Here is a 144,179-nt window from a genome sequence, read left to right as displayed (position 1 = left end):
AATGGCCTCCTCAGTCACCAGATCTCAATCCAATAGAGCATCTTTGGGATGTGGTGGAACGGGAGATTCGCATCAGGGATGTGCAGCCAACAAATCTGCGCCAACTGTGTGATGCCATCATGTCAATATGGTCCAAAATCTCTGAGGAATGCTTCCAGCACCTTGTTGAATCTCTGCCAAGAAGAATTGAGGCAGTTCTGAAGGCAAAAGGGGGTCCAACCCCTTACTAGCATGGTGTACCTAATAAAGTGGCCAGTGAGTGTATATACAGATGCTGCGGGGCTGGTGTGGTGATCTGTATACAGGTGCTGTGGGGCTGGTGTGGTGATGTGTATACAGGTGCTGTGGGGCTGGTGTGGTGATGTATATACAGGTGCTGCGGGACTGGTGTGGTGGTGTATATACAGATGCTGCGGGGCTGGTGTGGTGATGTATATACAGGTGCTGTGGGGCTGGTGTGGTGATGTATATACAGATGCTGCGGGGCTGGTGTGGTGATGTATATACAGGTGCTGCGGGGCTGGTGTGGTGATGTATATACAGGTGCTGTGGGGCTGGTGTGGTGATGTATATACAGGTGCTGCGGGGCTGGTGTGGTGATGTATATACAGGTGCTGTGGGGCTGGTGTGGTGATGTATATACAGGTGCTGCGGGACTGGTGTGGTGGTGTATATACAGATGCTGCGAGGCTGGTGTGGTGATGTATATACAGGTGCTGTGGGGCTGGTGTGGTGATGTATATACAGGTGCTGCGGGGCTGGTGTGGTGATGTATATACAGGTGCTGCGGGACTGGTGTGGTGGTGTATATACAGATGCTGCGAGGCTGGTGTGGTGATGTATATACAGGTGCTGTGGGGCTGGTGTGGTGATGTATATACAGATGCTGCGGGGCTGGTGTGGTGATGTGTATACAGGTGCTGTGGGGCTGGTGTGGTGATGTGTATACAGGTGCTGTGGGGCTGGTGTGGTGATGTATATACAGGTGCTGCGGGGCTGGTGTGGTGATATATAAACAGGTGCTGCGGGGCTGGTGTGGTGATGTATAAACAGGTGCTGCGGGGCTGGTGTGGTGATGTATATACAGGTTCTGCGGGGCTGGTGTGGTGGTGTATATACAAGTGCTGAGGGGCTGGTGTGGTGATGTATATACAGCTGCTGCGGGGCTGGTGTGGTGGTGTATATACAGGTGCTGAGGGGCTGGTGTGGTGATGTATATACAGATGCTGCGGGGCTGGTGTGGTGATGTATATACAGATGCTGCGGGGCTGGTGTGGTGATGTATATACAGATGCTGCGGGGCTGGTGTGGTGATGTATATACAGATGCTGCGGGGCTGGGGTGGTGATGTATATACAGATGCTGCGGGGCTGGTGTGGTGATGTATATACAGATGCTGCGGGGCTGGTGTGGTGATGTATATACAGGTGCTGCGGGGCTGGTGTGGTGATGTATATACAGGTGCTGCGGGGCTGGTGTGGTGATGTATATACAGGTGCTGCGGGACTGGTGTGGTGATGTATAAACAGGTGCTGCGGGGCTGGTGTGGTGGTGTATATACAGGTGCTGCGGGGCTGGTGTGGTGATATATAAACAGGTGCTGCGGGGCTGGTGTGGTGATGTATAAACAGGTGCTGCGGGGCTGGTGTGGTGATGTATAAACAGGTGCTGCGGGGCTGGTGTGGTGATGTATATACAGGTGCTGTGGGGCTGGTGTGGTGATGTATATACAGGTGCTGCGGGACTGGTGTGGTGGTGTATATACAGGTGCTGCGGGACTGATGTGGTGGTGTATATACAGGTGCTGCGGGACTGGTGTGGTGGTGTATATACAGATGCTGCGGGGCTGGTGTGGTGATGTATATACAGATGCTGCGGGGCTGGTGTGGTGATGTATATACAGATGCTGCGGGGCTGGTGTGGTGATGTGTATACAGGTGCTGTGGGGCTGGTGTGGTGATGTGTATACAGGTGCTGTGGGGCTGGTGTGGTGGTGTATATACAGATGCTGCGGGGCTGGTGTGGTGATGTATATACAGGTGCTGCGGGGCTGGGGTGGTGATGTATATACAGGTGCTGCGGGGCTGGTGTGGTGATGTATATACAGGTGCTGTGGGGCTGGTGTGGTGATGTATATACAGGTGCTGCGGGGCTGGTGTGGTGATGTATATACAGGTGCTGCGGGGCTGGTGTGGTGATGTATATACAGGTGCTGCGGGACTGGTGTGGTGGTGTATATACAGATGCTGCGGGGCTGGTGTGGTGATGTATACACAGATGCTGCGGGGCTGGTGTGGTGATGTATATACAGGTGCTGCGGGACTGGTGTGGTGGTGTATATACAGATGCTGCGGGGCTGGTGTGGTGATGCATATACAGGTGCTGCGGGGCTGGTGTGGTGATGTATATACAGGTGCTGTGGGGCTGGTGTGGTGATGTATATACAGGTGCTGCGGGACTGGTGTGGTGGTGTATATACAGATGCTGTGGGGCTGGTGTGGTGATGTATATACAGGTGCTGTGGGGCTGGTGTGGTGATGTATATACAGGTGCTGTGGGGCTGGTGTGGTGATGTATATACAGGTGCTGCGGGACTGGTGTGGTGGTGTATATACAGGTGCTGCGGGACTGGTGTGGTGGTGTATATACAGGTGCTGCGGGACTGGTGTGGTGGTGTATATACAGATGCTGCGGGGCTGGTGTGGTGATGTATATACAGATGCTGCGGGGCTGGTGTGGTGATGTATATACAGATGCTGCGGGGCTGGTGTGGTGATGTATATACAGATGCTGCGGGGCTGGTGTGGTGATGTGTATACAGGTGCTGTGGGGCTGGTGTGGTGATGTGTATACAGGTGCTGCGGGGCTGGTGTGGTGATGTATATACAGGTGCTGCGGGACTGGTGTGGTGGTGTATATACAGATGCTGCGGGGCTGGTGTGGTGATGTATATACAGATGCTGCGGGGCTGGTGTGGTGATGTATATACAGGTGCTGTGGGGCTGGTGTGGTGATGTATATACAGATGCTGCGGGGCTGGTGTGGTGATGTATATACAGGTGCTGCGGGGCTGGTGTGGTGATGTATATACAGGTGCTGTGGGGCTGGTGTGGTGATGTATATACAGGTGCTGCGGGGCTGGTGTGGTGATGTATATACAGGTGCTGCGGGGCTGGTGTGGTGATGTATATACAGGTGCTGCGGGACTGGTGTGGTGGTGTATATACAGATGCTGCGGGGCTGGTGTGGTGATGTATATACAGATGCTGCGGGGCTGGTGTGGTGATGTATATACAGGTGCTGCGGGACTGGTGTGGTGGTGTATATACAGATGCTGCGGGTCTGGTGTGGTGATGCATATACAGGTGCTGCGGGGCTGGTGTGGTGATGTATATACAGGTGCTGTGGGGCTGGTGTGGTGATGTATATACAGGTGCTGCGGGACTGGTGTGGTGGTGTATATACAGATGCTGTGGGGCTGGTGTGGTGATGTATATACAGGTGCTGTGGGGCTGGTGTGGTGATGTATATACAGATGCTGTGGGGCTGGTGTGGTGATGTGTATACAGGTGCTGCGGGGCTGGTGTGGTGATGTGTATACAGGTGCTGTGGGGCTGGTGTGGTGATGTGTATACAGGTGCTGTGGGGCTGGTGTGGTGATGTATATACAGGTGCTGCGGGGCTGGTGTGGTGGTGTATATACAGGTGCTGCGGGGCTGGTGTGGTGATGTATAAACAGGTGCTGCGGGGCTGGTGTGGTGATGTATATACAGGTTCTGCGGGGCTGGTGTGGTGGTGTATATACAAGTGCTGAGGGGCTGGTGTGGTGATGTATATACAGATGCTGCGGGGCTGGTGTGGTGATGTATATACAGATGCTGCGGGGCTGGTGTGGTGATGTATATACAGGTGCTGCGGGGCTGGTGTGGTGATATATAAACAGGTGCTGCGGGGCTGGTGTGGTGATGTATATACAGATGCTGCGGGGCTGGTGTGGTGATGTATATACAGGTGCTGCGGGGCTGGTGTGGTGATATATAAACAGGTGCTGCGGGGCTGGTGTGGTGATGTATAAACAGGTGCTGCGGGGCTGGTGTGGTGATGTATATACAGGTTCTGCGGGGCTGGTGTGGTGGTGTATATACAAGTGCTGAGGGGCTGGTGTGGTGATGTATATACAGATGCTGCGGGGCTGGTGTGGTGATGTATATACAGATGCTGCGGGGCTGGTGTGGTGATGTATATACAGGTGCTGCGGGGCTGGTGTGGTGATGTATATACAGATGCTGCGGGGCTGGTGTGGTGATGTATATACAGGTGCTGCGGGGCTGGTGTGGTGATGTATATACAGGTGCTGTGGGGCTGGTGTGGTGATGTATATACAGGTGCTGCGGGACTGGTGTGGTGGTGTATATACAGATGCTGCGGGGCTGGTGTGGTGATGTATATACAGGTTCTGCGGGGCTGGTGTGGTGGTGTATATACAAGTGCTGAGGGGCTGGTGTGGTGATGTATATACAGATGCTGCGGGGCTGGTGTGGTGATGTATATACAGATGCTGCGGGGCTGGTGTGGTGATGTATATACAGGTGCTGCGGGGCTGGTGTGGTGATGTATATACAGGTGCTGTGGGGCTGGTGTGGTGATGTATATACAGGTGCTGCGGGACTGGTGTGGTGGTGTATATACAGATGCTGCGGGGCTGGTGTGGTGATGTATATACAGGTTCTGCGGGGCTGGTGTGGTGGTGTATATACAGGTGCTCCAGGGCTGGTGTGGTGATATATAAACAGGTGCTGCGGGGCTGGTGTGGTGATGTGTATACAGGTGCTGCGGGGCTGGTGTGGTGATGTGTATACAGGTGCTGTGGGGCTGGTGTGGTGATGTGTATACAGGTGCTGTGGGGCTGGTGTGGTGATGTATATACAGGTGCTGCGGGGCTGGTGTGGTGATATATAAACAGGTGCTGCGGGGCTGGTGTGGTGATGTATAAACAGGTGCTGCGGGGCTGGTGTGGTGATGTATATACAGGTTCTGCGGGGCTGGTGTGGTGGTGTATATACAAGTGCTGAGGGGCTGGTGTGGTGATGTATATACAGATGCTGCGGGGCTGGTGTGGTGATGTATATACAGATGCTGCGGGGCTGGTGTGGTGATGTATATACAGGTGCTGCGGGGCTGGTGTGTTGATGTATATACAGATGCTGCGGGGCTGGTGTGGTGATGTATATACAGGTGCTGCGGGGCTGGTGTGGTGATGTATATACAGGTGCTGTGGGGCTGGTGTGGTGATGTATATACAGGTGCTGCGGGACTGGTGTGGTGGTGTATATACAGATGCTGCGGGGCTGGTGTGGTGATGTATATACAGGTTCTGCGGGGCTGGTGTGGTGGTGTATATACAAGTGCTGAGGGGCTGGTGTGGTGATGTATATACAGATGCTGCGGGGCTGGTGTGGTGATGTATATACAGATGCTGCGGGGCTGGTGTGGTGATGTATATACAGGTGCTGCGGGGCTGGTGTGGTGATGTATATACAGGTGCTGTGGGGCTGGTGTGGTGATGTATATACAGATGCTGCGGGGCTGGTGTGGTGATGTATATACAGATGCTGCGGGGCTGGTGTGGTGATGTATATACAGATGCTGCGGGGCTGGTGTGGTGATGTATATACAAGTGCTGAGGGGCTGGTGTGGTGATGTATATACAAGTGCTGAGGGGCTGGTGTGGTGATGTATATACAGATGCTGCGGGGCTGGTGTGGTGATGTATATACAGATGCTGCGGGGCTGGTGTGGTGATGTATATACAGATGCTGCGGGGCTGGTGTGGTGATGTATATACAGGTTCTGCGGGGCTGGTGTGGTGGTGTATATACAGGTGCTGCAGGGCTGGTGTGGTGATATATAAACAGGTGCTGCGGGGCTGGTGTGGTGATGTATAAACAGGTGCTGCGGGGCTGGTGTGGTGGTGTATATACAGGTGCTGCAGGGCTGGTGTGGTGATATATAAACAGGTGCTGCGGGGCTGGTGTGGTGATGTATAAACAGGTGCTGCGGGGCTGGTGTGGTGATGTATAAACAGGTGCTGTGGGGCTGGTGTGGTGATGTATATACAGGTGCTGTGGGGCTGGTGTGGTGATGTATATACAGGTGCTGTGGGGCTGGTGTGGTGATGTATATACAGGTGCTGCGGGACTGGTGTGGTGGTGTATATACAGGTGCTGCGGGACTGGTGTGGTGGTGTATATACAGGTGCTGCGGGACTGGTGTGGTGGTGTATATACAGATGCTGCGGGGCTGGTGTGGTGATGTATATACAGATGCTGCGGGGCTGGTGTGGTGATGTATATACAGATGCTGCGGGGCTGGTGTGGTGATGTATATACAGATGCTGCGGGGCTGGTGTGGTGATGTGTATACGGGTGCTGTGGGGCTGGTGTGGTGATGTGTATACAGGTGCTGTGGAGCTGGTGTGGTGATGTATATACAGGTGCTGCGGGGCTGGTGTGGTGATGTATATACAGATGCTGCGGGGCTGGTGTGGTGATGTATATACAGATGCTGCGGGGCTGGTGTGGTGATGTATATACAGGTGCTGTGGGGCTGGTGTGGTGATGTATATACAGATGCTGCGGGGCTGGTGTGGTGATGTATATACAGGTGCTGTGGGGCTGGTGTGGTGATGTATATACAGGTGCTGCGGGGCTGGTGTGGTGATGTATATACAGGTGCTGTGGGGCTGGTGTGGTGATGTATATACAGGTGCTGCGGGGCTGGTGTGGTGATGTATATACAGGTGCTGTGGGGCTGGTGTGGTGATGTATATACAGGTGCTGCGGGACTGGTGTGGTGGTATATATACAGATGCTGCGGGGCTGGTGTGGTGATGTATATACAGATGCTGCGGGGCTGGTGTGGTGATGTGTATATACAGGTGCTGCGGGACTGGTGTGGTGTATATACAGATGCTGCGGGGCTGGTGTGGTGATGCATATACAGGTGCTGCGGGGCTGGTGTGGTGATGTATATACAGGTGCTGTGGGGCTGGTGTGGTGATGTATATACAGGTGCTGCGGGACTGGTGTGGTGGTGTATATACAGATGCTGTGGGGCTGGTGTGGTGATGTATATACAGGTGCTGTGGGGCTGGTGTGGTGATGTATATACAGATGCTGTGGTTCTGGTGTGGTGATGTATATACAGGTGCTGCGGGGCTGGTGTGGTGATGTATATACAGGTTCTGCGGGGCTGGTGTGGTGATGTATATACAGGTGCTGCGGGGCTGGTGTGGTGATGTGTATACAGGTGCTGCGGGGCTGGTGTGGTGATGTGTATACAGGTGCTGCGGGGCTGGTGTGGTGATGTGTATACAGGTGCTGTGGGGCTGGTGTGGTGATGTATATACAGGTGCTGCGGGGCTGGTGTGGTGATATATAAACAGGTGCTGCGGGGCTGGTGTGGTGATGTATAAACAGGTGCTGCGGGGCTGGTGTGGTGATGTATAAACAGGTGCTGCGGGGCTGGTGTGGTGATGTATATACAGGTGCTGCGGGGCTGGTGTGGTGATGTATATACAGGTGCTGTGGGGCTGGTGTGGTGATGTATATACAGATGCTGCGGGGCTGGCGTGGTGATGTATATACAGGTGCTGTGGGGCTGGTGTGGTGATGTATATACAGGTGCTGCGGGGCTGGTGTGGTGATGTATATACAGGTGCTGTGGGACTGGTGTGGTGGTGTATATACAGGTGCTGTGGGGCTGGTGTGGTGATGTATATACAGGTGCTGCGGGGCTGGTGTGGTGATGTATATACAGGTGCTGTGGGGCTGGTGTGGTGATGTATATACAGGTGCTGCGGGGCTGGTGTGGTGATGTATATACAGGTGCTGTGGGGCTGGTGTGGTGATGTATATACAGGTGCTGCGGGACTGGTGTGGTGGTATATATACAGATGCTGCGGGGCTGGTGTGGTGATGTATATACAGATGCTGCGGGGCTGGTGTGGTGATGTATATACAGGTGCTGCGGGACTGGTGTGGTGGTGTATATACAGATGCTGCGGGGCTGGTGTGGTGATGCATATACAGGTGCTGCGGGGCTGGTGTGGTGATGTGTATACAGGTGCTGTGGGGCTGGTGTGGTGATGTATATACAGGTGCTGCGGGGCTGGTGTGGTGATATATAAACAGGTGCTGCGGGGCTGGTGTGGTGATGTATAAACAGGTGCTGCGGGGCTGGTGTGGTGATGTATATACAGGTGCTGCGGGGCTGGTGTGGTGATGTATATACAGGTGCTGTGGGGCTGGTGTGGTGATGTATATACAGATGCTGCGGGGCTGGTGTGGTGATGTATATACAGGTGCTGTGGGGCTGGTGTGGTGATGTATATACAGGTGCTGCGGGGCTGGTGTGGTGATGTGTATATACAGGTGCTGTGGGGCTGGTGTGGTGATGTATATACAGGTGCTGCGGGGCTGGTGTGGTGATGTATATACAGGTGCTGCGGGACTGGTGTGGTGGTATATATACAGATGCTGCGGGGCTGGTGTGGTGATGTATATACAGATGCTGCGGGGCTGGTGTGGTGATGTATATACAGGTGCTGCGGGACTGGTGTGGTGGTGTATATACAGATGCTGCGGGGCTGGTGTGGTGATGCATATACAGGTGATGCGGGGCTGGTGTGGTGATGTATATACAGGTGCTGCTGGGCTGGTGATGTATAAACAGGTGCTGCGGGGCTGGTGTGGTGATGTATAAACAGGTGCTGCGGGGCTGGTGTGGTGATGTATATACAGGTGCTGCGGGGCTGGTGTGGTGATGTATATACAGGTTCTGCGGGGCTGGTGTGGTGGTGTATATACAAGTGCTGAGGGGCTGGTGTGGTGGTGTATATACAGGTGCTGCGGGGCTGGTGTGGTGATGTATATACAGATGCTGCGGGGCTGGTGTGGTGATGTATATACAGGTGCTGCGGGGCTGGTGTGGTGATGTATATACAGATGCTGCGGGGCTGGTGTTGTGATGTATATACAGATGCTGCGGGGCTGGTGTGGTGATGTATATACAGGTGCTGCGGGGCTGGTGTGGTGATGTATATACAGATGCTGCGGGGCTGGTGTGGTGATGTATATACAGGTGCTGTGGGGCTGGTGTGGTGATGTATATACAGATGCTGCGGGGCTGGTGTGGTGGTGTATATACAGGTGCTGAGGGGCTGGTGTGGTTATGCATATACAGGTGCGGCGGGGCTGGTGTCGTGATGTATATACAGGTGCTGCAGGGATGGGGCTGGTGTGGTGATCTATATTCAGGGCAGCTGGGCTTGCGATACTTGCAATACTTATTTCTTCCCGCTCCTTCCCTGCAGTGCCTTCTGACTGTGCTGTTTCAGGTCAGAGGGTGCAGTGATGTCACGTCTTTGCGCCCTCTGCCTGAACAGTGACAGTTCACAGTGCAGAGAGCCGGAAGATGCCAACGTTGAGGGGTCCGGAGCAGAGAAGCGGCCAGCGAGGAGAGGTGAGGAATTCAGTTTCGTTTTTATTTATGTTTTGAGCAATATGAGGCCCATCATATACTGTAGCATCATATGGGGCCCATCATACACTGGAGCATTATACATATCATATAATCCACAAAGATACTACCTTCCAACAACAATATATTATTACAAAATCCAGCATAAAATTATTGTAGGAAAAGAAAGGGATGAGCCAAAAATAAAAATAACAATTTATTCATACATTAGTAAAAATTTACAAGACAAGGAAATTTCCAAAAACCGCCATGATCAAATAGTTACACCTAGAAAAATTGTCATGCAATCCTCTAACAACTGATTGTATATATGTTAATTGTTGTAAGCATATCTAAAAAATTCTTTGCAGAATAGCATCAAATACCATGACATGTGTAAGAATAACAATTAACAATGTGCAAATCTGCAAAATACGTATGCAAAAAAGGCACAATAAATATAAGCAGTTATTCATAAAAAATAGCGCAACATATGTGCATGCAAAATTAATAAAGTATCAGAATGTCAAAAGACAAATAATTCCATAGGAGATAATAAATCTATGAGCGGTAAATGGGAAGTCACTTTTACATATAGGAGTGAGTTCAGGGAGCGGCACATGCGCACTGATGGACCGGCGATGCCAACAATTGAGAACAGCCGATTATGGGGATATTTATGGAGGCGCACTTACACAGCACACATAGTTTGCCCCTCATTGAGGAAGCCATACGGCGAAACGGCGCTGTCGGGGTAGCCAAGGATCATAGAGCACCTGTGTTGTGGGCATTCATGTAAGTTGTTTGATATTTATAACATGCAACTTTGTATTATCTATTACATACATTGTCAGGATTATTTAGACAGTGGGGTCGCGTTGTTCAGAGATATTTAATGCCAGTTAAATTATACATATTTATATGAAGTGGTTTCATTGTATGACAATATATAGTGAAATTGGAGATACTTTTAATGTGCACTGAGCATATTATTTATTTATTTATTGTCTCCAATTTAACTATTTGTCTTTTGGCACTCTGACACGCTGCACTCTGATACCCTGCACTTTTTGTATACACATTTGTTGCGTTTTTGTATACATATTTATTGCGTTATTTACAACAAACAACTGCCCATATCATTCTTGCATATAATGTAATCGGAGATAGCTTTTGCGCACTAAGCATATTATTTATTTATTATCTCCTATGGAATTATTTGTCTTTTGACATTCTGATACTTTATTATTTTTGCATGCACATATGTTGCGCTACTTTTTATGAATAACTGCTTATATTTTTTGGGCCTCTTTTGCATACGTATTTTGCAGATTTGCACATTGTTAATTGTTATTCTTACACATGTCATGGTATTTGATGCTATTCTGCAAAGAATTTTTTAGATATGCTTACAACAATTAACATACCGTATATACAATCAGTTGTTAGAGGATTCCATGACAATTTTTCTCGGTGTAACTATTTGATCATGGCGGTTTTTGGAAATTTGCTTGTCTTGTAAATTTTTACTAATGTATGAATAAATTGTTATTTTTATTTTTGGCTCATCCCTTTCTTTTCCTACAATAATTTTATGTGGGATTTTGTAATAATACTGGAGCATTATATATGGAGCATTATATGGAGACTCATATGGGCCCATTATAAATGGATCATTATATGGAGCCCATTCTGTTTGGAGCATTATATGGGGCCCATTCTTTATGGAGCTCATTATACTGTATGGAGTATTATGTGGGGCACATTACACTGTTTGGTGCATTATATGGGGCTCATTATACTGCATGGAGCACTATGTGGTACCCATAATGCTGTATGAAGCAATATATGGGGCTCAGTATACTGTACGGAACACTATGTAGTACCCATAATACTGTATGGAGCATTATATGTGGCTCATTATTCTGTATGGAGCAATATATGGGGCTCATTATTCTGTATGGAGCAATATATGGGGCTCATTACTCTGTATGGAGCATTATATGGGGCTCATTATTCTGAATGGAGCATTATATGGGGCTTATTATTCTGTATGGAGCATTATATGGGGCTCATTATTCTGTATTGAGCATTATATGGGGCTTATTATTCTGTATGGAGCATTGCAGTGCCTTGCGGAAGTATTCGGCCCCCTGGAACTATTCAACCTTTTCCCCACATATCATGCTTCAAACATAAAGATACCAAATGTAAATTTTTGGTGAAGAATCAACAACAAGTGGAACACAATTGTGAAGCTGAACAAAATTTATTGGTTATTTTAAATTTTTGTGGAAATTCAAAAACCGAAAAGTGGGGTGTGAAATATTATACGGCCCCTATAACTTAATACTTTGTTGCGCCACCTTTTGCTGCGATTACAGCTGCAAGTCGCTTGGGGTATGTCGCTATCAGTTTTGTACATCGAGGGACTGAAATTCTTGCCCATTCTTCCTTGGCAAACAGCTCGAGCACAGTGAGGTTTGATGGAGATCGTTTGTGAACAGCAGTTTTCAGCTCTTTCCACAGATTCTCGATTGGATTCAGGTCTGGACTTTCACTTGGCCATTCTAATATCTGGATACATTTATTTGTGAACCATTCTATTGTAGATTTTGCTTTATGTTTGGGATCATTGTCTTGTTGGAAGACAAATCTCCATCCCAGTCTCAGGTCTTTCGCAAACTCCAACAGGCTTTCTTCAAGAACGGTCCTGTATTTGGCTCCATCCATCTTCCCATCAATTGAAACCATCTTCCCTGTCGCTGCTGAAGAAAAGCAGTCCCAAACTATGATGCTGCCACCACCATGCTTGACAGTGGGGATCGTGTGGTCAGGGTAATGAGCTGTGTTGCCTTAACGCCAAACATGTCGTTTGGCATTGTTGCCAAAAAGTTTGATTTTGGTTTCATCTGACCAGAGCACCTTCTTCCATATGTTTGGTGTGTCTCCCAGGTGGCTTGTTGCAAACTTTAAACAACACTTTTTATGGATATCTTTGAGAAATGGCTTTCTTCTTGCCACTGTTCCATAAAGGTCAGATTTGTGCAGTGTACGACTGATTGTTGTCCTATGGACAGACTGTCCCACCTCAGCTGTAGATCTCTGCAGTTCATCCAGAGTGATCATGGGCCTCTTGGCTGCATCTCTGATCAGTCTTCTCCTTGTTTGAGATGAAAGTTTAGAGGGACACGACTGGGTCTTGGTAGATTTGCAGTGGTATGATACTCCTTCCATCTCAATATGATCGCTTGCACAGTGCTCCATGAGATGTTTAAAGTCTTGGAAATCATTTTGTATCCAAATCCGGCTTTAAATCTTCTTCAACAGTATCACGGATCTGCCTGCTGTGTTACATGGTCTTCATGATGCTCTCTGTGCTTCAAACAGAACCCTGAGACTATCGCAGAGCAGGGGCATTTATACGGAGACTTGATTACACACAGGTGGATTATATTTATCATCATTAGTCATTTAGGACAACATTGGATCATTCAGAGATCCACAATGAACTTCTGGATTGAGTTTGCTGCACTGAAAGTAAAGGGGCACAATAATATTGTAGGCCCCACTTTTCAGTTTTTGAATTTCCACAAAAATTTAAAATAACCAATACATTTCATTCAACTTCACAATTGTGTTCTACTTGTTGATTCTTCACCAAAAATTTACATTTGGTATCTTCATGCTTGAAGCATGATATGTGGTAAAAGGTTGAAAAGTTCCAGGGGGCCGAATACTTTCGCAAGGCACTGTATAAGGGGATCATTATTCTGAATGGAGCAATATATAGGGCCATACTACTGTATGGCGCACTATATGGGGCTCATTATACTGTATGGAGCACTATGTAGCACCCATAATACAGTATGGAGCATTATATGGGGCTCATTACTCTGTATGGAGAAATATATGTGGCTTGTTGCAGTTTGTGGAGCAATATATGGTGCTCATTATACTGTATAGAGCACTATGTGGTACCCATAATGCTGTATGAAGCAATATATGGGGCTCAGTATACTGTATGGAGCACTATGTAGTACCCATAATACTGTATGGAGCATTATATGTGGTTCATTATTCTGAATGAAGCAATATATGGGGCTCATTATTCTGAATGGAGCAATATATGGGGCTTATTATTCTGTATGGAGCATTATATTGGGCTCATTTTTCTGAATGGAGCATTATATGGGGCTCGTTATTCTAAATGGAGCAATATATGGGGCTCATTCTGTATGGAGCATTATATGGGGCTCAATATTCTGTATGGAGCATTATATGGGGTTTATTGCAGTTTATGGAGCAATATATAAGGCTCAGTATACTGTATGGAGCACTATATAGTGTTAGGAGTCAGATTTCTGCCCTGTCTACGCAGAGATCTAGACCCTTACATCATGCAGTCTCCTGCTCTCCGTACACTGCAGGAGAGATTGCAGAGGAGATTGCATTTCAGCAACTCTCTCCGGAGGCTATGTCCTTCATCCCATCCTCTGAGCATGCTCGTGGGATAATCTCTCATTGGAGCTCAGGAGTCAGGTGCTCAGGTCCTGCTCCTGATTCCATTGGTCCAGCTCAGGGTTATGGAGACTTCTGGAAGGTCCCGTCCGCTATAAAAAGTGCGCATGGCCGTTCCGCCATCTGCTAGTATTTTCATACTTGCTGCTGTGTGTATGGTGATGGATGCTTGGACTGGTGACTGACTTATTAAGAAACTCCTTCCCTCTGATAATACGTCTGTGTGAGTGTTTGGGTGTCAGCCACTAGCAGCGCTTAAGCACCATCTACTTCAGCAGCTAGCGTCCTGCATCACGCTTGTGACATAGCGGTGCTTTTTCTGCGGCTCCGTTCACGCCGTGCTGTGGTAGCAGTCCTGTCGGGCGTTCGCAGTTGCGACGCCACGCACCTTATTTCACAGTAGGTCTAGACGGAGTAGTCCTGTTGTTTTAGGCTACTCCTGTGACCCGGAATACCGTGTCTGTATCGCTGGCTGTCTGTGACCTTGAACAGACTCAGCGTTTTGTATGCTTTATGCCCGCAGCTCTGTGAAATATAACAGAGCTTGCTACAGTGCACTAGGTGCAGTTAACCCTGTGTACACTACCGCCATAGTGCTCTGCCTCTTCTAGCAGTCTAGCAGCGGTTTTTCCATCCACCGCACGTGGACCCCGAGTGGCGAAGGCACTTTATTTATATTTTTATTTGGTGCCTTCCACCACTCCTAACAATATAGTACCCATAATACTGTATGGAGCATTATATGTGGCTCATTATTCTGTATGGATCAATATATGGGGCTCATTATTCTGAATGGAGCATTATATGGGGCTCATTATTCTGTATGGAGCATTATATGGGGCTCATTTTTCTGAATGGAGCATTATATGGGGCTCATAATTCTGTATGGAGCATTATATGGGGTTCATTATTCTGAATGGAGCAATATATGGGGCCATAATACTGAATGGCACACTATATGGGGCTCATTATACTGTATGAAGCACTAGGTAGTACCCATAATACTGTATGGAGCATTATATGGGGCTCATTATTCTGAATGGAGCAATATATGGGGCCATAATACTGTATGCAGCAGTATATGGGGCTCATTATACTGTACGGAGAACTATGTAGTTCCCATTATTCTGTATGGAGTATTATATGGGGCTCATTATTATGTATGGAGCACTATATGGGGCTTATTGTAATTTATGGAGCAATATGTGGGGCTCATTATTCTGTATGGAGCATTATATGGGGCTCATTTTTCTGAATGGAGCAATATATGCGGCTCATTCTGAATTGAGCAATATATGGGTCCATAATACTGTATGCAGCACTATATGGGGCTCATTATACTGTATGGAGCACTATGTAGTACCCATAATACTGTATGGAGCATTATATGGGGCTCATTCTGTATGGAGCATTATATGGGGCTTATTGCAGTTTATGGAGCAATATATGGGGCTCATTATTCGGTATGGAGCACTATGTGGTACCCATAATACTGTATGGAGGACTATGTGGTGCCCATATTACTGTATGGGGAACTATACTGTCCGGTTTCTGACCTATTGTAGAATGTACAATAGATATCACACATGTAAGAAGTTAAATCTCTTGGCATTGTACTATACCTATATTTCTTTGCTGTATCTGTGCATTATAAATTGTGGTACGTGTTAAAGAGGCCCACTGAGACTTTCACCCGGGGCTCACAGGAACCTGGAGCCGGCCCTGTATGCACTGCACAGTACCACTTCTCCTGTCGACATTGGGAGGGTCAATGTTGGTTTAGTATTTTCAATGTTACTATAGCCAAATAAAAATAAAATATTGGAAAAGTTGTTTAAATGGATTATCCCAAAGAATCCCCTCTCCCCTGGAAAGGGGATAACTTTCCAATTGCTGGAGATCCGACTGCTGGGACCCCCATGATCACGAAAATCAGATCTCTGTAGAGCACCATGTAAATGCAGCTGTGGTTGATCATACACACTGTGGCACCATTCACATGTGGCTCTTCAAATATCTCCTTTTAGGAAAGGGAGAGGCACGACAAAGTAAAGTAAAATTCACTGATCGGGGTGAGAAGTGTTATAGTTTGTGGGCTGGTGGAGTTTGTGTGGCAGGGCTGTTTTTTTGTCCCAGTCCGGCCCTGGTTGGGAGGTATGAATGCTCCCCACCATACACCTTGTACACACATGGTTCCGCACACCTCATACACACACAATTCAGCTTTCTATGCCTCGTACACACATGGCTCCGCTCCGTACACCTCGCACACACACGGCTCCACTCAGTACACACATGGCTTCACTCCGTAAACCTCGTACACATGCGGCTCTGCAACGTTCACCTTGTACACACGCAGCCACGCTCTGTACACCTTGAACACGCATGGCTACACTCTGTAAACCTTGTACACATGCGGCTTTGCTCCATACACCTCATACACACGCAGTTCCGCTCTGTACACCTTGTACACACGCGACTCCACTCCATACACACGCGACTCCACTCCATACACACGCGGCTCCACTCCGTACACCCTGTACACATGGCTCCTCTCCATGCACCCCATACACACGTGACTCCGCTCCATACACATATGGCTCCACTCCGTACACCCCGTACACACGGCTCAGCTCCATGCACTTTGTACACACAGGGCTCCGTTCCGTACACCTCATACACACACGAATTCCGCTTTCTATGCCTCGTACACACACAGCTCTGCTCCGTACACACATGGCTTCACTCCGTAAACCTTGTACACATGCGGCTCTGCTCTGTACACCTCGTACACATGCGGTTCCGCTCTGTACACCTCGTACACACGCGGCTCCGCTCCATACACACGCGGCTCCACTCCGTACACCACGTACAGACATGGCTCTTCTCTGCTCCATACACACACGGCTCAGCTCCGTACACTTCGTACACACAGGACTCCATTTTGTACGCCCTGTACACACGTGGCTCTGCTCCGTACAACCCATACACTTGGCTCCGCTCCGTACACCCCGTACACACGTGGCTCCACTCCATACACATGTGGCTCCACTCCATACACCTCGTACACACACGGCTTTGCTCCCATACACCTAGTACACACACGGCTCTGCTCCGTACACTTCATACACACACATCTCCGCTCCATACACCTCATACACATTTCCGCTACGTACACCTCACGCACACACACATCTCTACTCCGTACACCTTGTACACACACAGCTCTGCTACATCCACTCTGTAAACCCCTCCCGCCCCCACACATAAACTTCCCCTCCTCCAGCACCATGACAACCAGCACTGCAGAGTCCTGCATACACTGAGGCCCCTGATCATGTGACCTCCTTACTCCTCCCCTCCTGTGACCTCATCACAGGTCCTGTGCATACAGAAGAGAACAGCAGCCGGGTAGCAGAGCAGGGAGATGATCGATTCTCCCTGCTCTGCCGCAGATAAAGTTACAGTAGCCCCCCCCCCCGGTAGCTACGCTACTGCGGCTCAGCATAGGTACCCTCAGCCTGGTCTTCCTCCTTACAGAGGCATATGCTTTCCTTGCCTCCGATACTGACAGCGATGGAGAGGATACCACATTTCTTTATTTTTCAGATTAGTCCTCATCGTCCTCTTCCTCCTCAGGTGCTGTTGAACAGCCACGCAGATGTCCCAGGACAGAAGATGAAGCAGCGCCCCCATTCCAGAAAATGAACCAGCATGAACCAGCGCGCCTCATTACTGACCCCATATGGGCCTTGCCCCCCCCCCCCCCGTAAATTATGAGCCACTGATCCGTGATTTTGTGGCATAATCGGGAATCAAGTTTGACACCACCGGCCTCAAAGAAATAGTCTTTTTCTCTGAAGATTTTGTTATCCTCATGGTGGGCCAAACTAATTTGTACGCTCAACAATTTTTGGCACAATGCCGCAATTCATCATTTTCTAACTGGTCTTCTGTAGACACAGTTGAAATGATAATTCAGCAATAAGGTCCACAACACATAGGGGTGCTAGACACTCCAAAATTATAATCCACACAAATCCCAAGTAATGCTAACCAATCGCCTTAGGCAGTAGCGTAGCTACTGGAGGGGCAGAGGGTGCGGTGGCCCCGGGCTCTGAGGGGACCCACCCAGAGCTACGCTACTGTAACTGTATCGGCATGCACATCGCGCCAATACAGTTACATTCTGCGGCAGAGCAGGGAGAATCGATCTCCCCGCTCTGCCGTCCGGCTGCTATGGGCACCTGAGCAGACGGGGGGCCTGGTGCCAGCATTGGACCCCCCGCCCGTCATCGCAGGGTCAACTGTATCGGCATCTAGCCGATACAGCTAACCACAGTGATAAGAGAGGGAGCTTTACGCTCCTTCTCCCATAATCCCCCTGTTATCTGACGTCACCAACGGAGATGAGCGGGAGCAGCGCAGGAACCAGGAGGAAGAGAGGTGAGTATTTAGTTTATGGGGGTGCATTATACTACAGAGGGTGGCTATGGGGCTACATTACACTACAGAAGGTGGCTATGGGGGTGCATTATACTACAGAGTGTGGCTATGAGCGTACATTATACTACAGAGGGTTGCCATGGGGGTGCATTATACTACAGAGGGTGGCTATGGGGGTGCATTATACTACAGAGGGTGGCTATGGGGGTGCATTATACTACAGAGGGTGGCTATAGGGGTGCATTATACTACAGAGGGTGGCTATGGGGGTGCATTATACTACAGAGGGTGGCTATGGGGGTGCATTATACTACAGAAGGTGGCTATGGGGCTACATTACACTACAGAAGGTGGCTATGGGGGTGCATTATACTACAGAGTGGCTATGAGCGTACATTATACTACAGAGTGTGGCTATGAGCGTACATTATACTACAGAGGGTGGCTATGGGGGTGCATTATACTACAGAGGGTGGCTATGGGGTGCATTATACTACAGAGGGTGGCTATGGGGGTGCATTATACTACAGAGGGTGGCTATGGGGGTGCATTATACTACAGAGGGTGGCTATGGGGGTGCATTATACTACAGAGGGTGGCTATGGGGCTACATTACACTACAGTGTGGTATGTGGCTATGAGGGTACATTATACTACAGAGGGTGGCTATGGGGGTGTATTATACTAGAGGGTGGCTATGGGGTGCATTATACTACAGAGGGTGGCTATGGAGGTGCATTATACTACAGAGGGTGGCTATGGGGCTACACTACACTACAGTGGGTGGCTATGGGGTGCATTATACTACAGAGGGTGGCTATGGGGCTACACTACACTACAGTGGGTGGCTATGGGGGTGCATTATATTACAGATGGTGGATATGGGGCTACATTACACTACAGAGGGTGGCTATGGGGGTGCATTATACTACAGAGGGTGGATATGGGGCTACATTACACTACAGAGGGTGGCTATGAGAGTACATTATGCTACAAAGGGTGGCTATGGGGGTGCCTTATACTACAGAGGGTGGCTATGGGGGTGCATTACATTATAGAGGATGCCTATGGGGGTGCATTACACTACAGAGGGTGCATTACATTATTGGGGTTGCCTATGGGGGTGCATTACATTATAGAGGATGCTTATGGGGGTGCATTACACTGTAGGATAAGGGAAAGTTTACCCGACAGGGATGGGGCGTGACCCGCTTCTTGTCGCAGACAGACACGAGACTGAGACAGAGTTTGTATTCAACAGGTCCATTTTTATTGGCCGTCCTTCTGACGACCACAGCAATTTCACACTTCTCTGTGTACAGGCCCGGGTACCTTCACTTCCTTTGTTACTATAATCGTGGTGTCCTCTGTGGTTCTTTCACTGTGGCTGCCCTAGGCCCATCCACCACAGCGCTTCACCAGTCTGAGTACACCATCCGTTCAATACCTCCAGGCCGTCTGCGGCTACCATCCTCTGGGCCACCCCCGCCTCATCTGTCAGTCCTCTCTGGAGCCTTTCTACTGTCTCTATCTCCTCAGCAGAACTTCCTCTCTTGTGTGCTCCCCTCGATGACTGAACCTTCCAGAACCTTCCCTCAGCCTTTAATACTCCCAGTCCTGGTAGCTCCGCCCACTATCACCTGACAGTTTCTCTGACCAATCGCAGTTATTCAGTCCCACTCTTACACTTTCCACTGCCCTCTAATGGTCAAACTATCATGCTGCACCCTTTTCTCTTTATCTCAGCGATTTCACACCTACACTGCGCTACACCTCTGCCTCTCACTACAGGCAAGTCTGTCCATCAGTCCAACTTCCCTACGACACTACAGAGGCTGCCTATAGGGATGTATTACACTATAGAGGATGCCTATGGGGAGTGCATTACACTAGAGGTTGCCTATAGGGGTGCATTACACTTTAGAGGCTGCCTATGTGGAGTTCATTATACTATAGAGTCGGCCTATGGGGAGTGCATTATACTATATGGAGATATATGGAGAGTGCATTATACTTTATATAGAGTCTGCCTATGGGGAATGCATTAGACAATATAGTCTACCTATAGGGAGTGCATTATACCGTATGGAGGCCTATTGGGAGTGCATTATACTATATAGAGTTTGCCTATGGGGAGTGTATTATACTATATGGAGACAATGGACCTATGGGGAGTGCATTATACTATATGGAGACCTATGGGGAGTGCATTATACTATATGGAGACCTATGGGGAGTGCATTATAATATGTGGAGACCTATGGGGAGTGCATTATACTATATGGAGACGGTGGACCTATGGGGAGTGCATTATACTATATGGAGATGTTGGACCTATGGGGAGTGCATTATAAAATATGGAGACCTATGGGGAGTGCATTATACTATATGGAGATGGTGGACCTATGGGGAGTGCATTATACTATATGGAGTTGTTGGACCTATGGGGAGTGCATTATAATATGTGGAGACCTATGGGGAGTGCATTATACTATATGGAGACGGTGGACCTATGGGGAGTGCATTATACTATATGGAGATGTTGGACCTATGGGGAGTGCATTATAAAATATGGAGACCTATAGGGAGTGCATTATACTATATGGAGACGGTGGACCTATGGGGAGTGCATTATACTATATGGAGACCTATGGGGAGTGCATTATAATATGTGGAGACCTATGGGGAGTGCATTATACTATATGGAGACGGTGGACCTATGGGGAGTGCATTATACTATATGGAGATGTTGGACCTATGGGGAGTGCATTATACTATATGGAGACGGTGGACCTATGGGGAGTGCATTATACTATATGGAGATGTTGGACCTATGGGGAGTGCATTATAAAATATGGAGACCTATAGGGAGTGCATTATACTATATGGAGACGGTGGACCTATGGGGAGTGCATTATACTATATGGAGACCTATGGGGAGTGCATTATAATATGTGGAGACCTATGGGGAGTGCATTATACTATATGGAGACGGTGGACCTATGGGGAGTGCATTATACTATATGGAGATGTTGGACCTATGGGGAGTGCATTATAAAATATGGAGACCTATGGGGAGTGCATTATACTATATGGAGATGGTGGACCTATGGGGAGTGCATTATACTATATGGAGATGTTGGACCTATGGGGAGTGCATTATAATATGTGGAGACCTATGGGGAGTGCATTATACTATATGGAGACGGTGGACCTATGGGGAGTGCATTATACTATATGGAGATGTTGGACCTATGGGGAGTGCATTATAAAATATGGAGACCTATAGGGAGTGCATTATACTATATGGAGACGGTGGACCTATGGGGAGTGCATTATACTATATGGAGATGTTGGACCTATGGGGAGTGCATTATAAAATATGGAGACCTATGGGGACTGCATTATACTATATTGAGAACTATCTCGTGTATTATGCTACATGGAGGCTATCTATGGGCCCATCATACAGAGTGGGGATTATAGTGACGGGGCCATCATACAGTGTTGGAGCCATTAAATAGTTTGGGGGCTACTAAGGAGTCAGTATATATACAGTGAGGGGGCATTATACTGTGTATAAGAGAGCATTATATTGTGTATAGGGGAGCTGTACAGGGGGGACTTGGGACATTATTAAATGTAAAGTGGGCACTTATTGTTATAGGGGAACTCAGGTTACTGTGACTGTCAAAGGGGCACACTGGGCAATATTACTTCTTAGGGGACAAAATGTGGGCACTGCTTTTTAGGGCACTTACACCCGGCATTACTATATTCTAGAGGGTTGCTTTAGAATTTTGAGGTCACACAGAACCACACAGTAGGTGTAGTAATAGGGACACATACGGCAGTGGCTCAGCATTGGGGTATCAGGTGCAGTAATAGGGACACATACGGCAGCAGTGGCTCAGCATTGGGGTTTCAGGTGTAGTAATAGGGACACATGTGGCAGCAGCGGCTCAGCATTGGGGTATCAGGTGCAGTAATAGGGACACATACGGCAGCAGTAGCTCAGCATTGGGGTAGCAGGTGCAGTAATAGGGACACATACGGCAGCAGCGGCTCAGTATTTGGGTATCAGCAGGTTGAGGAGTTTGTGCAGGTTGGGAATAGTCCCACTGGGGAAAGTGCTGAAAATATTAGACCTGAAATGTGTCTTTGTTGTAATCTCTGCAGCCGAGTCCTGGCTGGTGGAGTTGTCATGCTGGTCTGGGCCAGATGGGAAAAGTGAACGATTCCATCAGAAAGAACGTCAGCGGTAAGTCATAATCTGTAACTCTGCTGTGATCTCTTATATGTTCCATAGGACTGGTATCTACGACTGACTTTATCGCGGCAACATCAATATTGGTCTTTATATAGAAATTATTTTCAGCAACAGTGCGGTCATCTGCTGAGGGTCTCCTCCACTATTAGGGTGCGTCACCCAGTTATAATCAAGGATACCTGGTTAGGGGCTCACTCAGAAGTTTCGCCCCCCTTGAACCAAAACCCTAGCTGTGCCTCTGACCTTAGGACATAGAGAGATTCCAGCAAGGGTTTCTTAAAAAATTGATTTTTATTGACACATATTTAAAAGAATATACAAAAGTATAAAAAATGGGGGAGAAAGACTAAAAAACAGGATGGAAATGAACCTCCAAAAAAAGGGATGTGCTAAAACAACAATAAAGCTTTACCTCCAAGGTGCATTAAGATATATCCTAATTTACACAGTAGTCTAGTCAGCAGTATATTTAGTGATGGTAATGATCATATGTCCTAGTTCATATTATAACACTAATGTCAGCAAGTAAAAGTCTGTCTATACGTAATCCATATAACCAAGTAATTATTTGAAATAACATAAAATAATTTAATGCTTAGTGCAAATACTCAATATAACCCAGTTATTTAAGACAGATTATTTACCCAAAATAGTTCAAGGCATATCTGATCATTGGTGGCAACAGCAAATTCAAAGTGAGAAAAAAGACTACATCACCTGACTATAAAGAAATGAAAATGCACCAGGAGGAGAAAGTGTGGCTGTCTTTCTCCTCCTGGTGCATTTTCATTTCTTTATATTTAGGTGATGTAGGCCTCCCAAAAACGCTACATGGGCAGATGCTCAGAAAGCGTGACAGCAGAACCCAATGTTGTGACCACCTGCTGATGGTCAAGTATAAGTGACTCGCCCCCAGAGGCCGTGGGGTTCTCGGTGCCGGGCCCGTTAATTACAATGGGAGATGTCACAGTGGCAGTGACCCGGTCCGTGGCCTCAGGCGGTCAATGTAAAAGGGGTAGTGTGATGGGGATAAAGTTGTTGAGATGATTCGTGACACCACCTGTGGTTTCTGGTCAGTTTGACCAGCACTGCAGGGTTGCTTCTCTGGGACAGATGGTGTGGTGCAGCAATGATGTTGAAGCTCCCCATAGGTGGAGCTGTAGTCCCAGGGCAGTGTAGATGAGGTTGGCAAGTGGGGAGATGGTGTAAAGAAGTAGATATAGCAGAGTGTAAGGCGCAAGAAAAAGTGGAGGACACAAGGGCATGTAGTTCCAAGGCTTTACTCAGTCTGGTGCACACAGATGCCCGCTTCGGTGCCGCGTCCTCCAGGTCAGGGGCTCAGCCAACTCCCAGGCAGGTCAGGGGCTCAGCCAACTCCCAGGCAAGGTAAAGTACACCTTTCCAGCACTCCTCCAACATGTGCCTTCTCTGAACGTCTCCACACCAGCGCTTAATCTCAAGTACTTGTAGTTGCGTATTAAACTCAAGTTCCTCCTTCTGGATGTTACTTAGAACTCTACTTGTACGGCAGACAGCTTTAGCCTGCTTCTGGGACTTCTTGCTATCATGTCCCGGCTCACCCACGTTGCTGTTGTGCCCCCAAGTCTTAGATGGGAATAAAGTGGTGAAGACTTCTATTCCTCCGGTTTCTGCTGCAGGAACATCAGTATCCATACAACCTCGGGGACCGGACCCCGGCCATGCGCTTCAAACTTGAGGAAGGGCTCTGCTCTGACCCTAGTCCTTAGTTCTCTTCTTCTCCTTACGTTCCGTACTAAACTATCTTCCTTCTGAAGAATCAGGCTTTCTATGGCTCTTTCCTGTGCCAGCAGCTCCAGGTCACAGGAGTCTGCTGCAGCACTTCCTTCACTCCATCCCTCTCAGGGGAACTTCCTCTCACGGACTGACCTTTTCCTAATCTTCTCTGCTCTCTTGTGCAGTTTAAGCTCCACCCACCTCCCAGCACTCTTCGTGTTCCAAGCAGGGAGCCACCAAGGTTGCTCTGCTACGCTACTGGTGTGCGTGTGGGATGTGAGTGTTGGAGTGTGGTCAGGTGTCTCCACCTTACCTGGATAGTGGGGTACCACACCTCAGGAGGAGGTGCAGTACCTCTGTGGCGACTGAACTCTCAGGGGTGCCACACAAGGACAAGAGGGATGTCCTTTTCTTGACCATCATACACGGTGATGGCAGCACCCAAAGCACTGTATGAGGTACCTCTGCATAGGTCTGCAAACTGGACTGTGTACTGGGGTACAACAAAAATATGGAGGGTGTTGATCTCCCTGATCAAGTCCTCCAGCCGTTCAGTACTTTGAGAAAGGCCATGGTGTGGTACAAGAAGCTGGCCGTGCACATGGTACAGATGGAAATGCTCAACGCTTTCCTGCTGTCATGATGTGCAGACCAGACCGCTACATTGTACCTTCAGTTCCAGGAGGTAGTGATCAAGGCCTTAATAATGACCAGAGCTCTTTTCGATTTTTCGTTTTTCGCTCCCATTTCCAGAGCCATAACTTTTTTATTTTTCCGTCAAAATGGCCATCTGAGGGCTTATTTTTTGCGGGACAAGTTGTACTTTTTAACGACACCATTGATTTTACCATGTTGTGTACTAGAAAACAGGAAATGCAATGTCGTGGCAACCAAAAAAACGTAATTCTGGCGTTTTGATTTTTTTCTTGCTTAGCCGTTTAGCGATCGGGTTAATTTTTTTATTGATTGGGCAATTTTTATTGTTTTATTTTGATTGGGGTGAAAGGGGGGTGATTTAATCTTTTATTTTTTAATTTTTAAACACTTTTTTTTTTTACTTTTGCCATACTTCAATACCCTAAAAGCATGCCATACTTGATCGGCTCTGCTACATATAAGCGATGGTCAGATCGCCTATATGTAACAGAAATACAGCATTGCTATGAGCGCCGACCACAGGGTTGCGCTCATAGCAATCTGGCGGCAACAACCATAGAGGTATCTGTGAGACCTCTGGTTGTCACGGCAATGCATCGCTGACCCCCGATCATGTGACGGGGTCGGCGATGCGCTCATTTCCGGCCGGGCGCCGGAAGCGCTAGTTAAATGCCTGCTGTCAGTGTTTGACAGTGGGATTTAACTAGTTAATAGGTTTACAACAGCTGACATGTCGCAGCTTTGAGGTGGACTCACCGCCGGAGCCCACCTCAAAGCAGAGGACACCGACCGCTGATGTACTATCCCATCAGTGGTCGGAAAGGGGTTAATCTTTGGAGATCAGGAAGGAGCGGGCCCCAGTACTTCCGGAACTGAAGGTGCTCGTATCGTACTAGGTGTGAGGCAATGACCGGAGTCATATGTGAGGGTCGCTATGTGTCCCACAGTATGTGCTCAGAAGCGTATTAGATCCGCTGGAGTGCCTTGTAGCCACAGCAGTGTGCCTGTGAGTCATAAGGCAGAATAAAAGTAAGTTTGAACCTGGTCAATTTATTTTTGACCAAGGAGCTTGTTCAGGAAAACTCGGTATGGGCTTTTATTTTTTAAACGCACTGCAGGAAGGTAGTGGGGTCCGGTCCGTTTCCTCCAGCCGAGATCTTATAAGTAGCATATGGCTACAAAGTGGAGTGAAGAAAAAAAAATCCCTTCCAAAAGAGTTTTGGGTGTGTCAGTTTGGGTTTGCAAGCAGACAGAGCAGTTGGTCTGCAGAGCACTCCCTGTGTGAGGCAACACAAGGCCAAATGGAGCCAAAGGATCTGGCACCCCCTGCATACACGGCAATGCGGTTGCTCGTGGCAACTGGTCCCGGACAGTCGTTTTGTTTTTCCAGCTGCGATCAGAAGGATACAGCGTGCTGTGCACTGTGTGAGTTTTGGACATTGAACACATTTTGTTTTGAACTTGCTTGGGTCACAGCCTCATCACTGCACAGTGTGGACACCACTGCATTACACAGGTCAACATTTCTCGAGGGAGGTCCCTCAAATTGGAAAATAAGGAAGGTCGCAAAAGAGGTGTCGAGTGTGTTACAGAAGGGGAATATGCAAGGACTCCATTTATCAATGCGACACCTGCCACGACAAACCTGGCCTGTGTATAAAAGATTGCTTCAGACTGTACCATACCTCCATGCACTACTAAATTCATCTCTGTCTTACACAACTAATGTACGACAACCTGACAAACACTACACCACTGACATATGAAAACCTGACAAACACTACACAACTCACATATGCCACTACATTGTAAAATTCACATACGAGGAAACAGTAGATTAGTTCCAAAAAGGGGGCACTTGTAGGGCATTTCCACTGTTTAGGCACATCTAGATAAGTTCATTAAGGGGTCTAGTTTCCAAAATGTGGCCACTTTTGGGGCATTTTTCACTGTTTAGACATATCAAGGGCTTTCCAAACGCGACATGACACCCACAGACCATTTGTCATGATCCATGCTGGATCATGACAGATATGAAGCACAGGTAACCTTTTTTTTTTCCTAAGCTATGCTTAGGTGGGTTTTTGCCCCCGGTGGCCATTGGGATTATTGCACTGTGGTGTCGTCTATTCTAAGTTTCCCCCCGGTGGTGGTGAGCGTCATTGCACTCTGGTTTCTTAGTTAAGTGCACATGATTAGAATGCAGGTGTGATTGCTGGCTCTGCTATAAAAGAGTCACAGGTGTTGGTGATAGTGTTCATTTCAACCATCCTTGGTGGAGGAAGGAGCTGAAGAGCAGCTCTGACAGAGCCTGGTGTGAAAGGAGTCATAGGGTTTTCCCTTAGGTCTGACAGAGCTTGGTGGCAGCGATTCAGGAGGAGAGCTGCATGCTAGTGGTGGACTCTGTTGCCAGGAGCAAGTGCAACAGAGTAAAGCTAAGTGGTGTTTCCCTGTTTGTGTTTTTCCTTAGTGTGTATTAATGCAGCGGTGGGGCCAGTGCCTGCGCCACCCAGCTCCCTAGCAAGGGATAGGTGTAGGGTGTGCTAGGGTGACAGGTTCATGATCGGCGCCCAGTGTGGAACCGGCATAGAGAACGCTAGGAGCGTTAGGGACACTGACTCAGGGGAGTGCAGAAGGTCTCCATGTCCCCTTTCCCTATCGCAGGGCCCACCATTGTAACTGTTTCCCTACCCCTTGTCTTGTCGTTTTAGTTACCGGCCTGCGAGCCGTGTCGCACAGAACAATATCACGTGCCGCGTCCTGTTTTAGTTACCGGCCTGCTGGTCGCGTCACACAGGATGGGTCCACGTGACACCATTCCATTCCAAAACGTCACTACTTCCCTCCGAGCCTCAATGTGTGTCCAAACAGTGGCTTTCTGTCAGATATGGGGTACCAGTCTACTCAGAACAAACAGGGCAACAACTTTTGGGGTCTAATTTCTCCTGTTACCCTTGTGAAAATAAATAATTGGGGGCTTTAAAAGATAATTTTTTGGGGAAAAAAATATGATTTTTTTTTCACGGCTATATGCGTTATAAACTTTAATGAAAACTTGGGGGTTCAAAGATCTCACCACACATCTAGATAAGTTTCTTAGGGGGTCTAGTTTCCAAAATGGGGTCACTTGTGGGGAAGTTCCACTGTTTAGGCACATCATGGGCTCTGGAAACGCGACATGGCATCCGATCTCAATTCCAGCCAATTTTGCGTTGAAAAGGTCAAAAGGCGCTCCTTCCCTTCAAGCTCTGCCATGCGCCAAAACAGTGGTTCCCACTCCCCCACATGTGGGGTATCAGTGTATTCAGACATATTGCACAACAACTTCTGGGGTCCAATTTCTCCAGTTATCCTTGGGAAAACAAAAAATTGGGGGCTAAAAGATCACTTTTGTGGAAAAAATGATTTTTTATTTTCACGGCTCCAAATTATAAACTTTAGTGAAATAGTTGGGGGTTCAAAGTGCTCATCACACAGCCAGATAAGTTCCTAGGGAGTCTAGTTTCCAAAATGGGGTCACCTGAGGGGGATTGCCACTGTCTAGGAACCTCAGTGGCTCTCCAAACGTAACACGGCTTCGGATTTCAATTGCAGCCAATTTTGCGTTGAAAGTCAAACGGCATTACTTCTCTTCCAAGCTCTGCAGTGCGCCTAAACAGTGGTTTTTCACGATATATGGGGTATCAGCATGTTCAGGAGAAATTGCGTTATAAATTTTGGGGTTCATTTTTTCCTGTTACCCTTGTGAAAATAAAAAAAGTGTAAATTTACATTTTAATGAAAAAAAGTTGACCGTTCATTTTTTCCTTTCACATACCATTAATTTCTGTGAAGCACCTGAAAGGTTAATAAACTTCTTGAATTTGGTTTTAATCAGCTTGAGGTGTGCAGTTTTTAGAATGGCATAACTTTTGGGTATCTTCTATCATATAGACCCCTCAAAGTGACTTCAAATGTGATGTGGTCCTAAAAAAAATGGTTTTGTAAATTTTGTTTTAACCCTTATAACTTCGTAACAAAAAAAATTGTTTCAAAAATTCTGCTGATGTAAATTAGAAATGTGAAAAATGTTATTTATGAACTATGTTGTGTGACATATTTCTCTGATGTAAGGTCTGTATGTATTCGCTCTGGTAGGTAATGGCAGGGCTGCAGTAACGAGGCAACACACAGGCTCAAAGACCAATTTCAGTGGTTTAATGTCACGTTTCAAACAGCAGGTTAACAGAAAATAAGGGAGAGCATAAATGTACTCCAGCTTAGAGAACCACTGGTCCCAGACTCACCCCTTGCATGGGTCGGGCTAAACTAAGCGGCGGCCAGGTCCTGCGGCATCTGCCAGGTGCCATTCCTAGGGTTGTTGAGAGTCTTGCTGCTATAGTCCGGCAGCATGGGAATCCTGTGTACAAGTTCAGGCTAAGTCCAGCCAAGTTCCTGTAAAACCAAGACACACACTCAGCATGTGCCAAATACCAGCCTCCATTACATAGCCTATAACCCCTCCCACCGGCGAGGTAGACATCACATGGGCTGATCATGTGACCATGACATCAAAGCAGGTCCTGTCTTTAGGGAAAAACCCGGCCAAACATTAATCTGCTGGGAGTAGTGTATCTCCCATCTAGTTAAACCCGCTTTACTGTATCACATACCTCCCTCCTATGTTCAACCCTAGAGGGGTGGACACATGACATACAGTGAACTCTGGACAGGGCATCTGTATTCCCCTGTAGTCTGCCTGCCTGATGTTCTACTGAAAATTTAAAATTTTGTAGGGACAGGAACCACCTGGTGACTCGGGCATTCCTCTCCTTAGCTTGACTCATCCACATAAGAGAGGAATGATCTGTCACCAACCGAAATGTTCTCCCCAGCAAATAGTAGCGCAATGACTCCAGTGCCCACTTGATGGCCAGGCACTCTCTCTCCACAATACTATACCTGGTTTCAGCTGGGGTAAGCTTCCGGCTTAGGAAACTAACGGGATGCTCTTCCCCATTAACCTCCTGAGACAGCACAGCACCGAGCCCTATCTCAGAGGCATCAGTCTGCACAAGGAACTCTCGTTTGAAATTTGGAGTGATCAGGACTTGTGTACAACACAGTACCTCTTTTAACTTTGTAAAGGCCTCCTCTAATTGATCATTCCAGTGGACCATCAAAGATTTCCTTCCTTTTAAGCAGTCTGTTAAAGGCGCGGACAGGGTTGCAAAATTGGGAATGAACTGCCTGTAATATCCCACCAAACCTAAAAAGGCTTTTACCTGTTTTGTTGTGAGAGGACGGGGCTAGTTCTGAATTGCCTCCACTTTGTTTACTTGAGGCTTGAGAACTCCTCTCCCAATGACGTAACCCAAGTACCGAGCTTCCTCCAACCCTATGGAACAATTCTTTGGGTTGGCAGTTAGCCCTGCTTGTCGCAGAGAGAGTCTATCACTGCCTGTATTTTTGCTAAGTGACTTTCCCAATCGGTGCTGTACACAATATCGTCTAGATGGGCTGAGGCATAGCGGCAATGGGGACGGAGAACAATATCCATTAATCGCTGGAACGTTGCTGGTGCGCCATGCAACCCAAATGGTAACACCTTATACTGGAACAGCCCCTCGGGTGTTACAAAAGCTGTTTTTTCCTTCGCCGCCTCTGTTAGGGGTACCTGCCAATAACCTTTTGTGAGGTCCAGAGTTGTAAAATACCGTGCCTGCCCAAATCGCTCTATCAACTCATCAACCCGGGGCATGGGGTAGGCGTCAATCTTTGAAATGTCATTAAGCTTTCTAAAATCATTACAGAATCTTAGAGACCCATCAGGCTTGGGTATTAGGACTATTGGGCTGGCCCACTCACTTTGGGACTCTTCTATGACCCCTAACTGTAGCATAGTTTTTACCTCTTCCGAGATGGCTTGTCGCCAGGCCTCAGGCACCCGATATGGCTTTAGTCGGACTCTGGCCTGTGGCTCCGGGACAATGTCATGTTGGATTAGAGAGGTGCATCCGGGGAGCTCTGAAAAAACATCTGTATTTCGGCTAATGAACTCTCGGACCTCCTGAACCTGTCTAGGAGACAAAGTGTCTGCAATTTTGACTGCGGGTTGGGCTTCTCCTGCCTCGCCTCGAGGTGATGGAGCCTTCTCTATCTGAAACGCAGGCAGCGGACTATCCCCACCAAGGTTTTCTCTATCTTTCCACGGCTTAAGCAAATTAACATGGTAAACCTGGCTTTCTCCGTCCTGACTGGTGTACCTTGTAGTCTACTGGCCCTACCTTCTCCATGATCTCGTAGGGTCCCTGCCACCTTGCAATAAACTTGCTATCTACGGTAGGCACAAGTACCAATACCCGATCCCCAGGGCTAAAGGTTCTTACCCGAGACTCCCAGTTATAGACCGGACTCTGTGATTGTTGTGCTGCCTCCATATGTTCCCAGACTAACGGTAGGACTGTCTCCATTCTTTCTTGCATTTTTGCAACATGTTCTATCACACTTTTGTGGAAGGGTAGGTTGGTTCTCCCAGGCCTCTTTGGCTATATCGCGTAAGCCCCGTGGATGTCTGCCGTACAATAGTTCAAAGGGTGAGAACCCCGTAGATGCCTGAGGCACCTCCCGCACTGCAAACAACAAATATGGCAATAAGAGATCCCAATCCTTCCCATCTTTGGAAACTGCCTTTTTTAACATGCTTTTCAGCGTCTTATTGAACCTTTCTACCAGACCGTCTGTTTGAGGATGATAGACCGATGTGCGCAACTGCTTAACATTTAGCAAACGGCAGAGTTCCTTCATAATTTTTGACATAAAGGGGGTTCCCTGGTCTGTTAAGGAATTCCCACCCGCGAAAACATACCCATGAGTTCCTTTGCTATAAGCTTAGCTGATGTGTGGCGCAGAGGAATAGCCTCAGGATATCGGGTAGCATAATCTAGAACAACTAGGATGTGTTGGTGTCCCCTTGCTGACTTATTGAGAGGCCCCACCAGATCCATTACCACTCTCTCGAAGGGTACCTCTATAATTGGCAAAGGCAACAAAGGACTCCGAAAGAGAGGCTGGGGACTGGTTACCTAGCACACTGGACAGGAATTATAGTACCGTTTAACTTCTTCATGGACCCCTAGCCAGGTGAACCGCTGCAGAATTCGGTCTAGGGTTTTCTTTTGGCCCAAATGCCCACCAAGTACATGCGCATGCGCTAAGTCCACTACCAGACTACGATATGTCTGAGGTATGAGTAACTGTTCTACCAGTTCCCCACGTATTTTCTCCACTCGGTACAACAAATCTTGGTGTAGCTCAAAGCTTGGCAGCACTGTAGCTGCCCCAGGTTGTTGGGGTTCCCCATTGACAAACAATACATTTTCTCTGGCCCGGGCCAAAGTAGGGTCTCGGAGTTGCGCCGTACCAAAATTGTCACCTGACACATTCAAGTCTGACAACTCTGGTCCCGGTGGCAAGTCTTCCACCTCTCCAGCCAATACTTCTATGGGAGAACTCTATAGGTTACCCCTACCGCCAGAACTTCTTCCTCCGGGCCACCAGGTTCATGCCCTACTTCTGGAGAATGTAACCTGGTTGCCTCTGGTGCCGGCAGTTGCTCTGTGGGTGAGACAACAGATGGCCACAGCATAGAAAATAAAGGAAAGTCTCTTCCAATTATTACCTCATAATGCAAATTAGTCACAACTCCCACCTCGTGGCACCGCCTCCCCGCTGGCGTGCTGATCACTAGTGCAGTGGGATAGTTTTTTAAGTCCCCATGTATACATAACACCCCAAGTTTCCGACCCATATACTCGCTGGTCTGTATCCAGCTGGCTCGTACCAGGGTTACAAGACTCCCTGAGTCAAATAGGACCACAGCCAGGGTACCCTCCACTTCAACCTGGCACAAATGTTCCATATTGGGACCTTTCGGGGTGCCCATTGCACATATCGGTTCGGCATAGTGAGATTGGCGGTACCCAAAGTTGGTGTCCATGGGCTCAGCCAGTTGGGGGCAATCAGCTCTCATATGCCCTGGTTCCTGGCACCGCCAGCAGATTGTGGGGTTCCTTCCGTCCTGAGTGGCCATCTTGGGCTCCGCTCGCCGAACCAGGGGTGGAGACTTAGGGAACCTTCCTGTTACCTTCTGGGGAGTCTCCCCCCGTAGCTCTTTGGTAGCCCCATACCTCTCTATGAGGTCTATCCTCTGCATGGCATTATTAGAGGATGACTGTCCGACCAATGTCTGGAGGGAGTGGGGCAAAGCCCTCCAAAACTTATCAGTCACTATGCGGTCCAGCATGGCTGTGGGGGACAACACCTCAGGCTGCAAAAGGTCGTAATACTGGGACCGAGCCGGCTTGGAGGGGGTAAACTCCCACTGGTGTACCCGCTGGGCCCGAACTAACACATTTACCCCAAGACGTGCCAGTATCTCACCCTTGACGACTGTGTAGTCCGCCCTTTGCTCCATGGGTACGTCCTGATATGCTTTCAAAGGTCCTGGGGCCAGAAACGGAGCGATGATTTCTGCCCACTGGTCCCGGGGTAGCTTCTCTCTGTCAGCGACTCCTTCGAACATCTCCAGGTATGCCTCCACATCGTCCGACTTCTCCATTTTGAGGACCGCTGTACGAACCGCTTTCCGGACATCATGGATTCCCCGGTTAGTTCCTCTTGTCTGTGCTCTCGTGATATGCTGTATCAACAGCTGATGGGTTTCCTGCTGCTGCTGCAAAGCCTGCTGCTGCATGGCCTGCTGTCGCATGGCCTCCTGCTGCTGCCGCCACATGGCCTCCTGCTTCTGCTGCATAGCCTGCTGCTGCTGTGTAGCCTGCTGCTGCATAGCCTGCTGCTGCTGTCACATGGCCTCTATGAGCGTTTTTACCGTGGCCTCCATTTCTAGAAAGTTCCCCACCTGGGTCTGTGCTACTTGTTTCACCCAGAACATAGGCTGGGGTACAGATCAAAATAAGCAAAAACAGCCTGGCCTCACTGCGTTTGCCCGCATTCTCCACCAATTGTAGCGATTCGCTCTGGTAGGTAATGGCAGGGCTACAGTAACGAGGCAACACAACAGCTGAAAGTCTAATTTCAGTGGTTTAATGTCACGTTTCAAACAGCAGGTTAACAGAAAATAATGGAAAATCATAAATGTACTCCAGCTTGGAGAACCACTGGTCCCAGACTCACCCCTTGCACGGGACGGGTGTCATGATCTCAGTGCAGGTTTTTGAGCTGCACGTCAGGGGTTAATGTCTGGAGCTCAGTGCAAGTTTTGGCCTGCACACCTTGGGTTAATGATTGTGGCTTCTTTTTGGTTCTGGGAGAGTCTCTTAAGCCCCTGGGAAGCTCCAATTCCTGTCAGTTATACTTTTGCCTTTGGCCAAGTGTGGTGACCTCCGTGTGCCTGTTCGTTGTTATAGCTTGTTTATATGGTTCTGACCTGGTTCTGTTCCCCGTTGTGAGTTTGCCTGTTGATTCTGTACTGCGCTATCCTCTTTGTGTATGACTCGTTGCCTGTTTTCTGACTATTCTCTGCTCACCCCTCTTGTACCTTACAGCTATCTCTGTGTATGACTCATTGGCTACATCCTGACTATCCTCCATGTCTATGCCCCTTGGCAACTTTGTCTCGCAGTTACCCTGCTAGGAAATTTCTTGCAGCTCCTAGCTCTCTGGAGCTTAGGCCACGCCCCCAGCTGTCACGTGCTTCAGGTCCTGCTGTTCTGAAGTACGCACCTACTCGGCTGCTGCCAGCTCCACAGGTATCTTTGAGCACAGTTCGCTTTACTCAGGACACGCGCACTGGCTCAGTGAGCAAGTTCAGTGCGGTGTTCCTGACATTATAACTGACCTTGAATTTTTTTTTTCTCTCCTCACTTCTGCAGCATGGACTCAATGTGGCCTTTATCTGAGCAGGTAAAATGCTTGACTCAGTCACTGCAGAAGCTTAGTTTGGAGCACCAAGCTCTGGCTCAGTCCCAACGGCGGGTAGAGGACTCAGTTCAGGGGGTGCTTTCCCCAGGCTTTCAGCAGGTGGGGAATAGAGATGTCATTTTAGTCCCACCCGAATCCCCAGTTAAATTGCTAGATACGTTTGCTGGTAACAAAGATGAATTTAGAGCATTTAAGGAGGGCTGTAAGCTCTTTTTCTCTTATGAGACCCCGCTCCTCTGGGGATGAGAAACAGAGGGTGGGGGTGGTTATGTCCCTGCTTAGGGGGTCCCCACAAGCCTGGGCATTTTTGCTTTCCTCTTCTGCCCCGGAGAAAATGTCTGTGGATGCATTTTTTGAAGCCTTAGGGCTTATTTATGATGAGCCTGACAGAGTGCGTTGGGCTGAGGACAAGGTGATGAGTGTCTGTCAGGGGGAGCACTCGGCCTAATGGTTCTGTACGGAATTCAGACGTTGGGCAGCCGAGATTTCTTGGAGTGATACCGCCCTTTGGGGCTGTTCCGTAGAGGCCTGTGTGAACATCTGAAAGATGCCTTGGCACTCCATCCTCCACCTGGAGGATGCCATGACCCAAGCGGTTCGCATGGATCGCAGACTATGGGCTAGAGATGTTATGCAATGGGAAACACCATTATTTTTCAGTGGAGATGAGACCCGGACTCTTCCTGTGGCTATGGAGGTGAGTGCTGTCACCTGTGAGAAGGAAAGAAGATGCTGCCGGGAGAAGCAGTTGTGCATCTATTGTGGGAAATCTGGACACTGGAAGAAGGACTGCCCCTCCTGTCCGTCATCCTCCAAGATGGCGGGAAATTACTAGGTCTGGGTAGTAGTCGAGGAGGCTACCCAGACCTTCAGGTACAATTTTCCTCACGTGCAAAAATGGTGCTGCAGGTGGAACTGGAACTTGGTAATGGTCCGGTTCAGACTACTGCTTTTGTTGACTGTGGTTCTGCTGTGAACCTGATTGATACCAAAATTATGACTCATAATAAGATGGACAGTCAGGCTTCAGGATCCTATTAAACTTGTGGCAATTGACTCGTCCCCTCTTAACCAGGACGGTATCTGTTGCAGGTCTGAACTTTTTTCTCTAAAAGTGGGTTCCACTCATGTGGAAAAACTAAGTTGTCTTGTGCTAGATAACTTGCCTGCAGGACTGGTACTGGGGATGCCTTGGCTTCAACAGCATGATCCTATCATTGATTGGGTTACAGGGGAGATCACTCAAAGGGGATGCAAGGATAAATGTGGTAACCTGGGACACCTTGTTAACGCTGTTAAATCCGTATCCGTGTCGTCTGTTGGTCTGGAAGGTATTCCGGAGTACCTGAAGGATTTCGAATACATTTTTTCCGAAAGTGAGGCTGAGGCGCTGCCACCACATAGACCCTAGGATTGTGCCATTGATTTAGTACCCGGAGCCAAGTTACCTAAGGCTCGATTGTTCAATTTGTCTGGGCCTGAGTGCCAAGCCATGAAGGAGTACATAGCTGAGAGTCTCCACAAAGGGCATATCAGGCCTTCTGTGTCACCTGTGGCAGCAGGATTCTTCTTTGTGAAGAAGAAAGATGGTGGTTTGCGGCCGTGCCTCGACTTTCGGGAACTGAACAAGATAATGGTTAGGAACACTTACCCGCTTCCCCTCATCCCAGACTTATGTAACCAGTTAGCTGGGGCTCAATGGTTCTCCAAGTTAGATCTCCGGGGGGCCTATAATCTGATAAGGGTTCGGGAAGGGGATGAGTGGAAAACTGCGTTCCTCACATCAGAAGGACTCTTTGAAAACCTGGTAATGCCGTTTGGGTTAACTAATGTGCCCGCTATTTTCCAGAATTTCATCAATGTGGTGTTTTCTGACCTGATAGGCCATTTTGTTATTATTTATTTGGATGACATTTTGGTGTATTCCCCGGACAGCCAATCTCACTTGCAACATCTACAGACAGTTCTCCAGAGACTCGGGGAGAACCAATTGTTCGCTAAATTGGAAAAATGTTCATTTTTTATACAGGAACTGTCTTTTTTGGGGTTGATTGTGTCCTGTGAGGGGTTTGGTATGGATCCTAAGAAGGTGCTGGCGATCGCTGACTGGGTTCAGTCTCGAGATCTCAAGGGGCTCCAGCGCTTCTTAGGATTTGTGAACTATTATCGGAGATTCATTAAAGGTTTCTCACAAGTGGTTAAACCACTCACAGATCTTACCCGGAAGGGCGCTGATGTAAAAAATTGGTCTGTACTCACTAAGGAGTCCTTCTCAGCTATTAAGAAATGTTTCATGTCCGCCGCGGTGTTGGTCCAACCAGACCCATCCAAACCATTCATTGTGGAGGTGGATGCTTATGAAGTAGGGGTGTGAGCAGTGCTGTCCCAGGGTCCGGCCACCCTTACCAATCTCAGACCCTGTGCCTTCTTCTCCAAGAAGTTCTCTTCAGCCGAGAGAAAGTATGATGTAGGCAATAGAGAACTTCTGGCGTTTGAGGAATGGAGGCACTTTTTGGAAGGGGCGGCTCACCCTATCATGGTTGTCACGGATCACAAAAATTTGGCATACCTTGAATCTGCTAAGCGGCTTACTCCTAGATAAGCCCGTTGGTCACTTTTTTTCACGATTTCAGTTCTCCATTACTTTTCGACCGGGGTCCAAAAATGTTAAAGCGGATGCCCTGCCCAGAAGTTTTGACCCGGTGTCTCCCCCCGAGCAGCCATCCTCCATTCTTCCCCCAGGGGTGGTAGTGGTGGGGGTCTCATCTGAGTTGGAACAAGAAAGTCTAAGGGCTCAGGCCCTAGCTCCGGCAATCAGGCCAGGGGATAAATTGTTTGTTCCAGAGTTATTGCGGCCTAGACTTCTGCAGGAGTTTCATGAGTCTAGGCTGAGTGCTCATCCAGGTATCATGGCCACTAGAGGGGCAGTAGCCAGGGGTTTTCTGTGGCGTTCACTAAGGTCCGATGTCAAGAAATTTGTTTCTGCTTGTGGTGTGTGTGCCCGTTCCAAAAGCTCGCAGAACCGGCCAGCTGGGGAACTCATACCTTTACCGGTTCCTGATAGGACATGGACTCATCTTTCCATGGATTTTATTACCGGCCTTCCACCTTCCAGGGGCAATACCGTGATCTGGGTGGTGGTGGATAGGTTTTCTAAACAGGCCCATTTCATTCCCTTGGCAGCATTACCCTCAGCAGAAACATTGTCAAGGTTGTTTGTGCAGCATGTGGTCCGATTGCATGGGGTACCCCTGAATGTGGTGTCTGACAGAGGTGTGCAGTTTGTGGCCAAATTTTGGAGGGCGTTCTTTATGAAATTGGGCATCTCACTCTCCTTCTCGTCGGCATATCACCCAGAGAGTAATGGTCAGACAGAACGCACCAATCAATCCCTGGAACAAATTCTCAGGTGTCTGACCTCCGCCAGACAGGAGGATTGGTGTGATGCATTACCATTGGGGGAATTTGCCTTTAACAACCGGGTGAGTCAGTCCACCAACATGTCCCCATTCCTGATTAACTATGGGTATAATCCGCATTTTGGGGAGTTTTCACGGGTGGATTCCGGTTGTCCAGGGGTAGAGGGGTCCGTTCAACGGTCAAAAAACCTCTGGGCTGAAGTCCAGCGTAATATCTCTTGGGCCCAGGGGAGGTACAAATATTTTTCTGACAAAAAGAGAGCCTCGGGAGCCATGTTTCAGGTGGGAGAGAAAGTTAAGCTTTCCACACATAACATCAAATTAAAGATACCATAGAGCTAAGTTGGGACCAAAGTTCATTGGTCCATACGAGATTATAGAGATAGTCAACCCAGGGGCATATAGGTTGCGTCTCCCCGCCTCCTTAAAAATATCCAATGTGTTCCATAAATCTCTGTTGAAATCCGTAGGTTCTGTCAAAGAGGACTCCGAGCCTGTTGTTCCTCCAGTGCTGGTGGAGGGTCAATTGGAGTATGAGGTCGGACATATTGTGGACTCTCGGCGGGTGCGCCGCTCTTTGCAGTATCTGGTCCACTGGAAGGGATATGGAACAGAGGAGCGCTCATGGGTCCCTGCTCGCTCTGTACATGCAGATCGCCTGGTTCGGGCTTTCCATGCCAAGTACCCAGGGAAGCCTGGGTGTTGTGAGTTCATTTTCCCCTTCACCGTTGATGTCTGATGAACTCCCTCTGCTGGTGAAGAGAGGTAGTGAAATTGATTGGGTTGGGAAGAACCTGTCATCTGAACAGGTGGAGCCTGATTGGACACCCGGAATCACTGAGTGTATATAAGGCAGCCGACGCCCTACAGGGATGCTGGTGATCCTTTCTGCTCTGAGCTCTTGCAAACCAGTTCAGTACCTGTCGTCTGAAAGCTAAATTTATGCTCTCTTATTTTTCCATGAGATATTATCTGTTTACTTAGTGTTTGTGTTCTGCCTGCCCTTGTTGGTACAGGCTGAGCTCCATTTTTGTCTCTGGTCAAGTTGACCTTTTGCTCAGTCTTCAGAATATACCTGATTGCTGATATAGTGATTTTGAAGTCTAGTGACTTCAGGGCCTTTTTTCTATCAGACGTGTTGGACATTATTTTGGCAGAATTTTTGCGGATTGCAGCCAGCATCTTTTCTGTCCTTTCCTATTTAGTTGGGCCCCATTGTTTGCTCAACCTGTCTTTCTGTCTGTGTTTGTGTTTTCATCTGCTTTTCACCGACAATACATGTTGGGGGCTGTCTATTGCTTTGGGGTCTGCTCTGGGGCAGTTTAGATTTCCCCTTTCTTTCTTTAGGCTTATTTAGTTCTCCAGCTGTGAACGAGGGGTCTAGGGCACCGTAGCTATTGCTAGTTGTGTGAATAGGATCAGGGGTCTGCAATCTTATAGCTACCAACCTCTCCGGTTTTCTGGACTTAGCTTGTATTTTTGTTTTTTCCTCCTTCGGTGACTCATTCATAACACCTGGGGGTCCAGAGGCCCCCCGTTGAGAGGGGGTACTGTCATGATCCCAGTGCAGGTTTTTGAGCTGCACGTCAGGGGTTAATGTCTGGAGCTCAGTGCAGGTTTTGACCTGCACACCTCAGGTTAATGATTGTGGCCTCTTTTTGGTTCTGGGAGAGCCTCTTAATCCCCTGGGAAGCTCCAATCCCTGTCAGTTATACTTTTGCCTTTGGCCGAGTGTGGTGACCTCCGTGTGCCTGTGCCTGTTCGTTATTATAGCTTGTTTATATGGTTCTGACCAGGTTCTGTTCCCCGTTGTGAGTTTGCCTGTTGATTCTGTACTGCGCTATCCTCTCTGTGTATGACTCATTGACTGTTATCTGACTACTCTCTGCTCGCCCCTCTTGTACCTTGCAGCTATCTCTGTGTATGACTCATTGGCTACATCCTGACTATCCTCCCTGTCTATGCCCCTTGGTAACTTTGTCTCGCAGTTACCCTGCTAGGAGTTCTCTTGCAGCTCCTAGCTCTCTGGAGCTTAGGCCACGCCCCCAGCAGTCACGTGCTTCAGGTCCTGCTGTTCTGAAGTACGCACCTAGTCGGCTGCTGCCCGCTCCACAGGTATCTCTGAGCACAGTTTGCTTTAGGACAGTTTACTCAGGACACGCGCACTGGCTCAGTGAGCAAGTTCAGTGCGGTGTTCCTGACAACGGGCTTAACTAAGCAGTCCTGCGGTATCCACCAGGTGCCATTCCCAGGGTTGTTGAGTCTTGCTGCTGTAGTCCTGCAGCACGGGGATCTTGTGGGGATCCTGTGTACAAGCTCAGTCTAAGTCCAGCCAAGCTCTTGTAATATCCAGACACACTCACCATGTGCCAAATACCAGCCTCCATTACATAGCCCATAACCCCTCCCACCGGTAAGGTAGACATCACATGGGCTGATCACGTGACCATGACATCATCGCAGGTCCTGTCTTTAGGGAAAAACCCGGCCAAACATTAATCTGCTGGGAGAAATGTATCTCCCATCTAGTAAAACCCCCTTTACTGTACCACAGGGCATAAAATTTCAAAGTTTGAAAATTGCAAAATTTTCGCCAAATTTCTGTTTTACGCAAATAAATGCAAGTTATAGCGAAAATTTTTTACCACTGACGTGAAGTACAATATGTCACAAAAAAACAGTCTCAGAATCGCCAAGAAGCGATCAGTGGTCAGAATTTTAAAAATTGGCCTGATCATTAACGTGCAAACCACCGTCGGGGGTAAAAGGGTTAAGGTAACAGGACCCCTAAAGCACCTCCACCCTCCTTCACCTACTGGTCAGGTAAGAAGCTCTCAAGACCACTTCCACTAGAATTGTTAACATTTTTTACAGTGCCAACGAAAGTAAAAACAACTTGGTGTACTTTAGGGATTTGACTTAGCAGAGAGCAATTTCAAAGTTAGATATAAAATCAATCATTTTTGCAGACCATTTACACAACGAGGGTGAAAAATGAGGATATTCATCCCTGACTTCTTATATTTTTAATTTGCAGCCTAAGGATAGTCATGGAAACTAATGTAACTTGTAATGTAAAAGCTCCGGCAATTGTCCAGGGTTGCAGAGCGACGTTGGAAGAAAACAAATTCGCAAGATGACTTCACTGCATTCAAACAGGCAACACTGGCTTTCAAATCTGCCCTCACCTCTGCTAAACAGGCCTACTTCACAACCCTCCTATCTTCCTCTATCCTACAACCCCAGTTATTCAAAACTTTTACCCCCCTCCAACCTCCCTCATCTCTGCTGAGGAGTTTGCCACACTTCAAAAATAAGATGGACAGAACAAGGCAAGTCTTTATTGTTCAACCACCACAAACCCTTTGTATACCAGACCAATGCCCTTCCCCCATAACCTCCCTCTCCAACATCACCGAAAGGAAGCTTAATTGTCCCCTCTCGAAATCACACCTCACCACTTGTGCACTTGACCCCATCCCACCTCATACCCAACTTCACCACAACACTTATCCCATCCCTAACCCACCTCTTCAATCTATCACTAACTTCAGGTACCTTCCCTTCCACTTTCAAACATGCCACAATCACGACTATCCTTAAAAAGCCAACCCTCGACCCAACCACTATATGCAACTATCACCCAATATCGCTGCTCCCATTTACTTCCAAATTTCTGGAGCAGCACGTCCACTCTGAAATTTCCTCCCACCTCTTATCTAACTTGCTCTTTGACAATCTACAATCTGGTTTCCGTCCCCATCATTACACTGAGACTGCCCTGACCAAAATTACTAATGACCTACTTACAGCCAAAGCTAACGGACAATACTCTATACTCCTCCTTCTAGACCTGTCCTCTGCTTTTGACACAATTGACCACTGACTCCTACTACAGATCCTCTCCTCCTTTTGCATCAAAGACCTTGCCCTATCCTAGACCTCCTCATACCTTTCCAACCGCACATTCAGCTTCTCCCACTACCTCCTCATCCCACCCTATCTCTGCTGTGTTGGAGTCCCCTAAAGGCTCTGTTCTAGGACCCCTACTCTTCTCAATCTATACACTTGGCCTGGGACATCTCATGAAGTCCCATGAATTTCATTACCACCTTTATGCTAATGACACTCAGATCTACCTCTCTGGCCCAGACGTCACCTTTCTACTGTCTAGAATCCCGGAGTGTCTATCAGCAGTATCCTCCTTCTTTTCCTCCCGCTTCCTCAAACTCATTGTGGACAAATCTGAATTCATCATCTTTCCTCCATCTCACAGATCTTTCTTACCTTATCTATCTATCACAATTAATGACATCACGCTTTCCCCTGTACCGGAAGTCCTCTGCCTTGGAGTAACCCCTGACTCTGCCCTGTCCTTCAAACCGCACACCCAAGCTCTTTCCACCTCCTGTCGCCTCCAGCTCAAAAATATTTACAGGATCCATCCTTTCCTCAACCCTCAATCTACTAAAATGCTTGTGCATGACCTCATCATCTCCCACCTTGACTACTGCAACATACTTTTCTGTGGCCTCCCTGCTAACACACTCGCATCTCTCCAAATTCATCTCTCTCCTTGCTACTCCTTCGCTTCTCCCCTCTGCAAATTTCTTCACTGGTTCCCATTTCCTCAGCGTATCCAGTTCAAATTACTAATACTGACCAACAAAGCCATCCATAACCTGTCTCCTCCATATATCTCTGAACTAATCTCCTGTTATCTTCCCTCACGCAATCTCCGGTCCTCCCAAGAGCTCCTTCTCTCCTCCACCCTTATTCCCTCCTCATCTATTCACCTCCAAGTCTTCTCCCGAATATCTCCCATGCTCTTTAATTCTGTGCCCCAACACGTCCGACTATCAACCACATTCGGATTCTTCAGACGGAACCTGAAAACCCACCTCTTCAAGAAAGCTTATAGCCTGCAATTACCCTCGTATATTCATTTTCTATATATCTGTTCCCAGTTATATTTTAAATTGCTAGTTACTAGCTTGTATTCGATCTTCTGTGGAATTTGTTTAAATCCACCTTTCATCTAGTTTATGGCACAGATGCACTACACGCGTGCGCTGTGACCCCGCCATGGCGTCGGGATGATGCGCGCGTTGCCTGGGCGATGTGTAGTGACGATCAATCAATCCTCCTGCTCATGGCTACGGGCGCGCGTGCGCTCCTCCCCCTCCATGGGCGGGCACAACACGTTGGATGTGCGCCGATTTGCTAAGTAATTTCGGCTGGACTATAAAATAACCCATGACGCTGCTCATAGACCACGCCTCCTGATGAAACCACAAGGAAGTGGTGAAACGTGCGTCGATGCTTAAGAGGGTCCCCTCCTGTCTCCTGCTCTGCGACTGCACTGCATCATGTCCGAAGATAATGAATTCTAGAGATTCTGCTGTTACCCTGCGCTTATATATTTGACTAGAATCCAGTTTATCTATAACCATATCGGACACAGTTAGTTAACTACTAATTGACCTTTTTCCATCAGACTCTTGCATTCTTAGCTGTCTTTATCAGCTGTTATAGCTGCAGTGCTGCCGCTCTATGGAGTTCAGGAGGCGCTCCTCTCTTCTTTTTCTTTTTCTCTGTTAGGAGTATGTCGTACCTTTAATCTACATGCATGCAACGGATATTATTGTATAAATTTTTACATCATATTCATCCTGCCATCTTTTGTAACGGTTGCTGCTGTGAAGTTATGCCCTTTACTCCACACCCTTTTCTCCTCTTCCCCTTCCCCTCATTCCCTGCCTACAGTGTGTGCATACCCATGATATAACTTTTTGTCACTTTTTTCATGACTAATACATTTTTGCATGATTTCTAGACATTTTGTGAGCCTCTATTTTTTATTCAGGGTTGTCTGCTACATGATTACATTTTGAGCATTCAAATATACATCAATGTGTAGCTTCAATTTTATTGGGTTTAGACAACATTATTATTATTACTTTCATTATCTTCTAGATATTCCCCTGTCGGTAGCTTTTTCTCTTTTTTGGTCTAATGTATTGGTCTAGAGGCATTTCCACCTGACTATGTGGATTGGTTTAATCAAGAAAGCTTATAGCCTGCAATTACCCCGCTGCCTCCTCGCCACAACCGGAGCTACCACCTCACCAACACCGGAGCTGCTGCAACCCCCCAACCTACTGTTTCCTTCCCCATCATCCAGTAGACTGTAAGCCTGCAAAGGCAGGGTCCTCTCCCCTCTGTATCAGTCTGTCATTGTTAGTTTGTTTACTGTAAATGATATCTGTAATTTGTATGCAACCCCTTCTCATGTACAACACCATGGAATCAATGGTGCTATATAATTATAATAATAATAACTTTACTATAATGGCACTATTTGGTTTCAAATAAGAAAAATAAAAAAAGCTATAGCTCTCAGAATAAAGTGATGTAAAAATAATTATTTTTTCTATACAATAGATTAGAGTAAAAGCGCCCAAACATAAAAAAAGACGATTTAAATGTGATATCACTGTAATTGTGCTTACCCAAGTATAAAGTTACCTCACCAATTTCACCACACGTGGAACAACAAAATAAACAAAAGAAATTTCCTGAATTGTTGATATTTGTTCATTCTGTCTCCCAAAAATCAGAACACTAAAAAAAAAAATTTCATGTGCCCGAAAATGGTACCATTAAAAACATCAGCTCGTCCCGCAAAAAATGAGCCATAATATGACTGTCGGCAGAAATATGGAAAATTTATAGCTCTCAAAATATGGCGATGTGGCAATGAAAAACGTCTTTTAGAGTGTGAGAGCAGCCAAAACATAAAAACCCACTATCAATCAGTTATCGCTGTAATCGTCCCGACTCAAAGAATAAAATCGCCTAATCACTACTGATGATTGAATAGTAAAATATTCGGATTCGGCACAAATAATTTCTAATATCCATGTATTCGTACTGAATAATGAATCCAATGCAAGTCAATGGGAAAGCCGAAATTTTTCTGCTGGACCCAACAAACAGGTCTGGGGACCTGAGAAAAAGGCTGAAGTGGATGGGAAAGAGCTAAAACTAAATGGGAAGAGCATGGAGAAGATGCCTGCATGCCTTTCTGACTCACATATGAAATCTATTAACATAATTACCTTGTAATGTCTTCACTTCCTGTTCCATCCAGATATGTCCGGATCACAGAATTCTAAGCGGCGGAAGATCATCGACCGCCATATTGGGACACCCAAATGATGGGTGTCTCAATATGGAAACTGCTGGTGGTACCAGCTTCTTGCGCGGTACCACCAGCGGATTAGCGTCGCACCACACACACACACACACACACACACACACACACACACACAGTATACGCCGTACGCACCACACACACACTGTATACACCGTGCGCACCACATACACACTGTATATGCCGTACGCACCACACACACACACTCTGTATATGTCATACGCACCACACACAAACACACACTCTATATGCCGTACGCAGCCTCTTGCATAGTACCACCAGCGGAACACTGTCGCGAACACGCCGCCACCGGGATCAGCTGAATTATTCACTGACCTCCGCCATCTTTGTACAGGAGGAGCGCATGCGCAGTTTTAATGTAACCTCCGCTATCTGTCTACACAAAGATGGTGGTGGTCTGATTTACTGCGCCTGAGCGAATTCCACACAGGCGCAGTGAATCATTCGGTTGATCCCGGTAGCAGATGTGCGACGTGTCTACAGGAAGAGGAAGCTGGTCACATTAAAGGGGTTTTCCTCACGAACGAAAGTTTATTTTAAAAATTGTCTGTGTCTGACGTGTACGGAGCCTACCACATCTCCTGGGCAGGGGAGGAAGCAAAAGCCAATACTGACATTACAGCAGGGGATCACAGAGGATTCATTTTGAGAGGTAAAATATTTCACTGACTGTTTTTAAACTATATTTTACCTCACAAACTGTATCCTCTGCGATCTCCTGCTGTAATGTCAGTTGTCTTTTGCTTCCTCCACTGCCCAGGAGCTGTTGTATGTTCTGTACACAGGGGTGAGAGGGACAGAGCACAGGGGGGAGAAAACTCAAACGGGACAGCACATGAGGGGAGAACACAGCACAGGAAGGAGAGGACGTAGACAAGAGGGATAGCACATGGGGCAGACAGGTCAAAGAAGAGAGCACAGACGGGAGAAGTCATCACATGGGGAGAGAGTAGATAGGTGGATGAGCACATGGGGCGGAGAGATTCTCAACACTGCAAAGCCTGCCCCCATCGTGACATTACCGCCCTCCATCTAGTCCGGGAATAATGCTGTCAGACTATTGAGCCGATTTTACGGATTTTTAAAAAGATCTACCAAACCAAACAAAAAAGTTTTAAAGGGTAAAATGCTAAGAAACATTTTTCCTTCATAATTACATGTATATAACGCTAAAGAAATATAATAAGAAAATGTATACCTCCCCTTTAGCATATGTTCACACGGAGCCTTTTGGCTTTATTTTTTCCTTTAACATTTGTGAGGGATCTCACGCCTACATTTGGGAGGTCCCTCCCTCATACCAAATAGTTAGCAAGATAGTGGAATACATATTTCCTATCATCTTACAATGCCAGATAAAACATGCCCATTTGAATTTTGGGCATTGCCCGCCACCACCATGTCCACAGCCATGTCATAATGCAGCCTTTGCTTTTAATTTTCAGAGGGCCAGCAGGTGCCGTGAAACCTGCGTTTTTGTGAGCTCCACAGTTCATTTTGGCCACTGGATCCCAATGGAAAAACTGTCATAGCGGGTGAAGCCGCTGTAAGGTGAATATAATACAGGAGTTGGGAGAGCCGTATGATCAAAGTCAGGAAATTGGATTCTACCAGACACCAAAAGCTTTAGAATTAAATTCTGAATACAGTGCATACAAGCGAGGGCCTGTATTGTGCTCAGTCTGTGAGGCCTGAAATCCATGTCAGGAATAGAGTTGATCGAATTTCTTCAGGTCCCCACTTATTCGGCAAGCTATAGCGCTTGCCGAATAAGCTGCAGATACAAGGAGCATGCTGGCTGATCAGCGCCACAGCTGCATGTGTCGCGGCTGAGTCACATTCACAGCACATGCATGGAGAGCCCAACACAAGCTCTCCATGCATTTGCTGTGACAGTGAAACATCCGCGACACATGCAACTGCGACGCCAATCGGCTGATCAGCCGGCGTGCTCCATATATCAGGGTTCTCTCTCTGCAGCTTATTCGGGAGGCAATATAGCTTGCTGAATAAGCGGGGACCCGAAGAAATTTGCTCAACTCTAGGGAGGAACATGTACAAACTTCATTTTACTTTGAAGCAGCCTCCTCAAGGGAAAGAGACAGGAGTGCCATTGACCAATCTGCACAAGCATACGCATTTTTTATTGGCTTAATAAATAGTGTATATTTATCTAGCTGTTGTGCGACTGGCGCAAAGCCTGCAAACGTAACTATTTATCTCTAATTTTCGTGAGTCTGCTGTTGCCGTGTGTAATAAAGCTGATATCTTAAAAAAAAAATTGCCACACATTGCTACATTTATTGAATTTGCACATAACACCTCTGTAACTTGGTGGCGGCTTTAAAGCTAGGCAAGCTGGTAAACACGTTCCATGCATGGCCCACGTACTGAACTTGGTTGTACACCGTTTTTTAAAAACATACCCTGACTTGCCGGACGTACTTGCCAAGGTACGGGGTGTCAGTGCACATTTCCGAAAGTCATCTCAGGTTTTTGGCGGACTAACTTTGCTGCAGCAGCGCTTTAGTTTGCATCGTGGCTGACTGATTTGTGACCTGCCCAAACGGTGTAATTCAACCTTTCATAATAATAATAACTAATAATTATTTTATTTCTATAGTGCTAACATATTCCGCAGCACTTTACACTTTAGAGGGGACTTGTAAGACATTACAGAACAACAATAATCACATCAACAACAGATACCAAGAGGAATGAGGGCCCTGCTTGCAAGCCTTTAATCTATGAGGAAATTGGGGAGACACAAAAGGTGGATGGTAACAATTGCTTTCATTGTTCTGACCAGCCATAATGTAAAATCGGGTGTTCATGTAATGCTGCATGAACCGGTAACCAACCAGTATGTGTAAAAGTACAGACACAGAGGCTATAACATGCATAAAGTGTGTGAGAATAGGATACAAGAACCCTGGCTATGAAGAAGATTTTGAATGGGCAACATAGGGATAGTTAGATAAATGTGAGGCGGTAGGCGGATCATATGTTGACAAGGCTTATGGTATGTGCACACGTTGCAGATTTGCCTGCAGAATTTCCTGCACAGAATCTACACCTCTTGCCAGAAAACGCAGTTGAAAATCCACGTTTTTTATGCGTTTGATGCATTTTTGATGCATTTTTGTGCAGATTTTCATGTTTTTTTTCTTGCGGATTTGTCTGCGTTTTTGTAAACTAAATAAAGATCTACAGTTGTGGCCAAAAGTATTGACACCCCTGCAATTCTGTCAGATAATACTCAGTTTCTTCCTGAAAATGATTGTAAACACAAATTCTTTGGTATTATTATCTTCATTTAATTTGACTTAAATGAAAAAACACAAAAGAGAATGAAGCAAAAAGCAAAACATTGATCATTTCACACAAAACTCCAAAAATGGGCCAGACAAAAGTATTGGCACCCTCAGCCTAATACTTGGCTGCACAACCTTTAGCCAAAATAACTGCGACCAACCGCTTCCGCTAACCATCAATGAGTTTCTTACAATGCTCTGCTGGAATTTTAGACCATTCTTCTTTGGCAAACTGCTCCAGGTCCCTGATATATGAAGGGTGCCTTCTCCAAACTGCCATTTTTAGATCTCTCCACAGGTGTTCTAAGGTGGCCAGCAATGAGTCCAGACCTGAATCCCATAGAAGTCTCCATGGGAGTGCTTTTTGAAGTGTGTTTTGGGTCATTGTCCTGCTGGAAGACCCATGACCTCTGAGGGAGACCCAGCTTTCTCACACTGGGCCCTACATTATGCTGCAAAATTTGTTGGTAGTCTTCTGACTTCATAATGAAATGCACTCGGTCAAGCAGTCCAGTGCCAGAGGCAGCAAAACAACCCCAAAACATCAGTGAACTTCCGCCATGTTTGACTGTAGGGACCGTGTTCTTTTCTTTGAATGCCTCTTTTTTTCTCCTGTAAACTCTATGTTGATGCCTTTGCCCAAAAAGCTCTACTTTTGTCTCATCTGACCAGAGAACATTCTTCCAAAACGTTTTAGGCTTTTTCAGGTAAGTTTTGGCAAACTCCAGCCTGGCTTTTTTATGTCTTGGGGTAAGAAGTGGGGTCTTCCAGGGTCTCCTACCATACAGTCCCTTTTCATTCAGACGCCGACGGATAGTACGGGTTGACACTGTGGTACCCTCGGACTGCAGGGCAGCTTGAACTTGTTTGGATGTTGTGACAAACAGCCCACCGCCATTCGTCCACTTACGGGCGACACTAACGGGGGTCCCGCTGCCACCAAAACGCGACGGACAGCGGACCCTGTGTCACCACTATGTCACAATCCAACCACTGACACCGGTGTATCAGCGGACGGAGGGGCGTGACACAATGCCGGCACACGGCTATCACAGGCGCAGTGGGGCTTATCTTAGTTATCCCACCGCTGCCACCAATATGTGACGAACAGCCCACCGCCGTTCGTCCACTTACGGGCGACACTAACGGGGGTCCCGCTGCCACCAAAACGCGACGGACAGCGGACCCTGTGTCACCACTATGTCACAATCCCACCACTGACACCGGTGTATCAGCGGACGGAGGGGCGTGACACAATGCCGGCACACGGCTATCACAGGCGCAGTGGGGCTTATCTTAGTTATCCCAACACTGGCACCATGTGACCAAAAATATCCAGCAAGCTAATCTCGCTCTACTATTTGCCGCAGAGCGAGTTTAATTTGGATGCCCCACCACTGCTATCAATCTTCCAAGTACTGCGGGGATTTATGTATATCCCACTTTCTCAGTTCCACTTTGGAACTCGCAGCTCTCCGGCGCCCCCCTTACCCTCAGGTCAGTCAGGGAACTGCACCTAGGATAATTAGTCGCCGGACAGGCTGCCTGTTGTGAACCGGCAATTAGGCTTCTGCAGTAAGGGAATTATGAATGCTGGTGCCGCAGACCCTCATTCAGCTATATAAGACCCTTCTAGACTGCCAGCAAGCCGCAATAGCCGTACACAACGCGCTGCCACCAGTCACGGTTACTTAATTCACAGTGTTAAATTAAGAGGGTCCGTGGCAAACCCCTTGAATTAGTAGCGATTATCTATCAAAGGCGTATAGTTCGAGTCTTAGAGCATAGAGACAGATCTAAATAATTATTTCATTTATTTTCCGAAAGAGGACAGTGATTACAGATAAAAGTTGCTATAAAATTGAGACATAAAATATGTACAGTACAGGTATAAAATAAAAGTGGAGAAAACAAAGAGAGTACACTCACAGTTCCATATTGTTCCTTAGGCAGACCATGCGGCTAAGGTGGGTGGAGGCGGAGCTGCACTTCTCCGCTCATCTGGGGATCTTTCTAGCACGACGACTTGAGCTGTTCTGCTCTGGTTTTGTCCAGGAAATGCTTTATAGACTTGCTATGTGACATCACGGAGAGATGCATGCTGGGTTAATCCCACCTCTCTCTTTTGGATGTAGAATTACACTAGAAAACTTTTACTAATCATAACTCCGTGGGGGCAGCCCGCACAGACACATATAGGGCATCATTGGTTGTGATTTGTTGAGTACAATAATTCAAGACCAAATATGCAGTAGTTCTGATACACCGTTTAGCTGGAACACATATCTCAGGTTCTGAAAGGATTACGCTTCGCCAGAACCACGGCAGCGACGCTGTGACCGCCCGGATTACAAAAATGTGATTTTCATATCTCTAGGGTATTTGGTTCTTATGGTATAGTCTCTCATAGTTTTATTCTTTTCAAACAAAGAAGTTTTTCCCGCTCTGAAGAGGAGAGGAAACAAATGGTTGTAACAGCAGGGGGGTCTCCTATTACTAGTGCGAACACAGGCTGTAGAGGAGGGGGGGGTGGCACTGCTCTGTGTGTGTGTGAAGGGAGGAGGGATGAAGCTGCAGAGCTAGCAGCCTGGATGGTCATATCTGCCGGATCTTTCTGGAAAGTTACAACAGAAAACATCATATTTTGTGGACAAAACCCCATACCTCACAGACATTGTACATCACACCTCCCCCCTTAAGAGGGCGCTAAGGAGGCATTACCTCTCGGTAATCGGCCATGCGCACCTCAGCGGGTTCGCCCCGGCGGGACAACCCATCGGCATTGCCGTTTTCACTGCCCTTCCTGTGTTTTACAGTGAAGTCGTACTGTTGAAGGGCAAGGCTCCAGCGGAGCAACCTTCCATTGGTTCCGGACACTGTGTGCAACCAGCTCAGAGGGTTGTGGTCAGTTACCACTGTGAAGGCACGCCCGTACAGGTAGGGCTGCAAACGCTGCAGTGCCCACACCATGGCCAGACACTCCTTATCGATGGTCGAGTATGCCACTTCCCTCGGCAAAAGTTTCCGGCTCAGGTACAACACGGGGTGCTCTTGGTCCCCCGAGTCGACCTGGCTAAGCACAGCACCGAGGCCAAACTCGCTGGCGTCGGTCTGTACCAGAAACGGGCGACTGCTGTCGACTGCTCTCAACACTGGAGAGTTGCACAGGGCTGCTTTCAAAGCTTGGAAAGCCGCCTCACAGTCATCTGTCCAGTTGACTGTTTGGGGTAGCCTCTGCTTGGTGAGGTCAGTCAAGGGTTTGGCAAGGGCGCTATAGTCCTGTACGAACCGCCTATAGCACCCTGCAGTGCCCAAGAAGGACTTCACCTGTTTCTTGGTCCTGGGGGTGGGCCAGGACACGATTGCGTCCACTTTTTCTGGCTCCGGACTCATGGAACCCCCGCCTACCCGGTGCCCCAGGTAGTGGACCTTGCGCATGCCTATCTGGCACTTCCCCGGCTTGATGGTCAGGCCTGCCTGGTGAAGACGCTTGAGCACCTCCTGGAGGTGCTGAAGGTGTTCCTCCCAGGTGGAACTGAAGACGGCAATATCGTCTAAGTACGCCACCGCGTACTCCTCCAGTCCCCGAAGCAGGTGGTTGACCATCCGCTGGAAAGTGGCAGGGGCATTCTTCATGCCGAAGGGCATGACCGTGGACTCGTACAGTCCAAAGGGGGTGATAAAGGCGGATTTCTCCTGCGCCTCCGGGCTCAGGGGAATCTGCCAGTATCCCCGACTCCAATCCATGATGGATATGTAGTTGGCGTTTGTCAACCGCTCGAGCAGATCCTCGATGCGCGGCATCGGGTGGGCATCAGAGGTTGTGATGGCGTTGAGCCCCCTGTAGTCTACGCAGAACCTGGTGGTTCGATCCTTTTTAGGCACGAGGACTACAGGTGAAGCCCACGCGCTTTTTGACCGTCGAATCACCCCCAGCCTTAACATCTCATCGATCTCTTGGCGCATGACTTGTTGCACCGTCTCAGAGATCCGATAGGGTGTTCGCCGTAATGGGGCGTGATTCCCGGTGTCCACCTCATGAACCGCTAACTCCGTCCTCCCCGGTTGGTTGGTGAACACGGGCCGGAAGAGTTTCAGGGTGGCCATCAACTGCAACCGCTGGGACACGGTGAGCGAACCACTTATCTCCATGTCCTCAATGGACCCATTGGCCTTGGCCTGGGCCAGCATGTCCAGGAGGGGATCTTCCTCCCCATCCTCTGGCAGATTGCAGACCGGTAGGACGCAAGCTTCACGTTCGTAGTGCGCCTTCAGCATGTTGACGTGAAAGGCCTTGCGCCTACCCCGAGCATGGTCAAGCGTGACCACGTAGGTGACCGGATTGAGCTGTTGGTGGATGACGTATGGGCCTTCCCAGGCTGCCTGAAGCTTATCCGTTGGTACGGGGACCAGCACCCAGACCCTTTGACCCACCTGGTAGGTCCGCTCCCGGGCGTTCTGGTCGTACCAGCGCTTCTGGTCAGCCTGAGCCTGCTTCATGTTGTCATGCACCAACTGCGTCAAGGTCTGCATCTTGTCACGGAAGCGCATGACATAATCCACGATGGACACTTCTGTGGGGTTTGGCTCATCTTCCCAGGATTCTCTTATCAACCCAAGGGGTCCCCGGACTCGCCTGCCATACAGGAGCTCGAAGGGGGAGAACCCGGTCGAGGCCTGCGGAACTTCTCTGTAAGCGAACAGCAGGTGTGGGAGGTACCGCTCCCAGTCGCGCCCTTGAGACCTCTCAATTTCTCCATGCTGGAGGCTGCCAGAAGTGACGTCAGGGTCCCCTCTTTACTGGGACCCTCTGGAACCGGCTCTGGGTTCACCTCTGGTTCAGTCTCTCCTGTAGCAGCAGAGGGTCCAGAAGACAGTGCGTTACCTGCGATCTGGGCACTCTGACTGCGTGTGACAGCTGCTATGTATGCTGTCTCCCTGGGGATTTCTACAGACCCACCAGCCGGTGCTGGCTTGGGCTCCACCTCCCCATCCACCCCCAACACTTCAGGAGCAGTGCTACTTATGGGCCAGTTACCTTCCTCGGTGGCACTGGTCAGCTGCATGGCATTACGTTCCTCATGGTCCCCATGCACCTCCCCATTTCCTTGAGCACCGTTGCTTACTCCTGCCAGGGGTTCCTCAGCCGTCTCACTCCGCAGAGTGACGGGGCTGAGCACTTCGGTACCTGTGGACACATCTACCGCTTCAAAGAAAGGGTTAACGGGTTCAGTCGGCACAGATACATCAACATCATCATCATCCTTCCTAGGAGAAGAATGGTTATCAGTTTGCTTTGGTACATTCACATCAGCATCAGCATCGTACCTGGGGAAAGAATGGTTGTTAGTTGCATCATTACTCATCAAGGCATTAGCAGGTAACACATTCAGTTTCCCGTCATCATCATCATCATCATCAGGGTTAACGTTACCCTTATTATCAGTTTGGGGAAGGGTGTCAGGGACGTAGTATGCAACCATCCGCCCCAAGTCAGTCCCCAATAAAACATCAGTGTGCAGGTTTTCAGACACTCCCACCTCCCTCAACCCGCTCCCAGCACCCCAATCGAGATAAACTCGTGCCACTGGCAAGGGACAACGGGTGCCTCCAATCCCGGTGACAGTCAGGGTTTTCCCCTCAACAAACTCTTCAGGGGCCGCCAGTCCAGGACGGATGAGGGTTCGTTCAGCCCCGGTGTCCTTGAGGCCTGTAGCAAGACGGGCCCCCACCTGAACAGGTTGAACGTTGTCGTCAGCCCTCCCAACCACACCTCCCACCAAAAGAACAGAGGCGTTGGGCCCGGGGGCCTTGGCTGGGGGGTTCTTCGGCCTGTTCGGACAGGCGTAAAAGAAGTGACCAGGCCGCTGGCAGTGTTGACACAGGCGACTGTCAGTAGCCGGCCTGTTGTTGGCAACAGGGACAGGGCCTCCGGAGGGACGGCTAGCTGGGGCATTGGGGTTGGTTGCTGGCTTACCCCCTTTCCAGCTGGTGGCGACTGGCCTCCGCGTCTCGGGCTTCCGGTTGGCCTCGTGGTTGTCGGTGATCTGCGCCGCTTTGTCCGCGTTCGTTGGTTCGCGGTCCAGGATGAACTGTCGGACCTCAGCTGGGCAGAGATGCAGGAACTGGTCTTTGATCATCAGGTCCCGTAGCTGCTCAAAGGTTTCAACGGACAGTCCATGGATCCACTGGTCAAAGTGGGTCCTGAGTCCTTGCACCACATCACTGTAGCTATCATGTGGGCCACGTTGGAGGTGCCGGAACTTCTTTCGGTATACCTCAGGTGTCAGCCGGTATTTGGCGATCAGCGCCTGCTTTATGGCGACATAGTCGTCATCGGCTTCTGGTGGAAGAGAAGCAAATGCCTCCAGGGCTTTGCCTTTTAGCCCTGGGGTCAAGTACCTTGCCCATTGGTCTCTAGGCAGCTGGTACTGTCTGCAGGCTTTCTCAAAGGCTCGCAGAAACGTGTCCAAGTCCCCGTCCTTTTCCATCACGGGAAAATGCTCTGGCCGGGGTTTAGGAGTCTGGACGCTGCTGGGCTCACGGCTTCGGGCTGTGGGGGCATTCCCACCCCGCTGGAGTACCTCCAGTTCATGGGCCCTCTGCGCCTGGCGCTCGGCTCTCTCAGCCTCAGCTTGGCGCTCGGCTCGCTGCTCTGCTCTCTCTCGAGCTTGCTGGATCAGCCTCACCCGCCCATCACTGTCTTCGGCGGGGAGTTCGTCCAAGGCCATTTGCAGATAGGGGTCCACCCCGTTATGGTTGAATGTGGGGCCAGCGCTCATGAGTGGAGCCTCTGCTGCAGCCCCATTGCCACTTGAGCCCGCTTCTGCGTTCGCTGGGCTCTGGTCGTTTTCCCGTTGCACCAGAGCCGCGATCATTTGGGCTTTGTTTTTGTTCGTGGTGTCGATCCGCCACACCCCGCAGAGGGCAATAAGAGATGCCTTGTTATGCTGCTTATACCACTCTGCTCCCATCGTAGCCATGGTTGCCAAATAAAAGACAGAAAAGAAAAACGGAGAAAAAGGGAGGGAATACTTGCAAGTACACACTAATGTCTCAGGACTAGTAACCACTGAGTCTGTTCTCCAAAACCTATGATGCAGGATTCCCGCAGGAACCGTGCAGGTCTTTAGTGAGAGGAATGATTGCTCAAACCAAATCACTAATGCTCTAGGATTATCCCACCGCTCTGCCACCAATATGTGACGAACAGCCCACCGCCGTTCGTCCACTTACGGGCGACACTAACGGGGGTCCCGCTGCCACCAAAACGCGATGGACAGCGGACCCTGTGTCACCACTATGTCACAATCCCACCACTGACACCGGTGTATCAGCGGACGGAGGGGCGTAACACAATGCCGGCACACGGCTATCACAGGCGCAGTGGGGCTTATCTTAGTTATCCCACCGCTGCCACCAATATGTGACGAACAGCCCACCGCCGTTCGTCCACTTACGGGCGACACTAACGGGGGTCCCGCTGCCACCAAAACGCGATGGACAGCGGACCCTGTGTCACCACTATGTCACAATCCCACCACTGACACCGGTGTATCAGCGGACGGAGGGGCGTAACACAATGCCGGCACACGGCTATCACAGGCGCAGTGGGGCTTATCTTAGTTATCCCAACACTGGCACCATGTGACCAAAAATATCCAGCAAACTAATCTCACTCTACAATTTGCCGCAGGGGGAGTTTAATTTGGATGCCCCACCACTGCTATCAATCTTCCAAGTACTGCGGGGATTTATGTATATCCCACTTTCTCAGTTCCACTTTGGAACTCGCAGCTCTCCGGCGCCCCCCTTACCCTCAGGTCAGTCAGGGAACTGCACCTAGGATAATTAGTCGCCGGACGGGCTGCCTGTTGTGAACCGGCAATTAGGCTTCTGCAGTAAGGGAATTATGAATGCTGGTGCCGCAGACCCTCATTCAGCTATATAAGACCCTTCTAGACTGCCAGCAAGCCGCAATAGCCGTACACAACGCGCTGCCACCAGTCACGGTTACTTAATTCACAGTGTTAAATTAAGAGGGTCCGTGGCAAACCCCTTGAATTAGTAGCGATTATCTATCAAAGGCGTATAGTTCGAGTCTTAGAGCATAGAGACAGATCTAAATAATTATTTCATTTATTTTCCGAAAGAGGACAGTGATTACAGATAAAAGTTGCTATAAAATTGAGACATAAAATATGTACAGTACAGGTATAAAATAAAAGTGGAGAAAACAAAGAGAGTACACTCACAGTTCCATATTGTTCCTTAGGCAGACCATGCGGCTAAGGTGGGTGGAGGCAGAGCTGCACTTCTCCGCTCATCTGGGGATCTTTCTAGCACGACGACTTGAGCTGTTCTGCTCTGGTTTTGTCCAGGAAATGCTTTATAGACTTGCTATGTGACATCACGGAGAGATGCATGCTGGGTTAATCCCACCTCTCTCTTTTGGATGTAGAATTACACTAGAAAACTTATACTAATCATAACTCCGTGGGGGCAGCCCGCACAGACACATATAGGGCATTATTGGTTGTGATTTGTTGAGTACAATAATTCAAGACCAAATATGCAGTAGTTCTGATACACCGTTTAGCTGGAACACATATCTCAGGTTCTGAAAGGATTACGCTTCGCCAGAACCACGGCAGCGACGCTGTGACCGCCCGGATTACAAAAATGTGATTTTCATATCTCTAGGGTATTTGGTTCTTATGGTATAGTCTCTCATAGTTTTATTCGTTTCAAACAAAGAAGTTTTTCCCGCTCTGAAGAGGAGAGAAGGAAACAAATGGTTGTAACAGCAGGGGGGTCTCCTATTACTAGTGCGAACACAGGCTGTAGAGGAGGGGGGGTGGCACTGCTCTGTGTGTGTGTGAAGGGAGGAGGGATGAAGCTGCAGAGCTAGCAGCCTGGATGGTCATATCTGCCGGATCTTTCTGGAAAGTTACAACAGAAAACATCATATTTTGTGGACAAAACCCCATACCTCACAGACATTGTACATCACAGATGTTAGTCGAGGTTCTTTATCCAACATCCGCACAATCTTGCGTTGAAATCTCTTGTCAATTTTTCTTTTCCGTCCACATCTAGGGAGGTTAGCCACAGTGCCATGGGCTTTAAACTTCTTGATGACACTGCGCACGGTAGACACAGGAACATTCAGGTCTTTGGAGATGGACTTGTAGCCTTGAGATTGCTCATGCTTCCTCACAATTTGGTTTCTCATGTCCTCAGACAGTTCTTTGGTCTTCTTTCTTTTCTCCATGCTCAATGTGGTACACACAAGGACACAGGACAGAGGTTGAGTCATCTTTAATCCATGTCAACTGGCTGCAAGTGTGATTTAGTTATTGCCAACACCTGTTAGGTGCCACAGGTAAGTTACAGGTGCTGTTAATTACACAAATTAGAGAAGCATCACATGATTTTTTGAACAGTGCCAATACTTCTGTCCACCCTCTTTTTTATGTTTGGTGTGGATTATATCCAATTTGACTTTAGGACAATTCTTTTTGTGTTTTTTCATTTAAGACAAATTAAATGAAGATAATACCAAAGAATTTGTATTTGCAATCATTTTCAGGAAGAAACTGAGTATTATCTGTCAGAATTGCAGGGGTGCCAATACTTTTGGTCACAACTGTATATAAGGCACTGGTGGGCCTATATTGGGCACTGGTTGTCCTATATTAGGCAATGGTGGTCCTTTAGTGGCCACTGGTCGTCCTATGTTAGGAAATGGTGGTCATATAGTGGAAACTGGTGGTCCTATATTAGGCAATGGTGGTCCTATAGTGGGCACTTGTGATCCTATATTAATTAGTGGTGGTCCTATACTGGTTACTGGGCACCGGTTTTCCTGTATTATCCACTGGTGGTCTTTTAGTGGGCACTGGTGGTCCTATAGTGTGTATTGGTGGTCCTATAGTTGGCACTTGTGGTCCTAATGTGGGCACTGTTGGTTCTATTATAGACAGTGGTCGTCCTATAGTGGCCACTGGTCGTCGTATATTAGGCACTGGTAGTCCTAAAGTGGGCACTTGTGGTCCTATCCTTATATAACCACTGGTGGTCCTATAATGGGCATTGTAAGTCTTATAATAGGCACTGTTGGCCTTATATTGGGCACTCGTGGTCCTTTAATGGGCACTAGTGGTCCTATATTAGTCAGTGGTGATCCTATAATAGGCACTTGTTGCCCTGATGGTCCTATAATAGGCAGTGGTTGTCCTATAATGGGCACTGGTGGTTTTATAGTGTGCACTGATGGACCTATATTAGGCAATGGTGGTCCTATACTGGGCACTGGTGGTCCTATAATAGGCAGTGGTGGACCTATGTTAGGCAGTGGTTGGCCTAATGTGGGCACTGGCAGTTCTATTATAGAAAGTGGTGGTCCTATAGTGGGCACTGATGGTCCTATATTAGGCAGTGGTGATCCTATAGTGGGCACTGGTGGTCCTATAATAGGCACTGGTGTTCCTTTAGTGGCCACTGGTCGTCCTATATTAAGAAATGGTGGTCCTATAGTGGAAACTGGTGGTCTTATATTTGGCAGTGGTGGTCCTCTAATAGGCAGTGGTGGACCTATGTTACGCATCGGTTGTCCTATAGTGGACACTGATGGTCCTATATTATGCACTGATGGTCCCATATTAAGCAGTGGTGGTCCTATATTAGGCACTGGTGTTCCTTTAGTGGCCACTGTCGTCCTATTTTAGGAAATGTTGGTCATATAGTGGAAAATGGTGGTCCTATAATAGGCAGTGGTGGACCAATGTTAGGCAGTTGTTGTCCTATAGTGGACGCTGGTGGTCCTATATTAGGCACTGGTGGTTCTATATTAAGCAGTGGTGGTCCTATATTAGGCACTGGTGGTCCTATATTAGGCAGTTGTGTTCCTATAATACGAATATGCAAATAAAGTCCGTGGAGCCTCATTTAAGAGTCCCAAACACGGAACTAGCCAGATCTTCCTCCAGGGAAGGACCCAGCCAAGGAGTAGTTCCTTTCGGAAACCACCATTTCCACCATATTAAGTGGCCCTTTAAGTCAATATCCAGCTCTTTACGAGTTTACAGATATGACAAGGGAAATACCAAGGCCACGTATCCATCCACAGACAGCTGTTTCGGGGTGTTGCCCCTCGTCAGTGTGGAGTAGGATTCTGGCTAGGTGGGAGCAATGCCTAATAGACCAACATCACGAAACAATCACTGACCTCAGGGAGACCAGTCAAAGAAAACACTGTGGCAGCCGGCAAAGGCGCTCAATCAGTGAAATCCTAGGTGCATTGCTCCCTGAGAAATATGAATATGCAAATAAAGTCCGTGGAACCTTGGTATTTCCCTTGTCATATCTGTAAACTTGTAAAGAGCTGGATATTGACTTAAAGGGCCACTTAATATGGTGTTATTGGTGGTTTCCGAAAGGAGCCACTCCTTGGCTGGGTCCTTCCCTGGAGCAAGAGCTGGCTAGTCCCGTTTTTGAGACTCTTTAGGCTCCATGGACTTTATTTGCATATTCGTATTTCTCCCCCCCTGCATTATCCCTCCTGTGATAAATTGTTAGGGCAAGACTAGCTTGCTGTTTTTTATCACATGGTGCCAGCGGTGGGATAACTAAGATAAGCAACCTCTGTGCCTGTGATAGCTGTGTGTCGGCAGTGCGTCGCATCCCCCCATCCGTGACATACCGGTGTCAGCAGTGGGATCATGACATATTGGTGGCAGCGTTGGGAAGATCATAGAGCATTAGTGATCTGGTTTGAGCAATCATTCCTCTCACTAAAAACCAGCAACGGATCCTGCATCATAGGTTTTGGAGAACAGACTCAGTGGTTATTAGTACTGAGACATTTGTGTGTACTTGCAAGTATCCCCTCCCTTCTCTTTGTTTTTCTATTCTATCTTTTATTTGGCAACCATAGCGGCAAAAGGAGAACGGTGGTACACACAGCAGAAAAAGGAAACTCTTGTTGGAGTATGCACGTACCGAGGCATTGACGCCACAAACAAAACCAGAGACCAACTGATCGCGGCTCTGGTGCAGCTAAACAGTGCCCAGAGCCCAGCAGGCGCAGAACCCGGCACAAGCAGAGAGGGCGCTGCCGCTGAGGTTCAACCACCGTATGCTGGCCCCACATACAACCAGGCCAGGCTGGACCTCTACCTGCAAGCGGCCTTGGGCGAACTCTCTGCCGACGACTGTGATGGACGTCTGAAGCTGATCCAGCAAGCTCAGGAGAGAGCGGAGCAGCGAGCCGAGCGAGAGGCGGAGAGAGCTGAGTGCCAAGCAGAGGCCCAGTGAGCCCATGAACTTGAAATGCTCCGACGGGGGGGAACACCCTCCATAGCCTGGGGCAGGGAGCCCAGCAGCGCCCAGAGTCCTAAACCCTGCCCAGAGCATTTTCCCGTGATGGAAAAGGACGGGACTTGGACACATTTCTGCGAGCCTTTGAGAAAGCCTGCAGACAGCACCGGCTGGATAAGGACCAATGGGCCAGGTATCTGACCCCAGGGCTAAAAGGCAAAGCCCTGGAGGTGTTTGCTTCTCTGCGGCCAGAAGACAATGACGACTATGATGCCATCAAGCAGGCCCTGATCGTCAAATATCGGCTGACCCCTGAGGTATACCGAAAAAAGTTCCAGAACCTCCAACGTGGCCCACACGATAGTTATAGCGATGTGGTGCATGGACTCAGGACCCACTTTGACCAGTGGATCCATGGACTATCAGTTGATTCCTTTCAGCTGCTGAGGGACCTGATGATCAAAGACCAGTTCCTGCATCTCTGCCCAGCTGAGGTCTGACAGTTCATCCTGGATGGAGAACCAACGAATGTGGACAAAGCCGCGCAGATCGCCGACAACTATGAGGCCAACCGGAAGCTAGAGACACGGAGGCCAGTCACCGCCAGCTGGAGAGGGAGTAAGCCTACAACCAACCCTAGTGCCCCTACCAGCCATCCCTCTGGAGGCCCTGTCCCTGTTGCCAATACCAGGCCTACTATTGAGTCGACAGTGTTACAACTGCAGATGGACTGGTCATATCAGTGACACCTGTCCGAAAGGCAGAAGAACCCCCCAGCCAAGGCCTCTGGGCCCAACGTCTCTGTTCTTTTGGTGGGAGGTGTGGTTGGGAGGATTGATAATAATGTTCAGCAGGTCCAGGTGGGGGCCCATTTTGCTACAGGCCTCAAGGACACCGGGGCTGAACGAACCCTCATCCGTCCTGGAATGGTGGCCCCTGAAGAGTTTATTGCGGGGAAAACCCTGACCTTCACCGGGATCGGGGGTACCCGCTGTCTGTCCCTTGCCTGTGGCTCAGGTATTTCTTGATTGGGGTGCTGGGAGCCGGGTGAGGGAAGTGGGAGTATCCGAAAACCTGCCCACTGATGTTTTATTGGGGACTGATTTGGGGAGGATGGTTGCCTACTACGTCCCTGACACCCCTCCCCAATCTGATAAGGGTAACGTTAACCCTGATGATGATGATGATGATGATGGGAAACTGAATGTGTTCCCTGCTAATGCCTTGATGAGTAATGATGCAACTAATAACCATTCTCTCCCAGGAATGATGCTGATGGTGATGTAAATGTACCAAAGAAATCTGATAATCCTTCTTTTCCTAGGAATGATGCTGGTGATGATGATGTATCTGTGCCGACTGAAACTGTTAAGCATTTCTTTGAATTGGTAGATGTGTCCACAGGTACCGAAGTGCTCTGCCCCGTCGCTCTGCGGAGTGAGACGGCTGAGGAACCCCTAACAGGAGCAAGTGTCGGTGCTCAAGGAAATGGGGAGGTGCATGGGAACCGTGAGAGAGGTGATGCCATGCAACTGACCAGTGCCACCGAGGAAGGTAACTGGCCCATGAGTAACACTGCTCCTGAAGTGTTGGGGGTGGATGGGGTGGTAGAGCCCATAGCAGCGCCGACTGGTGGGTCTGTAGAAATCCCCAGAGAAACAGCATACAGTTGTGGCCAAAAGTATTGACACCCCTGCAATTCTGTCAGATAATACTCAGTTTCTTCCTGAAAATGATTGCAAACACAAATTCTTTGGTATTATTATCTTCATTTAATTTGTCTTAAATGAAAAAAACACAAAAAGAATTGTCCTAAAGCCAAATTGGAAATAATTCCACACCAAACATAAAAAAAGAGGGTGGACAAAATTATTGGCACTGTTCGAAAAATCATGTGATGCTTCTCTAATATGTGTAATTAACAGCACCTGTAACTTACCTGTGGCACCTAACAGGGGTTGGCAATAACTAAATCACACTTGCAGCCAGTTGACATGGATTAAAGTTGACTCAACCTCTGTACTGTGTCCTTGTGTGTACCACATTGAGCATGGAGAAAAGAAAGATGACCAAAGAACTATCTGAGGACTTGAGAAACCAAATTGTGAGGAAGCATGAGCAATCTCGAGGCTACAAGTCCATCTCCAAAGACCTAAATGTTCCTGTGTCTACCGTGCGCAGTGTCATCAAAAAGTTTAAAGCCCATGGCACTGTGACTAACCTCCCTAGATGTGGACAGAAAAGAAAAATTGAAAAGAGATTTCAACGCAAGATTGTGCGGATGTTGGATAAAGAACCTCGACTAACATCCAAACAAGTTCAAGCTGCCCTGCAGTCCAAGGGTACAACAGTGTCAACCCGTACTATCTGTCGGCGTCTGAATGAAAAGGACTGTATGGTAGAAGACCCCACTTCTTACCCCGAGACATAAAAAAGCCAGGCTGGAGTTTGCCAAAACTTACCTGAAAAAGCCTAAAACGTTTTGGAAGAATGTTCTCTGGTCAGATGAGACAAAAGTAGAGCTTTTTGGGCAAAGGCATCAACATAGAGTTTACAGGAAAACAAAGAGGCATTCAAAGAAAAGAACACGGTCCCTACAGTCAAACATGACGGAGGTTCCCTGATGTTTTGGGGTTGCTTTTCTGCCTCTGGCACTGGACTGCTTGACTGTGTGCATGGTAAATTAAGTCAGAAGACTACCAACAAATTTTGCAGCATAATGTAGGGCCCAGTTTGAGAAAGCTGGGTCTCCCTCAGAGGTCATGGGTCTTCCAGTAGGACAATGACCCAAAACACACTTCAAAAAGCACTAGAAAATGGTTTGAGAGAAAGCACTGGAGACTTCTAAGGTGGCCAGCAATGAGTCCAGACCTGAATCCCATAGAACACCTGTGGAGAGATCTAAACATGGCAGTTTGGAGAAGGCACCCTTCAAATATCAGGGATCTGGAGCAGTTTGCCAAAGAAGAATGGTCTAAAATTCCAGCAGAGCATTGTAAGAAACTCATTGATGGTTACCGGAAGCGGATGGTCGCAGTTATTTTGGGTAAAGGTTGTGCAACCAAGTATTAGGCTGAGGGTGCCAATACTTTTGTCTGGCCCATTTTTGGAGTTTTGTGTGAAATGATCAATGTTTTGCTTTTTGCTTTACTCTCTTTTGTGTTTTTTCATTTAAGACAAATTAAATGAAGATAATAATACCAAAGAATTTGTGATTGCAGTCATTTTCAGGAAGAAACTGAGTATTATCTGACAGAATTGCAGGGGTGTCAATACTTTTGGCCACAACTGTACATAGCAGCTGTCACACGCACTCAGAGTGCCCAGATTGCAGGCAGCACCCTGCCTTCTGGACCCTCTTCTGCTACAAGACAGACTGATCCAGAGGTGAACCCAGAGCAGGTTCCAGAGGGTCCCAGTGAGGCAGGAACTGTGACGTCACTTCTGGCTGCCTCCAGCCAGGAGTTCCAGGCCACCCTGCACTCAGGTGCGAGTCTGGAGAAATTGAGAGACCTCGCCAAGACGCCCACCTCCGAGTCTGATAAGGAGAGGGTGTTCTGGGAACGAGGAAGGTTGTAGCGGGAGACAGTTCCCGGAGATTCCCATTGGGTGAAAGACAGCTGGTCATCCCCTATCAGTTCAGAACTGAATTGTTGCGGATTGCCCATGAGATTCCACTCGCTGGACACTTGGGGGTCAGCAAAACTAAGGCACGGCTGTCTCAGCACTTCTATTGGCCCAAGATGGGGACAGACGTAACAACCTACTGCCACACATGTACCACCTGTCAAAGAGTGGGTAAGGCGGGGCCTGCTCTTAAGGCTCCCCTTATCCCTTTGCCAGAGATAGAGGAGCCTTTCCAGAGAATCGCGGTGGACATTGTGGGCCCGCTGGCCATCCCCAGCAGCTCTGGAAAGTAATACATTCACACCATGGTAGACTACGCTACCCGGTACCCAGAGGCAGTAGCTCTGTCGTCAACCAGGGTGGATAAGGTGGCTGATGCACTGGTGACCATCTTGTCAAGGGTAGGATTTCCCAGGGAGATGCTTACCGATCAAGGGACCCAATTCATGTCTTGCCTAATGGAGGCTCTCTGTGAGAAAATGCAGGTGAATCAACTGGTATCGAGTGCGTATCACCCACAGGCCAATGGTTTGTGTGAATGCTGCAAAGGTACCCTCAAACAGATGCTCCACATGCTGGTTGAGACCCAAGGGCGCGACTGGGAACGGTACCTCCCACACATGCTGTTCGCTGACAGAGAAGTTCCGCAGGACTCGACGGAGTTCTCCCCCTTTGAGCTCCTGTATGGCTGGCGAGTCCGGGGACCCCTTGGGTTGATAAGAGAATCCTGGGAAGATGAGCCAAACCCCACAGAAGTGTCCGTAGTGGATTATATCATGCGCATCCGTGACAAGATGCAGACCTTGACGCAGTTGGTGCATGACAACATGACGCAGGCTCAGGCTGACCAGAAGCACTGGTACGACCAGAACGCCCGGAAGCGGACCTACCAGGTGGGTCAAAAGGTGTGGGTGCTGATCCCCGTACCAATGGATAAGCTTCAGGCAGCCTGGGAAGGCCCATACGTCGTCCACCAACAGCTCAACCCGGTCACTTACGTGGTCACACTTGATCATGCTCGGGGTAGGCGCAAGGCCTTTCACGTCAACATGCTGAAGGCTCACCACGAACGTGAAGACTGCATCCCACAGGTCTGCAACCTGTCCGAGGATGGGGAGGAAGATCCCCTCCTGGACATGCTGGCCCAAGCCAAGGCCAATGGGTCCATTGAGGATATGGAGGTAAGTGCCTCCTTAACCGTATCCCAGCGGTCGCAGTTGTTGGACACCCTGGAACCCTTCCGGGACATGTTCACAGACCGACCGGGGAGGATGGAGTTGGCGGTTCTTGAGGTGGACACCGGGAATCACGCCACACTATGGCAAACACCTTATCGGATCTCTGAGGAGGTGCAACAGGTCATGCACCAAGAGATCAATGAGATGTTACAGCTGGGCGTGATTCGACGGTCAAAAAGCACGTGGGCCTCACCTGTAGTTCTCGTGCCTAAAAAGGATCGGACCACCCAGTTCTACGTGGACTACAGGGGGCTCAACGCTATCAAAACCTCTGATGCACACCCGATGCCGCGCATTGAGGATCTGCTTGAGCGGTTGGCAAAAGCAAAATACATATCCATCATGGATCTGAGTCGGGGATACTGGCAGATTCCCCTGAGCCCTGAGGTGCAGGAGAGATCCGCCTTTATCACCCCCTTTGGACTGTATGAGTCCACAGTCATGCCCTTCGGCATGAAAAATGCCCCTGCCACTTTCCAGCAGATGGTCAACTACCTGCTCCGGGGACTGGAGGAGTATGCTGTGGCGTACCTGGATGACATTGCTGTCTTCAGTTCCACCTGGGAGGCACACCTTCAGCAACTCCAGGAGGTGCTCAAGCGTCTTCACCAGGCAGGCCTGACCATCAAGCCGGGAAAGTGCCAGATGGGCATAAGCGAGGTCCACTACCTGGGTCACCGGGTAGGCGGGGGTTCCATGAGTCCGGAGCCAGAGAAAGTGGACGCAATCGTGTTCTGGCCCACCCCTAGGACCAAGAAACAGGTGAAGTCCTTCTTGGGCACTGCAGGGTACTATAGGCGGTTCGTACAGGACTATAGCGCCCTTGCAAAACCCTTGACCGACCTCACCAAGCAGAGGCTACCCCAAACAGTTAACTGGACGGCCGGCTGCGAGGCGTCCTTCCAAGCATTGAAAACAGCCCTGTGTAACTCTCCAGTGTTGAAAGCAGTCGACAGTAGTCGCCCGTTCCTGGTACAGACCGACGCCAGCGAGTTTGGCCTCGGTGCTGTGCTCAGCCAGGTCGACTCGGGGAAGCAGGAGCACCCCATGTTGTACCTGGGAAGTGGATACTCCATCATTGAGAAGGAGTGCCTAGCCATGGTGTGGGCACTGCAACGTTTGCAGCCCTACCAGTATGGGCGCACCTTCACGGTGGTAACCGCCCACAACCCTCTGAGCTGGCTGCACACAGTGTCCGGAACCAATGGAAGGTTGCTATGCTGGAGCCTTGCCTTCCAGCAGTATGACTTTACCGTACAACACAAAAAGGGCAGTGAGCATGGAAATGAACCCGCTGAGGTGTGCATGGCGGATTACCATCAGGTTATGCCTTCGTAGCACATTCTAAAAGGGGGAGTTGTAATGGTAAGTAAGATATGGCTTCGCTGGAACATTCTAGAATCTCCCATTGTTACACTACAGATGAGACCCTGCCTGTCATGTAGCTGTAACCCCCCCTCCTTCTTTTCCCTCACACACAAAACCAGTCTAACCTGAATCCCCAGTGTGAGCTCCTTCCTGCCTCATGGCGGTGGGGTCTCTTTGTCTCTGAACGATGTGCTCAGCTACTCCCATACAAAATAATGGAGATCTAATCATTCGGTCATAAAATGCGGCACGTTTATGATAAAAACATGAAAATTACATTTCTGCAAAATGCACGAACCCAGCGTACTGGCCCATAATTTGCACAGTTCTAGCACCCCCAGAAACCGAGAACTGGATTTCTCCTAAACGGTGGGACATAATTACTGCATGTTTGGTTGTTATTGTCTGCGACAGGATAAAAAGAATGATACCATGTGCTTGTTTACACGAGGTACCCTCTGCCTGATATAGTCATTATAAGTTTTGTAGTCAGAATTGTAACTCCTAGAGCAGGGGGAGGAACATCCTCAGACCGCCCCTTTCATGATGTCACAAACCCAAAGCTTTAAGGCATTCCCTTCCAAAAATCAGTCATTCAAACTACAGAGTCCGTGCTGAAAGGAACCGAGATGCAGGGCGACGTGTGGCCCCGCCTCCCCACATGGCTAGCCTAAAGACCATTAAGCAACTGTAAGTTTTGATTTTCTATGTTAATCCCATTTATTTTATATTTGCATTGTACATACCTAATGTCTCAACTTAGTAACATCTTTTATCTGTGTAATCACTGCCCCCTCCTTTTGGGGAATAAATTATAACTTTATTAGTCTGTCTTCATGCTCTAAAAACAAACACGTGCCTTTAAGATAATTGCTACTGAATTGGGTTGGCTTCGAACCCCTCTATTAAGTTTATAACTTAATCAGAGAAACTCTGGAGCTGGTGGCAGCAACATGTGATCTGGGCCCTGGGTACTGCTGAGAGTGACGGAAGTATTTTTATAAGTTAATTGGGTGGCTACAGCCAGAGCATTTTATAATTCACTCACTGCAGCGCGCCGGGTGGCCAGTCCTCATTGAAGCAGGCGGCCGGTGACCAATTATCCCAGGTATAGTTCCCTGACTGACCTGAGGGTAAGGGGGGCACCGGAGAGCTGCGAGTTCCAAAGTGGAACTGAAAAGTTTTGTGAAGTATTGTGGGCAATGGCGGGACAACCAAAATAACCCGCCTGTGATAAATTGTTAGGGCAAGACTAGCTTGCTGTTTTTTATCACATGGTGCCAGCGGTGGGATAACTAAGATAAGCCCCCCCTGTGCCTGTGATAGCCGTGTGTTGGCAGTGTGTCGCATCCCCCCCGTCCGTGACATACCGGTGTCAGCGGTGGGATCGTGACAGTCATATATTAGGCACTTGTGGTCCTATAGAGGACACTGGTGCTCCTATATTAGGCAGTGGTGATCCTATGTTAGGCAGTGATGGTCCTATAGTGGACACTGATGGTCCTATATTAGGCATTAGTGGTCCTGTATTAGGTACTGGTGGTCCTATATTAAGCAATGGTAGCCCTATAAAAGGCAGAGGTGGTCCTATAGTGGGCACTGGTGGTCTTATATTAGGCAGTGGTGGTCCTATATTGGGCCCTGATGGTCTTTTATTAGGCACTGGTGATCCTATATTAGGCAGTGGCGGTCCCATAGTGGGCAGTGGTGGTCCTATAGTGTGCACTAGTGATCTTATATTAATTAGTGGTGGTCCTATACTGGTTACTGGTGGTCCTGTATTATGTAGTTGTGGTATTTTAGTGGGCACTGGTGGTCCTATAGTGTGTATTGGTGGTCCTATATTAGGCACTGGTGGTCCTAATGTGGCACTGTTGGTTCTATTATAGACAGTGGTCGTCCTATAGTGGGCACTGGTGGTCCTATAATGGGCACTGGAATTTTTATAATAGGCACTGTTGGCCTTATATTGGGCACTCGTGGTCCTATAATGGGCACGAGTGGTCCTTTAATGGCACTGGTGGTCCTATAATAGGCAGTGGTGGTCCTATATTAGGCAATGGTGGTCCTATACTGGGCACTGGTGGTCCTATAGTGTGCACTGGTGGTCCTTTAGTGGCCAATGGTCGTCCTATATTAGGAAATGATGGTCCTATAGTGGAAACTGGTGGTCCTATATTAGGCAGTGGTGGACCTATGTTAGGCAGTGGTTGTCCTATAGTGGACACTGGTGGTCCTATATTAGGCATTGGTGGTCCTATATTAAGGAGTGGTAGTTTAATAGTGGACCTGGCGGTCCTATATTAGACAGTGGTGATCCTATAATAGGCAGTGGTGGACCTATGTTAGGCAGTGGTTGTCCTATAGTGGACACTGGTGGTCCTATATTAGGCACTGGTGGTCCTATATTAGGCAGTGGTAGTCCTATAGTGGGCACTGGTGGTCCTATATTAGGCACTGGTGGGCCTATGGTAGGCACTTGTGGGCCTATAAAAGGCGCAGTGACGTTCCTATATTAGGCAGTGATGTTCCTCTAGTGGGCACTGGTTTTCCAATATTAGGCAGTGATGGTCCTATATTGGGCACTGGTGGTCCTATATTAGGGAATTGTGGTCCTGTAGTGGGCACTGGGGGACCTATAATAGGCACTTGTGGCCCTATAGTGGGCACTGGTGGTCCTATACTAGGCATTGGTGGTCCTATAATGGACACTGGTGGTCCTATAATAGGCCCTGCAGTGGGTACTTTTGCCCTATAGTGAGCAGTGGTGGTCCTATAGTGGGCACTGGTGTTCCTATAATAGGCAGTGTTGGTGCTACAATAGGCATTGATGGTCCTATAATTGGTACTGGTGATTTTATATTAGGCAGAGGTGGTCCTATTGTGGCCGCTGGTGGTCCTATAATAGGCCATAGTGCACCGATAGTGGGCACTGGTGGTCCGATATTGGTCAGTGATGGTCCTATATTGGACGCTGGTGGTCCTATATTAGGCAATGGTGGTACTATATTGGGCGCTGGTGGTCGTATATTAGGCAGTGGTGCTCCTATATTAGGCAGTGGTGGTCCTAGAGTGGGTACTTGTGGTCCTACATTATATTAGGCAGTGGTGGTCCTATAGTGGGTTTTGGTGGTCCTATACTGGGCACTTGTGGTCCAAATGAATGGTGGTTCTATTATAGACAGTGGTTGTCCTATGGTGGGCAGTGGTGGTTCAATATTAGGCACGGGTGGTCCTATTGTGGCCGCTGGTGGTCCTATAATAGGCAATGGTGAACCGATAGTGGGCACTGGTGGTCCGATATTAGGCAATGGTGGTCCTATAGTGGACAGTGGAATGCCCTATAATAGGCAAAGATGGTCCTATAGTGGCCACTGGTGGTCCTATATTAGGCAGTGGTGGTCATATAGTGGGTACTGGTGATCCTATTATGGGCAGTGGTGGTCCTATAGTGGGCATCTGTGATTCTATAATGGTCACTGGTAGTCCTATAAAGCTCATTTGTGTTCTTATAGTGGTCACTTGTGGTCCTAATGTGGGCACTGGTGGTTCTATTATAGAAAGTGGTGGCCCTATACTGGCCACTGGCCGTCCTATATTAGGCATTGCCGCATTGTTGTCCTATAGTGGTCACTGGTGGTCCTCCAATATACATACAGTGGTGCTCCTATAATAGGCATTGTTGTTCTATATTGTATATTGCATCACTATCTGTGTATTCATAGTGTGACATCAGTGGCCCAAAGTCATTTAACCCCTTAAACATCAGTTACTTATTCAAATGGCCAAAATCGCCTGTTTGCCCACTTTGATGCCAGTTCTGATGCCCAGAATCCATTTGGGCCAGGCTGGAGGCTCCTGGGTTTGATGTAGGGCGCCCTGTTCTATATGTCTGCACTGTGAGATCAGTGGCCCAAAGTCATTTAAAGGGAATCTGTCACCTCATTTTCACGCTGTATGTAAATGAGTTTGGTCCGATGGGCGGTGTTTTGGCTCCTTCCCTCCACCCCTCCTTGGCCGCTGTCCGCAATATTTCAGGTAATTTCCGTATTTCGCGCGTTTGCGTATTGCAATCTCCACTCGCGCATGTGCAGTATGCTTTGCACAATTGCGGGCAAATCCGAAAAGCATTAGTGCGCATGCACCACTGAACTATGTCGCTGAAGAATTTCGCCGCCATTTCTGTGTTCCGGGACATAGTTCACCGGCGCATGTGCACTAATGCTTTTTGGATTTGCCCGCAATTGGGCAAAGAATACTACGCATGCTCGAGTGGAGATTGCAATGTGCACGTAATATGAACGAGGACTAAAGAAATTACCTGAAATATTGCGGACAGCGGCCAAGGAGGGGTGGAGGGAAGGAGCCAAAACCAAAATACCGCCCATCGGACCGGACAAAACTCATTTACATAGAGCGCCAAAATGAGGTGACAGACTCCCTTTAACCCTTTGATTAACACCCTTCGGTGTCCACCTTGATGCCCATTTTTGTGCCAGTTTTGTAGTTTTTGCAGCTGTTTTTTTAATGTATTCACATCAGGGCGCCTGGCTGCATTGTGTGTTATTATTGGGATGATTATTGTTTGTTGTTAAATATATAAAAAACAGAAAAGAAAAAATTGCTGAATAAGAAACCAACTTCAGCCTCCTGTCCTATAGTGGGCATAGGTGGGTCCTATTATAGGCACTGGTGGCCCTTTAGTGGGAGTTGGTGGTCCTATATTAGGCAGTGGTGGTCCTAATGGGGGCACAGGTCGTTCCATAACTTGTACTGGTGGTCCTACAATAAGTACAGTTGATCCTATAATAGGCACTGGTGATCCCTTAGTGGCCAGTGGCCGTCCTATAATAGACAGTGTTGGTTTTGTAGTGGGCAGGCTTGGACTGGCCCACAGGGGAAGCAGATAGTCCTCTGGTGGGCACCTGTGCAGGAGTCAGGCCTGGATTGGTAATATGCCCAACCGGGCATTTTCTCGCTGGGCCACTGTCATGTGGGCCGCGGGCGGCAGCGCCCGCTCATCTGGCCGCTTGCCAGCTGATGAGGCCACTGGCCTGGCTGTTGTTCCTGCCACCGGCCCTCTGCGCGCACTGCAGGGAGATAAGCTGCCACGCACCCCATCCTCGCCCTAGCTTGAGACCCCCCCCGCAGCCACTCACAGAGTCGCTTGCCTGCTCTTTTCTGTACACAGGACCTGGGATAAGGTCACAGGAGGGGAGGAGTCAGGGGTCACATGATCAGGAGCCTTTGTCCAGACCCCTGATCATGTGATCCCTGACTCCGCCCCTCCTGAGACCTCATCACAGGTCCTGTGCGCACAGCCCTGCCTCTTGGTGTCTGCCGGACTCTGCTGTGCTGGTTGTCATGGTGCTGGATGAGGTAAGTATGTGTGGGGTCAGGAGGGGTTTACAGGGTAGATATAGCAGAGCTGTGTATGAGGTGAACGGAGCGGAGCCGTGTGTGTATGGGGTATACGGAGCGGAGCCGTGTGTGTACGGAGTGGAGCCATATGTGTACAGGATGTACGGAGAGGAGACGCGTGTGTACGAGGTGTACGGAGAGGAGCCGTGCGTGTACGGACCGGAGCCATGTGTGTACGAAGCGGAGCCGCGTGTGTACGGAGTGGAGCCATATGTGTACGGGATGTACGGAGAAGAGCTGCGTGTGTTCTGTCTTTCCCTCATTTTCTTTCTCTCTCTCTGTTCTTTCTTTCTCTCTGTTCTTTCTTTCCCTTTTCTTTCTCTCTGTTCTTTCTTTTCTTTACTTCTTTCTTTCCTTCCCTCTGTTCTTTCTCTCTGTGTTCTTTCTTTCTCGCTCTCCTTTCTTTCTCTCTCTGTTTTCTTTTCTCTCTGCCTTAGTGCCAGTCAGTGTGCCCATAATGCCAGCCACTGTGCCCTCAGTACCAGTCAGTGTGATCAGCAGTGCTAAATGGGTGCGGTTGGGTGTGGACATGGGTGTGACTAGTTGTGAAATGGATGTGGCCGGAGCGTGACCTAGAATTTGCAGCGCTGCACGCGCCGCAGTCTTTCTCCTCTTCAAAAGTTGGGAGGTATGATAGGGGCGGCTATGACCAGGGGGTCTGGTTGCCCAATGGATAGCAGTTCTGCCAGGAATTCTGTAATCATGCATACAAAAGGGGACAGCGCTTTGGGAGGAGTACTGTACCTAAAAGCAATAAATAGGACTGAGCTGAAATCCTGGGCACAGCTGTGACTACATGGTATATAGTCGTGTTAATCTCCTCTCACTTCTTGTAAAGTACAACTGTACAAAGATATTATATAGTCACCATGTGACTAGTGGGCCTGTGTAACTTCAAATGCCAGGGCTGAATTTTAGTCCCAGTCCGGCCCTGGCAGGAGTGGTCGCCACCTTGCTTGTACATGTGTGATGGAGGACCGTGGCACAGCTGGTGGGCCTCAGTGGTGGCCTTGGGTGCCCGCGGCAGGCGGCGCTCTCAGCCCTGGGGTGGGGCGGCAGGGTGTGGTCAGGCTCGGGTGGAGACGATGACTGTGGAGCTAGGGACCGCGGTATAGCTGACTGCGCCCGGCCACAATAGAGCGCACACCAAGGACTGCGCCGGGACACGGGACCGCGCCCCTGAACACACCCAGTGGGCGAAAGCGGCACCATGAGCGCAGGGAGGCCGGCCGAGCCCCGCGCCTATAGACTGTATACAGTGCATGCGGCAGCCGGCCCCACCCCATAAACACACCCAGAATGTGCTGAGGAGGAGGAGGAGGAGGGAGCCCGCGGCCGCAGCAGCTCCTCGGTCCTGTGCACGGAGCGTCGGGGGATGCATCAGGAGATGCAGACGGTGAGTTGTCCTCCGCCGGTCGGGCCGGCATGTCCTGCGGGACAGGTGATTACACCGGGCGTCAGGCAGCACCCTGCGGGGTGCGGAGAACATCAGCTGCTCGGGCTGCACAGGACTCCATCTTGCTGCTTCTTAAAGGCACAGCGAGCTTTAGAGGAGGGGGCATCAGCAACATTGGGTGAAGGCAAAGGAGGGGTTAAGCGATCGCAGCAGCTCTCTGCACAGTGTAGATGGGATCCTAAGCTCTGCACACAATATTTCCTGCTCAGGTCGCTGTGCGCAGTAGGGGGTCCTGCTTTCTAGTGGGGTCTGAAAGTAAACATTGTACACACAAATGAAGGCACAAGGCGGTGGTGGTCCCAGTCACCCCTCAGTGCTGGCTGTGCAGGATTGTGCTCTCATCTGGTTGCTCCTGAAGGATCAGGAGTCCCCATCTCCAGGGCCTTTCATTGGTGTGAGATGGGGGGGCAAGGGTCCCCGTACACTATACACGGCTGTGTGAGATGGGGGGGGTAAGGGGTCCCCATACACTATGCACGGCTGTGTGAGATGGGGGGGGTGTAAGGGGTCTTCATACATTATACACCTCTGTGTGAGATGGGGGGGGTACAGTCCCTGTACACTATACACGGCTGTGTGAGATGGGGGGGTAAGGGGTCTTCATACACTATACACCTCTGTGTGAGATGGGGGGGGGTACAGTCCCTGTACACTATACACGGCTGTGTGAGATGGGGGGGTAAGGGGTCTTCATACACTATACACCTCTGTGTGAGATGGGGGGGGTACAGTCCCTGTACACTATACACGGCTGTGTGAGATGGGGGGGTGTAAGGGGTCTTTATACACAATACACCTCTGTGTGAGATGGGGGGGGGGTTAAGGGTCCCTGTACACTATACACGGGTGTGAGATGGGGGGGTAAGGGGTCTTCATGCACAACAAACCTCTGTTTGAGATTGGGGGGGGGGTACGGTCCCCGTACACTATACATGGCTGTGTGAGATTGGGAGGGGGGTAGTTAAGGGCTCTTCATACACTATACAACTCTGTGTGAGGTGGGGGTTTAGGGTCCCCGTACACTATACACTGTTGTGTGAGATGGGGGGTACAGTCCCCGTACACTATACACGGCTGCGTGAGAGGGGGGGTAAGGGGTCCCAGTACACTATACACGGCTGTGTGAGATTGGGGGTGGGGTAAGGGGTCCCAGTACACTATACACGGCTGTGTGAGATGGGGGGGGTAAGGGGTCCCCATACACTATGCACGGCTGTGTGAGATGGGGGGATACAGTCCCCATACACTATAAACGGCTGTGTGAGATGGGGGGGTAAGGGGTCTTCATACGCTATACACCTCTGTGTGAAATGGGGGGGTACAGTCCCCGTACACTATACACGGCTGTGTGAGATGGGGGGGTAAGGGGTCTTCATACACTATACACCTCTGTGTGAGATGGGGGGGGTACAGTCCCTGTACTCTATACACGGCTGTGTGAGATGGGGGGGTAAGGGGTCTTCATACACTATACACCTCTGTGTGAGATGGGGGGGGTACAGTCCCTGTACACTATACACGGCTGTGTGAGATGGGGGGGTAAGGGGTCTTCATACACTATACACCTCTGTGTGAGATGGGGGGGGTACAGTCCCTGTACACTATACACGGCTGTGTGAGATGGGGGGGTGTAAGGGGTCTTTATACACAATACACCTCTGTGTGAGATGGGGGGGGGGGTTAAGGGTCCCTGTACACTATACACGGGTGTGAGATGGGGGGGGGGTAAGGGGTCCCCATACACTATGCACGGCTGTGTGAGATGGGGGGATACAGTCCCCGTACACTATAAACGGCTGTGTGAGATGGGGGGGTAAGGGGTCTTCATACGCTATACACCTCTGTGTAAAATGGGGGGGGTACAGTCCCCGTACACTATACACGGCTGTGTGAGATGGGGGGGGGGGGGTGTAAGGGGTCTTCATACACTATACACCTCTGTTAGAGATGGGGGGCTACAGTCCCCGAACACTATACACGGCTGTGTGAGATGGGGGGGGGGGGTGGTATGGGGTCTTCATACACTATACACCTCTGTGTGAGATGGGGGGTAAGGGTCCCCGTACACTATACACGGCTTTGTGAGATGGGGGGGTAAGGGGTCTTCATACACTATACACCTCTGTGTGAGATGTGGGGATACAGTCCCCGTACACTATACACGGCTGTGTGAGATGGGGGGGGGGGGGTAAGGGGTCTTCATACACTATACACCTCTGTGTGAGATGGGGGGGGGGGGGGGGGTACAGTCCCCGTACACTATACTACACGGCTGTGTGAGATGGGGGGGGGTGTAAGGGGTCTTTATACACAATACACCTCTGTGTGAGATGGGGGGGTTAAGGGTCCCTGTACACTATACACAGGTGTGAGATGGGGGGGGGGGGGGTAAGGGGTCTTCATGCACAACAAACCTCTGTTTGAGATGGGGGGGGGGGGGGGTACGGTCCCCGTACACTATACATGGCTGTGTGAGATTGGGAGGGGGGTAGTTAAGGGCTCTTCATACACTATACAACTCTGTGTGAGGTGGGGGGGTTAGGGTCCCCGTACACTATACACTGTTGTGTGAGATGGGGGGTACAGTCCCCGTACACTATACACGGCTGCGTGAGATGGGGAGTAAGGGGTCCCAGTACACTATACACGGCTGTGTGAGATTGGGGGTGGGGTAAGGGGTCCCAGTACACTATACACGGCTGTGTGAGATTGGGGGTGGGGTAAGGGGTCCCAGTACACTATACACGGCTGCGTGAGATTGGGGGTGGGGTAAGGGGTCCCAGTACACTATACATAGCTGCATGGGGGGGGGGGAAGGGGTCCCAGTACACTATACACGGCTGCATGAGATGAGGGGGTAAGGGGTCCCAGTACACTATACACGGCTGCATGAGATTGGGGGGGTAAGGTGTCCCAGTACACTATACGTAGCTGCATGAGATTGGGGGGGTAAGGGGTCCCAGTATACTATACACGGCCGCGTGAGATTGGGGGTGGGGGGCTTAGGGGTCCAAGTACACTATACACGGCCGCGTGAGATTGGGGATGGGGGGCTTAGGGGTCCAAGTACACTATACACGGCTGCGTGAGATTGTGGGTGGAGGGGGTAAGGGGTCCCAGTACACTATACACGCCTGCGTGAGATTGGGGGTGGAGGGATAAGGGGTCCCAGTACACTATACACGGCTGCGTGAGATTGGGGGGTTAAAGGGTCCCAGTACACTATACACGACTGCGTGAGATTGGGGGGTTAAAGGGTCCCAGTACACTATACACGACTGCGTGAGGTTGGGGGGTAAGGTGTCCCAGTACACTACACGGCTGCGTGAGATTGCGGGTAAGGTGTCCCAGTACACTATACACGGCTGCGTGAGATTGGGGGTGGGGGGGTAAGGGGTCCCAGTACACTCTACACGGCTGCGTGAGATTGCGGGTAAGGGGTCCCAGTACACTATACACGCCTGCGTGAGATTGGGGGTGGGGGGGTAAGGGGTCCCAGTACACTATACACGCCTGCGTGAGATTGGGGGTGGGGGGGTAAGGGGTCCCAGTACACTATACACGCCTGCGTGAGATTGGGGGTGGGGGGGTAAGGGGTCCCAGTACACTATACACGGCTGCGTGAGATTGGGGGTGGGGGGGGTAAAGGGTCCCAGTACACTATACACGGCTGCGTGAGATTGGGGTTGGGGGGGTAAAGGGTCCCAGTACACTATACACGGCTGCGTGAGATTGGGGTTGGGGGGGTAAAGGGTCCCAGTACACTATACACGGCTGTGTGAGATTGGGGGTGGGGGGGTAAAGGGTCCCAGTACACTATACACGGCTGTGTGAGATTGGGGGTGGGGGGGTAAAGGGTCCCAGTACACTATACACGGCTGTGTGAGATTGGGGGTGGGGGGGTAAAGGGTCCCAGTACACTATACACGGCTGTGTGAGATTGGGGGTGGGGGGGTAAAGGGTCCCAGTACACTATACACGGCTGTGTGAGATTGGGGGTGGGGGGGTAAAGGGTCCCAGTACACTATACACGGCTGTGTGAGATTGGGGGTGGGGTAAGGGGTCCCAGTACACTATACACGGCTGCGTGAGATTGGGGGTGGGGGGGTAAGGGGTCCCAGTACACTATACACGGCTGCGTGAGATTGGGGGTGGGGGGGTAAGGGGTCCCAATACACTATACATGGCTGCGTGAGATTGGGGGTGGGGGGACGTTTTCCCGTCCATAGCTGTCCACCGTCGTTCCGCCGGCCACTACCTCTCCTTGCCCCTCTGGCTCTACATTTCTGGTGGTGGCTTATTCTGTTACAAAACAAAATGACCGTAGTCCAAAATCAGACATGTCCACCATACGCATAGTCGCCACACCCCGGCGGTGTATTGTGTATGTAGGACTGAAGGATTGTATACGGCTCTTACCTATTGATTGATTACTAGGATAGGTCATCAATATCAGATCTGTGGGGGTCCTTCACCTGGCACCCTACCAGTCAGCTGTCTACACTGTGTTCTGGATCAGCACCTCAGGTAGCGGCCGCTCGTGCATGCTGCGGCTCAGCTCCTGTCCTCTGGAATCTGCCGAAGCTGCAAACAGCTGCTTGGTGAGGGTGCCTGGTGTCAGACCCTCACAGATCTTATGAAAATGAGAATTTCTAATTTCTTGAAACTGTTTTGAGGTGGATGTGATGCAGAAAGCGGCAGCTGGCGGGGTAGTTCCCACGGCAGTGCAAGCTGCAAACCACAGCAGAAACCCCTGGTTGCATCTTGCATTTCAGTAGCAGATACATGTTGGATTGGCATACAAAGCGCTAGTTGTGATACATTTACTCAGCGAAATGGTGTGCTCCCTGTCACAGTGTGAACAGTGCTCAAGGTGAGTGCATCCAAATATTGGATCTTTTGAGTGTGCCACTGTGTTTTAGTGTGATCAGATAGCTGGAATCTTGGGCAGCGGAGAGCTGGCGGTCAGTCAGCATGGCGTCAGCAGTCACCGTCAGAGTGGAAGAGAAGCCACTGCTTTGTTGACATGACGTCAATGGAAATGGCTGAATCACTGGCCGGAGCGCTGTGACCGCTCTGTGCTGGCAGAGATTGGCGCCGGGCACTTCCTACAAATAATTGTCAACTAGCTGCCTGATGACTCTCAGAACCATAATAGATGAGAAACCGTCCTGGATAACCCCTTAACGACTGCGGATATGCACTAAAATCGGCAGTAAGGGTGTGGCGCTTCCAGAGTCCAGAAATCTCCAGGATTTTGGCTACCTGTGGTAGCTAAAACCCTGGAGGACAACACTCGTGGTTGGTTTTTCAAAAGCCAATAATTAGTAAATCTTTCCCTCCTGCATTATCCCTTAGGTTATTTTTTTTATTTTATAACGTTTATTTTTTTTCAAGTTAACAATAACCCAAAACGATATGACGGCTAGTGTTGAGCGCAAGTGGTCACTACTCGAGTTTGCATCTGGTGCTCGGGTACGCAGGGTATCGCGAATGTTCGAGTGAGATGCTCGAGTCTCCGTCCCGCATGTTTTTTCATGTCTGACGGCTGCGATTTATGCGGGGTGAGGACTCGATCATGGTGATACTCTACGCAAACAGCGAGCTCTACACTAAGGACGACCTAATGTTACCCATTCTGTGTAGTACCTTTTGGGTTCAAAGTCCTCACTGTACACCTGGATAAAATCCTTGAGGGGTGTAGTTTCCAAAGTGGGGTCACTTGTGAAGGGTTTCTGCTGTTTGGCTGCTTTAGGGGATGTGCAATTGTGACATGTCAGCCAGATTGTGTTCCAAAAGTCAAATGTTGCTCCTTCTGCTCCGGCCCCGACGTTTGTCCTAACAGAGGTTTCTGAGCACATGTGGGGTATCCCCGCGCTCGTGAGAAAGTGGGAAGTCTATGGGGTCCACTTTTTGGTGTTGCCTTTTGCTAAAGCAACATTTTAGAGGTAAACTAAATTTTATTATTTTTTCATTCCACTTTGTTTTACTGTGAAGGGTTAAACATTTTCTGCCAGTTTTGAGGGGTGCGGTTTTTAAAAATGGTGTCACTTTTGGGCGTTTCCAATATATCGGCCCCTCAAAGTGCATTTTAATCTGAATAGGTCCATAGAGAAACAGGATTTGTAAATTTGTTGGGAAAAAAAAAAAGCGAGACATTGCTGCAAAACTTTTAACCCTCTGACATCCAAACAGAATGAAATGCTGCAGATGTAAAGTAGACATAAGGGAAGTGATATTTATTAATAATATATATAGGATCTGTGTTGTATACACTGCACCTGTTTCCAGACCTCACAGACCACCTACAGACCGAAGTTCTCCGGATAAGTGTGAGGATGACCTTTGTCTTCCGGCAGTAAGGCAGCGATGTAGATGGGGCAAAGTGCACCTAGTAGTATGGCAGACACGGGACAATCGGGTGAATATTTTGTGACTTCAATTTGTCTGGCCCAACTAATTATTAAATTGCAAAAATGGAAAGGGAAAAAAAAATTACCAGCTGATCCTACGCAAAAACACATGGAGTAATGGCTGAAAGTTGCTAAACAGAGCAAACCCCAAACTGTCCTCTGCAGCTCCAGCACTGACTCCGGTAGTCGCCAGCAGATGTAGTTTTCATCCTTGCAGAGATGCCGGGCCATGCATACGCCTGGGCAGCAGGGAACAGTCAATCGTTCTGTGCTGTCGCAATCCCTTTAATTCTAATTAAATGACAACCAATCGGCCTTCAAGTAGCTAATCATTTGCTTAAAGGGAACCTGTCTCTTCTAGAAACGCTCTTTCCCTGCAGCTATAGGGGTACTTTGCAGGTACATGGCGTTTAACCCCCTGTATAGCTGAATTACTGGAGTAGTGGCTGCAGGGAGAAAATGAAGTTTTGTTCTCCCGACAGCTGCTCGTGTCCAGTCATTGGGGAGTGCAGGGGATCATAAAGATGTGTTCCCCCAATCAGTTTTTGGTGAAATTTTGATGGTGCAGATTTTCTGTACCTATCATTTAAATTACGTTACGTGCCTCTTATATTGCCTTTTTACACTGCTTGATTTTGGTACTTGACAGTTATTGATGCAGTCATCAGTGGGCAGCAGATTTCTTTAAAATCCCATACACTTAGCTGGAACTGTAAGTCGATGCGTTGTTGACGCAGCGAAAAAAATCAATTCTCATGGTGGCCACACTGCTCGCGATGCAGAGTGTGGTGTGTAATCCTAGCCTGCCCCACTCACATGCACTGCAGACTGCTAACCGGAGAATGGTGCATGATCACAGCACGCTCACTGTACCGCCCCGATGACTGGAAGTGATCGGCTGCAGGGAGAATAAAACTTCACTTTCCCCCTGTAGCCGATGCTCCAGTAAGCTGGCTGCACAGGAGTTGCACCCTGAATAACGCCAAACTCTGCAGGTGACTGGTGCCCTTTTATAGCAATAGTCTGTGAGGGTATGCCCCCTAAAACCACATAGGACTGTGATTGCTGCCCTTGTCTATACAGATGTATGTGTAATAGCAGTACTTCGGGGAAGTAGCTTCACACAGTTTCAGGGCTGGAACCAATGGAATTGCACAGGTTGTTTTTATAATAAATATATTTTAAATTGTATGTATTAAAAGTGTAAGCCGCTAAAAGAATGGTCAGGTTACTTCTTTTAAAGAGAGTCCATCAAAGTTTTTGCTCCCCCATCTGAGAGCATTGTGAAACCCTGAGTCCTGACTACAGTTATCTCACTTACTGGGCTGCTTGCAGTTTTGATGAAATCCGTTTTATCTGCTGCAAATCTAGCAGTTCTCTGAATGCTGGGCTCTGTATAACCCCGCCCACACCACTGATTGGCAAGTTTCTGCCTAGGCACAGTGCACACAGAAAGAAGCCAATCTGTGATATACAGAGCTCATGAATATGGAAGACAACCTGGAAGCTGGTTTACTAGGCCTCTAGTGATCCCCTTCTTATGATAAAACAGTGATTTTTATCTAAAGTTCAGCAAGCAGTCCAGTAAGGGTAAGTGCACACATAGTTTTTAGGTTGTGCAGATTTTGATGAAAAATCCGCAGGTAAATCCGCAGGACAAAAGTCCTGCAGTTTATCTGCGGATTAGCCTGCGGTTTTGCCCTGCGGTTTCACACCTCATAATGGATAGGTGTGAAACCGCAGCGAAATCTGCAAAAAGAATTGGCATGCTGCAGATTGTAACCCGCAGCATGTACACAGCGTTTTTTTTTTTTTTTTCCATAGGAAATAAAGGTACTGTACAACGCAGCAGAATCTGCTGCGGACCCGCAGGGCCAAATCAGATGCGGATCCGCAGCAGAATCCGCAACGTGTGCACATACCCTAAATAACCCAGGCCTGGAACCAGGGTCTCTGCCCCCACACTATGCTGCTCTTAGGCTGTGTGCACACGCTGCGGATTTTGCTGCGTTTCCGCAGCGGTTTTGGCCGCTGCGGACCCGCAGCAGTTTTTGCTGCGGTGTACAGTACCATGATTCCCTATGGGAATCAAAAACCGCAGTGCAGACGGTGCGGAGTTTTCCGAGCGGATTATCTGCGGTTTTCAATCCGCAGAAAGAATTGACATGTCAATTCTTTCTGCGGATTCTCCTGCGGTTTGCCATCTCCTCCATTGAGGAGATGAAAACCGCAGGGCAAAACCGCAGAGCAATCCGCAGGTAAAACCGCAGGTCTTTTGACCTGCGGTTTCACCTACGGATTTTACAAAATCTGCGCGGATGAATCCGCACCTAATCCGCAGCGTGTGCACACAACCTTAGATTAGGTGGCAAACAGCTGGTGCCAGGTTCCCTTTGTCACTTACTAGTACTTATCATAGCTACTTAATATCTTCTACTAAAACAAACACCTGTACAAATTTATGCTACGTAAGTAATGAGAAAATTCTGTGACGCACTGCATAAAACCCACTGCAAACGTTTTGAAAACTGAGAATTATGCGCAGGCCATATCCTACCCCAAGTAATCCTTCTCAAACTGTTTCCGCTGCAAAAACTTGGCAAAAAGACTGTAGACTGTTTTGAAATTGAATGCACCTTTACTTTGATATTAAGCTACATTGTGCTCTCTTTTTTTTTTTTTTTTTTCCCCCCCTCCCCTCTATATTTTATTTTAATCTCTGCTGCCATGGGTAGCAGATTTCTGGATGTGTCTTCTGGTCGTAGTCAGGAGGAGTTGTCCCCATGGCAGGTCTTGGTTTTCCAGCTCATGCTGTTGCAGCTACTAGGATTTCACAATTAGGGTACCGTTACACCTAGCGATGCACCAGCGATCCCGACCAGCAATATGACGCGGTCAGGATCGCTGGTGCATCGCTAGGTGGTCGCTAGTGAGCTGCCACACAGGCAGCTCTCACTAGCGACATCGCTGGGGACGGGGATCGCTACTTACCTGTCAGACGCGGCGATCCTGCGTCCTCCCGCCCGGCTCCACGCGTCGCTCGTCGTCACAGCAGGAAGCGCCGCAGGAAGTGGCCGACGAGAAATGGTCCAGGAGCTTCTCGCGCGATCAGCGATAACCAGCGGGGGAGCCGGTCGGAGGTAAGTATCACATGCAGCGATATCGCTAGTAATATCGCTGCAACGTCACAAAATCGGTGACTTTGCAGCGATATTGCTAGCGATATCGCAGTGTGTAACGGGGGCTTTAGCCTGCATGGTGTTATCATATCTTGTGTAGCTGCTATGTCTGCTGGCGCTGAGGTTGTTATTTTGACCATGGTCTTGTGCCTTTCTGTTCAGTTTGATTGTGCAGTATATACCATTCGGTCTAGAAATATTTTGATAATGACACAAGTTTTGGTATTTTAGCTCTTGACCAAACCATATTCAAGATCCAGTTATATAATGAATTTGGGCTTAACGTGCCAACTCTTAGCTTTGATTTGAGGCTATTCACATTAATACATCATCAATTAAGCAGGAAAAATGTCTGGAGCGGTTTCCAGGTGTGGCATTTGCATTTGGAAGCAGTTAATATGAACCCACAACATGCGGACAAAGGAGCTTTCAATGAAAAAGAAACAAACCATCCTTGGGCTGAAAAAAAAAAAAAAAATACATGTAACACACAACCTGATTTTTTGATGGCCACTCTTTAAAGAGTAAAAATGCCTTTAGAATCGTTATTGCGGTCTACGGGAAAGTATTTTGTAGTGAACTTTTTGCATACGTTGTACACTTATTGTGGGGGAGCATTATATTGCTTGTTAGGCCAGTTTCACATATTGGATGTTATTGTTTTTTTTGCATACTCGAAAAATGGACTGAAGTACATCATGGTTTGGTCACATTGTTAATTTCTACCATGACTGGATGTTGAAGATTTGCAGTGTATAATTGCTCTTCTACCTCTTCCGCCACCCTCCTTTTTTTATTTAAACCATAAAACTCGCCTTGTCAAAAATTATGAAGGAGACCTGAGTTGGAATAACTTTAACCACAGCAGCCATTTTATTCAACAATGCAAGAGCATGAGTTGCTAAAGAATTGTTAATCAACCAAGTGAGAGGAGGGGACCCTTCTAGCTAAGGCCACTTTCACACTTCAGGCTTTCGGTATCCGGCATGGTGCGGCGAAAAACCGGACTACCGGATCCGGCTGCAAACGCAGACACCGGATCCTTCTTTCTGCCGGATATATTCCTGGCCGAGAAGGTTTCTGGGCATGCGCAGTGCGAAAAACCGGTCCGGCGTTGGGGAAAAAACGTTGCATGCAACGTTTTTTCCAGACGCCGGACCGGCTATTTTCTCCGGATCTGGAAAAAAACGGATGCGCCGCATTGCCATCCGGCGCAATGTGGCACCAATGAAACAGCACGGGGAAAAAGCCGGATCTGGTGGTAACAGGTGCTGGATCCGGCAGTCCGGTTTTTCGCCGCACCATGCCGGATACCGAAAGCCTAAAGTATGGAAGTGGCCTAATGGTTAACCAAACATATCATGTACCCCCAACTGAAACCACCAGCTCAAGGGCACCATAACCAATATAGCCATAGAATTGCTCCAGAGACCCCTCTGTGTCCAGATCCCCAAAATATGAAAGCTTGACTGAGGCTTGATTTTCTACTGAAGGAACCATACTCCCATCACTACCAGCTTCAATGTCTCCCTGTAGCCACCGTGACCCGACGACTTCCTTACACGCCATGTATCCCTTGTAAAATGACACGCTATTAGGCCACATGCACACATCGAGTATTTGGTCAGTATTTTACCTCAGAATTTGTAAGCCAAAACCACGAGTGTCACAATCTGAGGAAACTTATAATGGAAACACGTCACCACTTCTGTTTTTGGCTTATAAATACTGAGATAAAAAAACTCACCAAATACTGAATGCGTGAACATGGCCTTACAGTAATAAAGCAGACCTGGTGACGCCCTACAAAATGCCTGGTTTCCTCCATTTTATATTCCTCTGACCCAACTTTTTTTCTTTCTCACGCTCTTCACTACTAAGACCAGTCATGAGAACCTTCGCCCACCATTTTCTAAAGGATGCTTCAGCTTTTTCTTTGTTTTTCTCTGACCCATACACATGAATGGGTGACTGGGATAAACATCAGCCATGTCTCCTTTTGTCCCATACACTATTGGTGTTGAAGAAAATCAGATGTGTGATTGGGGTCCTGCCGATGGGTGGTAACTTGCTAATTTAGGCTGTGTGCACACGTTGCGGATTTTGATACGTTTCCTGACGCGCGGAATTGCATCAAATCCGCAGTGTAGTCCAGTACCAATGATAGTTAATGGGAATTTGAGAGTTGCTGGGCACATGCTGTGGAAAAATCAATGCGGATTCGCTGCGTTTTTTTTCCGCAGTATGTCAATTCTTTGTGCGGAACTGCAGCGTTTCTGCACCCATTGACTATACACTGAGTAAGGCAAATCCGCACATCAAAAAACGCATGAGGCTATGTGCTCACGGGGCGTTTCTGCTGCGTATACGCAGCAGAACTGCATGTGATGTACAGTAGCATTAAAGCCTATGTGAAACAAAATCCGCTGTGCACATGCTGCTTTTTTTTTCCGCGCGGATTTGGTACAGAATGAAAAAAGCAGCATTTCACTCCTTTTGTGCGCTTTTGCTGCAGTTTTTCGCCTGCTCTATTCTAGAAATCCGCAGGTGGAAAACCGCAATGAAAAACCGCACTAAAAAGCATAGAATACGCACAAAAAAGCTCAAAAACGCAATGAAGTTTGTGAAATCTGCAGCTGCGTTTTCTGCCAGGAGATGCATTTTTTGTACAGAAAATTCTACACACAAATCTGCAACATGTGCACATACCCTGACAATCCGCATGAAATCCGCAAGCATTTTGGCCTGCGTTTTCTGCCAAGAGATGCAGATTCTGTGCAGAAAATTCCGCAGGCCAATCCGCAACGTGTGCACATACCCTTAGACCATGATGAACAATTTTATTTTTTTAATTATTTTTTTTTTTTTTTTTTTTTTTTATAAATTCCAAACACTAATCGGACATTTCTTTGGGCCAGTTGTAAGCATCGGCTGCATCATTGACTGAAAAATTCTAACCCGGTCGGAGAGGCTTGATTTTCTGCTGATTAACAATGGTCTTGTCGTCTGGAGGACCGCTCGCTCACTTCATTTAGGAGGTCTTGGGGCCGACAATTACTTGGTCAGCTGTTGTCACACAGGATTCATCCTACCAAATAATGTGTAATACAGCGTAAGGCTAAGTGCACACGTTGCAGAAAATTTCTGCACAAAAACCTGAATCCCTTGTGGGAGCGGCGGGCATTCCGGAGCCAGGGGCGCCGTGCTGGCTCCTTCCCGCGGTCTCGGACGCGCGGCGGAAGTGACGCAGCGGAAGGAGCGGGGCCGGGAACGCCGAAACCGGAAGTCGGATGCCGGCCGGCTTTCCCGGATGCGCCGCCGGTGCACGGCGGTCTGGGGTGGCGCGCGGTACCCGGGGGGGGGTAGGGGGACGGAGCATGTGGGGGGGGAGGCCCCGGGTGGGAGGTGCCGCGCCAGAGCCCTGCTGACCCGGACACTGTGGGAGGCATTAAAAGCACAGGAGGTGGCGCTGCTGGGGTGCTTCTGAAGGCCCAGCAATGGATTCGACAGAAGCCCCCACAGAGCAGCAGGACGAGGCGCAGGAGCGCCCAGAGAAACAGGCCACGATAAAACCTCATGCGAGTGGCCAGCAGAAGAAACAGAAACGGACGAGCGAACAAAGCCACAGGAGTTCCTCCAGAATAAAAGACCCTCCTACCTCCCTCCGTGACCCGGTACCTGCCTCATCTGCATGGGTAAGAGATCTCCGTGAATGTACCCTGATGCAGAAGCACAGGGAATGTGCCCTCTGTAATTGCCCTTTGCCAGACGGCCACCCTAAAAAGTTGTCAGCCATGTGTGCGACAAACGGTAGGGGTTGGATGGGGACGGTGCCCTAGGGGTAGATTGACTGGCCCTTACACTCTCCCCCATCCATACAGGTGGCGGAAGAAACACCGGACTTCACCACAAGCCTGAGGGAGATAATCAGGACAGAAATGAAGGCCCTATTTAAAAAAGACTCCTCTAGGGGAAGAGAAGTTAGTCTCTCTGGTTCAGAGTCCTCGGCCGCACCTGGAAACGATGACTCCTCAGATTCCCCGGCCTCCACTTCATCTTCTTCAGAGGAAGACTCGAGCCGTTTCTGCTTTCCCTTAGACCAAATGGATAAGTTAGTTAAAGCAGTAAGGTCCACCATGGGGGTAGCAGACACAAAGCCGTAACTTTCGGCACAGGACGTGATGTTCGGAGGTCTAGATCCCAGAAAGCGCAGATCCTTCCCGTTGAATGATAAAGTCCAGAACCTAATAGATAGGGAATGGAAAAGGCCAGAAAAAAGAGGTTCTTTGCCACCTGCCTTCAAACGAAGGTACCCGTTTGATGACCCAGTGGTAACCAAATAGGACAAGGCCCCTAAGCTGGACGCGGCAGTGGCCAAAGCCTCCAAAAAGTCCTCCATACCTTTCGATGACATAGCCTCCTTAAAAGACCCGCTAGATAAAAAAGCGGATTCTTTTCTGAAAGGAACATGGGAGATGTCTGCGGGTGCCTTGAGACCAGCGGTAGCGGCCACATGTACGGCCAGATCCATGATGGTCTGGCTGGATCAGCTGGATTCCCAATTGAAGGATGGAACCTCAAGAGCATCCATTCGAAAAGCTTTACCAGTTATCCAAAGTGCTGCTGCTTTTCTGGCTGATGCGTCAGCAGACTCTGCGAGGATGGTGGCTAGGACCGCAGGTTTATCCAACGCAGCTCGAAGGGCTCTCTGGTTAAAATGCTGGCCAGGAAACATCCAGGCCAGATCTCGACTCTGTTCCATTCCTTGTGAGGGCGAATACCTGTTTGGCCCCGTCCTGGATGAACTTTTAGAGAAGGCCGGGGACGAAAAAAAGAAGTTCCCCAGTCTGCCGAACCCCTCTTATAGACGCCCCTTTACCAGGAAAGGATATTTCCGTAGGAGGCCGTCCAGGGATCAGGGCAGATGGGACGACAAAAGGAGAGGTACAGGATTCATGTTCGGAGGAGGGGGGCGCCAGGAAGGTCCAGCATGGGACACTAAAAAGCCGCCCCAATAACTGGTTGCTCCAGTAGGGGGGAGACTAGCTGCCTTCTACCCGGCCTGGGCATTAATCTCTAATAGCAACTGGATACTGGGGGTGGTAGCTGCGGGTCTACGACTAGAATTCTCCCGGGTTCCCCAAGATCGATTTAAGGTCACCCCTCTTAGGTCATCCACATCAGAGCAGTCTGCCCTGGAAGCTGAAGTTCGGGATCTTTGCCATAAGAAGGTCCTAACTAAAGTTCCAGAGGGAGAAAGGGGGAAAGGTTTCTACTCCCCTTTGTTCCTGGTCCGCAAGCCAGACAGCTCCTTTAGGACCATAATAAATCTTAAATCCCTCAATGAATTCCTGGTCATACGCCCATTTAAGATGGAAACAATTAATTCAACAATAAAATTACTGTTTCAAAACTGCTTTATGGTGGTGTTAGATTTGAAAGATGCCTACGAGAATAATTTATCCAGAGGGGTTCCCTGGGAATATGACATATCCCGCATAATCACCACGGATGCTAGCCCTTCCGGTTGGGGGGCTCATATGGGGGAGATTCTGGTCCAGGGCCTATGGGAGCATCATCAGATAGAGATGTCATCTAACTTGAAAGAATTGACAGCAGTAGAGCTGGCAGCTAAGGAACTGCTTGTGTATCTACAGGGCCATCATGTGCGAGTGTTCTCCGACAATCTGGTCACCGTGGCGTATATCAACCACCAAGGCGGGACCCATTCCAAATCCCTGATGAATGTAGCAGAACGGCTGTTCCAGCTAGCAGAGCAGCATTTTCTATCATTAACAGCTCTACATATAAAGGGGAAAGAAAACACCACGGCAGATTTCCTGAGCCGCAAGCTCTTAAGGCAAGGAGAATGGTCCCTAAAAAACTCTATCTTCGACCTGATTGTACAGAAGTGGGGACAGCCAGAGATAGATCTCTTCGCCACCAAGGAAAACAGAAAAGTAAGGCAATTTTGCTCACTAAATCCCAGAGAAGACCCCCTGGCGGTAGACTCCTTGCTGATAAAGTGGGATTTCGGGCTAGCCTTCGCCTTCCCTCCCCTATCGCTATTACCTCTGGTGGTGAGGAAAATCAGGAGAGACAGAGCAAAAGTTATAGTGATCGCTCCGTTTTGGCCCAGGAGGGCTTGGTTCTCATGCCTCAGGACCATGTCAGTGTCCGATCCTTGGGTCCTGCCGGAGATCCCGGATCTCCTATCTTGGGCCCAGTCTTTCATCCTCAGGTGGCTGGCCTACATCTGACGGCGTGGAGTTTGAACGGACACTGCTGAAAGATAAAGGATTCTCCCCAGACCTGATTGACACTCTACTTAAAAGTAGAAAGATCACTACTACCAAGATCTATGTCAGAATTTGGAAGAGATTCCTTCAGAACTCTCGAGTAGTCGCTGGGGGTTCGGGTCCTATAAATCAAATCTTAGAATTTCTTCAGAAAGGTCTAGAAATGGGGCTCTCCACTAGTACCCTCAAAGTACAAGTTTCAGCCTTGGGGGCCCTCTTTAGCTGCAACATCGCGGGTAATTACTGGGTCAGTAGATTCATCAAGGCAGCAGGTAGATCCAGGCCAGTGGTGAAGGATAGATTCATGCCATGGGACTTGAACCTAGTCCTCACAGCTATGACAGAAGCTCCATTCGAACCCATCTCATCAGCCTCTATAAAAAATCTGTCCCTCAAGGTAGCCTTCCTGGTAGCTCTAACCTCAGCCCGTAGAGTAAGCGACATCCAGGCATTATCTAGGCGTCCTCCTTATTTACAGTTTAAGGACGATAGGGTAATACTCAGACCTGACCCGGCGTACTTACCGAAGGTAGTTTCTAGCTTTCGTAGAACACAGGAAATAGTCCTTCCATCCTTCCTCCCTAATCCAGCTAATGAGAAGGAAGAGAAATTACACACCTTAGATGTTAGAGAGTGCTATAGAGAATATCTGGCGGTTACTGATCCCTGGAAGAAGGAGAATGCCCTATTTATCTCCCATCAAGGTCCCAGGAAAGGCTGTAGAGTGTCAAAAAATACACTAGCTAGGTGGATTAGAGAGGCTATTTCAATTGCATACACCTCAAAGGGCAGACCGGCACCTGCAAAACTGAGGGCGCATTCCACCAGAGTCATGGCGTCCTCGTGGGCCGAGAGGTCAGAAGTCTCCATTGACCAGATATGTAAGGCGGCTACTTGGTCCTCTCCGAGCACCTTTTATAGTCATTATAGGCTAGACTTGGGTGCTTCCACAGACCTCTCTTTTGGTATAAGGGTACTGCAGGCTGTAGTCCCTCCCTAAATAGTTATTGCTCTCTGTAAATCTCTCAGGTGGTGCTGTCATGGACGACCGAATAAAGTCTTAGTTACTCACCGGTTAACGGTATTTTTCGGAGTCCATGACAGCACCCGTATATTCCCCCCCCTTTTTTTAGTTTAAATTTGGATATGCACTCCTTTCTCTTATATGTACACTAGTAAGGAATAGTTGTATAAAAAACACTGTGTATAAATTTTGCTATTAACCATTGTGGTCCTCTTGTGCTCTGTAATCCAACTGATGCGTGGGAGAGGTGCCGCCCTTTTGTATCTGTAGGTTTCCTGTTCCTGAAGGGCGGATCCCCTCTCTCAGGTGGTGCTGTCATGGACTCCGAAAAATACCGTTAACCGGTGAGTAAGATTTTTTTTTTTTTTTTTTTTTTTTTTTTTTTTTAAACATACCAAAAATTCAACATTTAACTTTTTTTTTTTTTACAAAACATTTTCTTCAGATCCAATTTTTTTTTATTTTCCCAAGAGTAACAGGAGAAATTGAACCACAAAAGTTGCTTTGTCCTGAGTATGCTGATACCCCATATGTGGGGGTAAAGCACTGTTTGGGCGCACGGCAGAGCTCGGAAGGGAAGGAGCGCCGTTTGACTTTTTCAACGCAAAATTGGCTGGAATTGAGATTGGACGTCATGTCACGTTTGCAGAGCACCTGATGTGCCCAAACAGTGGAAACCACCCCCCCCACAAGTGACCCCATTTTGGAAACTAGTCCTCCCAAGGAACTTATCTAGTTGTGTGGTGAGAACTTTGAACCCCCAAGTGCTTCACAGAAGTTTATAACGTAGAGCCATGAAAATATCACATTTTCCTCACAAAAATGTTATTTTGGCATCAAATTTGGCATTTTCACAAGGGTAACAAGAGAAATTGCACAATAAAATTTGTTTTATACCGTTTGGCAGTGAAGACAAAATAACTAAACTTACCACTAATCTTTAGTTTTAGCCCCAGATTTTACGTTTTCACACAAGAAGTGGGTAAAAGTGGCACAAAATTTGTCCCATAATGTCTACTGAACGTGGAAACATCCCATATGTAGCTGTACAGTACTACTTAGCCATATGGAGAGTCTCTGGAGGAACGGAGCGCTATTTTCCTCCTGGAGCGCAGATTTTCGCAGTTTGCAGACTCCATATATAGAGCCCCTAATTGCTAGAAGAGCAGAATTCCCCCTCAAGTGACCCCATTTGGGAATTTATCAGTGTAGTGATCATTTTGTAGAAACAAGCAGCAATGAATGTTGCCTAGTGAAAATTGCAAACTTCCGTGGTAGTGAGTGGCATGCTCTCATGACCAGTACATTGCAGTCACCAGTACGTTATGCCCAGCCCATGCTTCTGGAGACATGCACAAGTAAGTTGGGCGGCCAAACGTGGATGCAGTGTGTGTTTTAGGGTACACTGTGGGGCTCAGAAGGGAGAGGGGACATTTGGATTTGGGAGCAGTGAATTTGCTGAATTTCTTTTGGCAGGTGAGGAGCCATTTCTTTCTTTTCAGAGCTTTTGTGTTACCAGTAACATGGAAGAATCCTGTATTTCTGTTAACCTGTTAAACCTGAGTGGGGGCTTGCTTTTTTGGTGGATTGAGTTGAAGCTTTTATTGGGAACATTTTTCATAATGTTTGGGATCACATTTATCCGTCGTTCTACGCTTAGCACTTACCGTATTTTTCGGACTATAAGACGCACCGGACCATAAGACGCACCCCAATTTTCAGAAGGAAAATAGGGAAAAAAATAATAATGTGTCAAATGGGGGTCCGTCTTACAGTCCGAATTCAGCTTACCTGGGAAGGGATCCGGCACAGGTGGAGGAGTGGTCACAGGGGTCATTCAGTGGTCCAGGCTCGAGCGGTGGCGACTCTGTGCTGGGGCAGGTTGGATGTGCTGGGGCGGCTGTGCTGTGCTGGGGCAGGTGGGCTGTGGCGGCTGTGCTGTGCTGGGGCAGGTGGGGTGAGGGTGGCGGCTCTCTGCTCCGGTGCAGGGGCGGCGGCTCTGCCGGCATTTCAGAGGCCCCCGCACATCCCTTGCTGGCCGCCGCCATGTTGCGGTGGCTTCCGGGAGCATGGACGCCGGAAAGATGGCCGCCGTTCCAGGGACGGCGCATGCTCAGGTTCAGATCTCGTCCCGAGATCTCGGGGGACAAGATCTCGTTGCCAAGATTTGAATCTCGTCCCCCGAGATCTCGGGACGAGATGTGAACCTGCGCATGCGCCGTCCACGGAACGGCGGCCATCTTTCCGGCCTCCATGCTCCCGGAGGCCACCGCAACATGGCGGCGGCCTGCAAGGGATATGCGGGGGCCTCCGAAATGCCGGCGGAGCCGCCACCCCTGCACTGGAGCACAGCCCGCTGCCACCACCGCACTACAGAGCCCCGCGGCACCCGCACCAGCCTCGGAGGTAGGAACATTGCGACCATAAGACGCACCCCCCACTTTCCCCCAAAAATTTTTGGGAAAAAAGTGCGTCTTATGGTCCGAAAAATACGGTACTTTGGGGTTTTCATCTAAATCTGAGTGACGTTTTTCAGATGAAACCCCTGATGAATCCATTCACTATAGTGAGGCTGCAGAGTTACTGTTGACTCAGTCTGGCCTCTGTTCAGCGGTGTCCTTTTCAGAACTGCACAAAACTGGCCGACAGCACTTTTATGCAATCCTAAAAAGACTGACACCGTCGGATTACAGGTCAGATTGCGTTACAGTGCTTCCATGTGACTTAGGGAATTTTCTGTTGGGGGTTCTGTCTGAATCGCCTATTTCAGAGATTTACACGGAAACCTCGATGCAAACGCTCAGCGCATAGCTCAGGATAAACGTGCACCAAGCCTTACTGCGATCTTTGGGAGGCAGAATGAAAAAATCAACAGCAAGTGAAGAATTGGTTTTATTTTTTTTATTTTTACGCTGCTCCCCGTCCGGTAATTGATAGTCTACTTTATTCTTCGAGACTGTGCGATTACAGCGATATCAGATTTTGGCCTCTTTCACATGTCCGAGTCTCTGGTATGGGTGGTGACTGTTTTCACATGTTCCGGAGACGCATACAAATGTAGACCCATTCAAGTGAATTGTTCTGTGCACTTGTCAGTGTGTTTCCACGGACCGTGTGTCTGTGGGCAAAACATACTGGCATGTCCGTTTTTTAATATCGGTACGGGTCGCAAAACGTCCCCCACATAGATAACACACATGGATGTCATCCGTGTGACACGCATCGTCATCAGGGAAGACGCGTTACAGTAAGTGCTGTTCCCTGGCGCCGGGTGCTGAACACAGCTCTCATTCTCCCTGCTCTACCGGCGACCACGGTAATAAGTTATATTTAAGTGATAAGAAACAGCAGGCGGTGGATGATGGAACTAGTAGTCCCATCAGCCTACCCCTGCTGCTGCTAACAGTGACAGCAGTAGCGGCTGATGGGGGTATTCATCAGCCGTCACCTGCACAATAAATAAACCAGCATGCCCCCCCCCCCCCCCCCCCAATTTTTGACAACCAGCCTTGGTGAAGCTCCCAGCTGGGGGCTGGTAAGAGGCCAAGGATATTGACCCCTCCCAGCCTACAAATGGCAGCCCGCAGCCACCTAGAAAAGGCGCATGTATTTGATGTGCTAATTTTCCCTCTTGCCTTGTAGCGGAGGCAAGTGGGGTTGATGTCTCCTTTGCAATGTCAGGTGACATCAAGCCCACAGCTTAGGCTGGAGTCACACTGCGTTAAGGCAGTCCGTCAGACAGACTGCGTTACACCGCGGCATAACGCAGTCCGTTTAACGCTGCCATTAACCCCCATTATCGGGCTCATCGCCAACGCATGCCATAATTGGCATGCGTTGGCGATGTGCCATCATTCAGTGATGGAGCATCGGACTTGGGCTGCAGCATCTGAGGCTCCATCACCGCTAGCGCAGATGAAGCATCTGCGCTAGTGGTATAGCGTTAACACAGCCCATCAACGCTATGCGTTGAACGGGCTGTTTTAACGCAGTGTGACCCTAGCCTTAGTAATGGAGAAAAGTCTGTAAGGCATCTATCTAATACTAATTCTATAGCTATATGGTAAATAGACACAGCCAGAATAGTCTTTTTTTAGAAACAAAACAAAGCACACTTTTTCCATTTTTACTTAAAAATAACAATTATACTCGCCTAATTCCATCGAAGCCCTCGTTCTCCTGTAATAAAACCAAAAATATAAAACAATATCCCTCACCTGTCAGTAATTCTGTCCCACGCTGTAATCCATGTCTGAGAGACAAATAGTTTTCAACTTGGACGGTGCCAAGCTGTGACCGTTCAGGCTGAGAACCACTGGTGAATGACCTGCTGCGAGCACAGTGTCAGTGACAGGCGGTGACGTCATCGAGGTTACTGACGGTCACAGAGGCTGCATTCCCAGCCGGGCTGAACAGCGATGACCTAAGTGACATTCTCGCAGGCACCATGAGCTAGCGGGGATCTTGCCAAGGTCACGGCAGCTCATTCATCCTAAATCCTACAAAATGTCACGGAGTCAAAGTCCAAAAAAATAATATAAAAATAACAAATTTTATTGAAGAACAAATCGACAGGGTATCACACATATAGTGGTACGTGGCTACGACGAACAAGGTACGTAGTACGCTCATGTGTGAAGGACATGGAACACTGTATGACAGGGATGGCAAAGTCACAAAACCCTAAGTGAAAGGTGCCTCAAGAAGACTGTCTGTACAGAATCTATTCAAAAAAGTTCTTAGTGCCTCTAAGGTGCAATAGATATGACAAGAACCACCCGGTCAGGCAAAGACTATATAGCCAAAGTAAAAGTACAAAAGTAAGTCCTAATTTCACTCATCAGTGGGTCTCCACAAATATGAACCCCACTTGTCACCGCTACAGGGCAAGTGAAAGAGGCAGGGCAAAGCGCCAGATTTGGCGCATCTAATTGATGCGCCTTTTCTGGGCAGCTGTGGGCTGCTATTTTTAGGCTGGGGGGGCCAATTAGCCATGGCCCATTACCAGCCTGAGAATACCAGCCCCCAGCTGTGAGCTTTAGGAAGGCTTGTAAAAATGGGGGGACCCCATTTCATTTTTTTTAATTAAATTTAAAAAAACGGCATGGGGACCCCTATATTCTTGATAACCAACCTTGCTGAGGGCTGCCGCCCGCAGCTGTGAGTTTTGCCTGGCTGCTTATAGAAAATACAGGGGAACCCATGCCAGGTTTTTATTTATAGCACAGGTGACGGCTGATGAATACCCCCATCAGCCGCTCCTGATGTCACTGTTATTAGCAGCAGTAGGGGTAGGCTGATGGGAGTAATAGTCCCATCATCCACCGCCTACTGTCTTTTATCACTTAAATATAACTCGTCATTCTCCCCTGCTCGCGATGATCGCCGGCAGAGCGAAGAGAAGAATGATGAGCCATGTTCAGCACCCGGCGCCGGCAAACAGTGCTTACTGTAACACTTCTTCCCTGGCGCCCGTACGTGTGGTACTGATGTGGCACACGGATGCCACACGTGCTGCAAGTATTACACACACACGGACACTGACCTCTCCGGTTCCGGAAATATCAGGACGTGTGAAAGAGGCCTTAACAGCCAAACCTAAAAACCCGCTGTCACACACTAAAAGATGCTTTTATTGCAAAAAAAAAGTTATTGCTCTCAGAATAAAGCGATGCAAAAATTATTTTTTCTGTAAAATAGTTTTTATTGTATAAAAGCGCCAAAACAAAAAAGAGGTATCGCAGTAATCGTACTGACCCGATGAATAAAACTGCTTTATCAATTTTACCACACGCGGAAAGACATTATACCCCCCTCCAAAAGAAATTCATGAATTGTTTTTTATTCATTCTGCCTCCTAAAAATCAAATAGAAAGCGATCAAAAAAATGTCTTGTGCCCGAAAATGGTACCAAAACAAGACCTCACATGACTCTGTAGGCCAAAATATGGAAAAATTATAGCTCTCAAACTGTGGTGACGCAAAAACTATTTTTCTGCTTATGCAGCGGTATGGTGCTAGTTTATTGCGGGACAAGAGGGCAATTTCATTTCAGCGGTGGTATGTTTATTTATATCTGTCTTTTTGATCGCGTGTTATTCTACTTTGTTTGGCGATTTGATGATATAGCATTGTTTTTTGCCTTTATGTATTTTTTATGGTGTTCACTAAGGCTAGTTTCACACTAGCGTTTTGGAGCGCAGCGACGGCTTGCGCACGGCCGCCGCTAAGCCCCGCCCCCTGCCGCGCCCCGCCGGTAGCTCCGCCCACCGGCGCATGACGCTGCATGTGCCCTGCGTCCCCTATCTTTATCACAGGGGGCGCAGGCCATGCGCATTATGCGTTTGGCGGCGCATGCGCCTTTTTGACGGTGCGCCGACGCAACAAAAATGCAGCAGGTTGCGTTTGGCGCAGGTCGGCGCACCGTCAAAAGGACGCATGCGCCGCCAAACGCATACTGCGCACGGCCTGCGCCCCCTGTGATAAAGATAGGGGGCGCATGCAGCGTCATGCGCCGGTGGGCGGAGCTACCGGCGGGGGCGGGGCTTAGCGGCGGCCGTGCGCAGGCCGTCGCTGCTCTCCAAAACGCTAGTGTGAAACTAGCCTAAAGGGGTTAACTAGTGGCAGGGCTGTGGAGTCGGTAAGCCCAACCTGCGACTCCGAATCCTCAATTTCCCTGACTCCCACTCCCACATATATTGCTTATATTTAAGTGAAAAATTTATTGTAGTACAATGTGAACATCAGACATTGAATCAGTTTTATGATACAATAATCAAGATATTTAGAACATAATATCTATTTATTGGAATACAACTTTAGAACACAAAAAACTGTAATTGTAAATATGTAATACACTATGTAATATCGATTACCTATATACAGTACAGACCAAAAGTTTGGACACCCCTTCTCATTCAAAGAGTTTTCTTTATTTTCATGACTATTAAAATTATAGATTCACTCTGAAGGCATCAAAACTATGAATTAACACGTGGAATTATGTTATGTGGAGTCTTGGGAACTCCTTCAAGACTGTTGGAAGACCATTTCCTGTGACAACCTCTTGAAGCTCATCAAGAGAATGCCAAGAGTGTGCAAACCAGTAATCAAAGCAAAAGGTGGCTACTTTGAAGAACCTAGAATATAAGACATAATTTCAGTTGTTTCACACCTTTTTAATAATTCCACATGTGTTGATTCATAGTTTTGATGCCTTCAGAGTGAATCTACAATTTTCACAGTCATGAAAATAAAGAGAACTCTTTGAATGAGAAGGTGTGTCCACAATTTTGGTCTGTACTGTGTGTATGTATATATTCACTATGACTTAACTAAGCTAAGACAAAGCCTAGATCCTCAGGCTACATTCACACCATGGGCGTAGCCAGGATTAAACCAAACCTGGGGGGTGGCAGAACCTCATACTGCACACCTCAGCTGCTGCAGAAGCTCATACTGCACACCCCTACACTTGAAAATAAAGCCTGCACCTTAAGAAGATGTGGTGATGATTGCAGTCTATTTATTCCAACTATCAATTGATGTTGATGTGTTACTGAAGACGAGCAATGCCTGTCCTGGGCGTCCTTTTGGGCAGCTATGAGGTGTACCTGACTGGTGCTAAAAAAAAAAAAAAAAAAAAAAAAAAAAGTGTTAGTCTGTGTGCTACCCGGCTTTCATTCTTTTTGGTACAGATATGATATGGATAGACAGATTTGGATAAATGGATGGATAGAGCAGATTTCTAATCTGCTTTTGCTATTGAAAACATTATCTGTAAGCTCAAAAACCTTTCAGGTAATGCTGTTTTTTAAAAAGCTGATCTGCTTTTGCAGCTGAAAAATGAATCCTCAAAAAACGCAGGAAAACCGCTGTGTGTGAATGTAGCCTTAGATCAGGAATAGAACAGCCATTTATAGGACATTTCATAACTTTCCCAAATCCCTATGAAAAAATATTCAGCACATTCTGCATTGAATTACTGTACCCAGTTTATTATATATTTTAGGAGTCGGAGTCCTGACTAGTGGGACAGTTTTATAGATTGGGTCGTTGCATATGCGGCAATACCAAATACGTGTACTTTTATTGTTTATATGTATTTTTTCATTTAAATATTTATGATATAGATTTGTGTTATTAATTTTTCAATTCCTTTTTTTTTTCTTTGGCCCGCCATAGGACAATAATTTTTTGCAGGCTGATTGCTTTTACAGTACAGCATGGGGATGAAGCAGCATCCCCATACTATGCAAACTGGGCATGATCAGCAAGTTTGCTAGGTCTTATGAACCTTCAAATTGGGCTAGAATTCGACCCCTCCCCCCCCCCCACAGTCGCCGGGTAGCCCATTCAGCGGTTAATAGCCCAATTTGAAGGTTCATAACTCGGCCCCCACCAAAATTGCTACACATATAGATGGGATTCCCCTGAAAATGTGTAGCAATTTTGTTGGGGCTAGCATTAAAGGGGGCCGAGTTATTAACCCCCAAAGTGGGCTATACCGCGACTGGCGCTTTGGGGATTAATGCCACTTTGAACCCCCATAACTTTGCGAGGATCACAGATAGAGACTTGCAAATGTTCCCATTCGATCCGGGGTACAAAAATTAAGCAAAATATTCCCGAGTAACTTGCTGGGACGCTTTCTTGGGGATCAAACTAAAGCACAAAGTCGAGCCGTTAGTTAACAGTGTAACTAAGGTGGCAAATCTGACGGCTCGACTTTGTGCATTAGTTTGATGGTGACCCGGATGTCGTCAACCGGCTGTCAGAATGCTCTAATCGTGTTAGATTGCAGCATTTTGGAGGTTAAAGTTCGGGGAGCGGTGTGCAACCGCTTCTGGCACTTGGTGCCAGGTGTCAGCTGTCAGAATCAGCTGACACCCGATAGTCCGTGCGCCCCTCCCCCCCATGTGCGCGGGGGAAGGGGGGGGGATACCTAGACATAATGATCCATCCCTGGTCAGAGAGACCTAGGGCACATGGACGGGTCATTACACCTAATGTCAGAAAGGGGTTAAAGGGCATCTGTCAGTAAGATCATCCTCCTGAGCTATCTATAGGGGCACTCAGGTCATAGGAAGCTGAACAACATGACAGGTTGATATCTGCGGTCTGATGTCTCTTTTCACAGAAATCCACATTTTTCTGATAAGTAAATAAGCTGTTCAGATCTCTGGGATGGACATAGATGTCCCTGAGAATCTGCCTCCAGAGATTATTATAAAATGACAGGGAGCGTTACCAGTGTGAAACATATAATGACTGACAGTCCACTCTCCTGATCTAAATGTCTCACAAGTAACAAGCGGCAGTGACTTTTTTTATTTTTAATGTGTTTTTGGTGCGAATTTGATTAAGCATTAGATTTTTTTTTTTTTTTTGTGTAGTACAAAATGCAGTTCCGCATTTAACCACACAATTGAAATCCGTTTTCTTTCATCAAACCCGTATTGCTAAAACTGTTAAAACTAGCAGTTTTTTTTTTTTTTGCACAAAATAAGGCTATGTGCACACGCTGCGGATTGGTCTGCAGATTTTTTTATCTGCGGAACCGCAGGTAAAATGACCTGCGGTTTTACCTGGGGATTGGCCTGCTGTTTTCCCTGCGGTTCATCACCTCTACAATGGAGGAGATGGTAAAGCGCAGCAGAATCCGCAGAAAACAAGTGACATGTCATTTCTTTCTGCGGATTCAAAACCGCAGCTTTTCCGCAGTAAAAAATCCGCAGCATGTGCACAGCAGATTGTAAATCACATGGGATAACATGCTACTGTATGCTGTCTGCAGAACTGCTGCAGTTCTGCTGCGGCCAAAACCACAGCGGATCCGCAGCAAAAACCGCAGCATGTGCACATAGCCTAAGACCGTGAAAAAAGGCATCATTTTTGCTGTGAACATGGCTTTACGATGAGTTCATATGCAGCAGACTTGTTGCAGATATTTCTCAGCCTGAAGCTGACCTTAGATTCTGGATTGGTTTTGCTTCTTTTCCCACTTGTCTGTCCTCTTGTCACTATCTGTGTTTTATTTCCATTGCAAAAGGGTGTTCCACCTCCCCAGTAGTTGTCTCTCCACCCTGGTCCCCTGCAGTGATACTGGGGGAGCGGAGCTGCATGCTGGTGGTGGGAGGGAGGGTCCGTCTTCCTCTCAGGGGCGCCTTTCATTATTCAGTTTCCTTGATTAGGTGCAGATGTCGGTTACTTCTTCTCCACGAATCCTGATGACATTTTATTATATCCCAATACCGTGTGCACAAGTGAATTTCTGTTCCCTTCTCCTCTTCTTTTTGTCCCTAACTTTAATTGGTGCTGATATTTGGGTTCCAGTACAGAGCCGTCCTCATGCCGGACGCTCGACTAGATCATGACACAGATCATTAATACAGATATTAATTTATAGATAAAAAAATAAAAGGGCATCTATAAGAGAAAAATTGCGCTACAAGAAAACATCTGCTGGGGACCTGAAAACATCCAAGACAAAGTCGTTGTCCACTTCCACAATGTGGATTACTCCCTTAATTTTTTTAATTGATGGCCTATTCTTAGGATCGGTAATCAATACCTAATCGGTGGGGTTGCAACACCGGCCCCCCTCAGCTGTTTAAAGTGCAGGAGGCAGAAACGCAGAGCTGCATAGCACAACTGTATACTGGCCATGGCCGATTGCTGCACATCCGCCGCTTATTCAAATCAATAGGGTAGATGTGTGCAATCGCTATACAGCTGACTAAGCTGCTCTGCAGCTGTGCATTTCGGCCCATCTCCTGCACTTGGAACAGCTGAGGGAGGATGCGTGTCGCAACTCTGATGTTCAGAATAGTAGGCGGTGTGATTCGCTCCTGTACAGTACTCGGCCTGGCCAATTTTTATCTTCTGCCGTCCACATCATTACAGTTCCATGTGTGTTCTTATATCATTCTTAGCTGGTTTCCCTCAGCGCACCATTCTCTTGCACTCTTCTACAAAAGAGCTTGTAATTGCTTGAGCGCAGTTGTTTGTTGCCTGCTGCTGACAGATTAGTAATGCCTTGTTGATACATATGGCAGATAAATAATCTGCCTTATGTATCGAGAGAGCAGCACTAGCAGTTTCATATCTCGCATATATATACACACTGTGTATGTCACACCTCTCGGCCTCTCTAAGCACATCCCCATCCTGCTGTTTATATCTCCTTCCGTCCTGTATATATACTACCCTATTATGCAGTACATCACTACTTTCAGCCTTCTATGCACAACCCCATCCATCAGTATATATTTCCTTTCAGCCGCTCTATAACCAGCCCCATCCTGCTGTGCATCACTCCTTTTTTTTTCTCATATACATACAGCCCCATCCTGCAGTAAACCACTCCTCTGCTCCTATATATACACCTCCTCTCGGCTCCTCTGTATACAGCATCATCCTGCAGTACACCACTCCTCTCAGTTCTTCCTATATACAGCCCCGTCCCTGCAGTACACCTGTCCTCTCAGCCCCTCCATACAGAGTCCCATCCTGCAGTATATCACTTATCTCAGTTACCTGAACACTTGCACTCTGTTTTGTGGTATGAGCGATTAAGCGGGTTGTCCACTACTCGGGCATCCCTATGTTTACCCCTATTAGAATAATAACACTTAAGGTCCCGTTACAATTAGCGATGCACCGGCGATCCCGACAACGATACGACCCGGTCAGGATCGCTGGTGCATCGCTAAATGGTCGCTAGTGAGCTGCCAAACAAGCAGATCTCACCAGCGACGTAGTAGCGGTCGGCGGTCGTTAGACGGCAGCTCTGGTGACGACTTCCTCCCGTGTTCATGGAGTCGCTCGTCGGCGCCAGCAGAAAGCTGACGACGAGAAATGGACCAGGACGATCTCGCGCGATCAGCGATATCCAGCGGGGAGTCGGATCGGAGGTAAGTGTCACATGTAGCGAGATCTCTAGTGATATCGCTGTTGGGTCACAAAATCGGTGACGCTTTAGCGATATCACTAGTGATCTCGCTGTGTGTGAAGGGGGCTTTAGTGTGAACATGCTTATCAGTATTTGTAGCCAAAACCAGGATTGGTAATAAATACTAAAGTGGTTTCTATTATACTTTTCCTCTGATTGTTCCACACCTGATTTTTTTTTTTTTACTTAACCCCTTAAGGCAGGATGTCAGTTCCCGAACCGGGACGGTCTGTGCCTGTCATGCATTTAAATGCAGTGACAGTTCAGTGCCGACAGCTGTCTGTGACAACTGAGGCACGGGAAGAGGTGCAGGGACCCTTGCTGTAGGTCCCTGCACCCAGATCGCTGTGATCGGTCAGTCAATCTGACTGATCACAGCATGACCGCGCAGGAGATGCCGAAATATCAGCACTTCCCATCTGATCAGTGCAGGAGCTCAGCGCTGCCAGTGGCTGAGCTTCTGCACTAACATCCAGGAGCGGCATCCGTGCCACCCTTGACTGTTAACCCCCCTAATTGCTGCAATCGAAACGTTCAGGAGGCAGGTAGAGGGACGGGAGCTCCCTTTGCTTTGAGATCGGCGTCATCTCGGGACCCAATCGTTGCCATGGTGACCCGGGGTCATCAAGCTACAGGGAGCTCACAGCATGGTGTCAGAAGCTTTCAGTATAGGTATAATGCACTGCAATGCTGGAGCATTGAAATGCATCAAAGTAAAAAAAAAAAAGTGAAAGTTCTATAAAGGGACTAGGTAAAAAGAAAACATTTTTTAAGAAATATGTAAAAAAAAAAAAAAATACAAAATTAATAATATCCACTAAAAATACATTTTCATGTAAAAAATTAAACAACAAAAACACAATCGGTATACCTGCGTCCAGAACAAGCCAATCGATAAGTGTCACACTAGTTAACCCCTTCAGTGTACGCCTAGGGTGACCGGATCTCATATGGGGGGGGAAAAATGTCAGAATCTTGTTCGTCTGGACCCCACAAAACGATTCCCCTTTCCAGATATTGAGATAGCCAAAATTTGAGCTCGATCAAACGACGTTAACCCGTGCCGCTCGTCGCTTAAAGTTTGAAAAAAATCCAAATTGAGGTATTTTAAGATTTAGGTATTTTGCATAGTCTGTTAGACTATAAACAATGTGACAACAACATTGCAGAAATAGCCCTGACCAAATTTTCGAACCATTTGTGGTATTTGAATGCAGAGTTGGTGGGATTATCGTTTTTTGATCCCACCATTACAGACAATGAAAAGTTGTTAATGGCTAATAAATTGCTCAGTAGCACAGATGAACCATCAGAGCACGCTAACCTACATGAGTTGATAATTTTACATAGTTATCTAATCTATTCTAGAGCTTTTGTTAAAGTAGTTTTTGAAACGTCAGAATATAATGCTCGGCATTTGCTTACAACTTGCAGAACATATTGCTTTTGTTCTTCATCTTTTGTCAGAAGGTCGTTAAAGTCGGTTACTTCCTACCTCTTAATTTTTCTTTCCTAACTTTTGGATTTACAACCCTAGCGTGCTCTGATGGTTCATCTGTGCTACTGAGCAATTTATTAGCCATTAACAACTTTTCATTGTCTGTAATGGTGGGATCAAAAAACGATAATCCCACCAACTCTGCATTCAAATACCACAAATTGTTCGAAAATTTGGTCAGGGCTATTTCTGCAATGTTGTTGTCACATTCTTTATAGTCTAACAGACTATGCAAAATACCTAAATCTTAAAATACCTCAATTTGGATTTTTTCAAACTTTGAGCGACGAGCGGCACAGGTTAACGTCGTTTGATCGAGCTCAAATTTTGGCTATCTCAATATCTGGAAAGGGGAATCGTTTTGTGGGGTCCAGACGGACAAAATTCCGACATCGATTTTTTTGCAGTCACCCTAGTGTACGCGGTAAAAAAAAAACATTGTAGCAAATTATACTTTATCATTATACCGCTTGGAAAAAGTGGACTAAAACGCGATCAAAGACGAATGTAAATAAAATTAGTATCACTGAAAGCATCTTGTCCCGCAAAAAACAAGACGCCATACAGCTCCATCAGCGGAAAAATAAAAGTTATAGCTCTCAGAATAAAGCGGTGCAAAAATAATTACCGTATTTTCCTCTTTGTAAGACGCACTTTTTTTCCCCCCAAACTTGGGGGGAAAATGGAGGTGCGTCTTACAAAAGGATATACATTACCTGGTGTAGGCCGCAGGGGTGTCCGGCTGTCCGTCGGCGGTGTGGGTGTCTCCGGGTGCCCAGCCGTGTCTCCACGTGCCCAGCGATGTCTCCGGTTCCAATCCCGGTGCTCTGGCGACATTTTGCGACAGGCCAGAGCCCCGGGGCTCCCTCTCGGTTCCCTCTGTTTTGGGCTCCGGCAATATGGCGGCCGCCGCCGGGAGCGGCGCGTGCGCTGATGGTGATCTCGGGACAGTCCCGAGATCACCATCAGCGCATGCGCCGCCCCGGCGGCGGCCGCCATATTGCCGGAGCCCAAAACAGAGGGAACCGAGACGGAGCCCCGGGGCTCTGGCTTGTCGCAAAATGTCGCCAGAGCCCCGGGATTGGAACCCCGGAGACACGGCTGGGCACCCGGAGACACCCATAGCGCCGACGGACACCCGGTAAATGTGGGCAGAGCCCCGGGCTGCTGCACAGACCCCCCCCCCCCCCTGGCAACAGCGCAAGCCCCCCCTGGCAACAGCGCAAGCCCCCCCTGGCAGCAGCATGAGCCACCCTGGCAGCGCGCTGCACATCGGAGCACCCTCTCATCCCTTTCTGCGGCCTGCAGTATCACCCCACTCCTGCCTCCTCCAGCAGCGACCCTGGGACCCCACTTCACCACAGCCACCACCCCCGGTAAGCAATAAGACACCTGGATTATAAAGAGGCACCACCATTTTATTAAAAAAAACAAAAAACGTTTTTTCCTATTTTTCTCCTCAAAATTTGTGGTGCGTCTTATAATCCGGAGCGTCTTATAAAGCGAAAAATACGGTATTTTTTTCTATAAGTTTTTGTGTAAAAGCGCCAAAACACAAAAAAAGATATAAATGTGGCATCGCTGTAATCGTACTCACCCAAAGAATAAAACTGCCTTATCAATTTTACCACACACAGAACGGAGGAGGAAAATAAATTCCTGAATTGCTTGTTTTTATTCATTCTGCCTCCACAAAAATCGCAATAGAAAGCGATCAAAAAATGTCATGTGCCCGAAAATGGTACCAATAAAAACATCAGCTCGTCCCGCAAAAAAACAAGCCCTCACATCTATCTTTATAGGGCCTCCCAGTGATGCACTGACAGGAGATGATCCTCCTGCAGTGCATCACTGAAAAGGTCAAGTGAGTTCATTCTCTCACTTTACAGCAATGCTGCGTGGGAATTTTCTCGCACAGCATTGCCGGTGAGAGAATGAACTGAAGTGACCTCTTCCGGCAGCGGCGGAAGGATATACACAGCGGAGGTTTACCTCCGCTGTTAGTGCATGCCGGAGGCCATGTAGAGCATTGACATCACCCGATGTCAGTTTTCTACACCGGAGATCGTCGTGGGTTACTTGTTAATAACTGGAGTATGGCGGAAAGGTAAGTATAGGTTTTTTTTTTATTTTTATCAAAGGAGACGAGGGCTTCGGGTACTACGTGATTGGTAAGTATGTAATCTGTTATGTGTTGTATGTTCTGTATGTTTTTTTTTTTTTTTTTTTCTACAACAGATCACAGCCATTGTCTGGTGGGACTACTTTCCCATCAGCGGCAATGGTGTCATTGTGAGCATTCATTGCCGGATGGGAGCAGTAATCCCATCAGCGACAACACACAGCACACGCACACACATAGACAAACATATACACACAGGCATGCACATGGCTCCACACACTTCCATCCTCCCGATATGCAGCATTTCTCGCACCCAAATCCGCAGCAAAACCGCAGATCTTTTTTTACATCTGCGGTTTTGCTGCGGATGTGCCTGACTCAATGCAAGCCAATGGGTGCAGAAACGCTGCAGTTCCGCACAAAGAATTGACATGCTGCAGAAAATAAAACGCTGCAAATCCACGCATTTTTTTTTTTTCCACAGCATGTGCACAATGTTTTTGGATTTCTCATTGATTAACATTGTGTGCACACTGTGGATTTGATGCAATCCCGCGTGTCCAAAAACGCTGCGAAAACGCATCAAAATCCACAACTTGTGCACATACCCTCAGGTCTGTCATCTGTTAACAGAAATATAGAAGGCTTCTACGTTACTGGTAGTTCAAAGGCTCAGGAAAAGTTAAAAGAAATTCAGCAAATTCTGCGGTTTCAAATTGAAACCCCCCCCCCCTCCCTTTGCTTCTGTGCCCCAGTGTGCATAAATCACCCTTTAGCATTCACATTTGGCAGGGGTATAATTTCCAAAATGGTTCAACTTGGGGGGATTCTGTTCTCTAGCACTTAGGGGTTCTGTATATGGAGTCGCAAACTAATCTAGGAAAATCTGCTCTCTAGGACTCAAATAGTGCTTCCTTCCCTGCTGAGCCTCTCCGTATGGCTAGGCAGTACTGTACAGCCACATATGGTGTATTTCTATATTCAGCAGAACTTATGGGACTCATTCTGGTGCCAATTTTACCCACTTCTTGGGTGACCATTTTAAATCAGGGGCTAAAACAACATTTTTGTGTTTAAAAATGTAATTATTTTTTCTTCACTGCCCATTGGTATAAAATTCTGTGACACACCCTTGGTATTATGATCATTACACCCCTAGATTAATTCATTGAGGTGTAGTTTGTAAAATGAAGCTACTTATGGGGTGTTCTTCTGTTCTGGCACCTCAGGGGCTCTCCCAGTGGGTCATGCCTTCCTCAAGCCATAATAGTAAAATCTGTACTATAATATGGCACTCCTTCCATTTGAGCTTTGCACTGTGCCTCAAAAGTAGCTTTCACCCACACATGGGGTATTGGCAGACTCAGGAGAAATTGCACAACAAATTCTGGGGTCCATTTTCTCCTGTTACCCTTGAGAAAATAAAAAAAGGTTTGGGGCTAAAAGAAAAATTTTGCGAGAAATGTGATTTTTTTTTTTTTTTTTTTTTGCTCTACGTTTTAAACTTCTGTAAAGCAACTTGGGGGTTCAAGGTGTTCACCATGTATCTAAATACATTCCTTGAGGGGTCTAGTTTCCAAAATGGGGTCACTTGTGGGGGGGTTTCCACTGTTTAGGCACATCAGGGGCTCTCCAAATTCGACAAGGCGTCCAATCTCAATTCCAGCCAATTTTGTGTTGAAAACCTTAAATGGTGCTCCTTCACTTCTAAGTCATGGGGAAATCTCATATAGAACATATAGGTGATTCCTAGACATCTGACTAAGCCCTTACTTAGAGAAAGTGACAGCGGGTTCACCAACATACCCAAGAGATTTGGCTGGTGAGATTTCAGGTCACATGGGTCAGAAAAGAAATGGAACGGTGCTGAAACCGGGAAAAAAGGAGATCAATAGTAGTATAAAGGAAACTCAACAGCTGATAAATGCAGTCCGATCTGTGGGCACCATGTATCGGACAATGGCTGAACGTTCAACTCGAAAACGCTGCAGCAATTTAGAGAAAAAAACTTAAAATGCTGCTCTAACCCCATGCGTGACAGGTTTCTCCTTGCGTGTGTCGCTCCAGGGGAGCGGGCAGAGAGAAGCCACCAGGTACCCATGTGTCAGTCGACAAGTCACCCGTATAGTTGGATCCTCGGCGGCTTCTACAGCCATTCTACCTGGCTGAGATGTATAGCCAGTATCTGATACTTGACACCCAGGATAGACCGCCTGTGTCAGCGGCAAGTTCTCTATTAGTAAAGTTATTTATTATGTCTCCCTGTATATAGCACCTGTATCGGCGGCAGGTTCCCTATTAGTGCAGTTATGTATTAAAGGGGTTGTCCGGGCTTTTCACATAATCTCAGTACATATCTGGGCTGCAGAATTATGACAATAAGTAATTTACTTTCTGTCACTGGTTTGCACGGTTTCTAGATATTCTGAACAGAACGTCCAAGGGGGGGGGGTGTTATGGCATTGAAATGAGAACTGGTCGTAACCTCCTACTCTCCTCCAAACATGCCCTCTATAGCAACAACCCCACCCTCCATAGCTACAGGCCCTCTCCGTCCACATGAAGAAGCCCTCATCACACAGTAACAAATCCTCCCCCCTCTAGCAGCCTCAGTGCAGAGAGCAGACCACCCAGCTGCTCCTCCCCCAGACACACGCTGAACAGTGATCTATGGAAAGTGAAACTAGTGAGGAGGGAAAATCGTCCTGTATTCTGGGACAGGCTGCTCCCATCCGTATTTGTGTCATTAGAGACACAGTGCTCACACATACACCACCAAATCTGGTGCTGTGTGAAGACATCAGTGACACAGAGCTGTCTTATTCACACAGCAGAGGCTTTGTCACACAACAGATTACATCAGTGACTGACATCCCCTGTGCAGATTAGAAGCTGAAGACCCCCATCACTGGCCATCACGCAGTCTGTTCTCACTGCTGCCAGCAGCCTGGGACAGTGAGGGAAGTAATTGCTGATAATGAGTTATGTATTGTAATCATGGAGTGGCCCAGAATACATTACGATTATCCCTCCTCACTAGTTTCACTTTCCATAGATCACTGATCAGCATGTGTCTGGGGGAGGAGCAGCTGGGTGGTCTGCTCTTTGCAATGAGGCTGCTAGAGGGGGAGGATTTGGTACTGTGTGATAAGGGCTTCTTCATGTGGACGGGCAGGGCCTGTAGCTATGGAGGGTGGGGTTGTTGCTATAGAGGGCATGTTTGGAGTAGAGTAGGAGGTTACGACCAGTTCTCATTTCAATGCCATAACATCCCCCCCCCCCCCCCCCCCTTGGACGTTCTGTTCAGAATATCTAGAAAACCGTGCAAACTAGTGACAGTAAATTACTTATTGTCATAATTCTGCAGCCTAGATATGTACTGAGATTATGTGAAAAGCCTGGACAACCCCTTTAAGTCTCTCCTGGATATAGCGCCTGTATCAGCGGCAGGTTCCCTATTAGTGCAGTTATGTATGAAGTCTCTCCTGGATATAGCGCCTGTATCGGCAGCAGGTTCTCTGTTAGTACAGTTATGTATTGTCTCCCTGTATATAGCGCCTGCATCGGCGGCAGGTTCTCTATTAGTTATGTATTATGAAGTGTAAGTAAGAATATGGAAGAAATGCGGCGTTATCTTCTCTATAGAGAATAAAGGTGTGCGATTATTAGGAAGGAGCGTTCTCGGTAATACTCGTTCCCAATAGTCATGCAGGCTAAACAGGCTTCCGATCACCCAGTAAACTAATAAACACTTGTTCGTCAAGTGAAATGATCTTTTGTTATGGCTAAAAGATTGTGTGGTTCTCGGCAGCACATCGGCCTATGTGCGTGGGACTTGTGGTTGACTCGTGTATACAGGCTAATAAATGATCACTGTGCGGAAAACATGTCACTGATCGGCCGTTGTTTAACTTGTAGGGGTCGGCGTTTTCTTCATATACTCGTCTATAACTGTGCGAGTACATTTTGGCACGACTTGAGATCCTGTTCACCCGCACCCCACCCCCATCCTCGGAGGAGCATGTAGCAGGGTGTGTGAGCAGCAGGCGTTCCCTGTCCATTTAAACAAGTGGACCCCACCCTGGGTGTGCCGGCTCTCTGCTCTCCCCAGATCCCTGAAGACACAGCACAGAGTAAACACAGCGGCTTGTAGCCATTTATAAGCTGGTTTTTTATTTCCCACCATTTGTGTGCCGCTGCCGACTAGTGAAATGTTCTGTTGCACGGGGTATTGCTGCATTTTGATCAGGCATATAAGTACAATTTCCTGACTTGTGCTGTAAATGTGTTCGGTGGATACATAAGATGCAAGGAATCCCCCCAGATTCATAGAGCCCATGGGGAGGGGAGACCCAGAATTTGTATGTGAAGCTTCTCCCTCCCTCACTGGCCTCTTTTGCTCCTGATTATGATATCTGATTTCTCAAGTCTCCGCACTTCTCAGGAATTTGTAATATCGATAACCATGTAAGATACTCGTGTAGCTTCCACCAATATTTATTTTTAATGCCATCTTTCCTTTCATCTAATTTTTAGGCCTACAGTTCCTCTCTGCTCATGCCGTCCCATTGTAAAGTTGGTGCGGAGACGTCTGCTCCTCTCCTGACTGACATCAAGATGGAGCCCCCGGAGCAGCTCCTGGACAGTGACTGCAGCATGCCTCAGGCCGAGCCAGTGGACCTCTCCTTACATAAGCCCAAGTCCTCCATCCACATATCGCAGAGTCCTTCTCCCACTACCTCCACGTTGCAAACCACTCTCCTGGCTGGACCTCAGGTGGTCTCCTTGTCTGGCCTCGGTTCTGCGGTTCCCGCTGTACTTTCTCCAGGTTCGATTTTGGCATCAACGCAGGGCAGTGGTGGACAGCAGATCCTTCATGTCATACACACCATCCCATCAGTAAATCTACCCACAAAAATGGGCAGTTTGCAAACCATTCCTGTGGTGGTCCAGTCGCTGCCGGTCGTGTACACCACCATGCCCACCGATGGCGTCACTGCAGCCATTCCTGTGCCACTAATCGGAGCTGATGGGAAAACCACAGGTGAGTTCATGGCCGTTATCTGTCATAATGGCTGCACTTGTAACTTCTGCCAATGGCAAGTTCTGGGTGGAAACAAAATATCTAAGGCTGCGTTCTTATGATGCGTGTTTAGATAGTTTTTAATATTGCAGATTTTTTGCTCCATTTCTGCACCTATTTTGGGAATTCGGTTACTTGTGTTTTTTAATTGCGTGTTTGTCTTTTTGGTGTGTCATGATAAAGCTGCTTTATTTTTGATACTTCCTGTTATTTGGCTTTGACAAAACTGAGTCTGTGGAAAAGCACTAAAAGCACTCATACTGTTTTACCTGCTCGTTTTCTGCGTTTAATGCAGTTCTGAATGGAAAATCTGCACATGATTTCTTTTGCAGGTTCGCAGAGTTTTAGCACACTGCAGGTTGGTTAAAAAGCACAAAAAAAAACCCAAAAACATAGCCTTGAAGCATCTCGCCAGCTTTTTTATTTTGTTTTTACATTTTTAACATCTGGAGTGGTATCACTAATGTCTTTTCCCTGCCCATAAGAAAAAAAAAATACCACCTTCTGCTCTTCCCAACGCTGCTTCAGTCCCATTAAGTCATCTTATTTTGAGCGCTTGTGACCATTAGCCGTGACTCGTGGCCACTCGGGAACTGCGGTCACAATCTTTCATTATAAGCAGGAGAGCATCGTTCACAGGAAACACTGGAGCAATCCGGTAGGTCGCAACCTGCAGAAGACAAGTATATTACTAAAAGAAGGGAACCTAACACTGGCGTGGTGCTTTGAGGGGTTATCCACTCTTGGGAAAGAGTGTCCCAAACTGTGTAATCACTTCCTTTGGGTCCAGTGCCCCCCTCCCTTCCGCTGCTCTATTCCGATTGTTTTGACTACAGTGGTGATGTCATGTCATTGCCGCGTAACACCGTTCTGGCCACTGACTGAGGTCAGCGGCTCATGCACTGAGCTTGATGGCATGTGATGGTGAGTTCTGTGTGGGTGGGCCTTTGAGGTCTGTATGGGCCAGCCTCTGAGGTCATTGACTCTAGTCAGCCTTCCAGCTCTTTCACACGCCCTGAGATTTCCAGTACTGGAATAACCAGTACCTGTGTGTTTACATTCGACCAGGCGACAATGATGGTAGTTGTATTCAGCACCCGCTGTGTACATTGTGTGTAAAATAAATTTAACCCCTTCCTGACCCTCGCCGTACTAGTACTGCTCTGCGGGAACTGCATTTCCGACCAGAGCAGTACTAGTATGGCGGCCTCATGCTGAGCGCCGCGGTGATTGGGTGCGGGTGTCATTTAACCCCTCTCATGCCGCTGTCGGTACTCACAGCATCATACAGAATAATCGCGTAGGGAGGGGGCTCCCTGCACTCTCCCACCGGAACATTGCGTTGCGATTGCGTTGTTCCTGTGGTCTCCATGGCAACCCCTGGCTCCAAGATGGCCGCAGGGTCCTTCTGGGTCCTGCAATGAGGTGGCCTGCCAGCGTCTGCGCTCAGCAGCCACTGACAAGGCTCCTACACTGCCTGTCAGATCGCTGATCTGACACAGTGCTATGCAAAGTGTCAGTTCAGCGATCTGACTTTATATAGTGATGTCCTAACAATGTAATGAGGTAAAAAAAAAGTAAATATATTTTATTTTTTTTATGCAAATTAAAAAAACAATAAAAGTACACATATTTGGTATCACCGCGTCCGTAACGACCCGACCTATAAAACTGTCCCACTAGTTAACCCCTTTAGTGAATGAATACCATAAAAAAAGAGGCAGAAATCAATGCTTCATCATCTTACCGACGAACAAAAAGTGGAATAACACACGATCAAAAAGACTGATATAAATAAACATAATACCGCTGAAAGTCATCTTGTCCCGCAAAAAATAAGTTATAGCTCTCAGAATAAAGCGATGCAAAAATATTTTCTATAAAATAGTTTTTATTGTATTAAAGCGCCAAAACATAAAAAAATTACATAAATGAGGTATCACTCTAATCGTACTGACCCGAAGAATAAAACCACTTTTATCAATTTTACCACACGTGGAACGGTATAAACGCGCCTCCAAAAGAAATTCATGAGTTGCTAGTTTTTGTTCATTCTGCGTCCCAAAAATCAAAATAGAAAGTGATCAAAAAATGTTATGTGCCCGAAAATGGTACCAATAAAAACGTCAACTCGTCCCACAGAAAACAAAACCTCAAATGACTCTGTGGGCCAAAATATGGAAAAATTATAGCTCTCAAAATGTGGTGATGCAAAAACTATTTTTTTTAATAATCAGCGTCTTTTAGTGTGTGACAGCAGCCAAACATAAAAACCTGATATAAATAGTAAGTCGAACCCCCCGTTACCACCCCCTTAGTTAGGGAAATATAATAAAATTGGAAATAAATACTTTTTTTTTTTTTCCCCATTGGGGTTAGGGTTGGAGTTAGAATTAGGGGGTTTCCACTGTTTGGGCACATCAGGGGCTCTCCAAACGCACCATGGCGTCTGATCTCAATTCCAGCCTATTGTGCATTGAAAAGTCAAACGGTGCTCCCTCCCTTCCGAGCTCTGCCATGCGCCCAAACAGTGGTCTACCCCCACGTATAGGGTATCCGCATACTCAGGACAAATTGTACAACTTCTGGGGTCCAGTTTTTCCTGTTTCCATTGGTAAAATAAGACAAATTGGGCTGAAGTAAATTTTTTGTGAAAAAGTTTTTTTTCTTTTCTTTTTAAACTTTCCAAAAATTCCTGTGAAGCACCTGAAGGGTTAGTACACTTCTTGAATGTGCTTTTGAGTTACTTGAGGGGTTCAGTTTTTAGAATGGTGTCACTTTTGCGTATTTTCTGTCATATTGACCCCTCAAAGTGACTTCAAATGTGATGTGGTCCCTAAAAATGGTTTTGTAAAATTTGTTGAAAAAATGAGAAATCGCTCGTCAACTTTTAATCCTTATAACTTCCAATAAATAAAATTTTGGCTCTAAAATTGTGCTGATGTAAAGGAGACATGTGGGAAATGTTGTTTGTTAACTATTTTGTGCAATATGACTCTGATTTAAGAGCATAAAAATTATAAGTTGGAAAATTGCGAAATTTTTTTCACAAAAAAACGCAAGTCATGTTGAAGAAACTTTACTGCCGTCATAAAGTACAATATGTCACAAGAAAACAATCAGCGGGATCCGTTGAAGAGTTCCAGAGTTTATTACCTCATAAAGGGACAGTGGTCAGAATTGTAAAAATTGGCCAGGTCAGAAAGGTGAAAACAGGCTTAAAACATTGCGTGGGCTACCGTGTAATTTTCAGAAACGGCAGAGGGAAAGCCCACGGCTGAGGGCTGATGTTACTAATCTGGAAAAGGGGCCAATATCCCAAAAGGTTCCCATGCTATTAATAAATGTCTCACAGCTGTCTGTTTAGCCTTTGCTAATTAGAAGTTATAAGGGGACCCTATATAATTCTTATGTAATTTTTTTTTTTTTTTTTTTTTTGGTGGGGCTCTCCATAAAATAACCAATAAAAGCTAAGCAAACATCTGTGAGCTGTTATCAGTAGCCTTGGAACCTTTTGGGATATTGTCCTCTTTTCAATATTATGAGGGAGCCCACTCCATTTTTATTTTTTAATAATTTATTTTACACACTACACAGCAGGTGCTTTATACAACTGTAATCATTGTTGTCTGGTCACGTTCCTCTGGGGGAGACCAGGTGACATTGATGTGAGTTGCATTCAGCACCTAACTCCGGGAAACGGCACAAACTGTACCGCTTTTTCCCAGGCGCCAGTACGTGTCACTCTGACACACGGATGTCATCTGTGTGTCACCAGTGTGCACGTGTCGGACGAACACCTGATATGTCAGCATGTCTTGCCCGCGGACACACGGTCTGTGGAAACAAAAAAGTGGGTGTTGTTCCAGCTTCTTATAAAATTCAATTTTATTTATCAAAATAACAAAAGATGACAGACCTGATGTAACATGACAAATGGCTACTCATTTTTGAAGTGTTCTTTCTCAAGTTTGAGAAAGGACACTTTGTGTTCGAAACGCGTAGCCATTTGTCATGTTACATCAGGTCTGTCATCTTTTGTTATTTTGATAAATATAATTGAATTTTATAAGAAGCTGGAACAACACCCCACTTTTTTGATTACTGCACATGAGACTACACGTGTTCCGTGCTTCTACACACCCATGTTCCTGCAGGTGAGCTGGTTATTTTTCTCCTTTTTTGGTTCTGTGGAAACAACCTGACGATCGCAGTCGCAGACCCATTCATTTGAATGAGTCTACTTGTGAAAAGTGCCACCACACGTACCAGACACTGATATGTGAAGGCGGCCATAGAGGGTGAGTACCTGCTGAGGCTGTTACATGTATTTTCCTGACAGTGGACAACCCCCTTTAATTATATTGAAATGATAGGAAAAAATGTTCACCGTGTCCAGAAATCCCCATACTTAACCTCATTGATAGAGGCCAAGGCGTGTGTTAATGTTTGTCTGAAGAATGTTTTGCTACGCTCTCTGAATGCAATTGGACACGGGAATCCTCAAGATTGGGCCCCATCTCGTTGCAGGAAGAGGGTGAGTTATGGGTGCCGTAACGTTAATGATTGTGGCATTTACATGGCTAACATTAAAGTCAAATTGCGCCTAGTTGTTAATGTTCAGTGTTTAAAAAATTGTTTTCTTCAACTTGGTTCTGAGGAATTTTTTTTTCTATAATGAGTTATATTTGTCAGTGGCTTCAATTCAGAGAACATCCAACCTAATGCCTAACTTGCCATGTACGGTATATAGTTTTATTACTTTTATAAGGACCTATAGCGAGGCTTATAGTTGAGTGAAAATAACTGAACTTCCAATAATGCTAATTTTGGGTACATATTACTTTTTGATTACTTTTATTCCACTTTTTGGAGAGGTCTTCTTTTGGGTGTTCTCTTTGCAGGATAAATTTAAATATGCAGTTTTAGGGCACAATCAGCTTGACAGAGAATGGACCTAATGCTGCATAGGCAGCATTAGTAGTAAGAAGTTGGTCACACTTGTCAAACACTATGTTTGACGAGTGTGACCAACCTGTCAGTCAGTTCTCCAAGCGATGCTCTAGATCGCTTGGAAAACGCTAGCATTCTGCAAGCTATTTACGCTTGCAAATCGCTAGTTTTTCCGCGGGAATTTAAAATGCGAATTTTTTTTTTTTTTCTTTCCCCCCCGCGGAATGGAATTCCGGAATTCTCACGGTAACTTCCGCGAGAGTTTCGCTACGTGTGCACATAGCCTAAGAGCTCGGACTGGCCGCAGCTCTCCATTTATTCCATGGTACTTTACATTTGAAATGGGGTGTACATAATATAAAACAAGGACAACAATCAATCAGAGACCAACACAGGAGGAGAGAGGACAGTGCCTGCGAGGGCTCACAGTATAAAAGGGATGGATACCTAGATACTGGAGTGCAGCAGCCACATTTCAATTCAGTGTGAACCTTTCCTCAATCCTTGAATCAAGCCACATGGCCTATTAACCCCTTAGTGACAGAGCCAATTTGGTACTTTAATGACCAGGCCAATTTTTACAATTCTGACCACCGTCATTTTATGAGGTCATAGCTCTGGAATGCTTCAACGTATCCCACTGATTCTGAGACTTTTTTTTTTTTTTTTTTTTTTCCTTGACATATTGTACTTCATGTCAGTGGTAAAAATTTCTTCAATATAACGTGCATTTATGAAAAAAATGGAAACTTGGCAAAAAATTTAGAGAATTTCAAACTTTTTAAATTTTTTTTTACACTTAAATCAGAGAGTGGTATCACACAAAATAGTTAATAAATAACATTTCCCACATGTCTACTTTACATCTGCACAATTATGGAGATATAATTTTTTTTTTTTTGTTAGGATGTTATAAGGGTTAAAAGTTGACCAGCGATTTTCTCTGTTTTTCTAACAAAATTTACAAAACCATTTTGTTTTATTTTTTTTTTTAAGGGACCACCTCACATTTGAAGTGAGTTTGGGGGGTCAATATAACAGAAAATACCCAAAAGTTACACCATTCTAAAAACTTCACCCCTCAAGTTGTGCAAAACCACATTCAAGAAGTTTATTCACCCTTCAGGTGCTTCAAGAGAATTAAAGCAATGTGGAAGGAAAAGATTTTACTCTTCTCACAAAAATTTTTACTTTGGAACCATTTGTTTTTATTTTCACAAGGATATCAGGAGAAAATGGACCACAAAATTTGTGCAACTTCTTCTGAGCTGAGTATGCCGATAACCCATATGTGGGGAAAAGCAACTTTTTGGGTGCATGGCAGGGCTCACAAGGGAGGGCGCACCATTTGACTTTTTGAACTCAAAATTGGCTGGAATCAATGGTGGTGCCATGTCGTGTTTTGAGACGGATGTACCTCAACAGTGGAACCCCCAATTCTAACTCCAACCCTAACCCCAACACACCCCTAATCCCAACCCTAACCATAACACACCCCGAATCCCAACCATAACAGCAATCCCATCCGTAACCACAGCCCTAGCCCAACCATAACTACAGCCCCAACTTTAGCCCAACCCAAATTTTAGTCTAACCCTAATGCAAAAATAGAAATAAATACTTTTTTTTTATTATATTTTTTCCTAACTAAGGGGGTGAAAAAAGGGGGATTTGACTTACTATTTTTTTTTTTTTATTTTGATCACTGTGATAGACCCTATCACAGTGATCAAAATGAACCAATAGGAAAAATGTCCTATTGCCAGGTGCCGGCCGGCAGATCTCGGCGGGCGCAATGTGCATGTGCCCGCCAATTTCTCCCGGAAGAAGACGGGGGACTTCCCAGGTGGTTTGCAGGGACACTGGGGGAGGATCTGGACCCCATTTCTCTCTGCTCTGATGTGCGATCAGAGAAGAGAGAAATTAAATGGAAAATTTGACTTTTTTTTTTTTTGCGGTCGCCGTTATACCGTTAATAACGGTGATTGCAACACAGGGATCGGTAAAAACCGACCCAAATCATGTTCTCTGGGGTCCCGAGACCCCGGAGAAATTCCTACATTTCTCAGCGCAGTTAAAAAGCGACGCTGAGGCATAAGTACCTTTTAATTGCTGCCGTTAAAAGGCGTATTGGTGGTCATTAAGGGGTAATGGCACTATTTTTGTAATACATACAACAAGTGAAAACTATTTCTCTCAAATTACATGTCAATTATCGTGAATGATGTTTAGAAGCGAGATCGCTGATTTTGTGATGCATCAGCGATCTCGCCAGCGATCTCGTTGTGTGTGGCACGCATCAGCGACCGCCCTCCCCCGCCGGGTATCGCTGATCGTGCAGGATCGTCCTGGGCCATTTTTTGATTGTTGGTCTCCCGCTGGCCAGCATGCATTGCTGCGTGTGGCAGCGGGAAACCATCGATCAGCGAGCTCCCAGCGCTCTAAGCAGACGCTGGGAACTGGTATCCAAGGTAAATATCGGGTAACTAAGGGCCGTGCGCGCTAAGGTACCCGATGTTTACCTTGGATACCAGCTCTCAGTGCGAGCACGCTGGTATCCAAGGTACACAGCGGGTAACTAAGCAACTCGCGTGCTTAATTACCCAATATTTGCCTTGGATACCAGCGTCCTCGCTGGTCCTGATCGCTGGTGTGTCTGCCTGTTTTGGCAGCTCACCAGTGATCATGTAGCGATGCACCAGCGATCCTGACCAGGTCGTATTGTTGTCGGGATCGCTGGTGCATCGTTTGGTGTGACTGGACCCTAAGTCAGCGCTGTACTGACCAGACACATCTGCCCACACTGTAGCACCACTACCAAAGGCTCATCTGGTGACAATAGTGGCTGATTCAAAACGCTCTCCTTGATATCTCCAACATGATTGGTAGATGCTCTCTGGCCCATGCAAGACGATGAAGCCTGTGACTGTTGGTGTGGTCCAATACCCTTGCAAATAGTCTAGCACGCAGACCACACTGATTTGAACTGTTTCGAATAGTCTGACCTTGACACTTGGGTGCCTCTCACCTCCCTTACCTGTGTCTGGAGTTGTGTGCCATTCATCATCCGGTTCCGAAGAGCATTGTTCACAATGAAGCGGGCGGTCATCCGTATGAGATGTGGCCAAAGGACATCCACTTCTCTTATTTTCTGTGACTCTTCCAGTCTCTCTCTATCTCTGTTATCACCTGCTGATGACTGACTCTCTCTGCTCAGTGGACACTTCCGACTGAGAACATACTGCCTGAAGACTTACTTAGACGAAGTACTCATGATCAATTTTTAGGTGTCGTCTTGGTCTCGTGATGGCAAAATGTGGACAGCAAGACATGGAGGACTGTTTAATACCAATTCTAACTGAACCCCGAAATGTATTGGGCAATTCATGGATCAAACACCTGTTGCGAATTTTGCTATTAAGCTCCTTGTAAGACAACAGCAAGTTGTGCAAAAAGTACTGAAACCTTGAACAGTTGGATAGGTGCATTCAACAATTTAGAGACGTAGCATGATGTTCACCTGAAAAATGTAGAGGGCATTGTAGGTTCATCCTGAATTTCTGGGTGTGTATAATACACATATAATATATATGCTGTACTGAGATCCATCCACCTCCCGGGTGTGGCATATCCAGATGCAGATTAGAGACATGATTATTGCACAGGTGTGCCTTAGGGTATGTGCACATGTTGCGGATCCGCAAGTAATAATAATAATAATAATAATTTTTATTTTTATAGCGCCGACATATTCCGCAGCACTTTACATTTCAGAGGGGATTTGTACAGACAATAGACATTACAGCATAACAATAATCACATACAGTAGATTATAACAAATACCAAGAGGAGTGAGGGCCCTGCTCGCAAGCTTACAGTCTATGAGGAAAGAGGTAGACACGAAAGGTGGGTGGTAACAGTTGCCCTGATTGTATGGACCAGCCATAATGTTAAGTGTGTAACAGTACAGACACAGAGGGCTAATGGATGCATAAAGCATGTGGGAACATGATGCTGGGAACCTGGTTATGGTAAAACTTTTGGCTCTGCCACACAGGGATAGGTTAGGTTAATGTGTTGAGGCGATAGGCCAGTCTGAATAAATGCGTTTTCAGGACACGCTTAAAATTGTGGGGATTGGGGACTAATCGTATTGACCTGGGAAGTGCATTCCAAAGAATTGGCGCGGCACGTGTAAAGTCTTGGAGACGGGAGTGGGAGGTTCTGACTGTTGAGGATACTAACCTCAGGTCATCAGCAGAACGGAGGGCGCGGGTAGGGTGGTATACTGAAACAAGGGAGGAGATGTAGGGTGGTGCTGAGCCATGGAGGGCTTTGTGGGTGAGGGTAATAAGTTTATACTGAATTCTGGAGTGGATGGGTAGCCAGTGTAATGACTGGCACAAGGTAGAGGCATCGGTGTAACGATTGGTGAGGAATATGATCCTGGCTGCAGCATTCAAGACAGATTGGAGAGGGGAGAGTTTGGTAAGAGGGAGACCGATTAGAGGAGAGTTACAATAGTCGAGACGAGAATGAATAAGAGAAACAGTAAGAGTTTTTGCAGAGTCAAAAGTAAGAAAAGGTCAAATTCTAGAAATGTTTTTGAGGTGCAGATGACAAGAGCGAGCCAGTGATCGAATGTGGGGGGCAAAGGAAAGCTCGGAATCAAGTATGACCCCAAGACAGCGGGCATGTTGCTGGGGAGTAATAGTGGAACCACACACGGAAATGGCAATGTCGGGTGTAGGTACATTAGTAGCGGGAGGAAACACAAGGAGTTCAGTCTTTGACAGGTTCAGTTTCAGATATAGTGAGGACATGATATTAGACACAGCGTTTAGACAATCGCCAGTGTTTTCTAGAAAGGCTGGCGTGATGTCAGGTGATTTACAGTACAATGATAACCTATGCGAAAAACAATTGGCTGTGCACATGCTGCGGAAAATTCCGCACGGAATCCGCAGCGGTTCAATTTCCGCAGCATGTTAATTCTTTGTGCAGATTCCGCAGTGTTTTTACACCCATTCCATTATAGGAATCCACAAGTGTAAAAAACGCATGCCAAATCTGCGCAAAATCCGCATAAAAAATGCGCAGATTTTGGCCTGCGGATTCTGCCAAGAGATGCAGATTCTGCACGGAAAAATCCACACAGCAATCCGCAACGTGTGCACATACCGTTAGGCTGGCCACAAGAAAAGGCCACCGTAAAATGTGTAGTCTTATTCCCCAGCACAATGCCACAGGTGTGCAGTTTTGGTGAAGTTTGCAGTTGGCATGCTGACTGCAGGAATGTCCACCAGAGCTGTTGCCCAAGAACTGAATGTTCATTTCACTACCATAAGCCGTCTGCAAAGGAGTTTCAGAGAATTTGTCAGTACATCCAACCGGCCTTACATCCGCAGACTATGTGTAACCACAACATCCAGCATCTTCACCTCCAAGATGGTCTCAGACCAGCCACAAAGAATTTCTGCACAAACTCAGAAAATGTCTCAGGGAAGCTCATCTGCATGTTCATTGTCTTCATTGTGGTCTCCACCTGACTGCGGCTCGTCTTCATCGGAGTCTTCACCCTACTGCAGTTCATCATTGTAACAATCTTGAGTGGGCAAATGTCTCACGTTCAGTGGCTTCTGGCACGTTGGAAAGGTGAACAAGGAAAAGCAGTAAACACCAGATTTGTCAAAGGAAGTTTTACTGTAAAACTCAGACTGGCTACGCTTCCACCAACCAACAAAATGTGACCTGTTAATGCGCACACAACCCGTCAGAACTGCCCGGGACCACTGTGCTGCGTCACCCATTAGGCACGGAAATATTGAATTGTGTGTGCGTGCACGCTCCCACCGTAATCCTCGCAGTGGGTCTGAGCTAGGACTAACCGATCTGTGTTGTTGCGGAGATGAGCCCACCTGGGCGACGGCTGTTTGAACAAGGAATGACGTGTTTCTGACCGGTGCATCCAGGTGTCAGTCACAGATGTTGGATTCGCGGATGACGCTCGATGGAGATATCCTCCTCCTTCCAGATCACACCGAGCTTTCTCAAGATGTCCACCGAACCAACCCCTTCCTGTCAGGCACTTCTTCCCAATTGCGTGTACTGGCCTGGGGCTCTGTCTGGTTCTGTCCAAACTGCAGTTCACACCAGCAGAACAGAGTCCATGTAACATAACACCCGTCTCTGCCCACAGAATCAATGTTTATTTCTACTCACAGAACTGGGATGCCGCCTCAGAGTCAGAATCCTGCACAAAAAGCCGAAGTCATCGAGCAAATGCAGGCGAAACAGTGGCCTCCTGTGGCGGGTGATACTGCAGGCAACAATATGGTCAATCCTACATTACTAACAAATTAGAACAGCAGCTGCAGATGACCTGCAAACTGCGAACGGCAGGTGACAGTCAGCGGCATATTCCCCATCACCTCAAACCCGTACATGGCAGCTGGCAGACTGCGTGTATGGCGTCGTGTGGGTGAGCGGTTTGCTGGTGTCAACATTGTGATGTGACCCATGGTGGCGGTGGGGTTTTGATATGGGCAGTCTAGGTTGTGGAGAAACGTGACATCTGTGGCATTGTGCTGTGATAAAACTGCACGTTCTATAGTGGCCATTAATTGTGGGACAGCCTGCGGTCCCTCGTAATAATCATGTGTCTAATCAGCATCTAGATATACCACACTGTGAGGTGACTGATGATCTCGGCAGAGATGGATTTACACAAATTTGTGACCAATATTTGAGAGAAAAGGGCCTTTTGTGTCCATAGAAAGTCTTGAAACATGGAAGAAAAGCTAGAGGTGTTTTTTTTATATTTTTCTTCCCTGTGCATATCACACAATGGCACCTATGAAGACTACATCTTGCCATGAAAGTAAGCTCGTCAGAACCCTGCTGAAGGAAAACTGTTAAATGTAGGACTAAGAATATGGTGACAGACTTAAGGTACAAAAGTTAGGAAAAAACGGACGTTTGGTCTCTCCAGCCCACATGAATGGTTTAACATGCAAAAAAAGTTTTTTGTTTTTTTTTTTTTTGTTTTTTTTTTTTCTCTCATAATGAGTTAAAGGGAATCTGTCACCTCATTTTTGGCGTATGACCTGCTGCCACCGCCATCAGGGACTAGCTTCAGCATTCTGTAATGCTGTGGATAAACCCCCTATGTAACCTGAAAGAGAAGAAAAACAAGTTAGATTATACTTACTCAGGGTCCGGTGCGGTGGGTGTCACGGTCCGGTCCGACGCCTCCCATCTTCTAGTGATAACGTCCTGCTTCTGCTGTGGCTGATGAGGGCAGAGTAAAGTACTGCAGTGCGCAGGCGCCAGACCTCTCTGACGTTTCCCGGCGTCTGCACACTGCAGTATTCTGCTCTGCCCGCAATAGGGCAGATATAGTACGCCTGCGCAGAAACCGCAGCAGAAGTAAGAAGGACGTCCTCTCTAGAAGATGGGAGGCACTGGACCGCGACACCACCGCACCAGACCCCCCGGTGAGTATAATATAACTCGTTTTTCTTATTTTTCAGGTTACATCGGGGGCTTATCTACAGCATTACAGAATGCTGTAGATAAGCCCCTGATAGCGGTGGCCATAGCTTATAGGCCAAAAATGAGGGGACAGATCCCCTTTAACTTATTTTTAGATATTTATTTGCTTTCACTGATAAATACAATTCATTCTGCAAAAAAGTCGGCCTTCATATCGTACATGAAAGAAAATAAGAACGATTATATCCAGCACCTTCACCTTAAATCCTGAAGACTCAAGATAGGTCTACCCTCAAGGGGTTAAACTTGGGTAGTTCAAGCAACAAACATGTAATCCAGCACCAGTATGATTTATGTAGAGGATCACGCCTGTCATACTGAGGGTATGTGCACACGCTGCGGATTTGGCCCTGCGGAACCGTAGCAGTTTCTGCTGCGTTGTACAGTAGCATTCTATCCTATGGAAATCAAAAACCGCAGTACAGATGGTGCGGATTTGCTGCGGTTTTCAATCCGCAGAAAGAATTGACATGTCAATTCTTTCTGCGGATTCCGCTGCGGTTTACCATCTCCTCCATTGTAGAGATGATAAACCGCAGGGCAAATCCACAGATAAACCGCGGTCTTCTGACCTGCGGATTTACATATGGATTTTACAAAATCCGCATGGACAAATCCGCAGAGCAATCCGCAGCGTGTGCACATACCCTTAGGGTGTATTCACACTGCGCATACAGATACGCAGATTTTAACAGAACCATCAAAATCTATGGTTCTAGAAATCTCCGGCTGCTTGGTTTTGGAGGCATGCTGTTTTTTTTTTTTTTGCTAACACATTTAATCAATTGTTATGAAAGCACAATCCGAAAAACAGAAGGCATACTATTTATAGTGAACCCAACACCAAGTGGTACTCCGGGTCAAATCTACAGGACACTCTCATAAATAGCAATACACCAGGAAAGAGAGACCAAAAAAGTCCAATAAAATGTAACTCACTTTATTACAGACATATTAAAAGTGCCAATTTATAAATGCACATACAGTGAACAGAGATGGATAATGTGGAACCAAGATGCAAAGAACAGCACCAATATCCCACAAAGGAAATATAAAGTGGACGGTGCTAGTGCCAATAGTAATCCTGACTACAAAGCCTGTGCTTATATGAAGTATTAGGTTCACTACCCCTCTCCACCTGGTCCATAGTGAATCATAAATAGTAATGACCAATAAGTAGAGTAAAATAATATACATTCAAGGGGCACCAATAGGCAACAAGACAAGGTTAGGTCATATAAGAAGAATCTTAACCATAGTTGGCCCCCTGAGGAAGCCCATGCAAAACGCGCGTCGGGGCTGCCAGCACCCAACCCCTTTGTGTGGATACTATGGGTAAGACCCTTCTTATATGACCTAACCTTGTCTTGTTGCCTGACTATTGGTGCCCCTTGTATGTATATTATTTTACTCTGCCTATTGGTCATTACTGATTCATTATGGACCTATGTAATGTCATTATTTTGAGGGGTCTCCCATCCACTTTGTTTCCTTTGTGGGATTTTGGTGATGTTCCTTGCATCTTGGTTCCACATTATTCATCTCTGTTCATTGTATGTGCATTTACAAATTGGTGCTTTGAGGCTATGTGCACACGTAGTTTTGAGAGCTGCGGATTTGTAAAAATCCGCAGGTCAAAAGTCCTGCGGTTTATCTGCGGATTAGCCTGCGGTTTAGCCCTATGGTTTCACACCTCATAATGATAAGGTGTGACACCGCAGCGGAATCCGCACAAAGAACTGACATGCTGCGGATTGTAACCCACAGCAAATCCGCAGCATGTGCACAGCGTTTTTGGTTTGACCATTGGAAACAATGGTGCTGTACAACGCAGCAGAAACTGCTGCAGACCCGCAGGGCCAGAAACGCAGTGGATCCACAGCGTGTGCACATAGCCGAAGTATGTCTTTAATAAAGTGAGTTACATTTTATTGGCCTTTTTTGGTCTCTACTTTATCAATTGTTGCAGCGTTTTTCAGGCAAACTACGGCTAAAATCACAGCTAAAACTGCATTAAGAAAGCAGGGAAAATGTGCAGTGTTCACAGTGTTTTTCATGTGGGAAAGAAATGCTGCAACAAGACCGTGTGTAAACATGCCCCAGTGTGACCCTCTGAGCGAGGAAACTGTTGGCGTCTGCGGGTGACTGCACTCCGTGTCCTGGGAATGAGACCGTATGAGGCAGAGTGTGAATATGCCCCAATGTGATCCTCTGAGTGGGGAGACTGTGGGTGACTACAGTCCACTGTTCAGCTCTCTGCTCATACGTGTCCGGGGAATGTGACAGTACAAGGCAGAGTGTGAATATGCCCCAATGTGATCCTCTATGAGTGGGGAGACTGTGGGTGACTACAGTCCACTGTTCAGCTCTCTGCTCATACGTGTCCGGGGAATGTGACAGTACAAGGCAGAGTGTGAATATGCCCCAATGTGATCCTCTATGAGTGGGGAGACTGTGGGTGACTACAGTCCACTGTTCAGCTCTCTGCTCATACGTGTCCGGGGAATGTGACAGTACAAGGCAGAGTGTGAATATGCCCCAATGTGATCCTCTATGAGTGGGGAGACTGTGGGTGACTACAGTCCACTGTTCAGCTCTCTGCTCGTACGTGTCCGGGGAATGTGACAGTACAAGGCAGAGTGTGAATATGCCCCAATGTGATCCTCTATGAGTGGGGAGACTGTGGGTGACTACAGTCCACTGTTCAGCTCTCTGCTCGTACGTGTCCGGGGAATGTGACAGTACAAGGCAGAGTGTGAATATGCCCCAATGTGATCCTCTATGAGTGGGGAGACTGTGGGTGACTACAGTCCACTGTTCAGCTCTCTGCTCGTACGTGTCCGGGGAATGTGACAGTACAAGGCAGAGTGTGAATATGCCCCAATGTGATCCTCTATGAGTGGGGAGACTGTGGGTGACTACAGTCCACTGTTCAGCTCTCTGCTCATACGTGTCCGGGGAATGTGACAGTACAAGGCAGAGTGTGAATATGCCCCAATGTGATCCTCTAGGAGTGGGGAGACTGTGGGTGACTACAGTCCACTTGTTCAGCTCTCTGCTCGTACGTGTCCGGGGAATGAGACAGTACAAGGCAGAGTGTGAATATGCCCCAATGTGATCCTCTGAGTGGGGAGACTGTGGGTGACTACAGTCCACTGTTCAGCTCTCTGCTCGTACGTGTCCGGGGAATGAGACAGTACAAGGCAGAGTGTGAATATGCCCCAATGTGATCCTCTATGAGTGGGGAGACTGTGGGTGACTACAGTCCACTGTTCAGCTCTCTGCTCGTACGTGTCCGGGGAATGTGACAGTACAAGGCAGAGTGTGAATATGCCCCAATGTGATCCTCTATGAGTGGGGAGACTGTGGGTGACTACAGTCCACTGTTCAGCTCTCTGCTCATACGTGTCCGGGGAATGTGACAGTACAAGGCAGAGTGTGAATATGCCCCAATGTGATCCTCTAGGAGTGGTGAGACTGTGGGTGACTACAGTCCACTGTTCAGCTCTCTGCTCATACGTGTCCGGGGAATGTGACAGTACAAGGCAGAGTGTGAATATGCCCCAATGTGATCCTCTATGAGTGGGGAGACTGTGGGTGACTACAGTCCACTGTTCAGCTCTCTGCTCATACGTGTCCGGGGAATGTGACAGTACAAGGCAGAGTGTGAATATGCCCCAATGTGATCCTCTATGAGTGGGGAGACTGTGGGTGACTACAGTCCACTTGTTCAGCTCTCTGCTCGTACGTGTCCGGGGAATGAGACAGTACAAGGCAGAGTGTGAATATGCCCCAATGTGATCCTCTATGAGTGGGGAGACTGTGGGTGACTACAGTCCACTGTTCAGCTCTCTGCTCATACGTGTCCGGGGAATGTGACAGTACAATGTGGCCCCCTGCTGGTAACTCATTAGACTGTTTAATTCGACCAGACTCGCTCATTATTTGACTTTTTGTCTAGAATTGTGTGTGTATGTATATACTGTATATCTATATATATCTACTTACCAGTGTATTCCTTATATTGATTACAGGAAATGCCCACAGTTTAATGATGCAGTCTCCAGCGTCTGAAATGGAAGATTCCGATTACAGAACCGACCAGTCGCCGTCTGACCCCGGACTCGTTGGCTTATCATATTCATGTATGTCTCCCAGGAAGTCACATGATTTTTTTAGGTCACAAGAATATTTTTTTCGCTGTGTTTCTAGTGGCTGAAAAAAAAATCTGAACTTTAATAGATGAGAAAATATTTGGTTCGCAAGCTTTGTTTTTGTTTTTTCTTTTTTCTCCGCAAACTATATTTCCTTATTTAACTTTTCTCTTTATATTATTCCTCATGTATGGATGTCTGAGATTTTAAATTTTTTTTTCATACAATTTGGTTTTGGTCACTTTAGTATTGCATTTCTTGTGGGAATTTGGACAAACAAAAATTTTTTTGGCTTTTTTTCTCTCTCTTTTTCTTCTTACTACATGGGTTATAGAATTTTTTTTTTTTTTTTTTTTTTTTTATTCTTTTCATTATTTTAAAGTTCAAAAAAATAAAGTTTAATTTTTATTTTCAATAAGTTGAAAATGTCCTGAAAACCATCATTGACGCCATGTAAAAAACGCCAGCTTTTCCCCAAAACGGCTTCACCTAGGGAAACCTTTAGTAGTTGTGCCGGTGTTTTTGGCGCCTTGTGCTCACATTCCCCGCCTGGGAGTTGTGAGGGTCTGTGGACTGGACACTTTGCTGCCTGCACCCTTACTGTAGATATGTAATTGGGGTGCGTGCATCGTCTTTTTCCAGAATACCCTGCACATAGTCATATGCTGTTTGGGCACATGGAAGGGCTCTGAAGAGAAGAGCACCATTTTGCTTTTCTGGCTGCACATTTTCTAGGAGTAGTTTGTGGACTTCATTTGCAGAGCCCCTAAGATAATGGAATAACAGATCGCCCCCCAAATGACCCACTTTATAAGTTAGAATTCATTTATTGGAGCAGTGCCTATTTTAAGCCGAATGATGTTTTCTAGAAATTAGTGCACAGTGGGTGTTGGAGAGAAAATTGTAAATACGCCGTAATAGTGCCTAATGCATAGTGCCCAACTTTAGGGTACGTGTCTCCAGAAGCCTATCGATTGTTAAATAGGTTGCCAAAAGTTGAATGGCTGCTATCTGTGGAGACCCAACTCCTCCACCGATCAGCTGTAAACTGCTCCACATGCGGCCAGAAGGAAGCATTGTAAAGGCAGGACTTAACCTCATACATTGCTTGGTGTCTGCTGCCAAGCTCTGCAGTATATTCACTTCATTGGGAAATAAAGCAAAGTGTCTGCCGCCACTAAGCAATGCTCTGAGCTGCTGGGCTCTGCCCGTTCTTCACTTGTTTCCGACCGGAGCCGTAACTGTTTTCAGCTCATCCGGTGGCTGTGCCGGGTGTTGGACCGCCACTGATCTCATATTGATCACCTATCAAGCGGATACAATAGTGCAAAATACCACGACCCTCAGTTCAATGTGATTTAAATCTGCTGGGATTCATAGGATGTTGGCTATGACTAGTCTGGGACAGACTGAAATTTTAGCCGTCCTATCTATTTCCATGTACCATTAACACTTTAAGTTGCCTATCAAGTGGGTCCTGTAGTATTTGACACTATATAGTTTAGGGTGACGTCCACTTCTACAGCGATCCCTTTGTCTTCGAGCCATGAGTGCCAACCAGAGATTTGATTAATCTATCCCTGGGATAAGCCATCAATCATTAAGCCCCTTTAGAGTGTTCTCCCCTCTGCAGCATTGCCATGCGTGTCGAGGTCATCTGTGGTTCTGGTACGATTCAGAGCTCAGAAGGTGCCATATGGCTTTTGCGCGATGGATTTTGCTGGACTTGTTTTTGGAATCCATGTCTCTTTTCCGGCATCTTTTGGTGTACTAGTAATGTGAAAAGTGTCTATTCTCCTGTTTAATGATGACAGATATGAATAAGGGCTTGTATTTTTTGCAGGACGAGTTGAAGGGTTTTTTTGGTACCATTTGGCGGTACATTACGTGTTTTTTGTTTTTTTTTTTTTTTTTTCTTCCATTTTTTGTGAGACTGAATGAGCAAATATATAGCAATTCAGGAAGTGTATGTTTGTTCTTTGAAGAGCAACCCCTTCTGAATCTGTTTTCCCCTTGTAAAATAACAGCTATACTTCGGTGCTGGCGCTATTCTAATGGTGTAAGCAGTGGCTCCCCTGGGATCGCATAACATTGTCACGTGATCCCTTAGGCCAATCAAGCTTCAGATCTAAATCTGTAGAAAGCAAGAGCTGCGACTATTCTCTCATTTCCTCCAGATGTATGCGATTTGTCCGAAGGAGGGAGAGTGAAGCTTGATGGGCCTCGGGGATCATGTGACAATGTTAAGCGATCCCTGGGAGAGCCACTGGAATGGCACTAGCACCGGAGGGGAGTATAGGTGTTATTATTTTACAAGGGGGAAACAGATTCAGAAGGGGTTGCCCTTCAAAGAACAAACACACACCTCGTGAATCCCTTGTTGCATCCTTTGTGAGCGTTTTGTTTCTTTTTCCATTAGAAGTATGAGATCATATGACATTGTTGATGCCACAATTTTCCCTACTAACATATTTCATAGCATTTAAACACCTCAGTAGACAACATGTGTACATCATCAGCTGCCAATGGTCAGTTTCAAAGTAACTTGCATATTTCCTGGCAGATAATGGTACACAGCCATCATCTGCCTCTGCCAGAAGCGAGTGGCACAGACAATAACATGACACCCTGATATCTGCGATCTGATGTCTTATTCCTGAGAAATCCACATTTATCTGATATGTAAATGAGCTGTTCAGATCTCTTGCCCAGACATAGATCTCCCTGAGGATCCACCCCCAGAGAGTATTATAAATGACAGGGGCGTATCACCAATGTGAGACATGTAATGACTGACAGTCCACTCTCCTGATATGTCTCACACTGGTACTGCCCTGTCATTTAAAAAAAAAAAAAAAAAAACCTGTAGGGTGAACCTCAGGGAGATCTATGTCCAGCCCAGAGATCTGAACAGCTCATTTACATATTAAGAAAAACATGGATTTCTTTGGATGTCAGATCGCAGATATCAAGGTGTCCTGTTATTTACCTTCATATGGCCTGTGTGCCCCTATAGACGGCTCAGGAGGACGATCCTACTGACAGATTTATTTCTGAGCACATGCCTTAAAGGGAATCGATTTTTATTTTTCAGTAAAAGTGGAGCCGTATTCTCCAGTGGAGATAAACAGCGACAGTGATGAGAGCCTTGTGGAGAGAACATCCTCTTTCCAGGAGAAAACACACAGGTAACACAAATTTGATTTCAATCTCTTTACTTTACTTTTGATATTTAAGTTTTAAAGCAAAGAAAATTTGAGACTGTACTGATGGGATCCAAGTGGAAAATTTTGCATCTAATATAGGGCGATATATCACTTAGGATTGTTACATCCAGTAGGTGGCGCCAGAGATCAAGTCACTTTCCTTCTGGAGATGCAGTTTGCATATTTAAATTCCTAGAGAAGCATTCCATGTCCTGTAAGTCTCCTTACTCTGGTGAGCATTACCCACAAGGAGAAGCATTCCTCTTCTGATTGCTTTCACATAGTGTTTAGTTACACGTTCATGGATCCTGTTGAGGGCTTTCGTACGAACCCCCTTCGCAAAACTGGATTCTGGGCCATAGACGATAATGGTGTCGGCAGAATGTGCACAAAATGTGGTGTTTTCTGTATTTTGGGGATGTGGCTGAGCTGAAGTTGGAGTGGAGATGTGGCTACCTGTTCAGTTACTTAATACAAGTGCTTGAAAGTCTACACTATGTAAGACAAAAGTGATTTACCACGGAGTTCTTGTTCTCCATCTTTTTTCTTATTTTGGATGACATTTGTATTTAGTGGTGTTGGGGTTGAAGTGAACACTAACAGCTTAAAGAGAAGATGCCGTCAAAAAAAAAAATTTTTTTCAACAATTGCAAAAATGTAAAGTATTAATGTTTTGATTTGTTTTTCCAATATTATCAAAGTTTTTAATGGAGTAAAATATGAAAAATAATTTAAAAAGTTTGATATGTTACACTTTGAAACACTAGGGGGAGCAGCTGCTGAAATTTACCATGACAACCTAGTGTACAGCTGGCATGCTTTACGATGTGCTGGAAATGTGGGCTGGAGCTCCTCCGTGTGTGATGTCTCCTCCCCCCCTCCCCCTCTGGGTGTTTACAAAAGGACAAAAGACAGTGACGTTTAGGATCACTCACAGATTGGAGCCATTTTGTTGTAGATGCAAAGTGATGTCTGCACAATTACATGCAGATCCTTATGCAGCAAGGTCTGATATTAGAGCGTCAGCTCTGCGGCGCAGGCCTGGACTGAATATTGTCCTTGTGTTGTTGTTACTATTTATTTTATATATAATGTATTTAAATGTTTCAGTTTTTTTCAGTAACTAGCTGAAGAGCCCGGCGCTGCCCGGGCATAGTAACTAACTACGGTTAGTTGTAACAAATTATAATGAATATATATATAGATGAGTGTATAGCCCCACCCACTCCGCATAGCTACATTCACTCTAATATCCCACATCATCCCATCAGCCAGAGCCACCAGACTACTACCCCTAATATCCCACCTCACCCCGTCAGCCAGAGGCACCGGACTACTACCCCTAATATCCCACATCATCCCATCAGCCAGAGCCACCAGACTACTACCCCTAATATCCCACCTCACCCCGTCAGCCAGAGGCACCGGACTACTATCCCTAATATCCCACATCATCCCATCAGCCAGAGCTACCGGACTACTACCCCTAATATCCCACATCATCCTGTCAGCCAGAGCTACCGGACTACTACCACTAATATCCCACATCATCCCGTCAGCCAGAGGACTACTACCCCTAATATCCCACATCATCCCATCAGCCTGGGGTCAGGACCAGAGTGCTGAGTGGAACAGTACTAACTTCCATACCGGAGAGCCTGGGATCGGAACCAGAGTGCTGAGTGCATTTGCCCTGACTTGCATACCAATGATCCCTTTAATAGAACCCTGGGATCAGAATCAGAGCACTGAGGGATTTGCCCTAACTTTCAATACAGGAGATCCCTTTGAGAGCCTGGGGTCAGCATCAGAGCATTTGAAGGCAACTGCCCTGCCTTCCATACCAGGGATCCTTTTAAGAAAGGCCTGGGGTCAGTACCAAAGCGCAGAGTGGATTTGCCCTAACTTCCATACCAATGATCCCTTTAAGAGACCCTGGGGTCAGAACCACAGCGCTGAGTGGAATGGTCCTAACTTCCATACCGGAGATCCCTTTAAGAGAGACCTGGGGTCAGAATCAGAGTGCTGAGGGATTTACTCTAACTTCCATACCGGAGATTCCTTTAAGAGGGAAGATGTGCCTATGGGGTGGAGGATGTGTGATAGGGATATGGGCATGGGGGGGGGGGATTCATTTGTCATGTGCTCTCTGCTCCTTTTTGAGGGACAGACAATGGCCGGGAGCTTATGTTCCTGGGGATGCTAGATTTCTCCCACCCGGTCAGTGTCTGCTGAGGTGTTGTCAAGTGGGAAAACTTGCTCATAGCAACCAGTCACAGCTCAGCTACTTTTAACCAGCTCTGGTGAAATGAGAGATGCTTAGTGATTGGTTGCAAGGAAAACTGTTGCTCATAGCAACCAATCACTGCTCAGCTTTTGAACACACATTCATTTTTATATGTAGAGATTTGTATTTTCATTATTAATGCAAACGTAAAGGGTCGCCAATCGTGACATCTCATGTTATGAGTTGGGTACCATAGACCTATAACAGCAGAATAGTGACTGCAGCTCTGGAGGTGACTGGAGGATAAGACATGATGTAATGGCAGAATAGTGCCGAGAGAGAGAGAGACACTGCAGCTCTAGAGGTGACTGGAGGATAAGACATGATGTAATGGCAGAATAGTGCCGAGAGAGACTGCAGCTCTGGAGGTGACTGGAGGATAAGACATGATGTAATGGCAGAATAGTGCCGAGAGAGAGAGACTGCAGCTCTGGAGGTGACTGGAGGATAAGACATGATGTAATGGCAGAATAGTGCCGAGAGAGAGAGATTTTTTTTTTCCAGCACCCAGACAGATTTTGGGGTTAATTCAGTGTCTGGAGGATCCGCCGGCCAAAAAAAACGTTGCAAGCTCCGTTTGGAAATCTTTGAGGATGTTGACGGACACTAACATTGTGGCGGATCCTCAAAAAAACGGATGGAACGGACGGCAATCAGTCAGGATCCTGCCAATAATGAAAGTCAATGGGGAAAAAGACGGATCCGCAAAGAAAAATGATCCGTTTTTTAAAAATTGGCGGATCTTGACTGATTGTCAAAAACGGAAGTGTGAAAGAGGCCTTAGCGGCAGGCGTTTTTAATCAAACCAGGGCCATTTCCCCTCCACAGAGATATAGACTTCAGTCCTAACAGAGGATTTTTCATAGGTTCCCATTCAGATGGAGACTACAGTCTTAGTGAGGATTGGCATAGAATAGGGACCTGGAAAACGAGAAATGCCTTAACGTGGCTTCCAGGTACACATAACTTGGCCATTTTATGCGCTAAACTTTCTCAACTTTTCATACTTTTAATGCAGTAATGCAATTCATTTTTCATGTTTGCATGTTATGGCGCTACAGTGTGCTTCCTTTTTTGCTTGAATGTATGAGTTGGCGACTCTAGGTTAAGCACCTGTTCACACTATGCTTATGCTTGGATGTGACGGTCAGTTTTTGAAATTTGCTCTCCCTCCTATGCACTCCTCTCCCCCCTGCATGTCTCTCTCCCCATGGGTCGCTCTCCCTCCTATGCACTCCTCTCCCCCCTGCATGTCTCTCTACCCATGGGTCGCTCTCCCTCCTATGCACTCCTCTCCCCCCTGCATGTCTCTCTCCCCATGGGTCGCTCTCCCTCCTATGCACTCCTCTCCCCCCTGCATGTCTCTCTCCCCATGGGTCGCTCACCCTCCTATGCACTCTTCTCCCCACCTGCGTTCCGTCTCTCACTCTTGGCGCTCTCCCCCATCCCATGTTCAGAGCACAGTGTGTGATGCTCACACTCCTGCACTTTGAATGATGCTCACACTCCTGCACTCTGAACACTGCAGGCTGGCGGTGAGCGGTGATTTAGCTTCACTGGTAGCCGCTCACCACTAGTATTTGCCTCACTGCTCTGCTGCCCGCGCTGCTCCTCTCTTCCCTCCACCTCCCATCCTCGGTCACATCTCTCCAGTGTCCTCCTATAACTGCGCGGCTTACATTGAGCCGAACGGTTATAGGGGGAAACTGGAGCTCACAGGATACACTGTGAGCTCCAGAAAAATGACGCTGATCTCCTCCCTCTGCTGTGATCTGGACAGCCCAGGGGGCATGACCAGATCACAGAAGGGAGCAGCTCAATGCAAGGTATAGGGTTGGCTGGCGACCGCTGTCTCCTTTGCCCAGGGCTGCCGTATTTAAGTGTCGTGCAGCGACTCTTACACTCCTGCAAAGCAAAACGGCAGCCCCCAGTGTCTGCAAAAATAATTACCATGATAATAAAAAAAATTAAAGTTAAAAAATTTAATTTTGTATTAAAAATAATTGTTTATATAAACATTTTTATTAAATCCTCTAAGTGCTGATTGTCCCACTCACATACCTTAATAAGTGATATCAAAATAAGGACAAGGAAATTATTTTGGTGATCTTCATTTGGTCACTCATAACTTTATTGCTACAGTCCTCAATACTGAAATTGCAGCGCCAAAAATGAAGTCATTGTGGAGACACCGGGTCAGCCCGGAAACGCAAGGACCAGGGCTTAATGCCTGCTCTCCTTTTTGTGTGGGTGTAATATTACTCAGAGAACACCGGGTGAGGGTAAAACAGCTGTGGTTCAATAAATTATTGCCACAAACAGGCAAATAACACCTAAAACAATTCCTGCAAAATACCTCAAGATGGTGCACATTAGAGTCACCCTTCCGCTGACTCTCTGGGATTAAAATCAGCTGTGACTTAGGAGCTTCCAGGGCCGACTTCTCCACCTGTGGCACGCATAGAGAGAAGGTAACAACAAGCTTAGGAAGTTGACAGGGCCGGCTCCAGGTTTTCATGGGCCCTGGGAGAAAGTCTTTGTGGGCCCCTTTAACACATACCACAATTCATGGTGGACCGATGCGGCAGAGAAATATAGGTATAGTGCAGTGTCAAAGATTTCACTTACTACTTACATCTCAGAAACCGGACATTATAGTCCTCCATACAGTATTATGAGCATTACATAGCGCTCCATGCAGTGTTATGGGCCCAAATACACAGTAATCTCCAGCAGTCTCAGGCAGGAAGGCAAGTATAAAAATTATTCCTTTATTTCCTTCATTAAAAGAACATATTACAGGCAGTGGATGGTAAAAATCCGACGCGTTTCAACTCGGAAGAGTCTTAATTATGGTAATCCATGATTAAGACTCTTCTGAGTTGAAACGCGTCAGTTTTTTACCATCCACTGCCTGTAATATGTTCTTTTAATGAAAGAAATAAAGGAGTAATTTTTATACTTGCCTTCCTGCCTGAGACTGCTGGAGATTACTGTGTATTTGGACTTGTATCCGCCAGGTCAGGGCGGCTCCGTGCGACGGTGTGGATCCTGCTGTCCAAGGACTCCAAGGGGTGAGCTGAACATTTTTTTTCATACAGTATTATGGGCACCACAAAGTGCTCCATACAGAATAATGAGCCCCATATATTGCTCCATACAGAAAAATGAGTCCCATATATTGCTTAATGCAGAATGAGCCCTTAAAGGTATGTTCCCACACAGTCAGTAATCAGCAGCTCTTTGGACATAGCACATGCCTGCTGCATCCAAAGCGCTGCCGGCTTTTGAGCGCAGGTGATTCTGCATGTGATCACTGAACCGTGTGGAATCGCCGCGTCCAATACATTGTTAGGTGATTTTTATCTTACGGAGACTTGCATCTCTGCAAGATAAATTGACATGCTGCGGCCTGGAAAGACACGACAAATGCCCGTCTCTGTGGGTGATCTGCAGGCATCTCGGCACACATAGTGGAAATGGGATTTCTTGAAATCCCATCCACTTAGCTGTAAAATCTGGACGCTGCAGATGTATGCAGCGTCCAACCCGCAGCGTTTACTGACCGTGGGAGCGTACCCTTATAATGCATCATTCAGAATAATGTACCCCTTATAATGCTCCATACAGTATAATGTGCATCATGTAATGCGCCATGCAGAATAATAAACCCCATATATTTCTCCATACATTTCTCTATACAGTATAATTGGCCCCATAAAATGCTCCATATATAATGACCTGCGTATACTGCCCCAGATGTAATGGGCCTCATAAGGTGCTCCATATATAATGGGCCCCATATACTGCTCCAAACACTAAAAATAACTTAATACTCACACCTCCTTTCTGGTCGTTGCTCTGCTCCTGACTCCTCAGTGTCCAGTCTTCTGGCCCTCTGCACTGACTGACAGGCAGAGAGCACATACTAGTGACATCACACCCTCTGACTTGAACATCAGTAAGAGGATGGTTAAGACGCTACAGCAGGGAAAAGGGATTATAGCAAGTGCCGGGGCCCATAGTGCACCTGTGTCTCAGATGGGGAGTGGGCCCCCCTCCTGCTTAGGGCCCCAGCACTTGCTCAGGTGCTGACAGCGGCCCTGGAAGCTAACAGTCCATTGATGTACAAGGCCAGGCGACTAGAGGGTCACAACCTGACTTCTCCGAACATCTCCATGGAGCCAGGTGACTGGAGGGTCACAATCCTGGCTTTCACAAATGTATCCATGAGTTCAGTGATGGTCAATGGAGCAGATCTGTATTCTTCCTGCTGGTGCCGTGGTCCCCTATGCTGGTATCCTGTGCTTTGTGCGCAATAGAAACGCACCATGCGTTTTGCATGCGTTTGCGGTTTTAGGCGCATGCGTTTTTACCAGTTTCTAGCCATGTTAACTCTTAAAACGCATGCGATTTCAAATGCAGGCAAGTGCATGTCCATGCGCACGCCTGTATTCCTATAGACTGTAATGTGTTTTTTTGCGCATTCCGTGCGCATGCGTTTTTTGACGCTGTTGGACGGACCCAAAAATGCAACAGGTTGCGTCAGGCGCGCTTAGGCACACACACGAAAACGCATACAAACGCGTACAAACGCTAGACCATGCGCCCGCCATGTTAAACATAGGGGCGCATGATGCGCTGCGCTAATGTGAAACCAGCCTTGGCAAACAGCTATTGTTCAATTACCGTGATAACACAATATGTTACAACAAACATCAACTTAAAAGTCAATATTACAGGCTTATACTAACAAAAGTTTGTCTTTTCTTGACCAACCAAAGAACAAGCACATAAATTTAAAAGTCAACATATAAGATAAGTCTGTCTCCTGGCTTACTGAAAATAGGCGTCTGGTTAATTAAGATTAAATGCTGTGACGTCACAGTCATGGAATGATGGAAAAACTTGTGAATGATCAAATCACTAGATGGAAACAATGTTTTCAAAACATCTCGATTTATTCGATATAGAGTATGAGCGTCACATGCAGAAATCCCCGCACTTAGTCATGTCTATCAGGGAAGTTATTAATGGTTGTCTGAGGAAGGTTCTGCCTCTGAATGCACTTGGACAAATCATCAAAATCCTCCACTGGCAGCTCCTACGTAATCACTGAGAAATGACGTCCACAATGTGCTCGAGGGCAGACAAGTCTGGAGACGCTGCAGCCAGGGAGACGTTGTTTCCATTTTCTCATCATGTGCACTGCAGATCAGTAACCTGTCAGTCCAACCTGTGATTTCCGTAATTCCACAACTTTTCTTTCTTGATGTTGCAATGTCAATGTTAGATTATTTTATTCATGATTTTAAAACTGCTGCTTTTCTTCCTGTTCCCGCTTCGTTAGGATGCAGCCCAGCGGAGCAGGGTTTTCAGATCCAAGGAAAAGGCGAGTTCATCAATGTGATTTTGAAGGCTGCGATAAAATATATACCAAGAGCTCACACCTAAAAGCCCACAGGAGGATACACACAGGTACCTTTCTGGATCGTAAAGAATGCCTGGAACGTTTTCTATGTCTAATGCTTGTATTATTGCATGGGTTGCTTTAGCATGAAGAACTTCTAACCTTTTTGTATTTCTTCTCTTCTTAGGAGAAAAACCTTATAAATGCACATGGGAGGGTTGTACGTGGAAATTTGCCAGATCAGACGAGTTGACGCGACATTTCCGTAAACATACAGGCATTAAACCTTTCATTTGTTCGAAATGTGACCGAACCTTCTCTCGTTCCGATCATCTGGCCCTGCACCGCAGGAGGCATATCATGATGTGACAGTATTTCATGGACCTATTGTGGCACGGGATAGATGGGGGTGGGAACGGCTGAAAGAAACTTTTTGATATTTCATAGACTTTAAAATCATTGCATAATCTTTCAGCTCCAGTATCTTTTCACCGACTTGTTTGACATTTTGTTGTTTTTCGCTCTAGTCGTCTCTTCTTATTTATTGGTATGGTGCGAGTCCTGTAATGTATAGTCACCTTCTGCCACAGAAAGCACAGTCCCGGAGAGACCTTTTCTGCTCCACCAGCATCTTGTGTTTTCCCCCTTCTCCAAGGATCTTCTAGAAATCCATTTCTCGCCTCTTCATCTTGGGACATTATGAAGTGATACAAACTCTTAATCTGAAGTAATTTGATGTAGGAGGGATTGAGGCGCTGTCTGTCGTGACAAGTGAAGCTGGAAGAGGCGTACATCCACGTGAGAAATGGCCAAACAAACCCCCCAAAACGCTTTTTTTGTTGTAAACCATTTGGAACAAGCTGCAATATATAGGTATCGGGAATACTATATAGATCATGCCACTGTTTAGGGTCACTCTAAAGACAATTGACTTTATTCCCTTATTTAACAGCTTACTCTCTGTAATTATGATTTTTCTGTATTTTTCTTTTCTGTAGACATTTTGTTGTTTTTACTCGGCTTAGACTGCAGAATGTGTGCATGTCTCTGAAAACGTGTTTGTGCATAGATTTATATGTGAGGGTGGACAAAACCTGCAGTACAGCTGAAGTAAAAAAGCAGGATATATTCCTGTTACAATTTTAGGAGAATTTTTCGCTTTAATTTTTTTTTTTTTAACCTTTATGTGCCATGTATGTATATTTATATATGTGACGTTATTTGTACAGAAACACAAACACACATCGAGTGTAAAGGGGAACCTGTCATTAGATTTTTGCTGCCCGCACCACAGGCTGCAGGAATCTGGGTGTGGCTGCGCACGTGGAAATGCTGCTGTGTATCAGAGGGCACGTAAATGGGAAAGCCGGCCTGGGGCTTCAGAGAGAGCCCGGACTAGTCAGATGAGATCTGCTGGCTTTTTTCAATCCCACCCGCAAGTGAGCGACACGATATAGAGACCTGTCAGTCCACTGGAGCGGGGGCAGGGAAAAGCCAGCCGGGAGACCTCACCTGACTTGTTGGGTCTCAACCTGCAGATACCGATGTGCTCAGTTTCATTGTCGCAGTCGCTGTCTTATGCTGCCCATGGTTAAGGCAGCATGAATCTAATGACTGGTTCCCCTTAATCTCAGCTACAGATTTTAATTATAATAACGACCTTTTTTATTTGAGGACTTTAAAAGTTTTTCCCAATTATTGTCACTTATGGTACAATGGGAATGTGTCATCAGAAAATGACCGCTTGTGTAACACCATTGATTTGGACTCAAGGATGCCGGCCCCTTTTTGTTCATATGTGGGTTACCTTGCGTGGCAATAACTCTGAAATATTTTGACCTACTAAGTTTATTCTAAGATTTGTTTCATTATGACGCGTACTTTACGGTAATACTACATTTTATGGTGATATCTTTGGAGCATATTAAAAAAACCTGACATTTTCAAACTACATGGAAAATTAGCAGTTTTCAAACTCTTACTGTTTCGCATCAGCCAACAGTTAACATTTACCATATACAGTGCCTTGAAAAAATATTCCTGCCCCATGACATCTTCTACGTTTTTTTCACGTTCAGAACTTGAGCGATATATTTTATAACATAACCCTGCTTTACTCTTCTCAACGACTTTATCCTTGACCTGTCTGGTGGGCTCTTTGGTTTTCATGATGATGATGATGATGATGTTGATGATGATCCCTGATGTTCTCACACAAATCTGAGACATTCACAGAACAGCTGTAGTTATACTGATAAAAAAATCAGTCACAGATGGACTCTATTTACTAATGATGTGAATTCTATAGGTGATTGGTTGCTCCAGATTTTGTTTAGGGGTATTAGACTACAGGGGGCCGAATACAAATTCGCCTCACAATTTTCAAATTTTACGGTATATTTTTCAAATGATTAGAAAACCTTGTATTATTTCTTTACCTGTCACAATTACTACTTTATGTTGGTATCACATAAATGTATTTGATTTGGATTTTCCGTTTGTAGCTGTTATGTGAACAAATAGGGAAAAGTTTACAGGGTATGAATACTTTTTCAAAGCACTATATCTAGCTTTGTGTTGGATTTTTTTTTATATAGACGTTTATTTCTTGGGGACATTGTATTGCTTACAAATTTGGTAACATGCTAGCCCACAAAAGTAACGCTTACAGAAGTTCACCAGGGATTGGCAGGCTTGAGAAGCCACACAGTTAGCGAGTCACAGTTGAACCAGTCAAATAAAGGTTGGGGAAGGGCCCTGGGTGGGAGAGGGTTAAGACCAGAGCTTTGTTTATACTGCAATGGTTGCATAATTACACATTTATGTTACTTTGACCTGTGTTGTACATTTGTGCTAATGTTGTATTATAGTATTTTCAATAAAAACTAATTAAAAAAAAAAAAAAATTTGGTAACGATTTTTCACGTTTTCCAGAAACTTTCAGTAACCTAATTTTTAGGGACCAATTCAATTCCCAAATGGCTTTTTGTGAATTACTGTATATGTAACCATCGCTCCTATCTACCACCTTTTCAGATTTGCCTTGTTGTAACCCATTTCTGACCGAAACCCTTTTTCACCTTACTGACCATGCCAATTTTTTTCAAATCTGACGTGTCATTTTACATGGTTATAACTTTTAAAATTTTTCTACAGCCATTAGTGCTTCTGAGACTTTTTTTTTTCTTCTGGACACATTGTTCTTTATTAGTAAATTTAGGTTGATATGATTAATTTAGATTCATTTATGAAAAAATCAGAAATTTGACAATTTTGAATTTTAAATTTCTGCCTTAAGGGCGTAAAAATTCATACACATAAAATAGCTAAAGTAGACATACAATAAATGTTGTTTATTAACTATTTCAGGTGGTAAGACAATCTGTTTTAAAAGCCTAAAAATTCAAAGTTCAAAAATTGAGAACGCTGTTGTAAAATTTACAGTAATTTTTAGAAATAAACGCAGATTGTATTAATCTAAAATTACCACTAACATAAGGTACAATATGTCCCGAAAAAGTCTCAGGATCACTGGGATGTGTACAATTGTGTGAAAAAGTATGTCTGCTTCCTGATTTCCTATTTCTTTGCATGTTTGTCACACTTAAATGTTTCAGATCATCAAACAAACTTAAATATTAGACAAGGATAACACAAGTAATCACGAAATGCAGTTTTTAAATGAAGGTCTTTATTATTAAGGGAAAAAGAATTCCAAACCTACTGGGCCCCGGGCGAAAAAAAGTAATTGTAATTTTTTAAGAGCTTTGGGACTCCCAACAAACCACAGTGAAGGCCATGATCCACAAATGGCAAAAATATGGAACTGTGGTGAACCTTCCCAGAAGTGGCTGGCCGACCAAAATTACCCCAAGAACACAGCGACGTCTCATCCAAGAGGTCATGAAAGACCCCACAGCAACATCCAAAGACCTGCAGGCCTCACTTGCCTCCGTTCAGGTCAGTGTTCATGTCTTAACCATAAGAAAAAGACTGTGAAAAAATGGTCTGCATGGCAGAGTTCCAAGATGAAAACCATTGCTGAGCAATAAGGACATAAAGGCTCTTCTCAGTTTTGCCAGAAAACATCTTGATCTGCAAATTTTGGTAGGAGAATACTCTGTGGACTGACAAGACAAAAGTTGAACTTTTTGGAAGCTCTATGTCTCATATCTGGCGTAGAAGTAACACCGCATTTCAGAAAAAGAGCATCATACCAACAGTAAAATATGGTGGTGGTAGATTGATGGTCTGGGGCTGTCTTGCTGTTCCAGGACCTCGAAGACTTGATGTGGTAAATGGAAACATGAATTCTGCTGACTACCAACAAATCCTGAAAGAGAATGTTATGCAGCAGGACAACGATCCAAAGCACACCAGCAAGTCCACCTCTGAATATCTTAAGAAAAGCAAAATTAAGACTTTGGAGTGGCCTAGTCATAGTCCTGACCTCAATCCAATTAAGATGCTGTAGCATGATCTTAAAGAGGCGATTCATGCCACAGCATGCCGCCCTCCAATGTGGTTGAATTTAAACAATTTTGCAAAAAAACC

The 144,179-nt window shown here is 47.2% G+C and overlaps 1 protein-coding gene across 2 annotated transcripts; it reads left to right on the top strand.

Annotated features, from left to right (window-relative positions):
* Nucleotides 1–72,900: 72,900 nt before the first annotated feature.
* On the top strand, nucleotides 72,901–141,576 carry KLF8 (KLF transcription factor 8). Of its 2 annotated transcripts, none has more exons than XM_073573049.1 (6): nucleotides 72,901–72,992; nucleotides 111,515–112,022; nucleotides 128,603–128,713; nucleotides 131,817–131,910; nucleotides 139,566–139,693; nucleotides 139,813–141,576. In XM_073573049.1, exons 1-6 carry the CDS (start codon nucleotides 72,978–72,980, stop codon nucleotides 139,992–139,994), a joined length of 1,038 nt encoding a protein of 345 aa, XP_073429150.1. In that variant the 5' UTR covers nucleotides 72,901–72,977; the 3' UTR covers nucleotides 139,995–141,576. The 2 variants fall into 2 exon arrangements, with proteins under 2 accessions (XP_073429150.1, XP_073429149.1); XM_073573048.1 differs by lacking the exon at nucleotides 72,901–72,992 and adding an exon at nucleotides 74,092–74,430.
* Nucleotides 141,577–144,179: the final 2,603 nt, after the last annotated feature.

This window comes from Dendrobates tinctorius, unplaced genomic scaffold (genome assembly GCF_039654945.1).
Source record: "Dendrobates tinctorius isolate UK_male_01 unplaced genomic scaffold, ASM3965494v1 ptg000034l, whole genome shotgun sequence".
NCBI lineage: Eukaryota > Metazoa > Chordata > Amphibia > Anura > Dendrobatidae > Dendrobates > Dendrobates tinctorius.
Note: the sequence above shows the minus strand (reverse complement) of the source record. Positions and strands in the feature narration are given on the sequence as shown.

What these genes read in the sequence shown, in the direction of transcription:
- KLF8 (XM_073573048.1), top strand. Translation starts at nt 74,410, where the DNA reads ATGCATCAGGAGATGCAGACG. An exon ending in AGCTGATGGGAAAACCACAG is followed by an intron (nt 112,023 to 128,602) that starts GTGAGTTCATGG and finishes TATTGATTACAG; the next exon opens with GAAATGCCCACAGTTTAATG. An exon ending in CCACAGGAGGATACACACAG is followed by an intron (nt 139,694 to 139,812) that starts GTACCTTTCTGG and finishes TTCTCTTCTTAG; the next exon opens with GAGAAAAACCTTATAAATGC.